Source organism: Microplitis demolitor, chromosome 2 (genome assembly GCF_026212275.2).
Source record: "Microplitis demolitor isolate Queensland-Clemson2020A chromosome 2, iyMicDemo2.1a, whole genome shotgun sequence".
In the NCBI taxonomy this organism is placed as follows: domain Eukaryota; kingdom Metazoa; phylum Arthropoda; class Insecta; order Hymenoptera; family Braconidae; genus Microplitis; species Microplitis demolitor.
The window spans coordinates 6,591,225-6,735,403 of NC_068546.1; the positions used below are offsets into that span (position 1 = coordinate 6,591,225).

Consider the following 144,179-nt stretch of genomic DNA (forward strand, 5'->3'; position numbering starts at 1 on the left):
TCAAGAAGACAATTATTTAATTGGCTATTATTATACTATCAAAAATGAGTCTTTGATAAGTAATAAGAGACTAAACCATTTTATCATTTTAGATGAAACAATTTCAATTGTAGCACTTGTAAATGTTAAGATGATAAAAAAAAAAGTTATGATATTTGAAATGACAAAATTAAAATCATTTGTTGCTTATGTACATATGTGTGAGTCAGAATTGTTAACATAATATTTAGAAATATAATTTTATACAAACTGTTACTAAATTTAATATTTATTATTATTACATTTATAATTTTCTTGTATTTTTAAAATAAAAATTACTCTAATGAAAATGATAAAAAAAGTCCTCGAAATGAAATAAATTCATTTTATCTGTTGGATAAAAAATATTGATCAAAATGCCAGTGAGTCATATTATTTTATTAATTCAATTATAATTACTGATGTACACATATTGTTTTTTTTTATTTATGTAATGATTGAGTTGTGATACGAGAAAATGGATTAAAGATTTTGTAAACTTATTTACATTTATTTTTCATCACTAAAATTTAAATAAGTTGGAGCAATTTTCAGTTGACAAAAAAAATTGCACATTCACTTAGAGCACTTATTTGTACATTACTCTTAGAAAAATAAATAATAAAATAAAAAAAAAAGCGTAGTCAAAGAAAGGAGAAACTTCTATCATCTTTGATGATAATAATTATAAACGACAGTTTTCAATTATAAGTAACAGATCATATAATAAACAGTACAAACTTTGGATCATAATCTGTACCAAATTAGTGTTACATATTTTTATGTGCGATAGTAAAAATTATAAGCTTTTATAAATTCCAAGGATTATAAATTTTATCATCCAGCTAGTGGATTCTTTTATTTATATTATAAATATAATAATATGAATAATATACGCTCGCATCGTTACCAGTTGATATATTTTTACGGCTATTTGTTCTCTTTTCTTACAATATCTAGCAAAATTGTGTATAATGAAATTTATAATATATGAAAATATCCAAATTTAGAGCATAAGATGTTGCTATGAGGTATAACTTTTTAGGTTTTAGACCCAATAATTCCATTAAAGTCGCAATCGAAGGAGAATCATTCATTTATATGGCGTATCTAAAGTTATTTTAACTCAAAATTCACTAAATTTTTTATAATTTAATTTAGAAATTTAAATATCAATAACTTAATAGTTCGTTCAGGTATAGATACATAGTCAAAATTATCGCGCTCTCGCACGGTTCGATGCATAACAAAAATATATTTTATAATACATTGGTAACATATATAAATTCATTGTACAATTAACATGTACATAATCATATATAAAAATTAATATAAATTAAATTATATTACAGGAATATATATATGCTGTTATATTTAAACATATAATACAAAATATAGTTATTTTCGCCGCATATATTACCGGATATTTTTAATATATTTTTTAATATATTAATAACATATATTTTTTTTTCATACGGGCGTTAATAATAATAAAATTTTTTTTTAATTAAATTTATCCGTTTCCTCGATGCATGGGCAAGGTCTGGCAACAAAGTATGGACCATCAGGATTGGCAACGAAGCGTGGGCCAGGCCTGGCAACTGAACATGGGCCAAGTCGGGCCCCGTGTTGTCATTCCAGAGTCCTACCAAGCCTGGACCAAGGTTGGTTTACAAGCTTGGGCCAAGCCTGGACCATGCCCGGGTCCGTCGTACTTTCCTCTCTGGGTTGTCAGCGGTCATACGATCTGACATATTACACGCTTAGTATAATATACATCCGACTCATTTTCTTTAATAGTTTTCATTTTCAACTTCCGGCTTCGAAAATCGATGATTTTCAAAAATTTCGAAGTTATTGTTTTCACCCCGATTTTCGAAAATTAAGTTTTCATCAGATGTCGACGTTTTGATGTCCTAGGAAGCTATTTTGACTACTTTCAGAATGATGTCCAAGTGTGTGTGTGTGTGTGTGTGTGTGTGTGTGTGTGTGTGTGTGTGTGTGTGTGTGTGTGTGTGTGTGTGTGTGTGTGTGTGTGTGTGTGTGTGTGTGTGTGTGTGTGTGTGTGTGTGTGTATGAATGATCTATAACTTTTTAACTAATGAATTGATTTGGATGTTTAAGGCGCAATCAAAAGAGTTTATTGACCATCAACTTTTTCAAAAATTTCAGATCATTTGATCAAGTAGACTCGAAAATATTGGTGAATTACGAAAAAAAAAAATTTTTTTTTGTTTTCATCGATTTCTCAGAAACGAATTGAACGATCAACGCCAGAATAAGACACTTATTCATTAGAGTGCAAAAAATCCCAATTTAAAAAACTATTTTTTCTCGTGTTATTTAAATGGAAAAACAAAAACTACGAAGAGGTACCTCTTAGTATATTAATATTAAGAGCTCAAACTTGTGCTACTTGGAAACTAACAATTGTTCACTAATACTTCGAAAATGAAGTCAAAATAACGGGTATTTTCAGTCGAACTAAGTTTACTAATACCCAAGTGGCACAGACATAACTTTAGGATGTCATCAAGATTTCTTTTAAAAGGATAAGACAAATTTTTATTTTTTTCTTAAACTCAAGTTTTTTATATAATTAATACACTCAGATATTGGTTCTACACGGAAAAAAATGAAATATATGAATCGAGAAGCGACAGGTAATATAACAATAAAGTGGTCAGTAAATACTATCATTCTGAATAGTAATTTTTTCGTTTATGATTAAAACGTGAATAATTATCGAATAAGTATTAAACTTTATTGTATAAGCAAGAAAAGTATATGGGGCGTTTCACGCTGAATCGGACACCAATTAGTTTTGCACCTCGGATTTTCGTTAAACTTTTTTATCTTTTAGTATAGGTTGAAAGAGGGCTTGATGATTTTTTTCGAATTTTTGCCTTCAACCGTTTTCGAGATATCGAATTTTGAAAAATGTAGAGATTTTTTTTCAAACGCCTATAACTTCGCGAAGACAGGTTTAAATAAAATTTTCAAAAAAACAAAAAATGTTCGTTTTTAAACATCTTTTCAGTAAAAAATATTGAAAAAATTTTTTGAACCACGCTTTTACTGAAATTTCAACTTTTAAGTATAAATTGTCGATTTACAAAAAACACGTACCGATCGATTTTCCTCATAACGTTTCACAGCAAACTGTCATCTATTCTACAACTTTTTTAGCTATGCTCATAATGGAACAACGATGGGATCCATTTTTTTTTAATTTTTTAAATTTCATATTACAATTTTTTTTTAAGAAAAATGTCTAAAAAAAATATCATGCTCAGGATTTACTATTAATAAGTATCTGACAAACAATTATCATCAAAATGTTCAAATTTTAAAATTATTATTAATTCATCTATTAATATTAATTAATTATTATCAATTAATTAATAATAATTTTTCTGTAGGAATAAAATCTGAAAATTTTGATGATAATTGTGTGTCAGATACTTATTAATAGTAAATTCTGAATATGAAATTTTTTTTAGACATTTTTCTTAAAAAAAAAAAAACTAAAACATAAACTTTAAAAAATCGGAAGAAATAGATTCCATCGTTGTCCCATTATGAACATAATTGGAAAAGTTGTAGAATAGAGGACAGTTTGCTGTGAAAAATTTTGAGGAAAATCGATCAGTACGTGTTTTTTGTAAATCGATAATTAATACTTAAAAGTTGAAATTTCAGTGGAAGCGTGGTTCAAAAAAATTTTTCGATATTCTTTACTGAAACGATATCTAACAACGACTATTTTTTGTTTCTTTGAAAATTTTATTTAAACCACTTTTCACGAAGTTATAGGCGTTTGAAAAAAATATCTCTACAATTTTAGGAATTCGATGTCTCGAAAACGGCTGGAGGAAAAAATTTCATGAAGGACTTTTTCAACCTATACTAAAAAATAAAAAAATTTCAAAAAAATCCGACGTGCGAACGCTAATTGGTGTCCGATTTGGTGTGGAACGCCTCATATATACTAATTAAACTTTAAAATCGTAATAGATACTGAAAAAATTGACGATATGGATTATAAAATTTACTATTTGGAATGTTAAAAAAATTCCCCATATTGACGCCCAGGTTCCGGTTCATAGTTTCAAACACTAATTTTGAAAGTTTATTTTATTTCTTTTAGGAGTCATAAGAAATTTGTGTTCTTTTTCCATCCGAAAAGTAACTCTATTACAATTGGGGTTCTCAATAAATAAAAAAAAATATCAATTTATTTTTCGCCATTAATTCTAAATAAAAAAAGTATCATAATGTCAGTTATATTTTATTTATTTTGTAAGATATAAATTGTTAAAAAATTCACATAATTGTTTTACTTAATTTTCAAAACAATAGTTGGGAACTGTTCTTACATCGGTATCAATGAAGCTTCATAATATTCAAAGTATATATAAGAGTAGAAAAGATTTTATCAGAACTAGTTTTATATTATAGATAATCTATCAATACTGTTTTTTTTTCTCATCATAATATACTTTTAATACAATTTAAGTAAAGAACATTAACTGTGATTACAATTTAACGTGATTATATCAATATACACGAAAATATTATTTTTATTTGAAAGGATATGGTGTTATGGTAAAGCCGAACCATATTGGCCGCCTGCAGAAATTGAAATCACGGAGTGGTCACAAAGAAATGATTTTTACCAGTTTTCCAGTAAAGTTTTTCAGAATGTTCCCTGATTCAGAAATTTTATTCGTATCATTAATATACTAAAAGTTTTGATTATATTTTCAATGCCAATAATTAAATTTTATGATTAAGTCATGTGAGAAACTAAAAAAAAGGTCAATAAAACAAATTAATATGGCCTACTTTTTATTATTCGATGTTAAAAACATGAAAGTTAAAATGTTCAATAGGAAATATGATTAAAATAAATTCAAAAAACACAAGTCACAAAAATTAAGGGATATTCAAAAATTCTAAATCTCAAAGTGATTTTCAACAGATTGTAACTTGAAAGAAAATTGGTCGTACAACAAAAACAAAAAAAGAAATTGTAGTTTCAAGTGTGTAGTTTTCTGATCTGGTCTTGAAATTTTTTTATATCGTAATTATCGAAAAAAATTTATTGAAGTCCGTAGACCGGACCCGATTTTTGTATCCCACGATTAAATTCCTGGATATTTCTCGGAATTCTTTGACATTTCCATGATATTTCTCAGTTGTATTAAATTTCCTGATAATTCCCGGTTTGTGGCCACCCTGATTTAAATACATGGAAAAATTATTATGGCCATAGTAAAATTGACAACAATTATATCACAAATAACCGTAACCATTGTAAATTTTACTATGCTAATAGTAATTTTTCGATGTGTTTATTTCAATTTTCGTCAGGACACCACCATAGCCTGACTTTACTATGACACTATAATATTCCATAGAAAAATAATTTCTCCGAGTACTATTACATTATATCAATATACCATTACTAAAGAACGATAAAATACACTAAATGTTTTACACTTGAGTTGTGCAATCATAGTCATCCATAATAATTTTTCTTTGAATAAAGAAAAGAGTAATTTTAACAATAGTTAAAGCAGCGATTTTAAAGAAATAAAAAATAAATAAAATTAATAGGTTGTCAGTCTTACATTTATGAATCATTTACAATAATAATATACTTTTGAACAAAAAAGAAAAATTAAGAATAATCGTGTATTATGAATTATTATCTACAATTTTATGTACAATTATCAATCTTCTATTATACTTAACGTAAATTCATAAGTTTCCATCTTATAGACTGATTCGAAAAGTTCTGAAAAACAAAATAAAAAACAAAATTTATTATTTCAAAAAATGTAGGTGTAAAGAGATTACTGATTATAACTGATCAAATATACTTTGAAAAATCGCTGCTTTTTTCAATGATGTGTTCAAATTCAGCAAAACTTAAAGCGCCATCATCATCAAGATCAGCTTCTTCTAAAAGATATTGTAGCAAACGCTGCATATCATTTTCGCTTAGTCTCTGTGGGGATGTTAATCTGTCGATTACTTGTCGCAAGTCACCCATTCCTAGCATATCATCTCCATCAAAATCTTGAATAGAATTTAGCAATGACAATATCAGTGAAACAAAATCAATATACAATTACAATGGAATTTATTATAATTACCAAAAATACGAAAGGCGTGCTCTGCTTTGACTGCTTTTGGAGCGGCATCACTAAACACTGACATCATATCTAAAAAATCTTCGAAAGTACAATCACCATCTTGGCTCGAACTAAAAACTTTGCAAATCCTGTCTCCGAATGGGTTTACTCGTAACTCGGAATATCGTAGAATTTTTGACATGGGAAGTTTAGCATTTCTATTGTGACCAACTTTTTCAGGTGCAAGGGCTTTAAATTTTTGATGTGCACTACAAAAGGGTTATTTGAATATTAAAAAAAAATGTTTAAAGAAAAGTTGATGTGATACTTACTATAAAACTTCCTTTTTCGTAAAATATGTGAGATCCTAAAACAAAAAAAATTGGTTTTTTAAACAACTAGTGACGAAATGATCATAAGAACTCTTTGAATAAATTCTGATATGAGTTTTTCATTTTATTTCTTAATAATATTTTAAAAATTAATTGAAAAATTTTTTTTATATTTAATTGTAATATTTAATACATTTGAGTTTGATAAAAAATAATCATTTTCTAACTTTTGTTTGGAAAACTAAAAAAAAAAAATCCGGCTTTATCTTGTAATGACTGTCGAATGATACATCATAATTAAATTTTATCAATTGTAACTATATGTTGTCGCTTATATAGTAAGATTGAATTTATACTATCGGTTAACTCTCCCAATAATGGACAAATAATATTTTGATCAACTTCTCTGAAAGTATCTTATAAATTTCTTTAAGAAATACTGTATTTCCAATTAAAAAATTTTTACAAAAATTTATCGAACTGTTTAAACATGAATATTTCATCTATTTACTGGGAATTTGAGATTTTTTTCAATTTTTCCGTTTTTGTTTTCCTGTTGTACTATTTGTTACAGTAATGTTATATTTTTTTTAATTGCTCATGAATTTATATGCAAACATAATAATGTAAAATTTATTAAAGGTCGACTTAATCTATTCCAGCTTTTTTTAAAAATATTTTTCGTTTTTTTTTAAAAATATTTTTTGAAAGTGCCGTTATAATTTTTTTTAAAGTTTTATGACTAAATGATAACTCTTATAATTTTAAATTGATTTAAAATTTAATTTTAATAGTAAAATAATAAATCGACCTTTCCATTTTTATTATGATTCGATGCCAATATTGTTATCAATAGCAATTTTAATGAAATATATTATTTTTTCAACAATAATGATGTTGTTATGCGAAAGTGATATATAAAAGTGATATATAAATATAAAAGTCTTTGAATGATTGCGATAAAGTTTAGTTCTTTGTATTGATAAATGAATCATTGTCTATCAGTAATTATATTTCATGTTTTATCAGCCTCTCCCTGACGGTTTTAAATCAGCCTGGAATCAGCCTGGAAATACCCTGGGAGTGGAAACACGGTGGAATCACGGTGGATCCAGGGTGGTTACAGGGTGGGTTTGTGCCATTTTATCACCGTGTATACACGGTGGTTACATGGTGCTTCCACGATGGTAACACGGTGTACCCGCCCTGATTCCACGGTGTATTCACCGAGATTCCACAGTGTATCCACGGTGATTACGCGGTGTACGTGGAATCACGGTAGATACACCGTGTAACCACCGTGGAATCACGGTGATAAAATGACAAAAAACCCACCGTGTAACCGCCGTGGATTCACCGTGGTTCCATCGTGTTTCCGGGGTGTTTCCAGGGTAAATCAAAACCGCGAGGGCTGCCCTTGTGGAAATTCTTCGGAATTTCCTCTGAAAAACTCAGTTCTAAAGTTCTAAAGACTTGTTAGAGTTCTAAAGACGTTTTCAGAGAAAAGTCCGAAAAACTTCTACCAGGGTGTATGTTAGAATTATTTCATAATTTAAAAGTTTAAAGCTCTTGTTCCAATATTGCGAATACTAAAATAACTGATTCACGTGTGCAATTGAATTGAATAAAAATAAAAAAAATTATCATTGTAATCTTTTGTAAATTTTAATTATTTGATGCGCACTCAGAGAATGCATTATTTGATTTTTCAAATTTTAGTACTTCCATAAAATAAATAAATTTCTTTAAGAAATACAGTATTTCCAATTAAAAAATTTTTACAAAAATTTATCGAACTGTTTAAACATGAATATTTCATCTATTTACTGGGAATTTGAGATTTTTTTCAATTTTTCCGTTTTTGTTCCATAATATAATTAACAATAAAATTGTTCATGCCCATATTTCTTAAAAATAATTTAAGGCCATGGGGAAGTAGACGAAATTAAGCCAATTAACACCACATATTTTATTAATGAATGAAATTTCATATTTAATTTATAATTTATAAAGCTATAATTAAACTTACTTGATAATCTTGTAATTCTTCTTCAGAAAATTGACTTTTAGTCGCACCCATGTTTGAGTTCAACTATTATGTAGAGTAATACAAACACTCAGTCTTAAATCTTAGTACCTTTACTATACAGTAACAATATACAATTACTTATAGATTTTTATTTTTTGAGTATTTATAGAATGAAGTGTTTTTTATTGTCATTCTATGACATATGATACGCCCGTTGACAACGAGTAAACGAATTGTTGTTATTAATTTATGAGTGCCCCCACCCCCAGTTTAATGCTCTTGAAATTTTTCTAGGAGTGATTCAAAGTTCCACCTGTGCAAATTTCCACTTACAAAAAATATGTTGGCAGCATTGATCAATTAAAAACAAACTATACATAAGAATTGCATACAGTATAGACAATTATACATACTGTTATGTCTTCCACCTAACGGGAGGATGGTTAATTAATTCACTATGATTTAATTTATCTATTTTGGTTACTTCGCCCGGGAGTATTTGAATACTCAGCTTTGGTAGAAGGATTATAAATTGAGAAAGAATTTTTAATATAAAAATGCTTATATTTTGGTTGATTAAATAGCGTAGAAATATATTCAAGAGTTATTACAAGAGGTGACTGTCTTGCTCAAGCTTCTGGCTAATTCTAACTTACAAAGTTTTATTAAAAATTATTCTAAGTTAGAAGGGGCGTCAGCCTTGGAGACCATAGTGGGGTAAGTTTTCCCTATTGGCTGCTGTTGGGACGTAGTCGGGGCCTCATGACGTCACGGAATATCTCTGCCCCCCGAAGTTGAATCTGCCGTTCCGCCGCTTCGTCGACCTTCTCCACAGCTGCTACGTTATCCGGAGTCATGTAGTATTTCCCGCCATTAGGTCCAAGGCTTTCACCCTTGTCGATGTTTGGGCCGCTCGAGTTTTATTGCAGTCTCTAATCGGCTTACTCTCCATTATTCAAGTTTTTTATATATAACATACAGTTTTAAAGAATTTACTTATTAAAATTTATGACAGGATACTTGAATTTCTAAAACTACTTGAATATGAAATACACAGAAGTTTTATAAAAAGAATAACAAACATCTCCACAACTTTCTCTTAACTCTAGCGAACAAAGGTTTCGAACATAAGGTTTTTTGTAATTCTTTCATCTATAATTGTATTTTAGACGAGCCTCGAGTGACCAGATGGACCAGATGTATTGTTATTTTAAGTTCCGAAAAACCCAAAATTTTCCCCAGGATTTATTTAAAATATATAAATATAATTACATTTAAATAGCCCGCGTAAGGGTTTATATTTTTATTCCACGAGCGGTCATTTCGATCGGGCAGGTGAATCGCGATGAGACATACCCCAGTGCAGCCAGATCGCGGACGAAAAGTTCCCCTTTCCAAGCACCTGTTATGTCCTCAACAGCCTCAGGTGCCTCCACCTGTTAATTAATTAGTAAACTTGAGATATATAAGAAGCGCGCATTTAAATTCCATTTGAAATTATATATTAATTTCTTACAACACTTATTGCGTCTTAACAATATTGAGTCAATAATTTAAATGATAAATCGTCGTGGCACATACTCATTAAATTATATATTTTTATTATAAGAAAGTTTAAATAAATAGATAGATAAACCTTTATTTTGTATTCAGAGAAATATAAATACAGGTTGAGTGGTCTTGGAACGTTTCCTGTCATCCGATACTTAAAACCTAAACAAAACATACGCATAAAAATCATGAATAGGTCCTTGTTCTAAAGTTAACCGTCAATATGGTTATAAACAAATACATATTCTATCAACAAGTAAGAAAAGAAAATATATAATTAATAAATGTTACTTACTAATGAAAACCATGTCTCACCAGAATTTAACTATTACTGTTAATATTAAATAAAGAGTGACGCGTATAATAAATAAATTAAAGAAAATATAGAAATATAGCATTATATTGATTATAATAATGTTTCACAATAAATAGTAATGTCAATCGTACTAAATAATTAAATATAGAATAATTATGGAGAAATACACCTCTGATAGCCTAGAATATTTAACTGGAAGATTGTATCTAAGTACATATAAATAGAATAAGTAATAAGAAGTTGTAGAATGGATAAAGTGAAGAACGTATATGTGTAAGCTTATATCCCAAATTTGAATTAGTAGAAAGTATAAATGTATAAGTATAATATTTAGTAAAGAACATAGATATATAAGAATATATACATATAAGCATGAGTGTGAACATGAGAGTAGTGGGGAGAAGTTGAAGAGTGAAGGTCCGAGATCTCTCTGCCGTCTGATGTAACTTCACTTCTCTCCGAGAACTCTTTACGAATACAACTGTTATTACTGATCAAGTTTTATCCATACTTTATAATAAAATTCAGTCTTCAGATAAAAGTTATTTTATCAATTACATCTATCCTTAATCACAGTTTAATTATTTCATTAAATAACAATCATAATCATCATCATCGTAGTAAACAATAAATTTATCCACTGTTTTCAAATTCAAAATTTGGTCCCGCGTGACAACGAACTGCCCACTGTCCAGGAGGTGGCGTTAGCTCCGATCCTAGTAACCTCCCAGGACATAACAACTGGTGACAGCGGTGGGATAGTCACACCAATTGGGTTCAACGCAAATCTGGAGATTCAACAGCGTTCTGGAAAATCCTGATTGGTCCATCAGCGTTTTGAAATTCAAAAGCATCATCGAGTGTATTATTCTGCATCTGTTCCGGCGTTCCAGTAAGTTTATCGGCGATCTTCCAATTCCAGAGGGTCAATTCAACTGCGAAGGGTCATCTAGGAGGAAACTTCATGCTGACAGAAGATATTAGTGAAGTGAAATTATGTAGTGCGATTTTAATAAGGGCAATTTCGCGAGTGAAAAGTGAAAAGTGATTATTTTCTTTTTTAAGGTATTTTATTTGTATTAATTCTGCAACCTGTAAGTCATTCTATGAAGTATTATTTTATATCAAAACTAAAGGCATTTTGTTTTAAAGGAAATTCTATAACTATTCATGTATGAAATTTGACGATTATTTGATATTTAACACTTTTAAATTGCTATCAGACATAAGTTTCAGTCGAAATAAGTACACATTATAATATTTTGTATTATTTACAATTCCATAATCTTAATAATTATAATTAAAAGTTCAACTGTAATTTGATATAGTATTTCCTTAATATATTAAATATAGTAATCAAATAGAATCAAGACTATAGAAGCATTAACATGATTTGAGGCGAAAATGTCTAATTTAGTGACTACAGACGAACACATTTCGGACGCGAGCACTGAAGTGGTGATTAGTTCTATTGACATTCAGAACACTAATAATGACAATTTTTCCACCATCTCTCCTTCTATAACCCCTAGCATTCCAGCTACTCCAGTTCATAATTCGAATCGCGTACCAATTGAACCGGTACTCGCGGGCTACGGAAATAATGAGCACAATTATGCTACCAATAATCTAGTTCATACAAGTAATTCCCAATTTTTGAGTATCAAAGACGCTATAAACCTTATACCCGTATTCAATGGAGAAAATATGCCAGTTAATAATTTTATTGAACTTTGTAATCAAACCTTAAATCTAATACATCCATCTGGTAAATTGTATTTAACTCAGTTGATAAAATCTCGTATATTGGGTAAAGCCAGCAAATATATTTCAAATCAATCGGGATTAGCATTTGAAGGGATTTTGGGAAATCTTAAAAGAGCTTTAGTGCCGAGTAGAACTCTATCTCAATGGCAGTCGTTACTTTCGAATATTTATTAAAAGGATGGTGAAACCATCGTAGATTACGTTACTAGAATCAACGAAATCGTTCAAGGAACGTCAGAAGTAATTATGGATAAGCATTCGGGTGAAATACGAACCGGGTTATTAGCTAGTACCCAAGAAGGAGCTCGAGATAGCTTCGTACGGGGTCTTAGGGGAGAGTTAGGATTGTGGGCTGCTAGTCAAAAACCTCTTACTCTGTCGCGAGCAGTAGATCTTGCCGTAGAATTAGAAAAAGAATTGGAACAAAAAAATTCACTTTTTAAAATACATTCCCACTGTAGTAATAATCCTTACTCCAGCCAATATTCCATTAGTAGTTCCCAAAATCATATCAAATTTGCGAACAATCATTATGGAGATAGAAGAAATCATAACAATAACAGACTGCCACAGGAATCATCAACTAATAACCAGGCTACTGTACGGGTAACTCAGACACATAACAATGACAATATGAGACGACTTGACCGTAATTTGATTATTTGTTTTTCTTGTGGAGGACGAGGACATTACAAAAAGACTGTAATAACTCCATAAACGTAATTTGTTCAATATGTTCTAAGCCTGGTCATTTCGCACAAATCTGCAAAAATAGGTTAACTTGGGTTAGAGAAAATAACACAACATCAAACCAAAATTTCAATGCATACAACGACCAACAAACTGACAATACAGCCCACACAGAAGACCAAATGAAACAAAAACTTATTCAAAAATGACGCTTCCATAAAACTCACAACAACAAGCATATTACCTCACCGTGTATAACTATTAATAGGGATGAACTACTTAATTTGGAGAAATTTTAATTCACGATAGATTCTGATATTAATTATAAGTTGATATTAATTTATTCTCCAGTTCCCCCACTTTCAAAACTTTTCGTCACGACAACAAACACTTCTTTTTATGCCCTCGGTGCAATTCTCAGCCAGAAGACATTAGAAAATACCTTCCTACTACTCTGCCCCTGAACTCCTGAAAGTCACAGATCATAAATCATTGGTGTGAGCTCATAGAATAAAAATTCCTATATCTTAACTCCTACATCGGTTGCTGAAGTACGGAAATATGAATATGAAGTCAATTATAGGGAAGGTCGATTGAACGCTAATGTTGATGCGCTCTCTCGAAACCCCATTGACATAAAATTACTTAATATATTATTGATTTAGAACACAAAGCTTGGGAAACCGCTTCTTGAGGATAAACTCATAGGAAATAGTAGGTTGAGTATTAGCATGGATAAAAACAGAATAAGATAAAAAAAAAAGAGAGTGTGAAAAAAAAATTATGGCATCGACTCCCTGGGGTTGTTGGACAACCCCCTCCAAATATAGTGGCGTAAACAGCAAGTTTATGGCCACCCTTAGCACGATGTGCACATATCTGAAGGATAGAGATGCCTTCCCGACGACTCGCCGACCTGACGTTGAGGCGGAAAGCGAGACTCGAACGAGGACAGTACTCTCTTCCCAGGGAGACGAGTTGTTGGATAAGAGTGTGGCATCCCTCTTCAGAGGGGTTTATCAGCCCTGTCCTTTTGGGTGGTTGGACCACCCAGCAGTTGTTGTACCGAGCTCGGATGTCGTGTGGGGGTTTGAGTCCCCCATGCATGAGATGCCAGAGAGGACGTCCTCGCCTGAAATGTCTGAAATAAGAGAAATTATAGAAATGCATGCTAAAATACTAACATTAGAGTCATCCAAAAGAAGTGAAACTAGTTTATACTTATATATTCCTGGGTCAGCAACAAATGTTGGTAGTCACGAATACCAAGCTTCCTTATATCCAGCTGAAACCGGCCTTCCTGTCGATCCCTCTGATGACGATGACACTTTTTCTGAACCAAGTCCTGATGACGATGATGCTTTTCCTGAATCGATTTCTGATGATGATCTTTTTTCTTCAGACGATGAACCTGACGGAAACCCTGAAAACGCTGGACAGCCAGCAAAAAGAATCAGAAAATCAACCATACCCGATGTATTTTCGGAGACCAGGGATGGAATATTGATGAAGAGAGACAATATTGCTCATTTCTGGTCTGCCGATTTTAAATCGAGAACCCAAGTAACTCAAGAACTTCTAGATAAGGAGTTTATTAATATAGATAACCTTCCTGACAGACCTGAGCTAGGTGACATAATCATTTCAAAAAGAGGAAATTTTCATATATTTACAATAATAGTCAAATTAAAGTCAGAGGACAGAATACAGTTAGATGATGCTCTTATAGGAATAACAAAATTAAAAGAAGCCATGGACTATTTTGATGTGAAAACGGTTAGAGTAGCTAGAACAGGAGACGGACTTGACAAATTACCGTGGGGTAACATAAAATCACATTTAACAAAAACCTTTCCCGAGGGTTATCATGTAACTCTCTGCTTAAATCAAATCGAGATTCCTCCAGTCGAACGAAGAATAGAAATTATACGGGAGACACACGAGTCCTCAGTTGGTGGTCATAAGGGTGTCGTGAAGACGTACGGACGTATACGGCAACAGTATTTCTGGGAAAATATGAAGACTGATGTTCAAAAATTCATAAAACAATGTATTTTATGTCAGAGAAATAAGTTAGTGCGAATTAAAACGAGACAACCGATGGTTATAACTGATACACCCCAAACGGCCTTTGAAAAAATTGCTCTTGATATCGTTGGCCCATTACCCATAACTAGTTCTGGTAACAAATATGTTTTAACTATACAGGATAGTCTTACTAAATATTCACTCGCGATAGCTCTAGCCGAGGCAACAGCTGAAAACATTGCTAAGATTTTCGCGGAAAACTTTATTTGTTTCTTCGGGTGTCCCGAATCTATTCTAACAGATCAAGGGAAAAATTTTACAGGATTAGTTATGAAACACTTAGCGAAATTGTTCAAAATTAAACAGTTAAAGACTACTGCGTTTCACCCGCAAACAAACGGCTCTCTTGAAAGAAGCCACTTAGTGTTAGTCGAATATTTGAGGCATTTTATAGACCAAAATCGGGATTGGGACACATGGTTAAAATATGCGATGTTCTCTTATAATACGTCAATACACGAGGGAACCGGATTCACACCACACGAGTTAATATTTGGGGGCATAGCCAAAATTCCATCTAGTTTTATTCGCGAGAGTAATTCACCGACCTATGTAGATTACTTGGGAGATTTAGTAATAAAACTTAGAGAAACACAATTGAAAGCTGCTGAAAATTTAGACAAAGCTAAATTCAAATCAAAGGAATATTATGACCGTCGGGTAAACCCTAAAAAGTTTTCGAAGGGAGATTGGGTATTTTTGGTGAACGACGCGAAAACTAACAAACTCGATCCCAACTATACAGGTCCTTATAAAGTTACCGAAACTTGGAATAATGAAAATGTAACTATTCAATTGACCCCATCACGTACTAAAGTCGTACATATAAATAAACTGAAGTTAGCATATCTGTAATAATATAACATAACTAGTAGGAATTCCTGAATATAACTCTAGTAAAATTTCATTACTAATCAACAAAAGACTCTATAAAATTAAATAACCTTGTTGATCTGTATAATGCTTCATAGTCTGGATTAAATTTTTGCTAACATATAAATACCATATTGGAAAAATCTCAATGACTCGGAAAACATGTAGTCCTGCGCACAAAAAGGAGACAGAAAACGGTACATTATAAGCGTATGTAATAGATAAACCTATCAGTATCTATATAAAACTATACTTACGTGTACTATAGCCAAACGTAAACATTATGTATAACCTAATCTAATACTTATTGTTAATTTAAGTCATAAAAAATGATTTTCTATTGTAAATGTGCGACTACGATTTAATAATCAGTAATAATATTATTTGCTAATAATGCTCTCGCAAAATTCATATTTCGTTTGAAATTGATTACTAGCTATCATTGTGTATGATTATATACGCATGAACACACGAGTCGAAAATTCGACGAACGATATGTCGAATTTTCATTAACGGGAGAGGTGTTATGTCCTCAACAGCCTCAGGTGCCTCCACCTGTTAATTAATTAGTAAACTTGAGATATATAAGAAGCGCGCATTTAAATTCCATTTGAAATTATATATTAATTTCTTACAACACTTATTGCGTCTTAACAATATTGAGTCAATAATTTAAATGATAAATCGTCGTGGCACATACTCATTAAATTATATATTTTTATTATAAGAAAGTTTAAATAAATAGATAGATAAACCTTTATTTTGTATTCAGAGAAATATAAATACAGGTTGAGTGGTCTTGGAACGTTTCCTGTCATCCGATACTTAAAACCTAAACAAAACATACGCATAAAAATCATGAATAGGTCCTTGTTCTAAAGTTAACCGTCAATATGGTTATAAACAAATACATATTCTATCAACAAGTAAGAAAAGAAAATATATAATTAATAAATGTTACTTACTAATGAAAACCATGTCTCACCAGAATTTAACTATTACTGTTAATATTAAATAAAGAGTGACGCGTATAATAAATAAATTAAAGAAAATATAGAAATATAGCATTATATTGATTATAATAATGTTTCACAATAAATAGTAATGTCAATCGTACTAAATAATTAAATATAGAATAATTATGGAGAAATACACCTCTGATAGCCTAGAATATTTAACTGGAAGATTGTATCTAAGTACATATAAATAGAATAAGTAATAAGAAGTTGTAGAATGGATAAAGTGAAGAACGTATATGTGTAAGCTTATATCCCAAATTTGAATTAGTAGAAAGTATAAATGTATAAGTATAATATTTAGTAAAGAACATAGATATATAAGAATATATACATATAAGCATGAGTGTGAACATGAGAGTAGTGGGGAGAAGTTGAAGAGTGAAGGTCCGAGATCTCTCTGCCGTCTGATGTAACTTCACTTCTCTCCGAGAACTCTTTACGAATACAACTGTTATTACTGATCAAGTTTTATCCATACTTTATAATAAAATTCAGTCTTCAGATAAAAGTTATTTTATCAATTACATCTATCCTTAATCACAGTTTAATTATTTCATTAAATAACAATCATAATCATCATCATCGTAGTAAACAATAAATTTATCCACTGTTTTCAAATTCAAAATTTGGTCCCGCGTGACAACGAACTGCCCACTGTCCAGGAGGTGGCGTTAGCTCCGATCCTAGTAACCTCCCAGGACATAACACACCGTTGTGAGTGATGCTAAAATGGTGTGTTATGTCCTGGGAGATTACTAGGATTGGAGCTGACGCCACCTCCTGGACAGTGGGCAGTTCGTTGTCACGCGGGGCCAATTTTGAATTTGAAAACAGTGGATAAATTTATTGTTTACTACGAGGATGATGATAATTATTATTGAATGAAATAATTAAGTTCTGGATAAGGATAGATGTAATTGATAAAATACCTTTTATGTGAAGACTGAGTTTTATTATAAAATATGGATAAAACTTAATCAGTAATAACAGTTGTATTCGTCAAAAGTTCTCGGAGAGAAGTTAAGCCACACCAGACGGCAGAGAGATCTCGGACCTCCACTCTCCAACTTCTCCCCATAACTCTCATGTTCACACTCATGCTCATACAATATACATATATATATATATATATATATATATATATGTATATAAGTTCTTTACCTAATAAACTTATACATTTATACTTTCTATTAATACAAATTTGAAATATAAGCTTATATACTTATGTTCTTGACTTTACACATCCTACGTCTTCTTATTGCTTATATTATCTATATTCTACTTTCCTGTACTTGAATATAATCTTCCAGTTAAATATTCTAGACTATCAGAGGTGTATTCTTCTATAATTATTCTATATTTAGTTATTCGATACAATTGACATTATCATTTATCGTGAAACATCATTATAATTATTCTAATGCTATATTTCAATATTTATATTAATTTATTTATTATACGAATCACTCTTTATTTAATATAGAAATATATATATATATATATATTAACAATAATAGTTAAGTTCTTGTGATATGGTTTTCATTTATAAATAACATTTATTTATTAGGCACATTTACATCTCTACCGTAAAAGTCTCTACCTCAAATGTAACTCTACCAAGAACAAGTCCACCCTAACTTTTTTACCATTTGCTGATCATACCGCATTAAAATCCTACCAATATGTGCCTTCCTATAGCCACTTCCTGGTCATAGAGAGCGCTTTGTAACCTGTTGGCTACACAACACCCCTAAACTGTAGTATCGAAGTATCCCGCAAGGTGTCTTATCGGCGCCAAAAATTAAGATTTATTTTTATGTTATAAAAATAATCATTTTAATTTCATAGTACGGTTTTATATTTTGATCAAAAATGATTGATTTCAAAGATATGATAGTGAATATAACAAATAATTTAAGTGTTAAATTATAAATAAATTAAGATTTAATAAGAATTTGATTTAGTAAAAATCTTCATACTCTTCAGTTTTCAATAACCTAAAGTAACATTACCTTAACCTTTAAAATATCTCATAATAAAAGATTAGAAGAAAATTAAATATACTTGTTGTTGTTACATTATTTTAATTGAATATATTGTGTTTTAAATATTTAAAAATATTTATTCGACGCTAAAAGTATTGTCATTTCTATTGAAAATTTTCATTAAAAATGCCATTAATATATAGAAATATTACTCGAATGAGTTATTGTGTTAATCGATACATTTGTTCAACTCCTGTAAATAATAATAAAACAAAATTTACCTTTCGCAGACAAGGTAAATTTATGAATAAAATAATGTATACTGAGTTACCAAAAAAGTAAGTTAAATAATATGACATATATTTATTTATCAATATCAAAAGAAAATTTTAATATTTATGAGTGTGAATATTGCAGACATGATACAATTTATAAATTTTAAATAAATTAAAATGAGCAACCTGTAGTCACTATGTGACTGTCCGAGGATTACTATACCAAATTTATAAAATATGATCTGAATTTAACTGTTTATTAAAACCTATACTCTAAAATTAATTTTAGAATCTTTTGTTTATGTCTATTATCATTGAAATTTAATGAGATAAATCTCATCATTAATTCGGAAATTTATTGACTTCAGTGATTCCTGATTAAAAAAAATTATTTGAAACGATTCAAAGCAATTTGAAATGATTTAAAAGAATTTGAATCGACTGATATATAGTTTAAGGTGGCCCAAAAAAACCGACTATTTTTTTTAGATTCTCTTATGAAAATTTGTTGGTTTACGATGTTTTAAGAAGCCTCTCCAAAAATCAGCTCGATAAAAAACTTTCAAGAGGTCGCTCACGAATTTTGAAAATATAAAAAATGATCGAAATTTGAATTTTTTCTTTCAAATTTTTTTCTTTCTCGTCCCAGCAGTAGTTTATACTTGTGAAATCATGTCTATGCTGAAAATTTAAGCCCAAAATTTAAATATTCAACCAGAGCTCAAGAATTCGGAATATTAACTGATAATATGTGACAAATATTTTGAATTAGTTTTTGTATGTTCTTATAACTTAATTATTGTCATTTCACTAAATATAACTTTTGCATAACCAAAAATATACAGGACAGTCTTAAACAATAAAATTTGGCAAGTTTTGAATAAGCGAAAAAACCTAAAAATTGAATTAAAAAATAAAACAGTATGTAAATAACTTATTATTTCTATTTCTCCGGTTATATTTTCATTCATTGTGATGCAAATTGATGGCGAAAAAATCGAGAAGCTTTATTATCAATATTCAAGGGTCGCTCGAAAACGTTCAAAAGACAGCACTCGGAATATTCAAAATTCTTGAGCGAAGTTTAAATATTTAAATTTTAGGCTTATATTTTCAGCGTAGTCATGATTTCATAAATATAGACTATTGCTGTAATGAGAAAGAAAAAAATTAGAAATCAAAAATTCGAATTTCAATCATTTTTGATATTTTCAAAATTTGTGAGCGACCTCTTGAAAATTTTTTATCGAGCTGATTTTTGGAGAGGCTTCTTAAAACATCGTAAACCAACAAATTTTCATAAGAGATTCGAAAATAAAAATAGTCGGTTTTTTTGGGCCACCCTAATATATATATACACACTTAGCATGAAGTAAATCATTTTTCTTAATCAGGGATTGTATAATCATGGAATTCTTGAAAATAAAATTCGAAACACGGTTAAATTTTTTTTTATTAATCGTCTAATATATACTTTCTTCACTAATATCTAAATTTTTCTTGTTTCTCTTAATTATATATATAACAGTTATATATTCAGTCATATTCTGTGGCAGAATAATTAAAATATTAATTCATTTAACGAAAATGAATATAATCGTCCTTTTTTCCCGCGTAATTTAAATGTAATTCGAATGATATAGATAAATTTATTTATCTCGATACTTGGCAATAAAAAAAGAGTCTAAACCATGAAAAGGCACAAATTCAAGTCAAGTTCTTTCTAACGATACCAAATTTAATAACATTAAGTTATTTTATCATATAGATATGGCTGGAACAAAATTTTCCTTATTATCTTAATAATATAGGTAGTGAAATTCAAAAAAATGCCCGTACTGATTTTTTATTGATCTAAATATACATTTTTTAATTGTTTTCCTATTTACATTTCATTTATTTATTTATTCAAAAATTTTAAAAATTGCCACTTGTCAGCTATATATACACTCATAAATATTTAAGTTTATCTTGTCCAGTTTTTTTAACGGCAAACTTTCAAATACAAAATGATAAAAAAATTCTTAAACCCCTAAGCTTTACTATTCACATGAAACGATTTTTAATTTACTCATTTAATTTACCAAAAGTTACTCATAATTATTCAAAGTAATTGATTTTAATAAAAACAAAAAATGTCCTTCATTTCCATAAAAAAGTATAATTTGATTTTATAATAATAAGAAAAAAATCCATATACATTTATACATTTTACTGCGATTTGAAAAATTTTCACCTGTCCGAGTTTTTAAAAAAATTTTCCGGGTTTTTGATCTCTCATATCCGGCGTTAAAAAAAATTGAATCGGTAATCCAAGTTATATAAAATTTTATTAGTTATTTATAAATTTTTAGGAAATGGTATCCTGATCAAAACGAAAAAATGTCTCCAACACTTCCATCTAGTCCTCAGAAACTAGTAAGTCCACTTGTAACTCGTAGAGTTACAGTATTAAATAAACTTTTCATGAAATACGTAACAGACATAATGACAACTGGTGAAGTATCAGCTGATGTAGCAGGACTTGGAATTGAAATTTCTCGAGTCAAGCTATCCAATGACTTCAAACTAGTAAGAGTTATGTGGTTTTCTTCCAATACCAAAAATTTAGATCAAATCTCTGATATACTTCATCAAACTGCCTTTAAATTACGACACGAATTGTCTCAATTGAAAATTATTGGTGTCGTTCCTCCAATAATATTTGTAAAAGATAAACAATCGGCAAGCTTAGCTAGTCTTGAGAAAACATTTGAAACTGCTGATTATGGAGAAGATTATGTACCAACTGTGCGTATACCTCCTAAACCTGAGCTGTGCTTGTTTACAAGATTACCTCAGGAGGTTCGCGAGCAAATTAAATCAAGTGATTCTTCTAATAATATAACTGTTGAAGATGATAATGATTATATTGATGAAACTGACGATGGAGAAATATATAATGTAAACTTACCACCTATGCGACAAGATGTATTAGGTTTAAATCGAGGATTGATAATGACCCAAGTAAGTATCTGAAATTCAATTTTTTCTGTTAGAAAAAAAAAAAATAAATAAATTAAACTAGTCAATCCTAAAAATGTGAATGTTTCAAAAGGTTCTTTTAGACGAATTTTTATAAATTCAAATTACATTTTTGCTCATTGTTTATAAAAAAAAAAGTATGCGCTGGAATTTAATATGAACGTGTTTTGATACTGAAATTAGCCGACGTCTGATAATTTTTAGATTTTTTTTTAAGGGCTAAAATCTGAAAAAAGATCTGTTTATCGGTAGACCCTGCGGGCCAGCCCCTTGAGCCCTGGGAACCATTTTTTATATTCTTAATATTATATAATATATGAATTAATTAAAGAATAATTATAAAAGTTTTTGTTTATATTCGATTTAAATTTAATGGCTATGCCATCATCTTGAACAAAATTGCTAGAGACAAATTGTAATTGAAGTAGCAAAGAATTTTGTTCTATTGGATCTTAATTATGGGTAATATTTTTTTTTTTTATATGTTTAGATAAAACAATCGCTTTATAAAAGTAAAGAGGCATTGAAAAATAGGCTAGACAATGTATCAATTAACACATCTCAAACATTAAAAATGTTCGATCCGTCAAGTATCAATGCACTACGAACAGAAGAAGAAAATCAAGCTTTCGATGATTTCTTATTAAAAAGACAGATTGAAGCAAAACGTCAAAGAAAATACGAAATGCAAAATTTGTACGAAGACAATTTGGATACTCAAGAAAAAATTGAGGACGAGCTAGACGACTATGATGAAGAATTTGATTTTGATCAATTTAATGACATAAATGAAAAAGATCTACAGTAATTATGTAAGTATTTCCTTTTAGGTTATAGTATTAAAATTATTGTATATATTCATATATTAAACTGCAGTTACGCAACAGTATTCCTCTGATTTATGGTCCTCAATTTAAATTTCAAGAGGCTGATCAGAGTTTTATAAAATTTACTATTTGATATACAAAAATTAGTTTTTGTCGTTCATTGTCAGTATTCATCATACATTTCTACACAGCATTGAATTCTTTACAAAATAGCGTATTCAGGCAAATCTGTCATTATATATTCGCTATTGCATTTTATATTTAAAAAATGTCGCCGGAAGTGATTTTTTAGGTAGATTTCTTTAGAAATCGGCTTATTGCAATGGGTCTCATGATCGAATTATCACAGAATTTTGTCACCATATGTCTTATTTTACCTCGTAGAGTCAAAAAATACCATCCGCTCAAAAGTTTATATATATATATATATACAATATAACGCACCTTGTCATCACGATAGCGCCCGTAATTCTTAACGAATCTCAATGAAATTTTATGCACTTACTTATTGGACGATGGCCTTGATCAAGTTCGAAGATGAGCCCAATCGGTCGATTAGTTTGGAAGTTGTTGGTTTTTGAAATTTTTTTTGATTTTCATAAAAATGAATTTCCTGGCTTTATCCTAAAATTACTTTTGGACCGAAAATGATAACTCAATTCTGTAAAAAGTATCTCAAAATTTGAACGATTAGCTTTTCTTTTCACTATAATATTTGATTTTATGAAACATCTTTTCTAACAATTTGATGATATTGAAAATTTCAAAAAAAATAAAAAAAGCTTATTTTTGCATTAGTCTTCTAATAACTTTTAATTGATAAGGCATAGCTCATCTCCTTGAAATTCATATTTAAGTTTATAAAATAAGTATTAATTACACTATTGTAGCTTTATTGTATTTACATAAGAAATCTACCTTTCCATTCCGGGTAAGGCCGGATGGCTCTTTTTTTCTCAAGCAAACAAAAGAGAATTTCAAACATTTGATTATTCTGTTTTCGATTTTTTTTTTTTTTCATTGTAAAGAAAAAAATAAATTACATTTGATGACACAGAATACTTCATATCGGAAATAAAATTTAAAATGAACTAATAAGAGATACACTGGGTTAAAATCATCCGGGTCTTTTCATTAAATGTGCGCTATTTCGGAACGTATATTCTTGAAAAAATTTTTTATCGATTGAAAACAAAAAATTAATTGAATTTGATCAATTCGACCACGAAATTTATACTGGAAAGCGTTATCGGGTGTAAACTATCCGTGAGTGTATTCTACACAACTTTTTTATGTCTCTTAAGGGTTGAGGGGTATATATTTGAATAGATAACTTTGCAGCTCTACATGCTAAAGATGGAATGTCGTTACGTTATTGTATCTGGCTTGGACTAGAAGCTGCGCTAAAACAAACAGAATTAAATTTCTTAATCAATTCAATGGGAAATAAAATCAGTGAAGTTATTTTTTAACTAAACAACTTATTTTAGATACCATAAAACATATGTTTATTTTATCACCACGTAAGGTAAATGTCCCAATACCGGAACAAGACCCAATACCGGAACGATTTGATAATCATTATATTATATTTCAACTCGTACGCGATGAAACTAAATAAAACTTTCTTTATTTGAAACCTTAATCTTTCAGTTAAAAAATAAGATATAAAATAGATTTTAGAAAATATTTTAAATATGAAAAAAAAAAAATGTTAATTAGAGCAATAGTCTCGGATTCATGGCTTTTTCATGTCTCTTAATGGTTGTGCTAAGAAATCAGTCAATGGTCTTAAGCTTATAGAAAATGCATAGAATTACTTTTCAATAATTTTTTTTTTGTATATGCATCTTGAATGACATAAAATCCAAAAACATATTAAAAATATGAAAAAAATAGTATTATTATATTAATTTTACTGTTCGTCTATTGGTACACCAAACTGAACCTGTGCCCAGTACCGGAACAGCCAATCATATTAATGTTATCGATAGACATTAACGGTGAGTTTTATTGACTGGCTAAATCAAGTACAATATTAATTATTACTGGAGCCCTAATATTTAATACAGTATGTATGATTGTTATAAAAAATAGATTAAGTATAGATAAACTCTAATTTAAATCATAAAAAATAAATTTTTGTTTTTAGTTTTTTTTTTTTAATTATTTTTCTAGTAAAACCTCAAATGATTTATTTTGTTTCTATTCTTTAGTTCAAAATATTTATTTTCATTGAATATTCAATCATTTTTAAATTTTAAATACATTTTACATTATGGGTGTGATACAGCAGACATCAGACAAATTTAAAATTATTAATAAATCGAGTAAATAATTAATAATATAAAATCTTAAAAAATGCAAATTCAAAAAATTTTGAAATTAATAGTGCTTTTTTTGTAAATATTGTTTTTTTAATTATTTATCTTATTTATTTATAATTTTAAAGTTCTCTGATGTCTGCTACATTCATACTCGTTTTACATTAATATTATTTAATAATCATTAATATTTTCACCATGAATAAATGCAAAAAATAACTTATTCTGTTTACGATTATGTTCCGATATTAGGACAACTGAATTCCCGTATTGGGACAAGGCTATTTCAGCGTTCCGGAATTGGTCCTTTTGGGTGTCATAGAAAAAATTTTTTTTTTTTATATTAAATTTAAGAAAAATGAACTAATTTGATTATTTTTGAATTGGTAAATGTCTATTCTATATGATGTAATAAATTATTTTGGTTTATAATTTATTTGAATATTTTTAAAACGATAAAAATCAGCCATATACCCTTCGTCGTTCCGGTATTGGGACATTTATCTTATTATTATTTTATTGAAGTGATATAAATAAAAAGTAAGTATGATATATATATATGTATATATTTGACTATAAGCGTTACTATTCAGAAACGAATTTGAAAATAAAAAAAAATTATTATAAAAAATAATAAAAACTGTAAAAATTAAGTTTTTAGTGTTTTTGTTTGGTTTCGTTCATTTTTTTTTTAATTTTTATTTCTAAACAAAACAATTTTCTTAATTTATGAAAAAAAAAAAAAAAAAAAAAAAAAAAAAAACATAGAAATAAATAACAGTTTACGGTTACTAAAATATACGATTAAATTCATTTGTTAAATAATCTAAATTAATGGTAAAGAAAAAAAAAAAAGAAGACTTTATATACTGTGTAAAATCGGGAGAGATGTTGATATTTATCTCAACCCGAATTCATTCCGCTTTTCGGAGTTCAGGAATTAAAAAAAAAAACATACTTCACTTACGGAATGAATAGGGAGTTTTTTTCCATGAAGTGATTTTAGAGTAATGTGCATTTTATTTCAACCTGCATTTACTTTGATCCGGAGTTTGATATTAAAATAAACTTTTCTGGAGTGAATTTCATTGTTCTGAAATTCTATTGAATCCTATAAATATTAACTTGTCTTAAATTTTTAAACAATACTTATAAAAATTGATTTGTCAATACATAACTTTCATTCTATTCATTAGTAAATAGAATATACTACGTTGTATAATTTTAAAATAGTGTTGACATTTAATATTTGTTGGGAAATAAAATAAATAACAATGATACACAATTAACACAAAATAATTATTCACCTTAAAATCTCACCACGTGTAGAGAAATATTTATATTTTATTTAATAGTGAGCTATTATAAATATAATCCGAAATATTATTAATTGATTTAAATAATTTTATCCTATTAAAATATTTTTCAAATTAAGTTGATTTCGATTGCAATGTCTTAGGTTCCATATCAGTTGGCGTTTCTTCGGGGAATGTTTCTTCCTGACTATCATCTTCATTTTCTGATTTTGAATCTGTCGAGTCAATTGGTAATGGAGGAAGCTTACGAGGTAAAATTCTGGAAGTTTGTTTGACGTGTTTTGAAGTAAGTTTAGGAAAACTATCACTCAAAGCACAAGCTTCAAGAACATGTTTGTTAAAAATTTCACTTTTGTCGGCATAAACATGGTGACCAGCTCCTGATATGACCTGTAAATAAACACTTTATTTAGTTTTTTAAATAAAATTATTGTAACATTTAACAAGATTTAAATTTATTGCTGAGAACATTTGTGTATACTTAAAGTTATTTGGACAGTACTGTGTAATAAAAATAATGTTTACACTTTATGCGTAAAAAAAAAATTGAACTTTTCAACTTTTTATTTTTACCCGAGTACCACAGAGTCAGCTTTAAAATGTCTTTAAAAGGACAAGACAAATTTTTTTTTGTCTCAAAGTCATCTTTTTTTAGTATAAATACGACATGCAATTGTTGGTTTCGGTGAAAGGGCCGAGTTGTATTGATTTTCCTATTTTATTTCAATTAAAAACTCGGCGAAATTACTACTACGTTGTCTTTTTTTCAATTAAGATTTTTAATTCGTTTTTAATTAATTAATAAAATTTAAATGCGGTTATGACATTTGAGTCAATGTATATTTTTTTTTAAAATGGGAGGCACTGTTTGAGAATGCTCTTAAATAGAGTTAATAGCTAGATAACTTGGTTATTAATTATGATTTTTTTACCTGAATATTAACATAAGAATTAGCTCGTTTTTGCTTAATTGTTTCTCCTGCAGAGTTATCGACCCACGACCGGCTGCCATAAATCATTGTAATTGGTACTTCATCATCTATTTGATCAATTCGATTAATCATTGGATTTTTTGCCCAACCAAAGCCTTCCATCATAGCATGAAATGCACTTTCTCCACTATTTTAAATCATAAATTAAATTTAATTAAATGAATAAATTTTGAACTTTCCTACACTGTACAAAATCGGGAGTGATTACGAATTTTATTTAAATCCGGATTCACTCCGATTCGGAGTTTTAACATTAAAATAAACTTCCTTTTGGATTCAATTTCACTCTGGCAAGATTAAATAAATAAATAGTCATCCGATCCGCATTAACTCTGCGCGGATTTAATCCGCGTTCACTCCGAAAATTTTTTACAGTGTATATTTGATTTTGAATTAAAATTAGCTTACGAGGGAGTTTGAGTATTACATTGATGGAGATACTGGAAAATTATATTCGCGTCATCTTTAAGAACTGGCACATATTTCTTTACAATATCCGGTCGCGTAGTTTCTATAAGCCACTGACCTTTAATTTCAGTGAAAAAATTTATTAAATATTAATAATGATAAAAATATAATAAATAAAATTACAAATTTTCACCAAAAGGACCAGCAACCCGTACTGCCCAAAGAGGATTAAGTGGTTGTACCATAAAAGCGATAGCTTTCACCCATAAAGGTATATTATATCTCGTATTTGCATCCGCTGGTTTTTCTGGGAATCCCCAGGGATCGGCAAGAATAAGATGCTGTACTCGATTGGGGTATTGTATTGCGTATGAAGCCGCAAGAAAACCTCCCATAGAATGTCCCAATAAAACAAATTTGTCTAACTCCATTTCTCTTCTCCATTCTTCAACGGAACGTATAAGCTGAGCTTCAGATTTTTGAGCATCGTTACTAAAATTTGGTCTACTACTTCTGCCAAATCCTAGAATTCAAGATTAAAAATTATCAATTTATTTATACAATTAAAAGATAAAAAATATTTATTTTTTTCGCAATTTTTATATATTTAAGTGATTTCAAGTATCGTAGATAATAATTGTAAATATACCTAAGAGATCTATTGCATAAACTGGTCTTTCTTGTGACAGACTATCAAGATTAAGGCACCATAATGCTACTCCAGCTCCTAGTCCATGGAGAAGTACGATAGGTGTTTTAGGAGATTTTTCATTCAATGAAATCGTCCAAATTTTATCTGATGTACCAACACAAGCTCCTATATCGACGTATAATCCCCGATAAGCACTTTTCAAATCTGAAAAATTAATTCAATTTAAGGTAATTTATTTGTAACATTCGTGACAAAAAGTACAGTCCAGAAGTACGTGCAAAAAGTTGGCAGTCATTAAACAAATTATTTAAAAAATTTTTATCCTAAAAATATATTTGTCTTTGAAAGATAACTTTATTGAATATTATATAAATGTCAGCGTGCTAATTATGATTTACAGGATTTTCGAGTGATAACTGTACCCCAGCTAAATGTTAACAATTTTACAAAAAAATTAAGTTCAAAAATCTATAACTTCTGAAGAAATCGATAAAAAAAACAGAAATATATTTAATCCAGAAAAAATTTGTTTTGAAAATAATATACTTTTTTTACGACTTCAAAACTATTTGGCCGATTGATCCTAATATGGTATTATTGGTAAATTATTATTAATATTATTACTGGATAAATCATCCGCGAGAAAATGTTGGTAAATTTTTTAAAAATACTTGCATTCTCGTTATACTATTCGCTGTAAATTTGTAGTGACATATTAAGTCTAATTAACTTACGTGAAAGTATTTTCTTTTCAGCTGCTCTCAGCATTGCTGTAGAATTCCCAGACCAGCTGAACCAATTCCAGATCCAACTAAAAATACGTATATGATAATCATAAATATCAATGAAATAATAAAAAATGAATTAAAACGTGTGATTAATTCATGGTTCTTTCAGTAAGCTCCAAACAAGACTGATAGAACAATAAGATTCACGTTAGTTGGATCAGTATGTCAGATTTTTATTTTGAATAAACGGGTTTAATTTATGACAGCTGTAGAGACGATGAACTGCAAGGATATACCAGAGTTAATATGGCAGGAAAAGAACCCAAGCAATTAGTAGAACGACTGAAACAAGGCCCAATACACCTCAGCAATGTACAGGAGTTTCAGACGAACGAGAAATAAGGAAGTCGCAGTATTGGAAAACACAAAAGAAATGGATACGGCAATAGGATGATGAATTCATGGTGGCCACATTTCTGGAAAACCTAATAAATCTGGAAATGTCGGGGAATTATAAATATACTGGAAAAGTGAGGGAATTTTGTCACAAAGCTGAAAAAATTTTTACTTTCTTTTGTTTTTTACTGAAAAAATCCGATAAACTTTTTTTTTCTGTCAAAACTGTTTAAAAAGCGGCGCGAATGCGATTGTAATACCGGCTTGAAAAAAAAAAATAGTAGAAATTGATTCTAATAGCGAAAGATGAAGCAGTTAGAATTGAAAAAGCTGTTAGAAAAAAAAGTTTTAGAAGAAAACAATCGTCAGATCTTCAAGCTATTAACATGCATATTGACAAGTTAGAAAACCAAAAACATTAAAAGTATACAAAAGTATTGAACTCATAAGTTTCACTATATTTATTATTAGCGTACTTGATTAATATTTTATTAATATTCTATAAAACGTTTTTATTTATGAAATTTATTCTAGTGAAATTGAAAAGTTTATTTATATTTTATTATAGAGTAAGTTATATAAAAACATAGATTTAAAATCAAAAATGAAAAATTATTCATTTAATAAATAAAAAAAACCTATGATCATTGACAAATAATAAAATAAAGTTTCATTTAAGAACGGTATTCAGATAATTTTGTCCAAGCTATTCTTTGAAATAAAAGCTCTAAACGCAAAATAAACAGACAGACCCGATGCTTTACTCTATGAACTAGCGAAGTACACTTCAATTTTTTGATAACTTCCATTTGTTTACGAGAAAAGCTTAGACAAAGTTCCCATTTACTGTACAAGTGCAACAAAGATAATACCGTTTATCCAGTTGAGTGCGAATAGAGAAACAAATAAAAACGCGTCTTAACGAAAATTATTGATTATTGAATTGACTTATCACATTTTATATTGAATTAAATAAATATTTCCAATGATTTAATAATCCTACACATGGTCAGGAAATTTTTTAATATTTGACTGGAATACCTGGAAAAATCAGGGAATTTCAGTTTCAAAAATCTATGGTCACCATGAATTATGAACTCTGTTATGGAGAACCAGAAACCATCGAACGTTTGCTAGTATATCAGAAAGGACATAAACTGTAATGACAAAACCAACACAGTACTGAAAGAAATAATCGGCGGAAAGTTTGAAGCTGATCTCAAACTCTGCTGCAGACAGCTCCTAAGAAGTCCCCCTGTAAAAGGATCTCCATACTGCTTAAGAAAATAGAGGAACATGTAAGAAAAACAAGCGCAAGTGGAGTAACGACGATGCAAAATAATAATAAGAATAAGGGCTGTGAAGGTTTAGAAATACTTATATTACATTTATAAACAGTAATGTATGATGGTTAAGCATGATAGATAAATCTAAAATAAAAGTACTAAACAGTATTTTAAACTAAGGAATAATACATGAAAGTTAACTTAAAATTAACACACTACGTAATAAAGTTTGATAAAGCAAACTGCACATATTTATTAAGAAAATAATAATAATAAAATAAGGAAAATGTATCAGTACACAATTTAAAAATATAGTGAGAAAAACAAAGGCTTTGTAACTAAGATATCATTGTTGTAATTTAAAATCATCTGAAGCTCCGAATAGCTTTGTGTCATATCAAGAACTATGAAATTTTTTTTGACATTTAATCTTGTTATTTAATCTTAAGAGAATAAAAATAATGAATGCAATTGAATCTATTACTAGAATAAATTTGCATAAATATATTACTTACACTTATTTACTGAGTATTAAACAAAAAAGATAATGATATAAAGTAAGTGCTCTAAAAAAAAATAACTTATTTAAATTACGTCAAATGGTGCAACATTTCCTTGTAATACGTAAACTGCCAGACTCAAAAATAGTAACATTGAAAAATAGAAGGAATTAAAGTGCGTTGAATATTATAGTACTTGAAATTCAATGATAACAATATAATTGACGTTATAAATATACAAAATAACTTAACCAATTTATTAAATATGAAATAAAATTAATTAATATTATTAATATTAAATTATAAAAATTAAAAATACAACTGACCTTCGAGGATTAGCTTCTATTAACTCATTGTCTGCCATTAGTTCAGATAATGGTAAACATATATTATAGTAATTATATTTTCACTTATTGTTAGATACATCAACTCAATTATGCACAATAAACTGTTTTATAACTGATACGCTATACATCATAACATACTGTCTTATCTATTTTCTAAATACAGGCACAGACTGCTAATCGACTCCAATCGACTTTGTGACAAGTCCATTCATTTCAATGACGACGTCAATACAATGAGACTGTATGATAGGAGAAATGGGAGAATCAGCTGATTGCAATATATAGTATAACCATACGAGAAAAGAGAGGTTGCGTTATTCTGTTTTTGTCTGTTTACACTCGCATCAACATTTACATTTAAAATACAAAATTAGTGTCAATTTATCTAAAGAAATACAAATACTTTTTGCACACTTCCAGCCTTTAGTGCGTAAACATCAAGTGCGCTCTATTGTCAAAAAGCCGACGCGGCTTAATGCATTTACTATTTACATTTAAGCGCATTTTCAGTCAGTGCCCCCACTTTTTAAAAATATTCAATGACCTTGAACTGCCATAAGAGATGATCCTGAAGTTAACATACAATTAGTAATTTTCGGATTTTTTTTTCTCTAAATCGATTAAAAAAAACAAAAACTAAAAATATGCACATTTAGAAAATTTTAAAAACTAAAGGTTCAATTTTTTCAAATATTTTTTTTTTGTAATTTATCAGTAAAAAAAAATCCAAAAATTATCAGACGTCAGCTAACTTCAGTATTATCATATGAGCATTAAAATTTTATTAGTTAATTTCAAAAAATTAAAGCATTAATTGAAAAAAGGACATTACGATTTCACTGAGATGTAAATTTGTAATAAAATTACTCAAAGTTGTTATTGTTTAGGAGTCATCGAACTTTATTAAATAAATTTTAGCCTAAAAAAATTGACATATTCTAAATTATAATGTTGACATGAAGATTTTACTGAAATTTATTTAACGAATTTTGTTTAATTCCTAATGAATATCAACAATAAATAATTTTTTTTAAATCTATGTCTTGATGAAATTGTAACTGTGTTGCCCTTTTGTCAATTATATAGTGCTTAAACTTTTTTTTAATTGCCCTGACGGTTTTAAATCAGCCTGGAAACACCCTGGGAGTGGAAACACGGTGGAATCACGGTGGATCCAGGGTGGTTACAGGGTGGGTTTGTGCCATTTTATCACCATGTATACACGGTGGTTACATGGTGTTTCCACGATGGTAACACGGTGTACCCACCCTGATTCCACGGTGTATTCACCGAGATTCCACAGTGTATCCACGGTGATTACGCGGTGTACGTGGAATCACGGTGGGTACACCATGTAATCATCGTGGAATCACGGTGAATACACCGTGTAATCACCGTGGAATTACGGTGATAAAATGACAAAAAACCCACCGTGTAACCGCCGTGGATCCACCGTGATTCCATCGTGTTTCCGGGCTGTTTCCAGGGTGAATCAAAACCGCGAGGGTGATTATCAAAATTTTAATACGGACATTACAATTGAAAGTCATTTAAAGGGGTTCTTAAACAGTGCCCCCCCTCATTTTTTAAATAAAATATTTAATGACATTGAACTGTCATAACAATATTAAAATTTTTTTAATTATAATTTAAAATAAATTAAATCATTAATTCAAAAAAGGACAAAACACAGTAACAAGTTCACCGAGACATAGAATTTAAAAAAATTATTTACAGCTGTTATCAATTAAAAGTTAAACAAAATTTGTTGAATAAATTTCAGCCTACAAAATTTGAAAATTCGAATTATAAAATTGATATGAAGATTTTACTGAAATACTGAGAGGAAAAACTGGTTTTCTGAACTATCAAAAACATAGTTCAATAAAGCCTCCACTATTACTCTCAGTTCAGATAACTATAGTTGTAAAATGTACGATGATATCATAGTTGTTTTAATTGTGTTATAATTCAATGAACAATCACAACAGCTAACGTAACTAAGTAAAAAATGGTATTCTTATTACAAAAAAATAATGAAGAAAAATCATTAATTGAAATTCGTCGACGACTTAAACTACTACTTTTAAATAGTTTCGGGCACTATGACATAGTTCAAGAAACTAGAAATATTAGTTAAAATTACTATTTTTTCATTCCCATCCCTTTCTAGTTACCACAACCATGCACTTTTCTCTCAGTGAATTTATTTAACAAATTTCGTTTAACTCTCAATTGATATCAATTGTAATAAGTAATTTTTTTAAAAATCTATACCTCGGCGAAATTATTACTACGTTGTCCTTTTTTCAATTAAGGTTTTAATTTTTTAACTTCCCGCTAAGAAAATTTATGATTTTCAAAAAATTCGAGAAGTTATGGTTTTCACTCCGATTTCTGAAAATCGAGCTTTCATCAGATGTTGACGTTTTGAGGTCCTGGCCATCAACTTTCCTAAAAATTTCAGATCATTTGATTGAGTAGACTCGAAAATATTTGCGAATTATGAAAAAAAAAACAAATTTTTTTTTTTAGTTTTTTTCGATTTCTCAGAAACGACTTGAACAATCGATTTCAAAATCTAATTTCTTTCATTACTATTTTATTTTATTACTATTTTTCTTTTTATTATTATTATTATTATCATTTTTATTATTAATATTACTATTATATTATTATAAATTTGATTATTACTGTTATTATTATTTTCAAAATTATTTATTTACTCCGAAATTATTGAATAAACCGCCGCATGGGCATTGTAGGTCACGTGGTCTCGCGAGAGCCAATCGTGTCGTAGTTACCTTGAGTGGGAGGCAAACCTTAAGCTTCACATAGTGCTGATCACACGATTTACGCGATACTTTCACGACGATCTGACAGATGGAAAGTTCCATCAAAATGATCTGGCTTTTTGGGATTATTTATCTTTAATTACCTATATTACTCTCCCAAATTTCAGAGTACCTCAAAAACATTTTTTGAATTTGATTAACAAACAATTTTTCACTAGTTTGGCTAACATTTAGTGCCGACTAATTGATCTGTCTTTTTTATATATCAATTCTTTAAATATCTAACTTAAAGATATAAAAAAATCAAAATGCCTCAAAAACATTTTTTGAATAAGGAAATTTCCCATTTATGAAAATTCAAGGGTTGCTAGGGGACCGCTACCCTCTAGCCAGACCTCGACTTTCTTTTTTAGGGATCTTTCAGGGACACTCACAAAATTTTGCTAAGTGCCTCAAAAAACTACCCAAAATTGTTCACCAGCTCTCCTACTATTACTCTCGGCTCGCTTCGATATCCCGAACACACAAATACGGATAGCTTTCGTTGTGTGCTGTTCGGGTAAGCCTCATGGAAATGGTACAAAAATCCCACGTTGTGGCATCACTTGAGTAAGCGGCAGCGGCCCCTGATCCTGATATTGATTGACATACAAGTTTACAAATACAAGCCGCACGTTGGTCTGTAACCTTACTTTCGCATACTATTTTAAAAAATTGAACAATACTCAAAAATTGATGAAGTATTGAAACATTTCTACATCCATATTTATGTTAAATATTTTATAAAAAATGAATCTTTTGCCGAAATGTCATGAAGAATTCAGTAAAGAAGATTATTGGAATACATTTTTTAAAAAACGTGGGAAAAAAACTTTTGAATGGTAAATACTTTATATTTTAAATTACTTTTAGATTATTTTACATTAAATATTGTTATTTTTTGTGATTATAAAGGTATGGAGAATACCCTCAACTTTGTGGACAGTTGTCGAAGTATGTTAAAGTAAAAGATGAAATATTAGTTGTTGGATGTGGTAATTCAAAACTCAGCATGGATCTATATGATGTTGGGTATAGGTAACTATGAAAAAAAACTCTAATACATGATTAAAAAATTCTACTTGTAATTTATTAAGTTGACATACCAACAGTTTTTTCTTACTATTTTAATAATAAGACATGATATTAATTTTGACATAGAATTAAAATGTCCAATTTATTTATCGTAAATTTAAAGGTAATAATATTTGACTGACTATAAAGGATAACTATTAACAATATTACTGGAGCAAATAGTTAATTATGTATAATCGTTTATTATGAAAAATTAAGATATCTAGAGCATTTGAAAAAGTAAATTGTAAATAGCTAGATTAATATATCAATCATGATTTTTATGTAGTTCAATCCGTTGAATCTAAATCTTGAGCCTAGTTGGCCCATATATCTTTAAAAATCTAAGTAAATAGCAAAAAATCTCTGAAAATTTTAAAAAATTGATATTGTTATGATAAATATCATTTTTTAAATCAAAACAAAATATATATTACGTTATCTGATTCACGGAGTATAAATTTAAATTTATTTTTCAGGTTTTGATGGCTTTTTATTCTCGTAATTCTTTATTAATTTAAAATTTTAACAATTTGTAAATTAATATAAATTTAAAGTTTATTTGACCCGCTAGCCTTCAATTTTGCAATTTTCAGAGATTTTTTTGCAATTTATTTAGATTTTAAATGGTTTATGGTTGAATAAACTTCAGATTTGGATTCAGCGGACCAAAATACATAAAAATCTGTTAATTTTTGGCGATTTTTATGGTTTTTTGCAATTTACTTAAAATTTTAAGGGTATACGGGCGAAAGTGACTAGATTCGGATTCAGCGCGTCGAAATACATACATATAGGTAGGTCTGGTCAGAAGTACAGATTACTTTTTTTATTTTGTGGACCGGTGTTATTTATTGAACTGACTTATACACCATTTTATTTTGAATTAAATAAATATTTCCAATGATTTAATATTACCACATATGGTTAAGGAATTTTTTAAATAGTTGACGGGAAAACCTGGAAAAGTCAGAGAGTTTCAGTTTCAAAAATCTGTGGCCACCATGCTATTATATAGGATAAAAAATTGAAATAAAATCTTCTTATAAATTGTTATTTTTGATTCATAGTGGATGTTTATTTTTCAATATAGATAAGTAAAATAATTAAATAAGATTCATATGTTTATTTTTACAGAAGCATTAAAAGTATTGATATTTCGAAAATTGTAATTGACCAGATGATAGAACAAAACAGAGTGGATCGTCCAAATTTAGTTTTTAACAAAATGGATGCTACACAGATGACTTATTCTGATGATACATTTAGTGTTATTATTGATAAAGGAACATTAGATGCTTTAATGTCAAATAATGATGAAGAAACTTTAACTAAAATTGATAAATATTTCAATGTAAGTATTTTTAATTCATCGACATCATAATAAAAGGTGTTTTTAAATCAAATTTATAATTATTATTGAATTGTTTTATTCTCAAAAATAATAATTGGTTCCGTGATACTTAACAAAATAGTAAATTTTGATAATTCTGATAAGAATACACTTATTACATACAATTATTAGTTTGCATAAAATCACAAAATTATGTAAAGTATTTGTTTTTATAAGTCTATTGAATATTTTTTGATAATTAAAACGCTAGAAAATGTAATATTATTGTCAAACATTTTTTTAGGCTTTAACTGTAAAATGACACAATATCATATATTCTTTTTTCTATATAGGAAATTTCTCGAGTTTTACGAAGAGGAGGAAGATACATATGTATTTCATTGTTACAAGAACATATTTTAAGAAAACTAATTTCTTACTTTACATCTTCACATTTTATGTTTCGCATAACGAGATGTCAAGATGCTGAAATTAAAGCAAAAGAAGAAGATGGCAGTTCATTTCCTGTTTTTATTGTTATGGCAACTAAATTTCCAGGATTATCTCAGCAGGTAAATTTATAATTTTGGTTTCACTTAAATATTTTATTATTAGTCAAGTAACCAATTTTTGCGTTTTAAATTAATTATAAACTTTAAGTTCTCCCAGAGCGTAAGTCGCCATAGGTTTTTACTCCCACTATTAGAATACAAGTCTAGTCTCACGCTGTTACTACACATTAACATTAAAAACCTAAAATTTCCGATAGTTCCCGGTGGCGACTTACTTTCTGGGAGGACTTTGTCTTTTTTCTTTTTAATTTTCAGTTTATTAATACTTCATTTTTAAATTAGTGTAAATATTTTAAAATAGTTTTATGCAACATTAGATGCTTGATTTGCATGAAATTTTGTTTTTAAAAACTTATTAATTTTTAGGTTTTGGAATTAGCTTTGACAGGAGATCACATATCAAAAGTTTCAAATACTGAAGAACTTATAAATGCAATTCTGGCTGTTCAGCAATCAAATATTGTTTGTAATAGACTTCAAAAAAGAAGTATTGCTGATGTTGGTGAAATTACACTTGATTTATTTTCCCCGGAAAATGATAAACCGAGATATATTATTCACGTACTTGATCGACCAAAGGGTAATGGGAAATCATATGCAGTATTTTTAGTTCCTCAGGGAAGGTAATTATTTTTTTAAATATCATAATAATTATTTAAATATAAAAATAATATTCAAATTAAATAAATATTGTATTAATTTATTAGAGATAGCGACTGGCTATTTGGTACAAAAGAAGGTAGAAAAGAGTTTGCTGAACTTATGGAAAAAGATCGAATAGCGATTGTTATTCTTGGTAGAAATCATACTTTTAAAAATTGGGATGAAGTAAAAGAGGAATTGAATTACTCAGTTAAAAATCTAGCGCCTTCTGGGCTTCCATCAAATTCAACAATTGCTTATTTATCACTTGGAGCAGACGTTGGTAAATGTGAAATTCTTCATGAAGAAGAAAGTAAAATAAATGGTCGTATTGCTATTGAAGATGTTTATAGTGATAATCATGATTTAAAATTTCGAAGACTCATATTTCTTAAAAATCAATTTGTTATACAAAGTGATGCTAAAGTTAAATCGATAAAAACTAGACGAGGAAAAATAAAAGATATAATTGATCATGGATATTTAGCATGTGAGCATCATGCATTTATGTTGATTGGAGTGCAAGCGATGATTGGAAGTAACACTAAACGAAATCAGTGTAAAGAAATTCTTGTTATTGGATTAGGAGGTGGTGGCCTCTGCATGTTTCTTTATCGTTGTTTTCCTCAGGTAAGAAATCAAATAATTCATTGTCTCGGTATCCTACAAATTATTTATTTTTATTAAATTAATAATTATTAATATTGGATATTATTATTTTTATCTTTTAGTCTAAAATAACTGCTATAGAAATAGATGAAACGGTATTGAAAATTGCCAAGGAATATTTCAACTTTATCATAGATGAAAGATCTAAAGTTGAAATCTGTGATGGAATAAATTATTTAGAAGATGCCGCTAAAAATGGAAAAAAATTTGATGCTATACTTTTTGACATAAGCACCAATGATAAACTATTAGGAATAAGCTGTCCGCCAATAGAGTTTTTAAAACCATCAGTTCTATCTTCAGTATCAAAATGTCTTAATAAAGATGGTTTTTTTATACTGAGTTTAGTATGTCGTGATAAAAATTTACGACCAGAAATTCTTAACGATTTAAAAAAAACATTTTCTTCAATAACGTCGATACAGATCAAAGATATTATTAACGAAATTTTGTTTTGTACTGTATCGAAAAAAAATCCCGATGATTGGAAAGATATATGGAACAATGCTAAGGAAATATTTAAGCAAACTTTAGAAAAATATAAACTATCAATAAAAAATGATACTGAAACATCGGAATTTCTTCAACATTTAACTATTGAATTGTAATAGTTACCCACTTGATATTCTTTTAATTTTAAATAGAATATTCTTATTTGTAAAAAGTGCATTTGATAATATATATATATGTATGTATATATGTAAACATTTTTTATTTTAATAAAATACAAATAAATTAAATTGAAACATAACAAAAAATAAATTGGAGCATTTTTTAACTTCTTACTTTATTGATTAAACATAATTGTACTTGAATTAATTCAAAAGTGAAGAATTCTAAGCATCTAAAAATAATGGTTAATTACCATTAAGGCCAATTGGGAGTTAAATCAAATTTGCTCAATAAATTTTAGCCCACAAAATTTGAAAATTCAAATTATAAAATTGACATGAAGGTTTTACTAAAATTTATTTAACTAATTTCGTGTGACTCCCAATTGATATCAACAGTAAATAATTTTTTTTTAAATATATATTTCAATGAAATTGCAACTACGTTGTCTTTTTTTAAATTAATGCTTTAATTTTTTTTACTTGATACAAAAAATCTTCAATACTCAGAACTCAAATTTTAACACAGACGTTTTTTCATACATTGAAAATTTGTTTACTGGAATAGCGATTCCCGGGCCTAAGGCTCTTATTCTTGAATACACGGGACTAATTTACATGGATTCAATTTTGAGTTATTGGTATTTTTGAACGTGTTCTGGCAGTTCGTATCCGAAGAGTTTATTCGAAATCCATCAATTCAATAGTGCTCTAGTAGTACCGCGCTCCCAATTCATTATTATCTTTGTAAAAAAGGCAGTGAAATATTTTTCACTTGTGATTAGATAGAACTTATACACGGAGAGAAATTTCAACAGTAAAGTAATTCGTACGCTATAAGAACGTAATACGTGCGTTCACGTAATGTAACCATTACTGTGCTGCACAGGCCTAACTACAGTACAGCAATGCTGAATATACTCAAAATAAAAGTAAGAAATACTTGGAAACAAGTATTTGACAGCATAGGGCTCATTACTATAAACATTAATATAATTAAGCATAATTACATTACTTTTCGCCGAACATAGTAATAACAGCATGATTACTCTCTTCGTATACTTATGCAAACATTTACAAACCTTACAAAATCAAAATAATTGATCATGATAGTGATAACTATCTGACATCTTGCCAGGAACATGTCGCATTGGATAGTTTTTTAAGGGTCCTGTCAAAATGTCTTTTGTCCATCCATCTTGAAGTCTTCCATTTTTGTTTAGTGGGAGTAAGCCTTGTTATGGGAAGGAACTGAGGTCTTTATAATTTAAAGAAGAGTTGACTTTTATGCGGTAAATATTTTTGAAAATATACAAATTTTTGATGGCAACTTTACGTTGGATTGTTATCTTGTATATACCCAAGTAGCAAGTACTTGAGCAAGTGCTATTGTATAAGAGCCTTGTGCAAGGCCCATAGTTACTAGTGTCTCCTTCTACGTATGTGCCTTGCGCGAGATTGTGTAGTAAGGAACTGACTTGAAAATTGTGCATAATTTGCTCATGGTATTGTAAGCAAGAATATTGAAGATATTTCAAACATGGTGCAGCCAAAAGTTTCTGATGCATTTCTTGTCCAAGAAACTTGAGCAGGGCTTGCTCAAGATCTGTTCAAGACTTGCGATACTCTTCATACTATTCATTCCCCCACCAGTTTTAACTTGAGCAGATCTTGAGCAAACCATGCGCAAAGTAGATTCAACATGCTTCTGGCGCCGATTTTATTCTAGATTTAAATAATAACTTCACCAAAATTATTGTGTAAGGCAAGCATGACTTACAATTCAAATCTGCCTCAAATATCTGGAGCAGGACCTATAGGTGAATGGTTACGCTAGCAACTATCGAACTTGAGAGCAGGCTTGTGTAAGCCTTGACAAAAACTGGTATATGGGATAATCTGAAAAGTTTACGTATTAGGGATTAAGTTCTAGAAAAGGTTTATTGTAAAAATATATATGTATGACTAGCTGACCCGACACACTTCGTACTGCCTCAATCGATTGTAGAGCAAAATAAAAAAATCAATTCTGTGTAGGTTTCCACTATATAAAATTGGTGTATTACCGTACGATGGACGGTGTGGCTCAATAACTTATAGATGAAATTGAACGGAATATAGTATAGTGCCAGATAGCTCAACTGGTAGATTTCTCGGCGTGATACCGACATGGTCTGGGTTCGATTCCCAGTTCGGACTATCTATGAGGCGTTCCACGCCAAATCAGACACCATTTAGCTTTTGAACTTCGGATTTTCTTGAAACTTTTTTATCTTTTAGCATAGGTCGAAAGAGGTCTTCATGATTTTTTTCAAATTTTTTCTTCCAACCGTTTTCGAAATATCGAATTTTAAAAAATGAAGAGATTTTTCTTTCAAATGCCTGTAACTTCGCGAGAAGTGGTTTAAAAGAAATTTTTATAAAGTCAAAAATGTTTGTTTTCAGATATCTTTTCGATAAAAAATATAAAAAAAAAAATTTTGAATCACGCTTCTATTGAAATTTTAACTTTTAAGTATAAATTGTCAATTCACAAAAAACACGTACTGATCGATTTCCCTCATAATTTTTTTACAGCAAACTGTCACCTATTCTACAACTTTTCCAGCTATGCTTATAATCGGACAACGATGGGATCTATTTTTTTAGATTTTTTAAATTTCATATTCCACTTTATTTTTAAGAAAAATGTTTTAAAATAATAGCATGCTCAGAATTTACTGTTAATAATTATCTGACACACAACTATCATCAAAATTTTCTTCCACAGACAAATTATTACTAATTAATTAATAAATAATAATTTTATTAATAATAATAATAAATTAATTAGTAATAATTTTTCTGAGGAAATAAAATTAGAAAATTTTGATGATAGTTGTGTGTCAGATAATTATTAACATTAAATCCTGAGCATGCTATTATTTTAAGACATTTTTCTTAAAAAAAAACTGGAATATGAAATTTAAAAAATTAAAAAAAAAAAAAATAGATTCCATCGTTGTCCAATTATGAGCATATCGGGAAAAGTTGTAGAATAGGTGACAGTTTGCCGTGAAAAATTATGAGGAAAATCGATCAGTACGTGTTTTCTTGTAAATCGACCGTTTATACGAAAAAGTTTAAATTTCAATAGAAGCGTGGTTCAAATAAATTTTTTGATATTCTTTACTGATAAAATGTCTAAAAATGAACATTTTTTGTCTATTTGAAAATTTTTTTTAAACTATTTTTCGCGAAGTTACAGGCATTTGAAAAAAAAATCTACATTTTTCGAAATTCGATATTTCGAAAACGGTTGGAGGAAAAAATTAAAAAAAAAAATCATAAAGGCCTCTTCTAACTTATACTAAAAGTTAAAAAAGTTACAAAAAAATCTGAGGTGCAAAAGCTAAATGGTGTCCGATTTGGCGTGGAATGCCCCCTATATTTTTCTCAATTTATCTATAAATTGTCTTATTGAGAAGGTTTGTATGTTTAGCTTTTCACTATATTAAATTGGTTCCCACAATATAAAAAATCAATTTAATATAGTGGAAACCTCCTAAATATGCAAACCTTCTCAATAAGACAATTTATAGATAAATTGAGAAAAATATAGATAGTCTGAACTGGAAATCGAACCCAGACCATTTCGGCATCACGCCAAGTGCTCTAACAGTTGAGCTATCCGGCACTATGCTAAACTCATATTTATTCACCTTTCAAGCCTTCTTTGGACTTCCACAAATAATTCAAGACCAAAATTAGCCAAATCGGTTCAGCCGTTCTCGAGTTTTAGCGAAACTAACGAACAGCGATTGATTTTTATTTATATAGGTGTATATCTATAAAATTGAGGATAATTCTGATAGGTATATACAAAAATTATAAACTACTTTATTGTTTTTTATTTTAATTTATTTTACGTAAATTAACAATACCATTGCATTATTAATTTTACAATTTTTATTCAGTCGCAAATAAATAACATAACAGCCTATGAAAATAATAAATATTCAAGTATATGGATATTTTATATCTAATTCTTCATATTATTTTGTCTTATAAGGTTACTAAGAATCTTTCGTAACCATAGATATTAGTATTTACAAAGTTGTTTTTATCTTAAACAAAAATGGAATCTTATTATTTAATAGCAAGATTATGAAGCAAATATCAACTGTAAAATACAAAATCACTCATAATTTCTCTATTGCATTTCTATAAGTAATCTAGTTAAGTTTTTTTCATCTTTTTCTTAATTAAATGTAAAAATTCTTTTTCAAAAATTGACTTATTAACTCTGCTACTTACAATTTTACGTCTTTACAAATAATATTATTTAAAACGAATGGAAAACTAATCAATTTTAATAAAGTTTGTAAGTAATTTATTAAAATTAATACAAAAAGTACGAATAAAAATATCATAACAAGTGATTAACAATAGTAACAAAATGAAAAATCAGTATTAATTTAATAATTATCTAATTTATTAAATTAATAATCTTCTGCTTATTTTCAATCTCTTATACTACTTTATCTTAATCAGTTATTTGTAACTAAAATTATTCACTTACAGATTATTCTATAAATGCAAAGTAAATTATAAGATATTTAAATTATTTAAATATTATACCTCATTTATTTTAATCATATCATTTCATTTCTTTTCGATCAACTGATTTTTCTTGTAATTATTTTCCTTTTTTCTATGAGTCATTAATTATAGATTTTCTTTCTATCGCTTTTTTAAATTTTATTGTATGGCGATATATCACAGTATTTATTTCTTTTTTATTTCTTTATTCATTTATCTATATTGAATTTTATATGGATATTATTACATAATTTCATTCAATGAGATTTTACAAAATAAAATATTTTTTCATAATACCATCATCGAAACTTAAAGTTTCAGTGTCTCTACAGCCAGTCGAAACAATATAATTTGAAGCCGGTGCTGCAAACAACTACTAGCGAATTCGTAATGCACAAATACCTTCATGCAGCGGGCAGGAACAATCATGTTTCTTCCCAAGAGAAGATGTTAGTTATATTGAATGATCATTTGCAGACTTATCACTCTCATTCGTTTTTCTTCCCTCCGGGCGGAAATCGTCAGCTTTCGTCCCGCTGTGCAAAACGAAGTTGCCGCTTTCCGCCTCCGCCGAGGAGAAAAATAATATATACACCTTGGGAAGTAAATAAGAAAACCTCAGATCACATCCTTGTTGACATTACATGTGATCTGAGACATTTCTTACTTTACTGCCCTAGGTGTGTAATATACTATACTTGTCACTTCAGTTTACTCACTTCAATTTTTAAGTGACATTTATAATTAACCAAATAAAATTACTAAAAAATGAGTGAAAATAATATTTTTGTCTTATTTACTATTTAATAAGAGGCTGTAAATCAAAGATCTCTCATTCTCTAACAGTTTTCTGCATCCTCGACTTGAAATTAACTTGTTTCTTACTGGCTGTTGAAACCGAAACTTGAAGTTCCGATGCAAGTAATCATGAAAAATATGGTGTGTGACTCAGGATAAAACACGATTTCAGCCTGCGGCTCGAGCAGCCAACTTCACCTTAGTCTGAAATCGTCTTGTTTCATCCCTTGTCACACAATATACTATAATTTTCTATGTTATGAATAATTTGAAAAAATTAATTTGATTTTATTTGTCAATGTTGAAAATTAGATAATGAGTTAAAAAATATTCATAAAAAATCATTTTAGAAAAAAAAAATGTATTTATTCGTTGAAATGGAATTTAAGATGTTTTAGAACAATCAATTAGTAATAAATTTTTTACTTATGTATGAGTTTCTCAGTAAAATTTAATTTTGGCAGTTTAATAGAAAGTTTAATGGTAATTACCCTGGCGGATTTGAATTACGGTAAATTACGGTAATTACTATAATTTGTCATAATGTACGGTATTTGGAAGATTTACGGTATTTTACGGTAAACGTATGGTAGTTTACGGCAAACATACAGTATTTCACGGCGATAGTACGATGTTTTTACTGTGAATGTAGATCAAGAGAACGGTAATTTACCGTAAAATTGCGGCAAGCCTGTGGTATTTTACCGTAAAGTGAACTATTACACTATAAAAACTGTAGAAATAAAAAAGGCTTATGGTGCTTACGGTAAAAATGCCGCAAATTACGATAAATTGCTGCATTTTATCGTAAAATTCCGTACATTGCGGTAAATTTACCACAGAAATACCGTATTTGACGGTAAATTGCGACAAAGTGCGGTAGATTACCGTAATTCTGATCTGCCATAGAAGTCGGTAACTGACAATTAATTTATTTTATGCACAGGTAGTATCTTCGCGGCTGGCATAATAACAGCTTATACATCTAGTACCATTCTATATAAGACGCGTATTTGACGATTAACACCGGAGCTGAAGGCAATATTGTCGACACATGAGCGTCTTATACGCAATTGTAATAGATTTATGTATTAATTTTTGTAAAAAATATTCGAGAAGTATACAAATGAGTACCTATAGACAGTAGGTTATCGAGCAAGCTTATAAAAATGATGATAACTTTTTCAACAATGGACTCAATAATTTTCTTCTAGATTTTTACGTACAGTAGCCATATTTATGTATGGTTAATATAATTTTTTTAGGCACGCTGACGTCACAACTCAAACAATTACACTATGAAAAATTCCCATTAAATTTTACTATGGCTGCATTGTAACACCGGACCATAGTAAAATTTGTTGGAAATTTTTCACATTCTAGGTTTTGTTACTATCCACTATGTTATATTTAATATTTTAAGCTGCCGATTATAGACACTAAATGTTATACATTACTAGTATTTGTTACAAAAAAAGCTTAATGTAATTGATTGAGTGACAACTTAAGGTGATGTTCATTCTCTTAATTTTATTACTTGCGCACGTGATTCACGAAGTGTATTTATCAATCCTTCGTTGGTCGCGGAATGAGCGTGGCATCTTATTTTTTATATTTTTTCTTTTAATTGCTTCGAATAGAAAATTTAATGCTTTTTTGTTGAAATTTTTTAAAAATTTTAATGCAATTAATAATTATAAAAATATTTTAGAAAAATATTAAAACTTAATATTCCAGACAGAGTACGAAAAAGCGGCGCAGTACTGCTCGGTGTAAGTGAGTGTCAAAGTTTTTTTCAAACTGCGATGTTGCCAAGTTTCGTTCCCGCATACTAATTGTGTCTGTTTTACCGGGCGTTTTTATTTTTTATTTTTATAAAATAATTCTATCTTATGAAAAAATTTCTAAAATTAAAAATTTTATTTAAGAATAAAATTTTAAAGACTCAGTAGACTTACAGAAATCGCCACTAAATATGCGGCAATAGCGCGTACAATTTAATATGGTGGTGCGAAGCTTATTATGCGACTAAATCGTTCAGAAAATCCAGACGATCAACGAAGGGCTAACTTTTAACTTTAGAAATTTGTAGTTTTAGAACATCATTGCAATAGAAATTAGAGATATCCGTATTGAATTTATAAAGTACTCATTTTTTACAGAATCGAAAGATTTATAGGTCTGTTTTAGACCAGAAAAATTTTTAGTACTTATACTTTTGCAAAAAAAGCTTTTTCATAAGTATGTGGATCATAAAGAAAATGATTGTAACTGAATTAAAAAATTATAACAAATTTAACATCTTATTAAAACAATTAAAAATTTTTTTTAATGAATATTAAGAAAAAATAGATCAAATACATTTTAGTTTGAACGATGATTTAAAATTATAATATTTGATGAATAAATTTTATTAATGATTTTTATTACTAGACGCGTAGCAGACATAGTATATTACACATCTACGGCAGTAAAGTAAGATATGTCTCAGATCACATATAATTATTGGCCGAAGCGAAGTCGAGGTCACTGATAGTTCAAATTTCTGTCTTGCGTAGAGGGAAGAAAGTCGTTAATTTTTTCAATGAGAAAACAAATCATAAAAATTAGCGCATGTGTCATTCTTCCCACAAATAGAGACAAAAATTTAAACTTTTAGGTGCTAGTTTGGTGAAAAATTATATACACACCACGCAGGAAGGTAGAACGTCCCAATTCGCGTGTTTGCCACCCTCACCTTTGGCTCGAGTGGGCAATCATGCAAGTGGCATGGAATGTCCTACTTTTCTCTCTAGATGTGTAATATACTATTATTTTTCTAATTTTGTTATGACTATAAATTTTAGAAATATTTTTTTTTAAGTACTATAAACATTAATAATTTGTTTTTATTTCAGAGCTGGTGAAAAAAAAAAACAAGTAAAAATATAGAACATTAAAAAGATAAAAAACAACTTTCATCATTGACCAATAAATTAAAAAAAAAGCTGTATATATATTTTTATATGTAGAGGTAAATTAAATTAATAACAATTTCATTAATTAAAATTTTCTCTTTGGTAATCAGTTTTTTTACAATTATTTAATTTATAATAGATTATGTCGATTTATTCCTATCTAATCTATGAAATATAAAATATTAATAATTTTCATTACTATAAAAAAAATTCTTTGTTTATATAGATATTATTATTAATAAAAATAAATATGTCACAAATAACTGAGTCGCAAATTTATTTAATCTTCAAAAGAATTAATGATCTAATTATTCAGATTTAAAAATAATACCTATTGGAAATTCATTACTTTTCAAGCTATAAATTTTAATCTTTAAAGACATGAATACTATAAAATTTTTGTTGCATTATTTTTTAAATTTTCAACTAAAAATAACATTTTTTGATTTTTTACTATGCATAAAGAGTAATTTTAATAATTATAAAAAAAAGTAAGTACATAAATTTGGTGCTTCCGCATTTCCTAAGTACGATTTTAAGACGAAATTTTATTTTGTCATTCAAATGTTTTTCATAAGACCCATACTGGCTGTAGACAATATTCCTTATTATATGTGAGATATTAATTTTACGTTTATTCATCGTATATATACTTTTTTTTTTATTATATAGATTTGATATATAATTTTAAAGTTCTTGTTTGCATTAATAGTATCAACTAAATCTGATTTCTCAAATATTTAAACTGATACTATAACTGCATACGGGTCTTATGATTATCTCTCAGAGTATTAATTATTTTGAAAACAATCTGAAAAAAACTTTTCTTGATTGGCTGTGTTTATAAATTAAATGGTCTGACTCTTTCAGAAGTAGGAAATGCGTGATTTGAAAACCTCATACTGGCAAGATTAAAATTTTAACATGCAGATGCTAAAATTAAAATAATCATCTTTCTGAGTGATACAAAGTAAGATTTAATTTGCAGTAATATGTTGAGAGATTCAAAATCATTGAGTGTAATAACGTGTGTCGACTATTTGGTATGATAACATTATGAATAAAAATTAAACCGTAGGTATTTGGTAAATAAAAAACATAAAAGAAAAAATAGAAAAATTGAATCATTTCTATCAAACGCATGCATTCGCAATACAGCTCAATAAAAATAATTCAAATTTAATGTCTTTTTTATTGAGGGTTGCAAAATAGTATAGAATAAATTTCAATTTTAAGATTTTTTAATTCCAAAAGTTAAAAACCGAACCTAATGATTCTAAAATTGTTTGGATAGTAATTGAACTTCGTAACATAACAATAGATAAAATTGTAATAAAATTTCAATAGCTTCCTGTTAAAAAATTAGACAAGAAGAAGCATTATAAAATACAAATTTGTCAATTGGTAGTCAGTGCAACTTTTGTGTATGTTATGTACATGACAAGTTTTTATTAAGTTTATTTATTTTTCCATTAATGAAATTTTCGAGAATATTAAATTACAAAGTTCGAATTTTTGAATATGATACTGAGTTTAGCCGACGTTTAAAATTATTAGGGGTTTTTTAAAAACGTTAAATTATAAAAAAAATATTTTAAATAATTGCACTTATAGTTTTTTTAATCTTCTACATGTGCATATTTTTAGTTTTTTTTTTTTTTTCAATTTACTAGTCGAAAAAAAAACTTCCAAAAATTGCTAATTGTCTGTTAATTTCAGAATAATTTTTGAATAGGGATTTTGAAGTAAAAAACTGAAGACTATTGTATATTAAAAATTACGTATTAGGTACTTTGTTATATATTAAGCATTAGGCATTGTTTAAAAATAAATATTTACTAATTTTCTAACTATAAAACCTACAGCAAAAAAAAAAATTACTAGTCTGCAGTTTACTTTTTAAAGGAGAACTAGCATTCGATAAGTCGGAATTTCCCGCTTTTTCGTAGACAAGCTGTCTGAGTTAATAGAATTCGACTGTACTTAAAATTTGATAAAAATTAGTTTGTTACGGAAAGCCAGAGCTAAGGTATAGGTACCGTTTTTGGTCACTTTATGACCAGTTTTGGACACTTGAAAAATTTTAATAAAATAATTTGTAAAAGACACAATGACAAAATTAATTTTCAAAATATTTTTAAAGATACTTTTATCTCAAAATTAAAAAAGAAATTTTATTTTATACGTTTTCATTAATTAAAAGAAAGTATTAAATGTACAAAAATGGAGCAGTGGCCACAAACGGTACATCTATCTTATATAAATGAAAATATGAGATTTTGAAAAATTTCAAATTTATTTATCTGTTTTAATCTTTTGAATAAAAGTAGTGGATCTAAGTAAAATCAATTTTCATTTTAAATCTTATATACAAATGATTGAAATATTTAATGTTTTCAATATTAATCGTTATTTGCCAATTTTATATTAGATATTCATTTGTACATTCTTTGAGCTTTATATTTTTTTTTTTTTTTTTTTTTCAAATAATATATGTGAAGTTCAAAAATGAATTCTCTTACGTTTGAGATTTCTTTTTAAAATTTAACTATGTATGGAATTAACAGATTCGAGAACATCTCAATATGTTCTTAATTTTTTATTTTTAAAATCACGACAGAACATTTTTTTAATAAATTACACAATAAAATATAACGTTCTTGAAAACGTTTAACACATATAATACTTGAATAAATTTTTTCATAAAATAAAATTTTGATTACTGAAATTTGAAATTCATTAGCTCAAAAAATAAGTGTCTGTTCTATAATTTTTTTCAAATTTTAGAGTAGCTTAAAAGTTTATATTTTAAATATGTAAACATGACTAGTAAAAATCTTTATGACAATTGATAATTCAATAAAAAAAACTATATATATATATTATAAAACATTAAAACAATTTTTTTTTTATAAATTCGATAACTATTTTACAAAAGTATCTGAATAAAAAATAAATGTTCTTAGAACCTTGTTATTTATAAATGAAATATTTCAATTTTTTTTATTTAAAAATGAATAGAATGATCTAGCTGATGTAGAAAATTTTTTTTTTTTCGATTTTAATATCTTTTATTTACTTTTTTTTCGTAATAAAATATCTACTAGAAATTAAAATTGTGTACAGCTTCGATTTTTATTTTGTAACTGTGAATATTTTAATTTTATTAGTAGAAATGCGGAAGCATATTTTTTGAAACTTACCCAGTTACAGGTTCCGTAATCTTTCTACATGAAGATACTGATAGTATTTACTAAAGTTGCTGCTTGATTCAATGTTATCATTAATACACATAAAAAATTTGTAAATTTATTACCAAAATTTTTTAGGCATACTTAGAATTCAGATGATTTTATTTTTAAATTTATTTTGACGTATGAAGATTAATCAATCAAAATAATTTCTTAACTATTTTTCTTAGACTTCCTTCCTTTTTTATTTTTATCTCAGACGTAGATGTTATGTGACCGTTAGCAGAATAATCACTGGCAATATTATGTCCATTATTTCTAGTAGAATTTCCATTTATATTTACAGAAGTTAAATCTGAAAATGCGTTTAAACTTGATGGACTATCTTGGCCTGATCTTGAACTTCCAGAAGTACGAGAATAGCTTTCCCAATTATCAGAAATTAATTGAGTAGGTTGCGGATTATTATGTTCGGATTTTCCCCTTTTACTTCGAGAACGAAATGCAGTTTTCATAAAAGATGGAGAGTGAAGTTTAGCATTTTTTAAAATTTTTAAACCCCTTGGAGAGCTTTGTGAAATTTCATTATGAAAATCATCATAAATACCTGGTGAATCTTGATTACTGATAGATTTATTTACAATTATATCTAATGATGCGGTATCAATTTCATCTATGGCTATCCGATTTTTTGATATATTATTTACAGCATTATCATAGCTAAGAGTCAATGACTGATTTTTTAATGGAGAGCTAGTAACATCTGATGTTAAATCAGTTTTTTTAATTTGATTTATATCTAAATTTTCAAAAGTAGAACAATCTATCGATGAAGATTGTTTTAAGAAATTTGTTTTTGGTATAATGCCTTTATTTACTTCGATGTTTGATGATAATCTTATCAAAGAATCTCTTTTTCGTTTTTTTTTCCTCTCTTTTCTTGAATCTAACCTTTCATCAATCATCAATTCTTTATAGGTTCCTTTAATTCGTGAAACTATTTCACTAGGTCTTCTATATCTTTTATTAATGAAACCTGTTGTTATTAAATCAGCACTTTTTCTTCGTGTAATTCCTATATCTGATATATTTTTTTTTGCCGTAATATTTTCTAAATCGTTTGGTTTTCGGCAAAATGAAATAATTATTATAAGAATCGTGATTTCAACAAAAATTAAAACTATATGTTGACCGAATGTTGTTAATTTATTTTTCCAACTATTTTTATCATATAAAAGTGTTTCTACTGACTCAGTCAAACTCGAAATTTCTTCTCGAAGTACTGTAATTTCTTCTAAACGCTTCGATTCCCTTTCTTCACTTTTTTTTAATTCTTCGCCTATAGTAGCAGTAGCCCGTTCGAGCGAACGTTGCATTTCTTCGACTTGTTTCTTATAACGACGACTCAATTCTTCTAAATACTGGCCTGATAATGACATATTTCGTTCTAAAGTCTTAATCCTATTTGATAATCTTAAGAAAACAGATTCCTTTTGTTGGTGAGTTGAGCTAGTCGCTGGTTGGTTGACAGTTGATGCAATTGATCCCTGAATTGATGCATCGTTTTCTAAAGCTTTTAAATCTAAAAGGAGAGTGTCTAGACTTAATTGATCTTGAGGAGTTAATTTAATATCATCTTGATCTTTTTCTTTTGATTTTTCATCTTTTTCTTCTAACACTCTAGTTACAACTTTAGAATCAAGTTTCGTGGTTTCTCTATCATTATTTAATGTATGTAACTTGGAAGTACTCTCTTCATTTTTTATACTTTGAGAAATTAATGTGGGTGTTGATAACTCTGTTGGTGTATCCGTTAACGTGAGTTCTTCAGAAACTTTCAATGTTCCGACCTCAGAATTTGTTAATGGAGTAGGAATTATAACTTCTGCTTGTACGGTTTCTTCTACAGGACTCTTACTTGGTTCTAGGATTGAAGCAGCTGATTTTTTTTCTATATTTTCTTTAATTAAAGTTTTAGTAGGTGTAATATGTAAAGTTCCCTTATCACTAATATCTGTCGACTCCGATGGATTGAGTATTTTTGAATTTTTAAGTTCTGTCTTTAGTATATGGTTTTTTATAAAAGTTTCTTGTGAATGGCATTGAGACTCTTTGAAATAACTTACTGATGACTTACAGTTTACAGAATCAGATGAACATGTCATTGACATTTTATGCGCTTTTGCATTAGATTTAGATGATAAAGAAATAATTTCCTGTGTTATGTCATTCATCGATAAGTTACTTGAGAGAACAAAACTAGAGTTCAAAGAAAGTTTTTGTTCTTTCATCATAAAAATATTACAAAGAGCAACAACATATTCAGGTTTAAAAATAGACATTAAAAAAGAAACAGAACGATTTTTGACCATATTAAAATTTTTAGTTTTCTTTTTTACAATTGAATTATTTATATTTAAATTTAAATTGACTCCATTAAATCCACATAATTCACTTTCCGCTATAGTTCGATTAATAAAAGTTATTTTAAGAATAGAATTAAGGTATTGCAATTGACAACTAACAAGTTCATAAACTTTTGTAAAATAATTATCAGTACAATTGTTACACAAAATTGTGTATCTTGGTGTCATGCAATTTAAAAATACGTTGTTGATATTATTTACAATGTTTGTTTTAATTTTAGTAATATTATTTACACTTAAATCTTCTGTTTTTACTAAAACTCCAGCAGCTTTTTTTACAATACTAATAACTGCATCTCTAGCACTTCCAAAAAGATTTTTGGATTCATTACCATCATGATTATTTTCACTAAGAAAACTATCACTTTCACTATCATCACTATTATTAATATTATCATCATCTTCACTATCATCATCATCTTCTTCATCATCATCATCATCAACATCTTCATCATCATCATTATTATCCTTCAAGGATTCTTGTACTTCGGTTTCTGTTTCTAATACTTCAAATTCACTAGTTCCATAAGCCCGAAACAACGAAATTGGACAAAAATGTTCACTACCATAATGAGAATGAAGTTCTACTTTAATAAACTTTCCAAAGAGATGAGGTTGAAGAGAGAATGACTGAATGTCTCTTTCATCTTTTGCAGTAAATTGTCCTACAGGACTCCAATCTCTAGTTGGAAATCTATCGCTTACAAACACGGAAAAATCTTTTGGTGATGAACTAAAAAGTTCAAAGTTTGCAAGTTCAATTTTTTTTGCTTGAATTGCTTCACAAAGTTCTACAATAAACCAAACTTTTGAAGTGCAAGGATTAAGCATATATTCGTCTCTTGTAGATACTAAAACACTTCGAGCGCTTCGTGCTTCAGGATTCACAGAAGTTATTTTAGCACCACAATCAGGTGACGCGTAGTTTTTAGATCTTACTTTCATACTTCCGGCACTACGACTTGGTATCCCAAGATTTTGTATTGACACATTTGGATGAGTTTTTTTTTTTTCAGCTTCTTCTAGTCTCTTTTGAGCCCACTCACTAAATGACGGAATATCTTCGTGATTTTCGGAATTACCTGATCCAACGAAACTATCTAAAATAACTCCAGCTGTTTCATCAGAGCTTCCTGGAACAACAGTAGTTTGCGTTGATCTTTCTTCAAACTCTCCAGGCATAGAATATTCTTTATCCACATTATCGACTTGGGAATTTTCATGCGTTTGTAAGAAATCTTTAGGCTTCTGTTCCGCTCTGACCATCAACAGAGCTTCATCATTTTGTAATTCTGCAGATTGTTCTGTGGGTAAAGATTCATCAAAACCCGTAATATTTATATCTACAGTTAAATTAATAGTTGGAACTTCTGATATTTTCAATTTTTCTGAACTTTCAGGTAAGGACGATTTTATATTGCTTTCAAAATCCGGAGATATTATAGATTGAGAGAGATTGTTTGTTAATGCTTGCTCCTGGTTCGATGAAAGATGAGGTTCAGCTATATTATGAAGCTCCGTCGAAGCTGTGTCAATTAGCGTTAAAACCACTTCTTGATCAGGTTCAGAAATACTGTAAGCAAATAAATTTGATCTATTACTTGGTGATAAAATAGATATATAAGAGTAAACTTATTATAAAAATTTAATTTGTGTAAGAACAGCTATAACAAATTTGTACAGTAAAAACCACAAGGAAGTATTTTTTAACCATGCCTGCGCTGAAAGTTTAAGTTCCTGCCCTGTTTAGAGGGGAGAAAATCGTTCTTTTCTATTATGAAGAAACAAATGATAAAAATTAGCGCATGAGCAATTTTTCCCACAAACGGAGGCAAAAATTTAGACTTTCTGGTGCAGGTCTGGTGAAAAATCTATACACCCCACGGAGAAAGATAGGGCGTCGCAGTTCGCGTGTTTGCCACCCTCGCCTTCAGCTCTGGTAGGCAACTATACACGCAGGTTGGAATGCCTTACTTTCCTCCCTTGGTGTGTAATATACTATTTTTGACGGGCTGTACAGACACTGAAACTTAAAGTTTCGGAACTGGTATCATGAAAAATGAAGTTCACTTTTCGTTGACATTCATCAGCACTTTTTTGTAGAGAATTTAATTTCCTACAAAATTGTACTGGATGGAATTTTAAACAAAATTTTTTTTCATAGTCTTAATAACGAAAAACTAAAATGAAAAATTTTCGCGTGTATTTTAAACGGGAGACGGGACTCCCCTTTGTGATAGCTCAATTTTAAAGATATCTGGCTGATATTCGGTGAGGATTTTTTTTTATAATATAAAGTAACTTTTGAGCCTATAAGACGTTAAAAAAAAAAATTATTCGTTTTTTTTTTTTTGGGACACCCTAATTATTATTTTAGCGGGTCGAAGTGTATAGCCGCTATAGAGAAGCTTTAGACTTTAACTGACTATTTTATATTATTTATCTGCTACTTCTTAATATCTGGCTTTTGCCTATTATCTGCTTTTTTATGGAAAAGGAAAAAGGGAGATTGCCTTTCTATTAAATATTGCATTTCTCTAACGCCTTCTGCTTTTGCGGATTGGATTGTTTTATTACTATATAGTACGATCGAAGTTTATTTTGTCGGATTCAATTAACTCAAAACTTTCCCTCAATTTTGACCCCCCACTACAAACCACGCTCTATCTCACCCGATGTTACATATTTGTATGTGTCTATGTATATTTATACATGCGTCATGCATGTAAATAGAAGAGCGTATGCGTATAGTTTACTATTTAAAGGAGAAATGGCATTCGATATAATTTCCGGGAAAATTCCGTTCCTCCGTAGACTAACTATCCGAGTGAATGGAATTCAACTGTACCGCATATGCTTGTGTTGAGCATATAGAAAACCTGTTCAAGTGCAGATGACCTCTCGGTGGCAACCTCCTGACGCAGGGACCTTTGACATGATGAAAAAAATACTGTTATCACCGAGGCTCGAATCCAAAAAATCGAAAAAAATAAAATTTTTGAAATTTTAATTTTGCGGAAAACTTTTGTCATACTCTACGGATTTATTTCCAAATTTAATCAGCTCTAAAATACGAAAGTTCAGATTGAATGTCGCCTTGATCAACAAAATCAGATCATTTGTTCGAGAGATATCGTTACACTGTAAAAAAAGATTCCTGACGTCAAACCAGATTCGTTTAGCTCAAGTACTCAGTGCGTTTAATTATTAAACTTAAAATCGAATACTTATTTATTTAATAGTAATTAAAATCATGTTTTTATGTTATTATTTTATTAATCAACAAACATGAACACTAACTTAATGAAAAATATAATACATATATTATTTAATATGAAAACTTAAAGAAATTTTTCTTTAAAGATAAAACTAACAAATATTAAATTTTTAGGTTAATTAATATATATATATTTTTTTAATCAATTTTCCTTGTTACTAAAAATGATAGTGAGGTTTGGGCACTTATTAAAATGTTGATTCATATTTGGTGGTGCATTTTTAGAGATGTCCGTGAGAGGTGCACTTATTTGGGTGAGATGATTAACGTTTGAGGTTGATGCTCTATTGATGTCTGGATTTTTTTGAGATAACGAGATAGTGGTAGTTGCATTAGAAGTTGATTTTAGAGTAATCGATTCAGTGATTTAGTGAAATACTTTTTGTTTGTTTTTTATTGAATGATCGATGTACCCCTCAGCAACCGTCGACGAACTCCAGCCACTATGATGCTTCAGAGCAGTCATGCACCAGCATCTACGAGAAGAGTGGCTGAAGTACGTCGAAAAAAATGACCAGTAAATTGGTTTGCATTGGGTAGCTTTAAGTATGCGACAATTTTACGGGGTACACTTCCGATTTTATTGACACCAATCAGTTGCCGAGTGCCTTTACCCTTCTGCAAGTTTAAAAAAAATCGACTAGTCTTGCAAACTTTTGGTCGGAGCGTTAGATATTTTTTTACAATCTTGTAAAATTCTCCATCAACAGAAAATTTGCAAACTATTGACGTTTTAGTGGCATTAATTTGAATTATCATGTTCACGTCATTGTCCTCAAAAACTTCAAACGTTCATTCGCAAAGTTCAACTCTTCTGCAAGCTCTGCAGACTCCTAAGATTAAGATAACCTGTGAATTTAATAAAATTGTAAATTAATTGCACATGAAATGAGATGAAATTGTAAATAAATTGTATGTAGCGAAGTTAATATTTATAATAATCAGATATACCGATTTTTACCTTGTCAACTAAATAATCATCATCGAGAGCATTATTCAAAAGTTCTGCAACCTTGTCTGCTGATAAAATTTTAGATTTTTTATTTTTAAAACCACGATCTTGTTTTTTAAGGAAATCGCGTAATTTTTTATAAGTATTTATGTGGATCTCATGATACAAATTCAAAATACTATTAAGCATGGAGTAAATTGTCCAGAGTGTTGATGGCTTTTTAGTTTGTTGTAACTCTGAAAAATATGCAAGTAAAATTTTTTCAGAGGATTTAATTTTTTTAGTTTGACGCCAATCCATAAGTTGCGTATAAGCTTTTTGGTAAGCGTTTCTTGATTTATCTGGCAGTAAATTGTAAGAAATTTGATCAACAGCTTGAGAAAATTCTGGTGGAGTTGCTCCTTTGATTCCATTTTTACTTTTAATCACTTTTTAATAAAATTATAGTTCAGGTTATTAATTTAAGGTGACACAAATTTATCAATAAATGACGATCCACCATCGTTTGCCGATCAATTTAATGCGCATGTGTAATCTAGAGAATTTCTTTTTGCGAGTTATGAAGCTTTAAGTAAAGGTGAGTTCATTCCGGTAACCTATCTTGAACATTTTGATAACTTGATTATAGAGTTGGGATATATCATGCCTATTTTTGTCGAATTTCGCGGTAGAAGGGATGCTAAAATACTTAACAAAAGTTTAAACACTGCATTTGACCAATCAGAAATGGTGAGTGTTTAATGAAAAAGTTTATGAGGCCGACGTTAGGCATTTAATGGCACTTATTTTGAGCATCTATCATATAAATTTAGTTCAAGATTTAATTAGAGCTAATAGAATAGGAAATTGGAAATTACATGTTGACACAGTGATAAAACTACAACCATTATTTTATGCTTTGGAGAGAATGAACTATGCACGCTGGTCATTAGTGTATATTGCAGATATTATAATTTAGAACAAAATACACCCCGAATTGTATAAGGCTTTTACAAAGGGATATTATACGGTTAAAAAATCAATGACTCTATTTACAACATGAAAATGGTTACTTGAAATTGGTTATTTGTCAGTTTTCTGGCATCTCGCCTATAAGTGTCTGGGAAGTGTTTTTCAGAACACTTTCGATCCACTTTCGAGCACATTCGAGCAGATAGATACCAGTCAAAAACTTGTCAAAAACACAAATTTCATAAGATAAAAAATTTCAAATAATAATAATATAATTTATTTAAAGCCGTAAGATGGACGGTGGCGTCTGAAGGTTCGCCTAAAGTTTACAAGTTCAATGATATTCATGTTTGTAAACTTTGCTACTTGAAATTGGTTATTTGTCAGTTTTCTGGCATCTCGCCTATAAGTGTCTGGGAAGTGTCTTTCAGAACACTTTCGATCCACTTTCGGATACTTTCGGATACTGTCGGAACACTTTCGAGCACATTCGAGCAGATAGATACCTATAATAATATAATAATATAATTTTTTTTTTTTATTAGTTTAAGTTTGGTTTACCACGATAAACTCGATGAAAAAAATCTTTACCGAAACTTCTTTGATGAAGATAACAACGAACTGTATCATCATGAATTTTCTCATGCTTACATATGCAGAATCGAAACGATTGGTATCAAATATTATCAACTGTATTGAAAATTTTACAAATCCATTTTTACTAGAACAAAATATTAGTCTACCGATAAAATATGCAATGATTTGACCAAAATTTGGACTGTCGATTGCGATAATTTTCAAGTTTTTTTCTGGACATTTCCTGCTCAAAAATGAACCTTTATCACGCTCTATCAAAGACGTGCAATTTACTACTATGGAAATATAAGTAAATTCAACAAAAAAGTCAAAATTAACATATGATGATAATAAAGAATTTCAAAAAAATCTTAGCTTTTGCGACTGAACGACAACATTCTCGAAAACTTCTGTTTACATGAGTTATACAAGAAAAATATGTTGTTTGAGGATACATTCCCCCGTGATCTCGCCAGAACACCTACCACAAATACTTGACTACTATATCAAATATTAGCGTCCGATTCTCACACTGTAAAATCATCAACTTAGGCGATTATAACCTATCAAGCAGCACACCGGGCAGTGATTGTACCAATTTATTATCCGATTACTTCTCACTTTTAAATTATAAACAACTCAACAAGGTTTAAAATGACTACGGCCAGATACTAGACCTATGCTACTCGAAAGAACGTTTTGATTAACCCACAACACCAAGAATAACACATTGAACGACAGGATGCTAATCTTTCTGAATTTCTCGGAATTTTATCATCAGTAATGAGGGGGACATTCTTCAATTCGGATGTAATCACAATTGTTATTAGCAATGATGGTGATTGTGTGAATCTGACGATGAAGATGTTTCCCATCTCATATGATAAAGAAGATGAGTGCCAATCGAGCGCGTCCTCAGATGGCGGATAGGGGATCGGCCCTTACGTTATTCCTAGACGATATCATCACCGATGATTTTTTGTTTGGAAGAGCGCATAGGGGATAGTGGGTTCTATAAGTATGAGATGCTAGCCTAAAAACCAGTATCTTTCTTGAAAGGCCTGTCGCAGACCAGTCAGGAGTTGCCCCACTCCTTGAAAAAGGATTTTGGGTGCGTCGTCTTCTGCTTCAGCACACTGAGTGCCTAAGACAAGTTCCGTTTGTTTCCATCGGATTTGCCGGAGGCTGATATGAGCTTGCTCTGCTAAAGTGTCCACGGTTGTAGAAGTCAAGAGCTGGCCTTTTCAGGACTTAACGAGTGACTAACAGGTGAAGGTGCCTCGGAAACACGTTTTCTCTCCCTTCGAGAGGAGTTGTGCAGGTGCGGTCCGCCTGGCTGTGGGAGACCCTATATCCTAGGTGTCAGGCGCGATGCAATGGTGCACATTGTGTCCTCACTTTGGCATGGCTTCCTCTGGGACCGTTCACGATGGCTGGGCCTCGGGAAACTGGGATAAGAACATAGTCTCCGAAGGCATACCCGCTCCTGGCTATATCGGCTTGCCTACCTGTCACGTTACTCTAGCTTATTTGAAGGTATGGCTAATTTTAATAAGAATGGAGGAATCTCTATGGAGATTTCTCCAACAACGGAGGGGGGAGGTGCTAAGGCGTCCTCGACTTGGCCTATCCCGTGCTTGGGGTCTGATGACTGCACAAGTGTTTTTGTGTTTGGAGGACAAAAGCCAGTTAATCTATCACGGCAGCTAGTCGTGGATAACACGCCACTAGCGGAGTTGGAAAAGGAGCTAAAGAACTTAGATAAGTTCTGTAACTCCAAAAAAACATGTTTTGGAGGTCAAAGAGGGTCTAAGCCAGATGATGGCTCAAGTATGGTAGCTCTGATCAAAATTTGCGACGAAAGTAGTAGGAGGTAATGCAAAAGTTGAAGTTAGCACGCAAACTGTCAAACAAACGTTTGCCACGGTGGCTGCTTCTCCGAAGAAAATCGATGCTCCGGAGAAAGAAGCGGCAACTAACGTCGTATGGCTCCGATGAGGAGAAGAAAAAGAAGAAGAGGAAGATAGCTAAGGCCGAGGTGGCCAACGGCCAGCTAGAAGCTGCCTTAATCATTAAGGAGACGCCTTAGAAACCCCCAATAAAATCAGGCGGTAGCTCTATTGTTGTTGGAGAGAAGAAAAAGAAGGACTCGTCAAAAGTCGGCAATCAAGTAGCCAAGGACACCGGATAAGCACCCAATACGGCGGCGACAACTTTCAAGGAGGAACAACGAGCGAGGAGGAGGCAACGTCCGGAGGCAGTCCTGCTTAATCTTGTACAGAAAGACAATTTCCCATGATAGATGAACCCTTTAATCTCCTCTGTCCATTTTACGGTATTAAATAAATTATTATTATCAATATTGAATTTCATATTTCAAATATGGTAGAATATGATTCCACTCTCATACAAACTCATCAAGAGTCTTGAAACGTAGGGGTTAAGTCGCTAAAAACTACCAGAAAAGGTGGGCTCTTGATTAAGTTTATGGGATCTCCTAAAGATCGTACAGAACTCGGTCAAAAGCTCGCTGAGGCAACTGGTGATTCATTCTTTTCCTTTATGTTTATGTATGATCTCACACATCAATTTCACTCAAATAATGTTATTATTATTCTGAATTTTTAATGCTATGTAATTATGTAATTTATTTACACCGTTATGTTATTGTAGTTTAAAGCCAATTGGCGTTAAATAAATAAATAAATTGTTCAATTATTTTTAAATTATTTAACTGCAATAAATTATGTGGGTGCAGAAAAGTTGGCATGGAGCGTACAAAAGCATGTAACGGGTACAAGGCCAAAAAATTTTTGAATGTTGTCGATTTAGTTGATACAATTAGCAAAAACGAAGAAGACAGTGAAGAAGATAACATAAGTATTAATGAGAAATGTGAGTTTGAAATGAGATTTAATAACAATCGTATCATAATGCTAAGCATACTTGGTCGCCGTTCATCGTATCTTTGAACATGAAGATGATGAAGAATCTGAAAATGAAAGCAGCGGAAGAACAAGAAGAAGAAAGCAAAAAAAAAAAGAGAGATTGCCCAAGAGAACGGTGAAGCTCGATTTTTTTCAAGCATTATAAGTATGTTAAATATTTTATGACGTACTCTTTTTTTTGGGTTTACAACACATATGATATGTGAAAAAAAGCAAAATACTATTTTTGATAAAATAGTATTTTTTCAAGCATCATGTGTGAAATATTTTGTTATGGAACCTTTTTTTTAGTTTTTTATTTTTTTTTTCAAGTGGTTAGAAGTGATGAGTTGTTTAAAGTGTCGTATTAATTTACTCGATGCAATTATTAAATTCGGTGATGAAGACAGTTCTATTCAATTTTTACTGGACCATTTAGCTATAATACAAGAAATGAAATGTACATCGTGTAAAAATTTTTGTAAATTCAATATAAAAAAATTAATGTGGCGGTGGCAAAAACAATTTATTTGCACGAAAATAAAAAAAAAGTAAAGAGATGTAATTTTAAAAAGTCCTTGAAAGATGATTCGTGGTGTGCAAATGCCCGTGTGACACCTGAAACCAGCTGTCAATTGATTTCTAATTATTTACTCCTGAATCCTCCTCATAGGGAATTCATAATTCGAGAAATACAGTCGAGTCTCGTTATGAACCCGCATAAAGGGGTGTAGGGGAATATAATTCGAAGAATTTGTGTACCCTCACTCTGTCAGCGCAGGCGACAGTCGTGAGTTGAACTTCCCCTACTTTTTATGCGTGTGAGTGTGTACGTGATTGTTTCCAGTATCTCGTTATGAGTCCGTTTGACTTGAGTGTTATGTTTCTTATATGTAAATAGGACTAATATGATAAATAAACTCTTAATTTCTTTTCATGAATATACGGACTCATATCGAGACTCTGAAATTAATTTTTTTTTCACGTTGTGGAGGGGGAAAGTCTTCCGTGAAAATCCTGGTTCACGGACTCATAACGAGCGGACTCATAACGAGACTCGACTGTAGTAATATCTCCTGCCACAAATTGTGATTGGAGTTCTTTTACGCAAGAAGATCTTGAATACTGGGCATTTAAAAACTCCGTTGATGAAATAGGGGGACAAAATAAAATCGTCGAAATAGACGAAGCTAAATTGGGCAAAACAAAATATAATCGGAGACAAATCATCAATGGACAGTAGTTATTTGGAGGAATCGATAGAGATTCTGGGTCAATTTTGTCAAGGCAGATCCTGATAGAAAAAAAGAAACTTTACTGTCAAAAATCAGGAAGAAAATTCCTCCTGGAATCACTATATCAGACTACTGAAAAGCATATGACTGTTTAGAAGATGAAGGTGATTTTATTTTATTGAATTATCATATATCTGTTTTGAACAATCTAATTAAAAAAAAAGTTTTGGAAATATTTTGCGTACGTCATTTTTCATTTTTTTTTTAAAGAACATACAAGGAAGGTATGCCAAGTATCCCTCTCCGATTTCAATGAAACTGAGATATGTTATCATCCATCGAAATTTATTATTTTCTTTGGCTGCGGAAAAACATATCTACGGGGTGGAACCATCCCTCAAAGATTTGATTCCAAAGGGGTGTTTTTCAAGTTTCGGATACTTGAAGTTTGAATAATTGAATGGGACGAACGGCCTCATTTTTGGGGTTAAAAATATTGAAAAAGCCATTGGTGTTACAATAAAACAATAAATAGCACAAAAGTTATAAGGAATGAAAATCATAAAACTTTTATTTAAAAAAAACTATCCAATAGATTTTAACGAAACAAACGGCGATTGAAAGAGGAAAAAATAAGTAGAGGAAACGTCTTTTTGGGGTTTTCCGAAAAATCAAGTTTGAGGGGCGAACTACCCCTAAGTCCATTTACATTAACCAACATGAAAACATCAATATTTTTATTAGCGTTGGTTTTAATTCATCGAGAATTATTTTTCATACATTTTTAGTAACGAAGACATAATAATAATAATATTATTTTCTTATATTTCACTCACCTTCTTATTTTTTATTCTATATGGAAGATATGCCAGGTGGATACCCCTGTTGAACGACTCGAAGTCTTTTGTCAAAATCCATGTTGAATGGTTAGTACACTAAATATGGTTACTTCAATTCATCTTACGTGGAGTGGGTTATACCGCGTGCTCATTGTTGTAATTATTTTGTTAATAAATATTTAAATTAATAATTAAAAGATCCGAGTAAATTTTAAATCAATTAAATAGGAATTCTGAATTTTCAAGTCGGCGGTTTGTTGTAATTTTGTGGGTGCACTGTGTCGCTAAACAGCCACAGACGTCGTTTAGCAGAATGTCATTAATCGCGTAAATCAGGCAATTGTTGAATAAAATATAGTGCATAGTAGGACACTCAAATAATCTTTATCTGGCAAGCGAAATGTTTTCAGCACACGCCTTCGGCCCGTGTGGGTAACCCTACGACTCGGGCTGAAAACATTGCCCTCACTACATAAAGACTATCGTCGTCTCCTATCTATGCAACATACTATTAAATAAGATTACGTTAGTTCTTGAAATATATGTTTTTTCTATAGATCTGTATGCTTGCATATAACATTCAATTGAATTATATTTTTTATTAAGAACGTGAATTTATATGATTAAGTCATTTTATGGTATGTATATTCATCCCATGTTTACATCACTTATTTTTTGAATTATTGATAGCTGTTTATCAAGTTTTATACTCAGTATGCAAAATATGATAAGATATTAGTTCTAAATGTGTATTACTGATAAAGAAAATTTGAGTCATGAATACAAATCACGAGCTGTCGATTTGAAGTTCTAGTCTTTTAGAATTTTAGGTAGAATAACATATTTCGACGGCAGCAAACTCGGGGATATCCACCTGGCATATCTTCCATATAGAATTAAAAATAAGAAGGTGAGTGAAATATAAGAAAATAATATTATTATTATTATGTCATCGTTACTAAAAATGTATGAAAAATAATTCTCGATGAATTAAAACCAACGCTAATAAAAATATTGATGTTTTCATGTTGGTCAATGTAAATGGACTTAGGGGTAGTTCACCTCTTAAACTTGATTTTTCGGAAAAACCCAAAAAGACGTATCCTCTACTTATTTTTTCCTCTTTCAATCGCCGTTTGTTTCGTTAAAATCTATTAGATAGTTTTTTTTTAAATAAAAGTTTTATGATTTTCATTCCTTATAACTTTTGTGCTATTTATTGTTTTCTTGTAACACCAATGGCTTTTTCAATATTTTTAACCCCAAAAATGAGGCCGTTCGTCCCATTCAATTATTCAAACTTCAAGTATCCGAAACTTGAAAAACACCCCTTTGGAATCAAATCTTTGAGGGATGGTTCCACCCCGTAGATATGTTTTTCCGCAGCCAAAGAAAATAATAAATTTCGATGGATGATAACATATCTCAGTTTCATTGAAATCGGAGAGGGACAATTGGCATACCTTCCGTGTTAGTTGTTTAAGAAACATTCTGAAAAATTGTCAGATGTCTGTTAATTTCAGTATCAGATATTGTCAAAAGGTTTTATTAGAATTTTTTTTAATCATAATTAATTGTTTTATGGTTAAAACATTTGACTGTTGATCACTCTGTCAATTTTGTTAATCCCGATAATAGGGCTCACACTCAAAACATAGAACGTTCGTGGTAAGCGGCTGGAGCACATTTTCTTTGTTATGGATGTTCAGAAGATATCATGTCCGGCTATATAGCTGAAATGGCATTCAGATCAGCAATTAAAGATTATTACAGCTAAAAACATTTTATAAGATACAGCTGGTAAAAAAGATACCTAATCGTTCTAGTAGTGACGTCATCAACAGATCAAAAAATACTTTTCGGTTACATGTGTGATAGCAAACGACCAAAAAATATCGAAATAAGTCAATGAGTCATCTCGTGACAAAATTTAATATCATATTAATTCATACACTTACCGACTTCTCTCTCATTTTCAACAAATAATCAAAACAATCTTACCAAATAAACGAAATATAAATTCCTAAGTTACACATGCACACAAAGTATAAACCTTCAGCTTCGTAAAACAACTGATTAAATAAAAACATAACCTTATCATTTTCAATATAATAATTTATTAAAATCTGGTGATAAGAATTAAAATGGAATTAAATAATGTGAGCCATGATGCAAGTGACAATATAAGTGACGATGCTAATGAAAATACTAGCAACCAAGAAAATGAACCAATGACACCACCAGAAATAGTTAAGCTGCTTATATCGCATCATTAGACCTTCTTCCTGATAAATCAAAAGCTCTGTACCAAAAAATATACAGACAATTCATCGATTGACAACATCAAAAAAAAAAAACAACTTCTTTCTCAAAAAGAATAATACTTTTATATTTTAATGAAATTTCGAAAACTGAAAAACCGGCTACAATGTGGTCTACGTATTCAATGCTCAAAAGTACCCTGAAAATTAACAAAAACATTAATATTGAAACATATAACAAATTACGTACGTTTCTGAAAGAACTTGGAACTAATTTTAGAAATAAAAAATCGAAGATTTTATTCTCAGAAGACATAACTAAATTCATAAAAACTGCTGCAGATGAAATATACTTAGTTGATAAAGTAAATATCAATTTTCCACAATTATAAATACCTAAAACTCATTAAAATTCTTTCATAATCCTAGTTAAAATCCTTATTTTTAACTTCTTACTATTTATAGATTATTTTAATATTTAGTATCTGTGGAGCTAGTCGAAGGGCCGAACTTTGTTCATTAACCACTAAAAATACCCCAGACAAAACATCGTTTTTGTTGGTGGAGATTTTTGCTACAAAAACATCAACTATGAGATAATTTATTATTGATGGAGACTTTTATAAAATTGTTAAGAAATACATGGATCTTCAACCTCAACTTTCAATTTCAAAACGAGTTTTTTTAATTTTCAAAAATGCAAATGTACTAATCAACCAATCGGCGTTAACAAAATAGGTGGTGTCCCAAAAAAAGTTGCTAGTTACTTGGAATTACCAGACGCATCTCAATATACAGGCCATTATTTTCGCTATCCGTCGGCAACGTTACTTGTTGACGGCGGTGGTGATGTTAATCTTAAGCGCCTCAGGTCTTGGAAATCTACTGCCGTCGCTGAAAGTTACATCGATCATTCTATCATTAATAAACATAATGCCTTTGATCAAATAATCAAATCTATAGTTCTAACATCCTCAAAAGAAATCATCGAAATCACAATAAAATAATAACAACCCGACAACAGTTAAATACAATGTATTGAACCCCAGTACATCTACAACAGTGCAACAGTTAAATAACACAAGTCCATCGTCTTCTATGAATCTTACAATTAATAATTGTACTAATATTACTATTAACTGTAATATAATGCGTACACAAAAAAACTTGTAAGAAATAAAAATATTTGTATTCAAACTTATTATTATTATTATTATTATTATTATTATTATTATTATTATTATTATTATTATTATTATTATTATTATTTACGCTTGTGCTTATAGTTGATCACACCATTGTTCTTAAATTACCTTGCTTGTGCCTGTGGCTGCTGTCACTGAAACTTGAAGTCCCAATGAAGGTAATTATGAACAATATGTGTGACACAGGGTCATACATGATTTCAAACAGCGGGTGATGTCAGTCCTCGCCTACACGGAAAAAGTTCTTGTGATTGAAAGTATCTACTGGATTGTGATGCGCGTTTCGTGAAGGGAGCAATCCGTGCAGTTCTAGTAATGATCTATCGAGCTACCGTCACGATTAATTTTAGGTCTTTTCACGATATGATCGTTAACACCACTAAGCGTATCGCTAACTTAACTAACCTCCAAATAACAAACGAGTATCGTGACAGTCAGAAAAACGTATCGCGCTTATTACAAAATTTTTTTTTTCCGTGCACGTCTCGGGCAGTCATTTTTACTTTGATCTAAAATTGTCTTGCTTCATCTCCTGTCACACAACACATTTCGAAACTTCTTTCAATAAGTTCTCACTATCGGGATATTAGAGCCTATCATAAAATTTTCTATGTGTAGATTACGTCTTTTCAAAACCTAGGTACCAATATATTGAAATTGATCATGTACAATGGCCTAATCGAGTATAAGGTCACTTACTTCTAAAAAAAAAAAAGAAATACTTTTTTGTTTTGATTTAGATTCAATAAGAAATGATTTTATTTCATTTTGAAATAGTGTTAAATAACTGGGTCAGCTATGCTTCAAATATAACTTCTCCATGAACTCGAAAATTAACGAGAATATCAATGAGAATTTGCTTAGCTGGACGTAGGTGTTACTACGAAGGCGTGAAATTTTTACGAGGTTCATCCTCTCTAATTTATCATTATAACTGTAATATAATTTTGGTACTTAGCATCCGAAGGTATCTTAAAAATTCTTCTATTCATCCTATGTAGATAAAGATAGTAGTTTCACTTTTTTATACACGGAGAAATTATTCTTGTTTGAAATGCTATGGTGTCATGTTAAAACCAGACTACGGTGGCTATCTGACGGAAATTGAAATAAACACATGCAAAAATTTCTATGGCCATAGTAAAATTTACAATGGTTATAGTAATTTGTGATATAATCGTTGTTATTTTTACTATGGTGATAGTAATTTTTGCATGTGTTTATTTCAATTTCTATATATTACAGTATTCCCAAAGTTTCTTATTGTCGTAAATATTTTTCAAATATTCAGTTTTATATCGAAATCGAAATTTATCGTCTCAGGTGCGATCAATCAGAAACAAAAAAATGCTGTCTTTCTTAATTTTTTTTATTTTTTTGATGCATTAAATTAACTTAATAAGTTTTTGTTCAATTAGTTTAAAAAATAGAATTTATCTACATTTAGAGTCAATGGTGTAGTTGGGAGGAAAATATTGAAATAAGTCGACCCATGTGTAAATTAATTTCTATTTTTTTTTTTTTTACAAATTTTGTCATTTATGTTATTATGTATGCAACGAACAATCTCTTTAAATTTTTTTTACATTTGAATTCAAGTGAAATAATTTTCTATTTTAAGATCTCTTAAATTTTGAATTTTTTTTTTTTTGTTTTTTCAATTGAATATTCAAGGTACAACGTTTTGCTGAAATATTATCAATTAATTACAGATAATTAACTGGACAGAAAAAAAAATGAATTCTTTAATATTTTTTTACATGTAGAACTCTGGTCTTTTGATGTGAATTCCGCTATTATCTAAATACTTTTAGTAGATTATTAACCACGGTCAGTTCAATTCTTGAGGTCGAGTGTGAGGAATTATAGCAATTACGAATTAAGTACACTTAGGCGTTACTTATGACAAAAAAAGAAAGTGGGGAGTTATGACAGAAGACAGTCCAAGAATAACCAAGACTTCTGAAACTGTCAAGTTTGCTACAGCAAGCATCAGAATTGTTACTGTCAAAATTTTTTAAAAAATTTGCTAGACAAAATTTACGAACTAAGAGCATTTTATTCTTTTACAATTTCGAAATAGGCTTATAATAGGACGGAAATGGAAAATTAAGTGAGTAAAAATTTATAAAAAATGATTATTTACTAATTAGCGATAGTTAAAAAAAATTAATATTTAAGAAAAAATTAACTGTTATTTGTGTTGTAAAGGTAAAGGTAAAAATTTGTAAAAAAAAGCTGATTTCAAAACCATACATTATTTACTATCCGTAGCAAAAAAACGGCATCATTAATAGAAAACAAGTGCATTGAGTATTATTTAAAAAGAAAGAATAAGAAAAGGATATAGAGACAATTAACGCGAAAGCATGGCTGATGAAAGAGGAAGTAGTCTGAGTATCACCTCAAAATTGAAAGGATATTTAAAAGAGACTCCTTTCTTTTGCAAAATTATTGAACTAGTAAGTTTTTATAAAAATATAAATAATACCAATAAATAATTTTACGAATATTTTTTAGCTTTTTTGCGTGATTTCTATAGGATTAATTGTTGATCCGTTCAATGATCGAATGCAGGCAAATTTAAATCATGCTGGAGTGATTTATGTAGCAATCTGTGGCTATATTATGATTAATGCGATTCTTATATTCTGCTATTTGTTAGGAGAAAAACTTAATAAAAAAACTGTAAGATATATTTAAATAAAATAGCAATTTTCGCTAACATATTTTTTTGTAATTTTTGGTTTTGCTATAAGTAGGTCGATTCGCATAAAAAGCCTTTTTTTGATTTGAACCTTTTTAGAACATGTTCGAAATTGTTCTAAATTATGTGAAATCTAAAAGTCATTTCTTTTAAATGTTTGAAATTAATCCGAAGTCATAATTTGTATCTTGTAAAATAAAGTAAACAAAAAAAAAAGTTTTATTAACAGGATACTTAAAAAAAATGAGAAAAGTAAATTATTTTCTGTTACTTTTAAATATGGTTCAATTTAGTGTTCAATTAATATTTGAAATTATCAAAGCTTGTTTTCATGTCAATTGCCATTGCTCTGTGAAATTAACTAAATATAAATATGCCTATAAATCAAACATTTATTGTTTTCAGGCGCTTTTTTTCTCTGGATTTGGGGCGATTATGTCTTTTACGGCTGGAGTTATTCTTATTTATGATCAACAAAATTTTCAGAATAATTATATTTCAAAATATCATGAACAGTATTTAAAACAAATACTTGCAAGTGGAATTTTTGCAATCTTGTCTTCGGTTATTTTTATTATTGAAACATATTTTACTTATAACTATGAGTAAAATATAATCATTACAGAAAATTATATTATGTTATAAATGAAATATTTTTTTTGTTTTAGTTTATTCAAATCAATGTAACCGTTTCTTTTAATATATTTGTATTACTCTTTAATTTCGTATTTTATTTTTTTTTCATTTAAATAATACACAGTGTCTCTAGTAAAAATGAAATCGAGGCGTTAGTGCCTGACCAGTTTCGCTAGGGATCATCTTAATTAAATATGGCGATTGTTAAAATGCTATTAATAATTTTAAAGTTTTAGGCTATACATTAGAAAATTGAAAATGACAACTCTAATTATAAAATCAAACTAATATGTTGATATTGATAAACTAACATATTTGACATAATTGTATACAAGAGATGAATATGAATGAATTTAAGAAATAAATAAAGAGTTATTTGAAAAATTGAGACAAATAATTCAATAAAGTGATATGAATAAGTTAAAAAATTTTAAATTAAGAAATTATTCACCAATTGAAATTAATTATTTGATTAAATAATTTGATGAATATAATGATCAGTAAATTACTATTTTCATAACAAAGTAAACAATAATTCATCAATGCATTCCCTACCGAAAATGAAAAATTGTTTACCTTCAGTAAATTAACGGTTGATAAATAGTCATATCACAGCTTTAGAGCTAACTGAGAATTAAGTCTTAATCAACTAAATAAAAACTGTAAATCAAATAATGTAAAATAGTGTTAATAAACAGTTTATATCAAATCTTAACTGGGTCTAATTTACATATGCAAACTGTTTTGTAACGCATGGAAAATCGTTTATAAACTATTATTTAACTGCAGAAAGACTATATAAAAACTATCTATAAACGGTTATAAAACGATTTAATATCATCTAGTGTAAATATAACTGACAAATGGCAATTTTTTTAATTTTTGAATAAATGAATAACATGTAAGTAGAATATAAATTAAAAAATACGTATTTAGATCAATGATAAATTAGTACGCGCATTTTTTAAATTTCATTATTTTTATTAATTTATTTACTTATTTAAAGTGTATAACTAAATAATGAAATATTATATGAAAAAGAAATATACAAATAAAAATATTTATTATAAAATGTCTATAAAAAAAGATCTGTCTATCAGTTGACTTTACGGACCAGCTCCAAAACTTCCCACTGTTTTCAAGCTCCTTGAGTTCAAAAACATTGTTACACTGAGAGAAAAGTGCTTAGTAACCTGAACTATGCAGCGACAGATATAAAAATATAGTCTCCCTAACCAATTTTTATTGTTACTGGAACTATGTACTAGTGTGAATCAGCATGGAAAAATAGTTACATTAACTAAATTTAAGAAACCATTTTTGCCTTATTATGGTCACTACAAAACTTTAATCATTCTAAAACAAGGCTTAGTAGTGAACACAATATAATCTTTATCGTTGGCTCAATTAACATAAAATAGATACAGTAACTACGTTAGCTTAGTGACTGTGTGATAGTTGGTAGAAATAATTTTAATAGTTGACACAACTAAGAATTTAGTTGTCGTCTCATACAATATCATTTATTTAGTTCCTTTTACTACTAACAAAAGTATCAACCGTACTATTTCATGTTAGTTCTCTTAACAGTCGATTTCTAGTTAATTTAATAATTATAGAATATTTCTGCTGACTAGTAATCAAATTTAAAAAAAAAATTCAAAAGAGAATATCGTTATAAATACCATTAATATTTAGTTTCCCTGCCTCTAAATTGCATTCCTAATGCCAAAAGTGCAAAACATAAGCCAAAGAAGCGTATCAAACATTTTTTTTTGCTTATCAGTTCTGAATCGTTAAACATGTGGAGGTCGATTAAAAAAGTGAAAAAAAAAAAAAAAATTTTTTTATATCAAAAGGGCGTGTAAAAATTTTTTGTTGCTAAGATAATTCCCTCCAAATACGTGTGGCTTTTGAGCCAAAGTCGTAGCGTGTTTCGCCGTACTTGAAGTCGTGGCGTATTTTGGCTCAACTCAAACCAAGTTGACTCACAGGTTTCTTTTTATCAGTGTGTGTAGAGAAACTCAAATTTCAAAGCCGTGTTTATAAGTTTTTATAACGTACAAATAAATAACCTTATGAGTTAAAGAGAAACCCTTTATAGCAAAATAATCAGACAAGATGTTTGAATCGAAGCAGTTTTACGATTTTCATATTATAAAATAATTCCAGCTATTAATATTAATCCTACATATATTTTTCAATTATCTACTGTTTTTGAGAATTATAAATGCACAGAAAAAACAGATAATTTGAATCCTGAATTTTTTTTAAAAATCGATTCGGGAAATCAAAATTTTCTTGCCCTAAATAAATAATTATCTTGAAATTTTTATTTTTAATTCAAATATTTTTTCTCAAGTTAACATATTCTTATGCTTAAAGCGAAGAATTTTTACTTGTTACAAAAGTTTTTATTTCTTAATATTAGATATTTTTTGAAGCAAAATATATGAGTTTTTGTAACAATCTGCACTTTTTTGTTTGAAGAATATAAAATTTATCGCAATGAGTACTATTATTTAACGCAAGAATTTTTTATGCTCCAACCAAAACAAAAAAGTTGCTTAAACTAAGAGATAAAAGTCACCAGAACAAAGCAACAGCAGCGGGAGTAGTTTGGTGCTCGCCACCAGATCGCGCCCACTTTTTGTATAGTGTCCCTGGTAAGAAACTTATTTCAGAAGTATTATATTCCAAGCTTGAGAACGATCCTGGCATAAATATTTCTCTGTTATCCGACAGAGTGACAAGAATCATTTTTGATTGTAATATAATATATACTAAATTACATGAAAACATTAATGTTTCCTAAAATAATTTTTGTTATAATAAAAAAATATCAAGTACGTTCAATGTGAAAGAAAAAAAATTTCTTAATTTGTCACGTAAATATTGGCTAGTAAATAAAAAAAAATCCAGTAATAATGAACCAAAATCTGCAGTACAGATCGCTAAATTAAATAATTTTATTTCTTGTAGTACTAAATCATGGAAATGGTAACTATGAATATTTAGTTACAATAAGTCAAATCAGTACATTCTCAGAAAGTTCGATTTTCTAGTGTGTACATCTAGACACAAATACTTATTCCTACAATTATAAATGATCTGAAGAACTAAGTGTACATTATTAACATCACTATAATCTTATTGCTCATTGGACTAAGAATAAATTATTTACTACAATATAAATTATAATTATGTTAACTTTATCTTAGTATATGTAACTAAAAATAGTAAGAATGACTATGTAGTCGTATATCACTTTACTATGGTGTATTAGTTACTGAAACTGATTTACTTTAGCTGAGTCGTCTGTGAACTACGATTTCTTAGTTCAGAAAACCGATTTTTTCTCTCAGTGTATGAATACATTTTCGAGCTCAAAAATACTTTTGCATGCCATTGTTTTCGAAAAGAAACGTTTTTACCATTTCTTTCTCCAACGAATTGGCCTATTTTAGAGGTTGAGGTGGCAATCGACGTATTTAGTTGAGGTATAGAGCTGATCAGATTTTGGAATCAATCGATGGAGTCATTTCTGAGAAATTTGAAAAACTAAAAAAAAATTTTTTTTTCGTATTTCTTTTATACGTTAGAGTCTAATTGATCGATTGATCTGAAATTCTTAGTTCTGATCAGTTTATTAATTAAAAAGTTATAGCAAGTTTACACACATGCACACACACACACACACACACACACACACACACACACTCGGACATCATTCTAACGATAGTTAGAATAGCTTTCTAGGACCTCAAAACGTCGACATCTTATGAAAACTCGGTTTCCGAAAATCGAGGTCAAAACAATAACTTCTCGAATTTCTCGAAAATCATCGATTTTCATAATGAGAAGTTAAAAATGCATTTCATTAGGACTTATAGTTGCACACCGACTTCAAGAAAAAGATTATATTTTCTCTGAAAACCATCAATCAGTTTTCAATCATTTATAATAAACTGAACAACTAAATAACATACTAAATTAATCGTTAGTTGTACTTTTTAAATATTAAATTTATCGATGGATTTTATTTTCAAATTAGGGAGAGTTATGTATCATTTGTTCTTAGTAGAATGAAAAAAATAAAAATCAACAGGAATACCCACACCCGCAGTAATAACCTAAAGCAGAGTTGCTAGATTAGACTACTTATCGCAAATTAGGCGAATTTCTGTATGCATTCGCTACTAAATTGAAGTTTGGGCTACAAATCGCAATCGGGCGATTTTTAATGTTTCAAGATTGGGAAAAATTTCAATGATTTATTTTTAAATATTCTTTTTCACTTCCATTTGCCAATGACTTGAATCAGACTTCATTTCAATTCAGTATGTACATATATAAGTATTGTGTTTATTATAGACACTTACATTCAAACATTTCATTCATTTCGTCTCAATTCAGTTCGTTAAGATCTTGGTTTTAAATAATAATTTCATTATAAAGAATTATAAATGTAAACGTGGGTGATAATTTAATCATAACTGTTGAAAGTATATTTTTATTTTATGTTTAGTAATCAGATAAAAAAATGTGTATACAAAAAATAAATGGGGAGTTGCAGGGACATAAAATTTGCCTGAAAATTGACGACAACTTTTCTCTAGTTAACTTTTGAAGTAAATTTGCATTCTAATTCGAGCAGTAAATTTACTTCAAATTCAATAGCAAGTTGCATACAAATTGTCGTAAAAAATGGAAAAGTCCGAAGTTGACGGGAATTCGACGAAAAATTCAACTAAACTTTTGTACAGTAAACTTTTGCTCAAGCAAACTGTGCTATTAGGGCTAGGACACTTTGGCTTCCCACCATGCCGAATTTCGACTTAAATTGGTTTGTTGCAAACGCAAACTTAAGAAGAAAGTTTCAGAAAATAAATCTGTAAGCATGGTACCTTTGTCAATAATGATAATAGGTCAATTTTAAATCCTCTCTAGCAGCCAATTGCAAAAACTTCTGTCCAAAATTCACGCCGCCGAAAGGGATTTCAATGATTTTTCTTGAATGACGTCTTATTCAAATTTTTATCGCAAAGATGCAAATTGTGGAAACAACTATTTTTCACCAATTATACAATGTGATGATCTAGTGCCATTGATTAAAGACAGTTCAGCACAGAATAATAAAACTACCAACGATTTAATCGAAGACTAGCGACCCGCCCCGGCTTCGCACGGGTGCAATGCTGATACTAAATTATATTATGTTATTATACATATAAACCTTCCTCTTGAATCACTCTATCTATTAAAAAAAACCGCATCAAAATCCGTTGCGTAGTTTCAAAGATTTAAGCATACAAAGGGACATAGGGACAGAGAAAGCGACTTTGTTTTATACTATGTAGTGATTATTCAATAAAATAAGTAAAATTTTTAATTACTCAGTTCTTTTTTATTTCTTTTTTTTTTTTTTTTTTTTTTTTTAGAACTTACAGTTTTCGAAATTAGGACATATGATTGTCTACTTGAAAAGTTACCTTCGGTTAAAAATTTGTACTCAACCTTATTACCTCTACGTTGTATTCAACGTTATTGGGTCTACGAGTATTAAAATTTAAATAGATGACCTATGTATATGAATTTTTTTTTATTAAAAAATTGATAGTATCATACGCGAACCTTGACCGTGCGCGTGCGAATACTTAGCGAAGGTGAATTGAACCATTAGCAGTCTATACATTAATTGTAATATACAAATTAAAAGCTAAGCAGATAAAAATGAATTGTAATTCAGGATCGATAAATAAAATTAATGATTTGTTGTCCATAAAATTTGTTAACAACTAATTTTTGTTCTATATTTATTTATTTATTTATTTATTATTACTTAATTTATTATTTTGAATTTAAAAATTTTTTACCGACAGACAGCATTGCTTGTGTCTCGATATGCTACCAACCTACAAGAAGGTTGAATACAAAATCGCGGTTGGATTCTAGAGAATCTGGAGAAAATTTCTTAAGGTTTGCGTTTTCGATGAACCAAGTGGACAGAATTCGGTCCCATCTAAAATTATTGAGTATCCTACCCCTTTGAGTATGAGAAAGAGGAGGGATCAAATATTACCGTGAGCTCGAGCAAATGAATCATTAGAATTTTATTTATTTAGAGCAACCAAAAAACATTTTTTTTTCTTTTTAATGAATCTTAGAATAATTATTTAATTGTTTACTTTTTATAAATTCAAATAATTTTCACTATTCTCCAAATTACAGTGCATGTTTATTATAGTCTGGCCATCGGGGATATTTCATCAATTACTCTTATGATAATGGCTATTTTTTGTCACAGAAATTATTTTATCAACTTAAGTTACCTAGCGATTATATTTATAAGTATTTACCCACCCTGATAACACGAGTTGATCGAGAAAAAGTTGGTCATTCATTAGTTTCCGACCAACTTGACGACAAGTTATCGACAACTTCAGCTTTTGCAACTTTTGGCTACAAGTTACCGCCAACTTTCTCAGAAAGTTGGCGGTAGTATGGAGCCGCAACTGGAATGCAAGTTTCTGAGGAAATTGAAAGGAAACTTATCGTCAACTTATGATTGCCAACTTTTGCAAGCAACTTTTGCCACCAACTTTCTCAGAAAATGTCTATCAACTATTGGAGGTACCAACTGTTGGCGGTCAACTTGGTGTCCAGTTGCGGCTGCAAGTTTCTCGTCAGTTTCTCGCCAACTTGGCTATCAGGGTAGTTATTTCTGTGTTTTCACTTTGAATAGCGGTATTTTTGTAATTTTCGTCATCACTAAAAATTTTTCTGATATGATTTTAAAGAAAGAAAAAAAAAACAGTCGATGTTTTTTTTTTTTTTTTTTTTCAAAACTATACGGAAAATATTATTTGGAATGACGATAAAAAATCTTGTTAAAGTTTGAGCTCTTAATATCAATATTAACAACTGCCTCATCGCAATTTTCGATTCCTCGTTGAAATAACATGTGAAAAACTTTTTCTCAAGTTAGTAAATTACTTTTAACTAATGCTCGGAGATGTCACATATTAATTAAATGAAAATATTTTTCTTATTGGTAATGAAAATCCACGCAAAGATAATTTATGAATTTCAATTGATTATATTAATAATATTATAACTAATTAAGGTGTGTGCTTTTAGATATCCTCAGTTCTTTTCATCTATTTTTGAGATTACTAAGAGCTATGAAAAAATTATATAATAGAAAAAAAAAATATAACTCACCCTTGAGATAGATTTGGTTGTTGATTTAAACTTTCTTTGAGTGAATCTAAATTGTTTGTCCTACTAGTCTCTTCATTTGGAAAATGATAATGAGTTTTGTCGAGACCATTACTGTCCTATAGAAAATGAAATGTATAAAATTAATACACAGGACAAAGGTAAATTACTCATAATACAATTTATTACAGGCGTAAAATTTAAACCATCGAATAAAAAACTAATAGCGAATCGCAGTCATAACTCCATAAAATGTTATTTACTATCATAATGAAGAGAACAACATTCAAATTTTAAACAAATTCTAATTCATCTTTAAAAAAATGTATTTATGTTTTTATTTATCATGTCAGTACAACGAACAATGTCTAATTTGTATAATTAAGGACATTCTCAGACAACGCCCTCACTTTTTAAAAATTTTTAATGAGTTTCAATTGTCATGAACGTATCAAAATTTTATTAACTGATTAAAAAAAAAATTAACGCATTCGTTGAAAAAAGGACAACGTAGTAGTAATTTTATGACCCTGAAGTTAGCTCTTAGCGCTTAAAACAAAAAAAATTTAGTTAAAGATATCTCCGCATTGAAGCATTTTTCAGAAATTCGATCAGTGGGGATTTATTTTTCGGGAAATTATCTACAAATGGTAATGATAAAAATATTTTTTTTACGCGCAAAAAAATTTTGAATTTAAAAAGAAAATTTTTGGAAGTTCTCACAAAGCAACCCATTATCAAATATTTATCAAATTTGATAATTGAACATATTTCTTCATTAAAAAATGATGGTTTCAGTTATTTTTTTAATTACCATATTAGTTTTTTCTGGCACTCATAACTTCGCGAAAATTCATTAAAAAAAAAAAAAAAAAAAAATCACCATATTTTCATTTTTAAAAAATCTGACGATGATATTTTTTCAATTTTGAAAATGTTCATTAAGTCTTTTAATATCTTCATCTTTTGATTTTTTAAAAAATTTTGATATTAAATATAAAGTCCAAAAATGATAATAAATTAAGAAAAAAAAAATCATACCTTTGTTTTCGAAAAATCTAACGATGGTATTTTTTTTTCCAATTTTTATTAATTCATTCAAATCTTCATATTTTGATTTTTAAAAAAATTTTGATATAGGATTACAAATCAACAAATGATAATAATTAAAGAAAAAAAAACTCATGCCTTTATTTTTTAAAAATCTAACGATGGTTTTTTAAATTTTGATGTCGAATTTTAAAAATAATAAAAAATATGTAAAAAAAAATTTTAATAGCTTAATCAATTTATTAAAAACCATTTTTCACATAACAGTAATAATTGTAATCTTTGCTCGCCATTTGACTGAAAGATTTATTGGGCTGTGTCAAACAACCGTAGTGTGTCCACTTGTCACAACCGCTGCAGGCAACCCATTTTTGATTCTGAGTTCGCGACGACTCTCCATGTCCACAAATGAGACACCTATTAGACACATCTAATGACTTCTCCAAGCACTTAATTCTTAACTCCTTACGATACTCATTAGGATCGGAATCCAGTAATATTTTTGTTTTGCCTACAGAAAAATTACGAATAACAAAAGTAAATTAATAATGATTATTATGTGTTGTTGGCATAATAGATAGAAAATTAAAAAGAAATTGAAGAGAAAAGGAGTAATTTTATGAGTTAATATTTAGTATTCTTAAGTGGCATTTTAGTAACTGATTGATTACGTGATCATGGCAAGATTTTCACCATCAAAGATACCTGAGATTGCATTATGAGTTTAATTTTGTTGTTAGTGAAAAGAGGGAAAGAAATATAACAAAAAAAAAAAGTAGAAAAAGATTTGTACAGGTAAGCAATATTGAGTAATACATGCAGAAGACAAACAAAAAGGTAATTACTGTTCAATAAAATAAAGCACGTCAATCCCGCAGTTGGCACTGTCGTTTTGCGATGGAAAAATCATATTTTTAACTTGCCAATTATTACTTTTCATTTTAGGGAAAACAAGGCGGTAAAACTTTTGAAAGTTTATCATATAACTTTCAGGATCTTCTTTTGTTTGGCCTGAATCTAATAAATAAACATGTCGTTGTTTGGGCTCTACGTAAAATAAAATCCAATGAGAATTGTTTATATTACAAGGGAGAAATATTTTATTTTTACGTGACCACTGGTTTCTAAAGTTATGGTAAATATTTTCATCGAAATTTTCAAACTGATCCTTTAGAATAAATGAACTCATTGTACAATCAACGTATGCTATATTAGAACTTTATGATGACTCCAAAATTAAAATTGTAGCACAGTAGTCAATCGTAAAATTGAATAGCCATTGCGTTCCATATAACGAATTATAGCCTTCTCCTGTTAAGTAAAAATTTGAATCATTGTTCACGTTTCTCGTATAAGCGACGAAATATATACGTGGCCAATTTTCACAATAATAATAATCTTCATTTTTTACAATATGGTTCTTATTATAGATTAACGGGAGTATATTTTGCTTATCAACAGCTGTCTTCAGTCTCTTTCCTTCCTGGTAAGGGACCCTTTTTATAATTTGTTTTTTACGGTTCCATCCTTCTTCTGGAGACAAATTATCAGCTTCATTAACGGGAGCGCGTCGTTTTTTCAATTGAGCACGAGGTTGTGGCAGATTTATTTTTTTTAATGAAGCCGAAACTTCTTCCCACCGTTTGTCAATAAAATGTCCAACTTTCATTTGGCAGTCTTTTTCAATTTTAACGCTCTTAAAAAAATATTCCACAGGTGCATTGCTTGAATGCTGTTTTTTTCCGGACAACTAAAGACCAAAAAGGTATAAAAGGGATTATTCGCTTTATTAAATAATCAGCAACACTGGATCAATAGTAGTCATTATCCGGCAAATTTATATTGCTTTTTAAACGATTGCCCTTCTCACGAATTTTAATTATCTCCGGTAACATATCATTATAAAAAGGGCTTGATTCGTAAGCTATTGTTTTTTCCTTGTCAATTAGTACTTTTTTTTTTTTAGATTCATTTGGGGTCTTCTCTTCAGATTCATCATACGACTCATCTTCAGATTCATCGTTTTTAGATTCATCTTCAAATTCGTCTTCCTCAATCATAAAATATTCGGACCCAGCTGACGCGTTAAGTAAGTAATTTAAAGAATTCTTAAGCTCTTAATTTTTGTTTGGAAATAAAAAAATAATTAATGCACATTGCAGTGATTTTTTCAGAGATTCGTATTCTTCTAAATGGACAAGTTTTGCAACAATCTCCAAGATAAAACCTCTCAGGCTCTTCTTCACTTGTCTTCGGTGCAATAATCTTGATACCATTTTCATAAAATGTGGGTCACAGGTATGAAGAGGCAGAACGTCTGGTAACTGATTAGTAAGAATCGCTTGATGACATTTTATCAAATAATCAATAACAGTTGATTTATTCCACGCCATCACGATCGCATTGATACTTGCCCAAGACCAATCAGTTGTAACGTCATTAAACGGTGGCCATTTAACCCCACTGGAATCCCACAAATCTTTAAAAAATAATAAACCGTCAGCTATTGAACTAGCTGTGTGATTATTCATAATTATTTCAAAAATCGGATAGATTTTGTGTTCAATAGAAGTAATCCCCGCGTAATAATAAACTCTTTTTGAACCAGAGTAAGGCGACCGAACTACCGATCCCGTAGCATCGAAATGAAGTGTGATATTGGAAAAATTTTTCAATAGTTCGATTTGGTCTGGTATTGTTAAGTAGATGGCGAATGGTGAGCTGTATTTTTTAATGTACGGATGTTGATGGTTATAGGCAGCAATGCGACTGACAATGTCTATACAATCATCAGGATGCTGATCATTCGCACACACAGCTTCCGAGCGAGCTTTTTGTAATGTAGGCAATGAGTAGGCAAACTGAAAATTATTATCACTCCGAACAAGAGAAGCATCCATTTTGTTCACGATGGATGTATGAATTGTACTCGGTTTAGCATGTTTCAGTTTGTCCTTTGAATCTTCGCGCTGAGAGCCTCTTAATTGATACATTAAAGGTTCAGTGTGCTGAGGTTTGTCTTCTGTTATGGAAATTCTGATAATTGTATTCAAACCATCGATATTTCCATGATTCGTCAATCTGATTTGACAAAGAGGCTGCTGACAGTGCGCATAATCTCTAAATTTTTCATTGTTATCAAATTCCAAGCCATGAAATATCAGAAGACAGTTGACTCCATACAGTTTTGGTGAGTTTTTTCGTAAAAAAATGTGAAATAAGTCTTTTGAAAAAATATTGTTTTTTATAAAATTTGATGGACCGACTCTAATTGTTTTTAAAAATACGTAATTGTAATGTTTTCTAAATAGTTTATTATCAAGATTTATTTCTTCTTTGTTTTTCGATGAATCAGTACTTGATATCGATGTTGAACTCAGTGTCCGCGTTAGATCATTCAATTGACAACATTCTTTAATATCATTAGATATGTCTGATTCACTAGTGAGTTTTTCCTTTAATTTTTTTTTTGTCATTGACAAAATTAATATTATTGGCCTATAAAAAAAAAAAATTAGGTTTGAATTTTCGAATCTCTTGTTTTTTTGTAAGTTTAAAATATTGACATAAGTCAGAAAAAAGAATTTCATTTTTGGGCATCTCTTCATTTACATCATCAATATTTTTCACCAATTTCAATAGCGCATACAATAACCGATCATTAGTAAATTTCATTGTTCTTTTTTTAATATTTTGAATTATTAATTTAAGTAATTACTTTATTACTTGGGATACTAAAGTTAAATAGTAACTTAATTCACTAATCACAAGTTTTAATTATTTAATAATGCACTGAAAAACACTAAATAATTATTGACACTAAATATTTTAATTGTAAAACTCTAACGTAAATGATTAACAATTTGAAAAATATGTGCAAGCTTTTGAAGTTAGGCGCTTAGAAAACAGAGCGCCATCTTTCGGATGTAGGAATTGTTGCGCGCGAAATTTGAATGGATTTTATACTTACCTCAGTTTTTTCAATCAAAATTAAAAAAAAAAAAAAAAAAATCAGAAGATCTAATGAATTAATAAAAATTTTAAAAATTAAAAAAAAACCATCGCTAGATTTTTAAAAAATAAAGGCATGAGTTTTTTTTTTCTTTAATTATTATCATTTGTTGATTTGTAATCCAATATCAAAATTTTTTTAAAAATCGAAATATGAAGATTTGAATGAATTAATAAAAATTGAAAAAAAAAAAAAAAAAAAAAAAAAAAAAAAAAAAAAAAAAAAATACCATTGTTAGATTTTTCGAAAATAAAGGTATGATTTTTTTTTCTTAATTTATTATCATTTTTGGACTTTATATTTAATATCAAAATTTTTTAAAAAATCAAAAGATGAAGATATTAAAAGAATTAATGAACATTTTCAAAATTAAAAAAACATCATCGTCAGATTTTTAAAAAATGAAAATATGACGATTTTTTTTTTTTTTTTTTTTGTTAATGAATTTTCGCGAAGTTATGAGTGCCAGAAAAAACTAATATGGTAATTAAAAAAATAACTGAAACCATCATTTTTTAATGAAGAAATATGTTCAATTATCAAATTCGATAAATATTTGATAATGGGTTGCTTTGTGAGAACTTTCAAAAATTTTCTTTTTAAATTCAAAATTTTTTTGCGCGTAAAAAAATATTTTTATCATTACCATTTGTAGATAATTTCCCGAAAAATAAATCCCCACTGATCGAATTTCTGAAAAATGCTTCAATGCGGAGATATCTTTAACTAAATTTTTTTTTTTTTAAGCGCTAAGAGCTAACTTCAGGGTCATGTAATTTTACGTAGATATTGAATTTTAAAAAAATTACTTACAATTGATATCAATTGGGAGTTAAACGAAATTTATTGAATAAAGTTCAATAAAATCATCACGTTAATTTTATGAGTCGAATTTTCAAATTTTGTAGGCTAGAATTTATTCAACAAATTTCGTTCAACTCCTAATTGATAACAACTGTAAGTAATTTTTTTTTTAATTCTATATCTCGGCGACATTGCGACTGCGTTGTTCTCTGCTTAAAATTAAAGTTTCAATTTTTTGTTAATTAATTAATAAAATTTTAAAACGATTATGACAGTTGAAAGTCATTGCATATTTTCAAAAATTAGAGACACTGTCTGAGAATGCCCTTAAAACCCTGATTGAAAAAAATTATTTGAAATGATTCAAAATAATTTGAAATGATTTAAAACAATTTGAATCGACTAATATATAGATATACACTTAGCATGAAGTAAATCATTTTTCTTAAGCAGGGGAGTAGTACAGAGAATAGATCTTACTTGTTTTGTAAAAAAAAAATTAAAATTTGTATGGTTAGCATATATATTGATTTACAAAAAAATTACAAATATGCCATGATCCGGAAGTTAGCAGGCAATTGACAACTTCAGGATTTTATTTTCAACAATTTAATTTAAAAAAAAAAATAATAATAATAAAAATATGCATATGTAGATAACTAAAAAAACTATAAGAGCAATGTTCTAAAATATTTGTTGTTTATAAATTTATCGTTTGTAAAAAATCAAAAAATTATTAGACATCGACTAATTTCAGTATCATATGCCAGCAATGATAAAAATATTTAAATAACTCAAGCAGCACAGAGTCAACTTTTAGAAGTCTTAAAGATGTCTTTTAAAAGGACAAGACAACTTTTTTTTTGTCTCAAAGTCATCTTTTTTTATATGAATACGACATGCAAATGTTGGTTCCGGAGACAGAAAAAATTTGTGTTGTTTTTCCTGTCTCATGTCAATTAAAATGTCGTTTAGATGACTTTTTTATTACTATTTGTAATTTACTTTTGGTCGTCACTTGTTTTAAGTCTATTAAGTAGGTATTGTTTCGGTGACAAATTTTTGATCGTTTTGTCAGTATATTGACGCCTTATTGGCAAGTCAAAAAGTAGCCTAAAAACTGATATCTTATAGATGTCACAAAGGCAAGTGTGCTACCTGGGAAGTAGATTTTCAGTTAAAGTTTTAAGTTATCTGGTGTCTGCTACATTCACACTCATAATTTTCAACAGATACTGAAAGCTATTATTTATATAAATCTGCTACAATAAACAATTCTACTTATTATTCAAATACGTTTATAAAGAAATCGATGATCTCAAAATTAAGCAAAATTTATATGATTTATAAATGAAAATTCATACCACATAATCCTGTCGTTTTTTATCAGTCTTTTCCCAAACAGGCAATTCAATTTTTGAAAATAAAAAAGATTCCAACGTTTCTCGTTTACTTTGGCCAGTGTCACTTGAAGTTAAATTATTTATTACCTCATCACCATTATCAGGAATCGGATTAGAAATTTCTTGAGCCGCAATGTTACAAAATAAGAAAACACTGAAATGAATTTAAAAAATGTATTAATAAATCAATAAAAAAACTTTATAATCTGATTATTGAACAAATCAATATAACCTCAAAACTAAGTTTCGGAGTTTAAATGACAATCAAACTATTTGCAATTAATTATTTAATATAATAATTGATCAATAAAATGAACAATAATATTTACTTGTTTATTAAAAAGATGATGAAAATAATCCAATTACTATGATGTAGCCTCATCTTCTCGAGCAAAAAGTCATGTTAATATGTAACCTAATGTCTATACTATGTATATGTATATATAGTCATTTATTTTTTTGAATTTATTTTAAAATAAATTAATTTTTAAATAAAAGTAAAAAATAACAATTGAAAGAGGCGGTGAGAAAAATACATTTAAACCACTCAATGTACTAATCAACCGAATCACTCACTACACATGAAATAACTGACGTGGTGCTGTGTGGTACTCCGATGAAAAAACTTCCGGTCAATTCTATGAAATAGTTTCATAGTAGAGTTTGAAAAATTTATAAACTTTTATTTATATTTATGATTAATTATTTAACTTATTTATTTTCCGTAATGTTTTATTAAATTATGGCGTATACTGTTTTATCTCTTTATAGAAACATTTCTTATTTTATTTATATATGTATATCATGTATACATAAATACATATGTATATATATATATATATATATATATATATATATATATATATATATATATATATATATCTAAATAAATTTCGATAGGTACAGAAGTCAGCTGATCGAAAAAAAGTGGAACCGTGTTATCTCTAAAATAATGTGTTTAGATTCTATTTAAAAGTTCTAATAACCTGAATAGATATATATTACAAATATGAGAATAAAATTTTTTGAATCGTAATGATTTTAATAAAAGTCAGTTTTTTAAATTAGATAATCTGATAAATTCAGTTTATAATAGATTAGTTTTATATTTCAATAATATACAATATTGACATAGTTTATTGTTTAATTATTTCGAGGTTAAAACAATAATGATTATAAGTACTTTATAACAATGAGTTAACTAATAAAATTTTAAAGGTGGCCTTGAACTCGCTAGTAATTGAAAACTGCTTTAAAAAATTTTGAAATAATAATTTTAAAATATCAGTGTCTTATGGTCATTCTGCTTTACCATCAAGCAACCAATGATTTATCATATCACAAATCACACTACGTTTATTATATTAACTGTTATTATTTTCTAGATGGAGCTACATGGTCCTTGTTACTCAGCCAGTAAAGCCTGGTAAAGCCGAGTGGTCTAAAGGTGATTTTTCATGCTGACACTTGACGCCGCTTTTTAGCGTCAAGTTCGGTCACGTGATGAGAATTTAACATGTGCGCCACTCAGAAAAAATGTAGCGATAAATTATAGCGTTTAGCGTCAAATTTGGTGTACATGAGTTGCGACCAACTTGACGATAAGTTGTCTCCAAGTCTTCTAGAAATTTGGCGACAATCTACTGCTGCAATCTGTCGAAAACTTTCTGAGAAACTTGTCGTCAACTTACAGTCAACGGTTACAAAAGCTGAAAGCTGTCGACAACTTTCTCAGAAAGTTGCCATTAACTTATGGAAATGTCAACTTGATGACAGGTTGCGGCAGTAGATTGTCGCCAAGTTGCAGCCAACTTGGCTATCAGGGGTCAAAGAATCAAAGTAACAGTCGATTTTATAACTAGTAATGTAAAACAAAAACTTATCTGATATTTCTCAATACTTATTTTAGCACTCACTACATTTATGAAATCACAAAGTAACAAATTAATGTTTTGAAAAGATCGATTATTATCAAAGCGATTATTGAGTGACTTTGACGCTTATATAACCCGGCAAGAAAAGCTAAACTAAATTTAGCTTTATCGCTACATTTTTTCTGGGTAGCGCTCATGTTAAATTCTCATCACGTGACCGAATTTGACGCTAAAAAGCAGCGTCAAGCGTCAGCATGAACAAGCACCTTAAGGCGCAAGACTTAGGCCACTCGAACTTGATCACTGGCCAGGCGTGGGTTCGAATCCCAGTGAAAGCCGAAAGAATTTTTCGCACATAAAGTGTGAGGTCTTTCGGACCTGAGATTCGTCCCGATACCGCCATTTGAATTTGATCTGGTTTTAAGTGAATTTGATTTGGTGTAAAAATTAACTTTGACGAAAAGTTGGCCGGATATGGGTTTACCCGAGGCCATATAATATATAAGTATATACTTGCCCTGACGGTTTTAAATCAGCCTGGAAACACCCTGGGAGTGGAAACACGGTGGAATCACGGTGGATCCAGGGTGGTTACAGGGTGGGTTTGTGCCATTTTATCACCGTGTATACACGGTGGTTACATGGTGTTTCCACGATGGTTACATGGTGTTTCCACGATGGTAACACGGTGTACCCACCCTGATTCCACGGTGTATTCACCGAGATTCCACAGTGTATCCACGGTGATTACGCGGTGTACGTGGAATCACGGTGGGTACACGGTGTACCCACCATGATTCCACGGTGGTTACACGGTGTAATCATCGTGGAATCACGGTGAATACACCGTGTAATCACCGTGGAATCACGGTGATAAAATGACAAAAAACCCACCGTGTAACCGCCGTGGATCCACCGTGATTCCATCGTATTTCCGGGGTGTTTCCAAGGTGAATCAAAACCGCGAGGGTGGAAAAAAAAAAAAAAGGCCAGTAAAGAACATAAATTCGGGGATTCCGTTCAGCCAATTTGTGGTGAAACATTATCCTCTTTCTCATTCAGAGAAATATTGGAATTATATTTGTTGCAATCGTAGAGTAAAAGGGAATTCAAAAACAATTATTCTTGGAGACAAATTCAAATTTTTATGATATAAAATTGCACGCCTCATAACGCGAAGCGTTTGAAGTAGTGCTCTACTCTTAACACGTCAAGATCAAGCGACTTTCTGGCCTTAAGAACGGTTTTCAGATAATTTTATCCCAGCTTTTGTCTGAAATAAAAGCTCTAAACACAAAATAAAGACACAGACCCGATGCTTTACTCTATGAACTAGCGAAGTGCACTTGAATTTTTTGATAACTTCCATTTGTTTACGAGAAAAGCTTGGACAAAGTTCCTATTTAATGTACAAGTGCAACAGAGATAGTACCGTTTATCCAGTTGAGTGCGAATAGAGAAACAAATGAAAACGCGTCTTAAAATGACTCTATTACGTTCATATTTCATCGGTAGGATAATATGAGTTCACATATATCAAAAAAAGACTTGAGAAAACTTATTTTATGTTTTTTCAAAAACATTTATTTTGCTAATTTGAAGAAAAAAACAGTTAAAAAAAATTTTACTTGAACGTCTGGATGTCTGTATGTACAGATTTTTTTTGTATGTAGTTGTAATAACTGCCAAAAAAATTATCGTATCGAGAGCGGTTTTTTTTTACTTTGTCCAGAATTTTCTCAAGATGAACCCTTTCGATATTCACTATTGTACTTTCTATAGTTTTTTTTATATTTAATTAAAAGTGATCATTGATAGCATTTTTATATACAAAATCCAGTATATTTCTTTTTCGTTGGTGCTACCTCTAACGGATATTTTTGCAAATATATACATAGATATATTCTGTTCTGACTTTTAAAAAATTTTTTTTTTTATTTTTTTAACGTCAAATGTTGACATAAACAGTGGCGTGGAAATAGCAAAAAAAAATTTTTTTGTTTTATTTTATAACTTAAAAAAACAAGTTATTTTGACTTCAAAATTAAATAAGCGTTATGAGGCATGCACGTTTGGATTTTCCAAACTTTTTTTAGTCTTCTGCACAGAAAAAAATGAATAGCAAAAGTTTACTTTACAAAAGTTTCGTTGAATTTTTCGTCGAATTTCCGTCAACTTCGGACTTTTCCATTTTTTATCATAATTTGAATGCAACTTGCTATTGAATTTGACGTAAATTTACTGCCCTAATTAGAATGGAAATTCACTTCAAAAGTTGACTAGAAAAAAGTTGTCGTCAATTTTCAGGCAAATTTAATGTCAATTTATCGTTAATTTGACTTGAAAAATTGTTAAGTATATTTTTACGCTCAAATTGTAGACAATTTTATGTATAAATTTGCTTACCTTCTGAAATGGTAACAATGAACATTACCGACTTTTTCTTTTTCGTAAAAAGTTATCTTTAAATTGAAGAAAAATTAACCGTAAATTTTTATTTTTAACTTTTGCTGTCAAATTGTCGGCAAATTCGGGCAGCAAATTTCAGGTAATTTCAACATCAAATTACCGTAAATTTCAAGCAAAAGTGGCTATTAGGGATATTTTTTTCCGTGTGTGTTAAAGTTCTAGAAAACGCTAAAAACTATCCACAGTTTAAAATCTTAATCGGCCAATTGAGTTGAACTAAAATCGTTTGCCGTTAATCTACGGGAAAAGAAAATCTAAATTGATTTACACAACTTAAAAAAAAAACATCAGCTCATTTTAAAATAAATCCAGATTTTATCAAGTAAGAATATCTATATTTTAATTACATTTGTTAATTTTTAAACTACAAAATATATTAAATGGACAATTTTCAATATATCGCATAATTTCTGGTAGCAAAAAAAAAGGTGATGCTTATCAAGGTTATTTATCTCTGTGTACCTATTTTTATGTTTTTTTTGTTCGAATATTTTATAACCTAAGGGTCAAATCTGATTCGAAATTCATTAAAACCTGTTCTAATTAAACAGATTAAATGTGCGAAAATAAAACAGATATTGAACTATCATTAAACTGCATATAAACTATTTTTCAAAATAAAAATACCGAGAGTAAATCACAATTAGATTTAACTTAAATTGAACCAACAAAAACCAGCTTTAAACTAAATAATTTTTTTTATTTACAAACATAAAATTTTTCGATTGGATTCAAATGAAGTTTGTAATCAGGGTTCATTTTTACAAAAATAGAGAATGTCAGTAATTTCATTCTAAAATTCTGACAAAAAAAAATGTTTCTATCGGCTCTTGTCAGCTCAAATCCATTAAACAATAATGAAACATCTGCGTTACACACAGATATTTGTAGTATGCACCTTCGTTATTGATAAAGGAAGTCTTTTGATTTCGAAAGATATCAACAATTTCGTATTATATGTGTATCCTTGAATTATTACCATATCGTATACTTTTTTTAAATAATTAACAACATAATTAATATTTATCGAATTCCCTGATTAAACAACTGAATTCGATCGAATTAAACAGAATTAAATTTTTAATTCTATTTAATTCAGATAAATTCTGTTAATTCGGTACCTAACTTAAAAATGGATTCTGTCTAATTCGGCAGAAAAACCAGAATTTGTCCGAATTAAAACGAATTCAGAGTAACAGTTAATCATTAGATTTAAATTTACTCCTTTGATATCTTACAAGTAAGAAGTGGTAATGAAAAGATATCGGCACACACCAAGTGAAAAAAAAACTAGCCAGAAAAATGTTCTTAACTCAAAAATTTACTTTAGTGATAATCATAAACAAATATATGTTTGTCCCTCATACGTATTTCTTTCCTCAGTGTATTATTAGATTCATGATTCAAATTCACAATTACTACTGACCAGCTGATCTATAAAAAAAAGAAAAGATTATAGTAATTATATTTTTTTAGTGTCCGTAATATTATTTGTTAATGGTTTTAAGCGATTTTTGAAATAAAAAATATAAATAAATAATAATTATGACGTGCCACGTGCTGTCAATCTTTCTTTTCGGTGAATGGTCCTGCAATAAGATTTAACTTCAAATCAAGTTACCAAAATCGTTCGTATCGAGTTACCGTATATGGACAAATGACCACTGAGACTGGCTGGGTGTACATTTATGTTGAATATTTGGGTCAACGATTATAACGAAGTATCCAATTTTATTGACACCTGCCACCAAATTCTCGATTTCCCTTATACATAAAAAAATTACTAGTTAATATTTGAGATAATAATTTTTGATAAACTAATATTTGGAAAGATTACAGTGTGAACATAAAAATAATCGTACACCTTTAATTTAAGTTATCATTAAAAAAATGATATGACCATACAAAACATAAGATGAAAAATTATGCTATAAAGGAATTTAAAATAGTTTTTAATTTACTACGGGGAAAATTAAAAATTTTCTAAATGTGGAAAGTAATTGATTCCAGTTCAACTTTTAAAATTGGTTTACTTAACGGATATTTACATTTACTTTTTTAAAATTAATTCTGACTAATTTTTTAAAGATCCTCGACCATATGTATGGGTATAGTAATTCTAGTGTTAAGTGAATTTTTCATATTAGTTATAAATTCGAAACAATAGTCGACGGGTTATCTAAATAATAAAATACAAATCATTTCTAACATTGATCCACATTAAACTTTCTTAGGTGACAGTAATTGATTACTATACATTTTTTTAGTAAAAATAAATTCAATCAAAACATATAATTGATAATGTTAAATAAATTTTGCACAGTTGACTCTATTAACCATCTTTAGATCTTCCCGTTATTTTTGATCTTGAAGATTTAATAGAGTTTTGAATCAAATCAGTCCGTTAAAATATGAAATATTCGAAAAAAAAGTAAAAAACGGTAATTTCTCAAATTTATTGTTGATGATATTTTTGAAATTAATGGACTGATTACAATATGAGTTATGCAGAAATTAAGAGAGGTATATAATTTTTAAAACGTTTGGTAAAATATATTCTAAGTTATTCAGAAAAAATAAGGAAAATTATATTTATAAAATTTTTCGTCCTCGATATCTTTTGAATTAATCTATTTTGATTTAGCCACACTATGGTATTGACATATTTATTCTGTAATTTTTTTATTTGTGTAATGAATTTTTTCGTATTTTAAAAGCATAGTATTTAAAATAACAAGAATTAAATAACCGGCTGAACTTGCAGACCGTTTCTAAAACATCATTGTCTTCGGTCTTGAATTTATTATCAAACATATTTTTGACCTTTCAAAGTTTAAAAATATTCTTAACATTATTGCATTTTTGAGGTTTGTAAGCACGTATGTCAATTTTGAATTAAGCATAATAACATAAGAAAAGATTTTCGTAGTATGGTATCTCACGAACTGTTGATTCCATTGGATTTATTAACTTCTCGCTATTAAAGTTGAAAATTTTTGGAACAAGAACATTTTTTGATTTTAGTCGAATATTCGATATTATATTTTCTAAAAATTATTATAAAAATGATGATGATAGACATCTGTTTATAATTTGAGGGATATGAGATCAAACGAACTTAATGTCCTTAACTTATTCTAAAGTTGAAAATGATGCACCTTACCGCAGCTGCTAAGGTCATTATTGTTAGAAATAGGAAAATCATCTTTTTGTCGTTTTCTCTATTGAACCGCCCATAAGTTTTACAATTTATTGTTTTCCCTTTTCAGTGCACCTGCCTTTTGAAAGATCCTGAGATTTTGTTTGTCTTTTTTCAATAACTAGTCTATAATTAGAGGCACATGGTTAATATAAAATTTGTATAGTTGATTATTTATTACTTCCACATTATAATAATTTTCATTGTCACCTTTAGCTAGTTGTGTAAAGGTAATGAATTCATCTTTCATTCTTAACGGATTTTCAAATTTTATTATATCTATACGAAAATACACTGGTCACAAAAATTAAGGGATATAAAAAAAAATCCAAATTTTTGAGTGATTATCAACATGCTGAAACTCGGTGAAAAATGATCGTATAGGAAAAATAGAAAAGACAAATTGTGCATCAAGTGTTCAGTTATTTGACGCTAGTCTTGAAATTTTTTTATCATGCACGGTTCCAGAGTAATCCTAAGAAAAACCGGCGCAAAAAAAATGTTCTAAATTTTTGCTCGTCTTTCAAAAAGTCTATAGGCTTCAAAAAATATTTTTTGATAATCTGACCTTATAAATATTTTAGTAAATTTTATGCCCTTTAATTTGCCGCCCTCAAAAAGTCTCTACGACGATTTAGCGCCGAGTTATTATTGATCAAAGCAAAAAAGTCCATTTTGGTTTTGAAAATGAATAACTCCAGATGTATTGGTCGTACAGAAAATAAAAGTAGGGTTTTGAAAACTGCAGAACATTGTCAATAAGGCAAATTTAGTGGCTTTTGATGGAAAAAATTTTTTTTAAAGCGATAATGTTTATTAAAAAACAGGTCAAAATTCGCATATTTAAGGATATATGGAAATCTTGGTATAACTTTGGATATAATAGATGAACAAAGGATACCATCGGTTTTTTTTTCAACCTCAAAGTGTCCTGAAAAAACCCTGAAAATTTCAAAGCGCTGCGATTTTTCTTTCTTAGTGTTCCGAAGCTTTAAATTTATCGATTTTGCCAAAGCGACAAGCTTTATTTCTTCAATCAAAGACAGTAATTATCGAAAAAAATTAAAAAAGGCCATTCGGCAGCCGAAATGGAAGTAGATTTTTCATTAATTATTGAATTATTTAAATCTGTAAGGTAGGCGGTGGCGTTTAAAGATTCATCTAAAGCTTATAAGATCAATTATATTTATGCTTGTCAATTTTAAAAAAATACTTTATTTATACTTTAATGTTGCGATTTTAAAAGTGTTACACGGCAGAAATCAAAATTGGAACAGTTACATGAATTTATTAAAAAGTGGAAAAACGAATGCAACAGCTAAATTTCAATAAATAAATAGGTAATTTTCGTTGAATATAAAAAAATACTACTGAAATATGAAGCTCATTAGATACGCTACATAAAAATATTAACAAGATTCAACTATTATGTATTACTTGAAAGTTATTAAATGAGAAAGTAAAAAAAAATGTTTTTTCTATTTTTCTGAAAATTTTGGAATTCATCAAAGTATTAGAAAAAATTATCTAAAGAGTAAGCAACATAGTTTAAATTAAAGCAAATCGAATAAACATAAAGATTCAATCACCAAAAATAAATTATCTCTTTAGGATCAAAAGTTATTTAAAGATAAATCAAGAAAAGTTGAATTTTTTGAAAAATTAAAAAATCTTTAAATGACTATAACTTTTAAACTTTTTGGCCGATTTAGCTCATCTTCGAACTGAACCGAGCTCTTTAGCTAAAGAGTATGCAAAAAAAATTTCATTAAGATCGGTACAGAATTGTGGACCAATAGTATTTTTGGAACCTACTTGACTCAAATAGATAGAAAATGTTAAAATTTTTGTAAAGTTGCGTCATGAGGACAAATGCAACAGTTAGATTTGTATAAAATCTACTAAAAAAATTTGAAGGAAAAAATATTTTTTTTTTTTTTTAAGAAAATTGATTTTTTCGATATTTTTCTTCCTTCCCAAAAAAATTTTTTATATATAATCATATAAAATTATATATAACTCGATTATATATAATCATATATGAAAAATGGCCAAATATAATTATATATAATTATATACAATTATATATAATTAAAAAATATTCTTGAAAAAAAAAAAAAAAAAAAAAAAAAAAAAAAAAAAAAAAAAAAACAATTAAATACCGAATTTTTGATTTGGTTATTACCGCGCGAACGCATTACGAATTCAGAAACAAGAGTTGATAGCAGTAAATGATGAAAAAATCCTGGACGTCTGCTGGGTTCGAACACAGCTCCTTTTGGCTAGTTGTCCTAAACGTTGATCACTGGTCCACATCACGAGAGTTCCAGTCATGTGCTTAATTGATGTATTTAGAGTGAAATGCCGATAAAGACAGAGTTCATAAGTTTTCGTTATGGATTTTTACAAAAACTCCATGAACTTATATGAAATTTTATAAAAACAATATTTGTCGGCTTCGATGATAATTATATACAATTTTATTAAGTTTCATCAAATTGTTTAATTTTCTGTTGTGATGTGAAATTTAAAAAAACTTATATGAAATTTTGGGAAACATTAAATAATTTCACAAAATTATATGAAATTCAACCGATTGAAAAACTGGGTACTTTCAATTTTTGAATACCATGAAAAAAAAATTCTTTTTTTTTTTAAACACCCTAATGATTGTATACAATTATATATGGGTATATGTATAAGATTATATATAATTATATATGATTCTATATGAAAAAAATTTCTCGCATGGTATTATATATAATCATATATAATTATATATGGTGCTACATATGACTTTCTCCGTTTAAATATTGTATTATATATGATCATATATAAATATATAAAATTATATAATCCTATATGGATATATATACAAGATTATATATAATTATATATGATCATATATAGTTATAGATGGCGCTACATATGACTTTCTCCGTTTAAATATTGTATTATATATGATCATATATAGTTATACATAATTATGTATGATTATATATAAACATTTTTTCTCGGGTAGTCAAAATATATGTCACATATATTTTTTTTGTAGGGCAAATATATATGATGAAATGTAATCAACATATATGTGCGATATATTTTAAATATATTTTCGTTATTTGGGCAGATCCTTGGTGTGTGTGTGTGTGTGTGTGTGTGGAGGGGGGGGGGCAGGGGGAAGGTTGGAGCAAATAAATAATGATTGAAAAATCTAACTGGTTCAGGCCGGAGTACCATCGGCACTAGCTCTCAGATTGTTCGATGGTAGCTCAGATCATTTTGTTGGGGGGGGGGGGGGGGGAAAGGAGCAGAAAAATGATTGATTAATCATTATTGTTCTGCTTCCTCCCCTTTTTTGAAAAAATGATCAGATCTGATCAGATATGAACAGGCGTGAGTCTTCAGGTCTGATCAGATATGAAAAATGACCGGGTTTGACCAGACCTGGTCAGGTATTTTCATGTCTGTTCATGCCGATTCGGCTAAAAAAATTATAGATAAAAAATGGCCCTATATAATTACATATAATAATGTATAACTATATACCATTATATATCATTATTTCTATAAAAATAAAAAATAAAAAATTCGGGCGTGTGCAGGATTTGAACCGTGGACCTCACGCTCGAATGTTTATTAACCCTAGACTGGTCAATGTATGAGCGTGACGCCGCACTTGATTCTATTATTTTTATTACAATTACATTTTCTTCAAAAATGGTTTGAAAAAATTTGACTTTGTTCTCAAAACATTTTAGAATATTTTAACAATTTTTTGAGCATGTTTAAAAACATAAAGTTGCTTGACCAGAGTCGTTAGTAGATTTTCACTTGCGGCGTTGCCGTTTTTGGTGTATGTCTCTTCTTTTCTACCTCTCATGTTCATGCGCAAACCGTTACCGGCTGTTATTGTGTTTGAAAGATCATGTGGAGGCAAATATTTACTTTTATTAATAAACACTTTGAAAGACTCGACGACTAAGAAAATAATTTTTTAATTTGTTTCTTGATTTAATTTATAATAAATATTAAATCATTCTTTTCTGTGCACTATTAAAATATTTATATCTACTGCCGAAGACATTAACCTATGTTTACGTGATATTGTTATTTATAAAAAAAATAGTTGAGTTTTTTTTAAGTTAAATAAAATTAAATACTAGCTAAATTTAATTTAAAAATAAGTTTGTTAAATTTGTTTAAATAACTAATTGTTTTAAACAGAGTTTAAAATTAATAAAAATAAAGTTGAAAATTTTTTTTCATGTTTGAATTTTTTACAATATTCCCACCAAAGTCGTTAGGTCGCGTTTGTTGACCAGTCTAGGGTTAACCTGCTACCCGTTGACCTGAGAGATTGACTTAAAAAGTAAGTTTCGTATGAACTTCAAGTAATAAAAATCTTATACGTGATAGATTCTTGGTCAACTAAATTTTATATCTTATAGGGGAGGGTGGGGCAAAGTGGGCCTCTTGGAGCAAAGTGGGCCTCCATAAAAATGTATGAAAGCCCACTTTGCCCCACCCTTCCCTGCATGATATATTTTTAGTCAACAAAATTTTATATCTAATTTATTAATTATTGATTTATAGTTATATGAAATTATGTATAAGTTATATATAATTATAACTACGTTAGCTATATATAATTATAACTAAGTTAGTTATATTTAATTATAACTAAGATTCAAAATTTAATTTCATATATCAGGCTGGATCAGACATGAACAGGTATGATCAGACCTGAGCGTATTGAACGCTTCAGACATGAACAAACATGGACAGGTATGGTCAGGCCTGAGCATATTTAACGCTTCAGGCATGGACAGGTATAAACAGGTATGATCAAGCCTGAGCGCATTTAATGCTTCAGACATGAACAGGCATGGTCAGATCTGATCATTTTTTCTCGGGCTGTCAGACCGGCATTATTCATAGCATGCTAATTTTTAGGGTAACTGTTTAAAGGTTAATAAGTTAACAATGTTAAGAAGTATATTGGTCTGTAAATTTTAAGGATTCGGAGTTGGATCAAGGACTTTAAACAAAATTTATTGAAGCCCATAGACCTTTTAAAGACGAGCAAAATATTGAAAATTTTTTTTTGCGGTGGTTTTCTTAGGGTTACTCCGGAACAGTGCATGATAAAAAATGTCAAGACCAGAGTCAAAAAACTGAACACTTGAAACTACAATTTGTCTTTTTTTATTTTTGTTGTACGAACATTTTCCTCCGAGTTATAGCATGTTGAAAATTACTGAAAAATTTACCATGTTTTTTATATTCTGTAATTTCTGTGACCAGTGTAAAATATATCTAAATAAGAAATGATGCGGCAATTCTTAATACTTGTATTAAGAAGTTATACTTGAGGATAATTTTTTACGGCATTTGCAACAACATTTTCGACATTACGTTAAATTAGAGTAATTAAAAAAAAACATCGATTCTTTGGCCCACCCTAATAAATACATCTATATAAGGGAAAAATTTGAGTACCGTCCATGCTGCTTTCATTTTTTTTGCTTGTAAGTTTATTCTATACATATTCGTTTTAGACGTCGTCATAGGTCTCGCATTCATCGTTATCTAATTAAAAACTCTAAAGATATAAATATAAAATGTATTCATCATAATTTTTTTCGCCAAATATATATTACATTTACTTTAGTCCACATATATATGAATACGTGTGTGTATATATTTCAAAGCGACTATACTCCCAAAGTCATAAGCCGCTGATAATTTGAAGCTCCTCACTTTCAAATCGACTTATAACTGCAACATCGTTGTATTTAATGCATTTTAACGGCGGGAGATCGATTCGCGCTACTTCATCGGCCTCGGTAACTTATTCGGTTCTCGCATCGTCAATCATGATTAAGATCGAACGACTTTTGCATTGCAACTGTACATGAAATGTAGACAGAGAAACTAAAAGACATGAGAATAAAAAATTGAGCGCATGCGCAAACGCAGGTGCATCGTTAAGAAGCTGGAAAAAAATTAAATAAACATTAAAGTTACGCGTACGACATGAGTGAAATTTTGTTGTATTACTTTTTCGTTCATTTCTCATTTGATTTTTAATTTTTTCGAAAGTATGAAAACGTGATCGGATTACGATTAAATTAAGATTTATATATATGTACTGTAACGAATGTAAAACTGATATCTATATTTTAAGATAGGCACAAAAATGAATATTTTTTTTCTAAATTACTATTAAAATATTGTGGAGGATGACAAAAGAAATCTTTTAAAAGTTTGAGCTCCTCATATTAATATTAAATATAATAAATGCCTTATTGCAGTTTGAGATTTCCCATTTAAATAAAAGGGGGAAAAAATTTTTTTTAAGCATTGATATCCTGTAAGTCGTAAACCGATATATAGATTAATAGGGCCGATGCATTATTTATTGTAGGAAATAAAACGCTATACAAATAAGATCTCATAATTTCATGATAAATCTGATTCTTTGAAAGTGATTTCATGTCAAAGTTGCATTCACAGTACACGGAAAGAAAAGAATAGTTCTGATTCCTATGCTAGAATAGTAACCATTACTATGTTATATAGTAACGAAGATTTTTGTGAAAATCCTGAATGAATTTGCTGAGAAAAATCTTTAGAAGGGTGGCAAATATATGAGTGACTTCTCATAGAACTCATTAATTCTTATAAAATCTCTATAGGAATGCATGAGAATCTATTGGATTCTACGAGTTTTTCTAAACAGGGTACTATGTCAGATAGTAGTCAGCGCCATCTGTAGAAGAAAAAAATCGGTCTATCAGTTGACCCTGCGGGTCAGCCTCAAAACTTCCCGCTGTTTTCAAGCTTCTTGAGCTCAAAAAATCGTTGTAAATTCATTTTCGAGCTCGAAAGTACTTTTGTATGCCTTTATTTTCGAAAAAAACTTTTTTTACCATTTTTTCTCCCAGCGATTGAGACGGTAAAGATGGCAATCGACGCGTTTTAGTGAGTTCTAAAGCTGATCAGATTTTGGAATTGATTTATCTAGTCGTTTTTGAGAAATTTCGAAAATACTATTAAAAAAAAATTTTTTTTAATTCTTTCGACAACGGTTTCTCTTGAACGATTGAACCGATTTTGATGTTTGAGGTGACATTCGACGCGGCTTAAAAAGTTTTAGAGACTAGTTGATTTTTGAATCAACCCGTCTAGCACATTACAAGTTATCCAAGAAAAAACATTTTGGAAAAAAATTTATTCTTGGAATATCTTTGAATGAGCCCTACGATTAAGCTCATTTTCGTCCAGCTTTTAGATATTGACAAGCCACGTCGAATGACACCTTTACGATCCAAATCGGTTCATCTGTTAAAAAGTTACATACATGCATACATACACACGGACATCATCTTGAAATTAGTCAGAATAGCTTTCTAGAACTTCAGAACGTCAAGATCTGTTAGAAATTCGATTTTCGAAAATCGGACCGAAACCAACAACTTCCCAAATTCTTGAAAATTTTTAATTTTCTTAGCGGGAAGTTAAAAAAATTGAGATAGCAGTGGGCCCTATCTACGTAGCATTGGCTACTCTTTACATTTCACTCAGCGCCATGTCAGATGTTACCCGCTATTATCTTTTATATTACACATATTCATATGATATAAATATCTATGTAAATACGTAAACGGCCCGTGAAAAATGAAACATATATGGCCATGTATGGCCTTATATAGCTCATATATGAAGCATAGATGGCCATACATGGGCATACCAACTTTTCAATACAGTCATGCATGGCCACGTATGAATCATATAAGACCATATATGGTTTTGGATGACCATGTATGCCCGTGATTAATTAAAAATATATGGCAGTTTATAGCCCATATACGGGCATTTATAGACATTAGAGTGTTTCAAAAAAAACCAACAATTTTTTTTTTATGGAGTACAAAAATTGAAAGTATAACTAGAAATAAAAATTTTGGCACCAATCCAGACTCTTAATAATGATATTAAGGTTTGTCTCAATCCATTTTTCTATTTTTCATTTAAATAACACGGGAAAAAATTTTTTTTTTTTTTTTAGAATTTTCTTGCTCCCAATCTAATTAACGGATTTTTATGCACAATACAATTTTTTGTACGAAATTGAACGTTCTATAAAAAAAGTCTCTTATCATTTTTTGATGAATCCCACTGTTCAAAAGTTATTTAAGCCTTAAGTCAAATTTATAGTAAATTTTGAGATTTTTTACTTTTCCGGCGAAACTATCAGTCTTATCAAAAATTTCATGAAAACTTTTTGTAGATAATTTCATTCCTTACAAATTATTATGAATAATGTTTTTCCAAATTCCGCATTGTTGACAAGTTATTCTCATTTCAATCTTAAGCTCTTAAAAAAATAGATTTCTGATTGATTTTGAGAGCTTGACATTGAAATGAAAATAACTTGTCAACAATGCGGAATTTGGAAAAACTTTATTCATAATAATTTGTAAGGAATAAACTTATCTACAAAAAGTTCTTATCATATTTTTTGATAAGACTGATAGTTTCGCCGGAAAAGTAAAAAAATCTCAAAATTTACTACAAATTTGACTTAAGGCTTAAATAACTTTTGAACAGTGGGATTTATCAAAAAATGATAAGAGACTTTTTTTGTAGAGCGTTCAATTTCCTACAAATAATTGTATTGTGCATAAAAATCCGTTAATTAGTTTGGGAGCTAGAAAATTCTAAAGAAAAAAATTTTTTTCCCTTGTTATTTAAATGAAAAATAGAAAAATGGATTGAGGCAAACCTTAATATCATTATTATGAGCCTGGATTGGTGCCAAAATTTTTATTTCTAGTTATACTTTCAATTTTTGTACACCATAAAAAAAAAATCGTTTGTTTTTTTGAAACACCCTAATAGACATACAGATTTTTTATATAAAAAAATTTGAGCTATTCCAATTACTTATGAATAGGATGTTGTAGTGTAAAAAAAATAGAAAATTTTGTTGATATCATTAACAGCATATTGATGATTATATTTTGATTTTTCAAAAGTGATTATATTCTTTTAATCTTACGTAGCACAACTAAACTTCGTTGTAACTGTCGGTTGCATAGCCTAGACGTCAAAGCGTCGGTCCCTCATACGGAAGGTCCTGGGTTCGAATCCTTCCAAACCGGGTTGCGGTCATTAGTAAGTCTAGCGTTTTTTCTCTGAATTTAAAATTTCTAATTCGACTAGGAATTCAATTATTGGCATATCTGATAATCTCTGTGACGCCAAAATAATTAAAAAAAGAACAAAAAAATCAAAATTTTTTTTTTTAATTTAATTTAAATTTCTATACATAGTCATGTCAAGTCATATATGGTCGTATCAAGCTATGTATGGTTATATATGGCCATACTTGGACAATTTACATGCATGACCATGTATGGAGCATTCATATAGGGCCATGTATGATTCATTTTCCACGCGGTAGTTGAATAACTCATAATTAATTTAGTTATGATAATAATTTATTTGTTTATTGTTATATATATATAACAATTTATTGTTATATATATAATAAATATATTTATTTTGCTCTCAACAAAAAAAATGTTTTTGCTCTAGCAAAAAAAAATACATAATTAACAAACATGTGCTGCGAAATATTATGAAAAATTAATTAGATTAAAAAATTTATTTATTGCAGGCAATCGCTTTACGTATTTACATATACAATTATATCATATGAGTTAATTAATTAATGAACACTTAAATTTTTAATTTTATTTTATAAAGCAAATTTTGTATAACTATTACAATAATGATTATTATCATTATTATTACTATTATTATTATTATTATTAAATTACAATTATTATTAATTTAATAATAATAGTAATTGTTATAATAACTTTATTGTTATGAATGGAAAAAAATTTGTTTTATAAAATAAAGTTTAAAATTTGATTGTTCATTAATTAACTAACTCATACACTGTGAAAAATTTCCAACAAATTTTACTATGGGCGCATTGCAATACCGGATCATAAGAAAACTGGTTCAAAATTTACAAGTGTCCCATAGTAAATGGCATGCGCAGATGACACGATTGGGACCTTTGCGCGTACGTTTACTATGGGACACTTGTAAATTTTGTACCAGTTTCCTTATGGTCCGGGGTTACAATGCACCCATAGTAAAATTTAATAGAAATTTTCCACAGTGTATGATATAATTATATATTTAAATACGTAAACGTAGTTGAATAAGTCATTATTAATTTAGTTATGATATTAATTTTGTCTTCGTTGTCTATAATAAATACCAGCGCCATTCCTAAAAAAAATTATTCAAGTCGTTACGAGAAAAAATATCTCAGATAGTACTCATTACTATCATACACAGAAGCCACTACTACGTTTCGCAGTAACTAGCAATTTTTTTTTTTTTTACAAGTATATACTTATATTATAAGGCCTCGGTCAATCCCATATATGGCCAACTTAGTCCAATTAGATTTTTAATACCAAATCAAATTCATTTTTAAACCGATCAAATTCATGGATCGGCGACGGGACGAACCTCAGGGCCGAAAGACCTCACACTCTTAGTGTGCAAAATTCTTTCGGCAACCGCTGGGATTCGAACCCACGCCTGGCCAGTAATCAAGTTCGAGAGGTAACCAGCAATACGTAAACATAGACGCAGGTGCTATCTGCAGATAGCAGTGGGTAATATGTTTAGAAGAAGCCTTTGCTATCTGACATACGAATGGCTGCAATGTACATAGAACTGAGTAACAAGTAAGAGTGTAATACGTAAGATAGTAGTGGGTCACATCTGACATGGCGCTGAGTAAAATGTAGAGAGTAGCCAGTGCTACGTAGATAGGGCCCACTGCTATCTCAATTTTTTTAACTTCCCGCTAAGAAAATTAAAAATTTTCAAGAATTCGGGAAGTTGTTGGTTTCGGTCCGATTTTCGAAAATCGAATTTCTAACAGATCTTGACGTTCTGAAGTTCTAGAAAGCTATTCTGACTAATTTCAAGATGATGTCCGAGTGTATGTATGCATGTATGTATGTAAATATCTGTAACTTTTTAACAGATGAACCGATTTGGATCGTAAAGGTGTCATTCGACGTGGCTTGTCAATATCTAAAAGCTGGACGAAAATGAGCTTAATCGTAGGGCTCATTCAAAGATATTCCAAGAATAAATTTTTTTCCAAAATGTTTTTTCTTGGATAACTTGTAATGTGCTAGACGGGTTGATTCAAAAATCAACTGATCTCTGAAACTTTTTAAGCCGCGTCGAATGTCACCTCAAACATCAAAATCGGTTTAATCGTTCAAGAGAAACCGTTGTCGAAAGAATTAAAAAAAAATTTTTTTTAATAGTATTTTCGAAATTCCTCAAAAACGACTAGATAAATCAATTCCAAAATCTGATCAGCTTTAGAACTCACTAAAATGCGTCGATTGCCATCTTTACCGTCTCAATCGGTTAATTCGTTCGACAGATGTCGTTGGAGAAAAAAAGGTAAACAACGTTTTTTTTTTCGAAAACAAAGACATACAAAAGTACTTTCGTGCTCGAAGAGCTCGAAAATGTACACTCAACGATTTTTTCGAGATTAAGGGGCTCGAAATCTGTGGGAAGTTTTGAGGCTGGCCCGCAGGGTCAACTGATAGACCGATTTTTTTTTCTACAAATGGCACTGACTATTATCTAACATAGTAGTCACTTCTATTTATTTTTTTCCGTGTAGCTACACAAACCATAATTTTTATTTAATATTGAAAATAGGGGTCCACGCATCTGCTGTTACATGGCGCGTCGAGGTTAGAATAAGACAGCAGCCACGCGGAACCCCATTTTCAACATTAAATAAACATTATTGTTTATGGAGCTAGAGTTCCGAGAGTCGAGACTTTTTTCATAATTTTCCTTCTCTTTAAGGATCTTTCTTTAGATTTTCGATATTGCTTATAGTTATTGAGTTATTAACAAAAAGCTAATATTCTATATTTTGTTGATGTTTTTTGTTGATAAACAATTGAAATTTTGATAAATAAAAAAAATTAAAAACACATCTTGCTCAAAATTTGATTTCGCATCGAATGAGCTATCACTCATATATTCGCCACAATTCTAAAGATTTTTCCCAGCAAATTCATTCAGGATTTTCACAAAAATCTTCGTTACTATGTATTATAGTAATGGTTACTATGTAACATAGTAATGGTTACTATTCTAGCATAGGAATCAGAACTATTATTTTCTCTCCAAGTACTATGAATGCGGCTTTGACATGGAATAATTTTCGAAGAATCAGATTTATTATGAAACTTGGCGATTCTTTCCTAGGTTCATATTTTTTTTCAATAAGTCAGTTAAGTGTTTCAATAACATATTATATTTCCAGACAAATTGCATGAGCCTAAAGAAACAATTTTTTAAATTCCCGCCAAGAAAATTTAAAATTTTCAAAAAAAAGGGAAGTGATTGGTTTTGGTGCGATTCTTGAAAATCGAATTTCTCACAAATCTTGACGTTTTGAGGTTCTAGAAAGCTATTCTGACTAATTTCGATTTAAATGATTTCCGATTATCTGTATGTATGTGTGTATGTACATATGTACGTAAATATTCTGTAACTTTTAAACAGATGATCTGATTTGGATTTTTGAGGTCGGGTTTGAAGCGGCTCATTAATTTTAACAATTTGTGAGAAATTGAGCGGTACGGTACGTTCAGAAATATTTTAAAAATAAAATTTCGTTTCAAACTTTTTTTTTTTTTTTGATAACTTGCAATGTACCCGATGGATTAATTTCCAAATCTAATCAACTCTAAAACTAAATAAGCTGCCTTGAATGCTATGCTAGTTATCAGAGTCGGTTCATTCGTTTAAGAGAAACCGTTGTCGAAAGAATTGCGAAAAATGGTTTTTTTCTACTAAAATTAAAATTCTTGAACTAATCGATGATGATGTTTCTTTGAACGTTAGTGATTAAAAAATTGCGTCGAATGTTACCTTGATCGTTAAAATCGGTTCATTATTTCCAAAGATATTGCTGATGAAAATTAAAAGAAAAAAAACAATTTACTTCATTATATTTTTTTCCTTATTGTTTATTACTTGGAAACTAAAAACAAAACAGTGTTAATTTTTAAGATTTAACGAACTCAGTCGTAACTATTTTTACTAAAACGGTATTTATTGACATTGAAGGACAATTTCACACCGTTCTGCAAGCTTTTATTAAAGCACCTGTCTTATAGATTTCAATTATTTTATAAAGAATTAAGGCGACCTATTTTTACTTCTTTTCTCATTTACAAATCTGTTATAAATATATATGCAGAGGTGTATTAAATGTGGAATGATTTAAAGGAGAAGAGTCAAAAAGTAGCACAACATTGAGGTGCTATAGTGTGCAGTGAATACGGTATGTATGGGGAAGGGAGTGACGAAGCGCACGTGGTGAAGGGAGGAGCAGGAGGCACGCGCTTGTCTCTTCGTGAGAGTGGCGCGTGCCGGCGCGTGCCCCATCCATTTCATGTGTACCCCTCTGCCCATTGGCGTAATTAAAGTTTTATTGTTTACCTCAAAATTCGCTTATACCCAAGGAATATGAAACAGTTTAATTATAATTACTAACCAACATTTAATAGTTTTTATGATGTACAATCATTAATTGAAAATGAAAGAATTTATCGAAAAATACAACTTTTTTTTTATTTGTGTACTTTAATAAGATGATCATTTTATGTTTAGATAAATTAAAAATTTATGATGCACAGTAACCAGAAAAATAATTTTGATAGAGGAAACAAATGAAATTGAGAAAAAAAATTGATTAGAATTTTGTTTTTGCAATGAAAAATAATTGCGGACGCCAATGAAAGAAGAGTCTGCGAGTCAGGCAGCAGGTAAATGGTTGTAAAAGCAAAAGGGGGAGTCTCCGTAAACGCGTTCCGGTTAATGCTTCGTTCATACCAGCATCAGGTTTCTTTTTGGTACGATCGTAAAGTTAAATAATAGTTAACGTAAAAAATATTGCAATTACTTATCTCTTTTATTATATTTATTTAATTTAATTTTTTTTATTAATAACTAATTATAAAATAAGTAGTTGACGATATATTAAACTGACTATCTATCTTATGAAAGTTTGACTGGTAGATTATGCGTAATTCATGATTCCCCATTAATATGTTTTATTTACTTCTTTTTTTTTTTTTTCGGTTAAGAATATTCAACCTTCTAAGACTACTAAAATTGTTAAGTGTTTTAAAATTGGTCTACTAAGAAAAAGTTACTGGAATAACAAATCATATTATTTGATTTATCTAATAATAATTTACCTACAGTTTCTTCGTTATCCTCAAAATTTTCGTCTATTAGAGGTATAAATAACTTTACGCGTTGCAAATGACGAAACTATAAATTATTTATATCTTATGCAACAATAAAATTTATTTATATATAAATACAATTTATAGATACAGATAATCGTTATTATCACTCGCTTTCTACACGGAGAGAAATGTCAAGTAAATATTCCTATGCAACATAGTAATGGTTAAATTGCTCTTTAGTTTGTATGAGAAGTCATATAAGAGCGGCGTGGCACAAACTATAGAGTAATGTAACCATTACTATGCTGCATAGGAATATTTACTTGACATTTCTCTCTATGATCATTATATTATTAAAAAAGTAATTTCTATAAAATTTATATATAAATTCAGTTCCTTTCAATTTTCAAGGAATAATTCTTTTACAGTCGAACATTTATTTTTACTGCATTATATGGACAATAGTATGTACAAGGATCTTGCTGATATACATACATATATGTATAGACATATATGTATGTATATTTTTTTTATGTATCGGTTAGACAATGTAGCTTGTAGTTATATTGCTACCCTATCGGAGAGTGTCATCTGGCAAGCAGAGAGGATAGGGACACATGGGTGCTCACTGTGTTTTTTATTCTGTTCGAAAACCTAGAAGGATAACGGTCAGAATCTTTGGTACTTGGCTTTATATAAACTTCGATTATCATTACTTTGATTAAGTATATTAGTTCCATAATATTAAAAAGTATTTACGATTTTACACTTCGAATTAAGAGAAATTCCAGGCTCCAAAAAATATATAAATTCAATAAATTTTACATTTGGTATTAAAAATATCAATGCTTGTATTGAGTAACCACTTAGTACCTTATAAAAACGTTTTTAAATCCTCAACTGTTACATTTCCGGCACGAATTGTAACGGTCACGAAGAGGCTATAAGGTTCTTTATGGTGCAAAGCTGATAAATTAATAATATAATGATATTTTTAACATTATCTAACTGTTTAAGATCTTACTATCACTTTATCTTTTTTAGAATCAATTTGTTTCCATAAATTAATTAGGCCAGATGGAAAATACCTTCATTGATTTTGAACCTTGTCTTTAATTAAAATAATTAGATCGGCAGGATGATTGAATTTTTTTCTTATTAAAAAAGGGAAAAATACTATTACTACGCTATAACAATTGCTATTAGAATATAAATAAAATCAGTTGAGAAAAACGCCACCTATTGACATAATCTAACGCTACCCGCATGGAAAAATATATTGTAAGTGAAAATTATATGCAACGTGTATGTGACAAATATAACGTATATGTACGCAAAAAAGATATGTTAACTAAATTTTATGTTAAAAAACAATTGCGTTAGGAGCAGACAAAGCTAGATTAATTCTTGAACTTTAGAAAATTTGCAAGGACAAAACTACATTCAATCAAGGACTTGTAATATTTTTATTGATGGACAACATTTGTAAAAAGTATTTTAAGTTACAGAATTGATTATGTTTTGTTTCCTATTTATTTAGCGTCTTTTGTTTAAAAATGTCGGCAGTTCATGAAAGTTTGACAGCTTTATTTTTTAGTTGTCTTAACTGAATATTTATACCCCGGTCAAAAATAAAACTTGATTTAGACTTGGTTTACCAAGTCGAAATTCGGAGCCGTTTTTTACAAAAGACAAACTCGACTTTCTTTTTACGGAGATATGTATACTTGGTCACGATTTAATATGAAAAAGTTGAAATCGAGTCGAAATTGACTTGATTTAAACTTATTTGACTTTAAATGTAAGGCAAAAAAGTATAAATAAGTCGAAATTGACTTCAACTTGAATTATAAAAAAAAAAAAACAAGTAAATAAAGTAAAAAACTATACTAACAGAACAAAAAAAAATTTTCTCAAATTACCTATAGATTATGTAGTTCAGCTAAACTCAGTTATCACTGTCGGTTTCGTAGCCAAGTCGCTAAAGCGTCGGTCTTATTTTTGATAGTAGGAAGCGCAGATGAAGTTTTTTATGATAATATTTTTTTTACATCAGAGCTTAACAAATAAGAGAAAAAGGAAATACTCTATTACATAGAAAATTTTAAAAAATTATTAAAAATAAAATCAAATAAAAATTACGTACACAAACTGCCAATACTACAGTTGGGAGAAAAAAGTAGTTGCGAGCTGCCCGTACTAGGGACCAGCAACTTGATAATAGTCTTAAGAGAAGCATTGGCTATTTTTTAAGTTAATTGCGGCCAAATTATAACATGTATGTAAAAGAAATGTAATTTATAAAATGCAAATAAACTTTTATAAAAAAAAAAAAAATAAAGCGTCGGTCTTATGTACGTAGGGTCTCGAGTTCGAATCCCACTAATGTGTATGCGGTCGTTCATAAATTTGGTGTTTTTTCTCCGAATTAAAATTCTCCCATTCGATTAGAAATTAAATTATCCGCAAACCTGACGGTTCCTGCATCGCAAAGATGATTGAACAAAAAATGAAAAAAAAAAAAAAACAAAAAAAAAAAAAAATTTAATTTAATTCAAATTTCTATCTATCCTTTTAAAGCGCACTGCATTTTAACCGAGTAAATAGTTGGGGCAATTACAAAAAACCTAATCAGGTTTGAGAATTCTTTCCTGATCATGCAGCAGAACGTATGCCCGATCGGGTGATTAACTGTCTACCCGATTATTTACCCGACTGGGCTCTTTTGTCGGGGCCATCTCAAAATGCATTAAATTCTAACCGGGCTAATAACCGGGGTGATTTCTCGGGCCCTTATTTTAAATCGGGCAAATTATATAAAACCTGGTCAGGTACCTGAAATTGTTTCTACCAGGGTTGAAAATAATTATAATAATTGAATTATTAATATTGTTAATAAATAGGTTGTAAGGGTCCAAAATCGGCCCTAATTTTTTCTTTCCTTCAGGCCCGACTTTGGACACTAAAGTGGTAAAAATGGAAATTTGTACCACTTTAGTGTCTAAAGTCAAACCTAATTTAACATGGGAATATCATCTACTTTAATCCCTCAAGTCCGAAATAAGAACTACCTTAGGAGGATCAATGTCAGCTTTAAGTTTCGACTCGGGTTAGCAAGTCAAAAATAAGGTGAATGACTATCGTCCTCGAAGTGAAGACGAATAAGTTCAAACTAAGGTCAAAATATACAAATAAGTTCAAACTAGGATAAAAGAATCTGTCTATCGGTTGACGCTGCGGGCCAGCCCTAAAACTTCCCGCTGTTTTCGAGTTCTTTAAGCTCGACAACATTGTTGTGGATACATTTTCGAGCTCTTCGAGCTCGAAAATACTATTGTATGCCATTGTATTCGGAAAAACCCGTTTTTTAGCACTTCTTTCTTCCACGAAATTTTATGAACGAATTACCCGATTGAGATAGTTAAGGCGGCAATCGACGCGTTTTATTGAGTTCTAGAGCTGATTAAATTTTGGAATTGATCGGATGAGTCGCTTTGAAGATGATCGAAGAAAACCGTTTTTCACCATTTTTTTCTCGATCGATTTCTCTCGAACGAATAAATCGATTGAAATGGTTGAGACGGCAATCGACGCGTTACATTGAATTCTTGAGCTGATTAGACTTTGAAATTGATTGATCTAGCTATTTCTGAAAAATTTGAGAAAAACTGAAAAAAAAAAAATTTTTTGTTTTTCTTCCATATCTTAGAGTCTATCTAATCGATCGATTTGAAATTTTCAGAAAAGTTGACGGCCAACAAACTCTTTTGATTGCCGCCTCAAAAATTTTAATCGGTCAGTTTATTAAAAAGATATTAAGAGTTTACATCCATCACACACACACACACACGGACATCCTTCTGAAAATAGTTAGAATAGCTTCCTAGGATCTCAAAACGTCGACATCTGATGAAAACTCCATTTTCGAAAATCGGGGTGAAACCAATAACTTCCCGAATTTTTGAAAATTAATCATTTTCTTAGCGGGAAGTTAAACAGTTGGAAACAATTTAATTTAAGTCGAAGAAGTCGAGATCTTATCGTAAAATCGTCGGCAAATCGATAACTTCAAAACAAAATAAGGTGGAGTGAGCCTGAATCAAGTTTTTTTTTTTTACCCGGATAGTATTGAATAAAAATAATAAAATAACTCTCGAAATATCGAGAAATTTTTCTTATTTACTGGATAAAATCGAAAAATATTTTAGCATTAGAAACCATCAAAATTCTTGTGACATCTTATTACGGAAGCGGATAAGCATGTTTTAAATATCAAGAAAATTGAAATAAATTTATATAAATCTAGATTATTATCTATATTATTAAGAAAATAAGGAAAATTTTGTTCCCGGCATGTCTGTATGATAGAATTGGTTAATGTTATTAAATTTGGTATCGTTAGAAAGGTTTTGACTTGAATTTGTGCCTTTTCATAGTTTCAACTCTTTTTTATTATCAATCATTAAGAAAAATCGATTTGTCTGTATCATTCGAATTACATTTCAATTACGCGAGAAAAAATACATCCTTAATGATTTTCTTTAAATAAATTAATATTCTAATTATTCTATCACTAAATATGACTGAATGTCACTGAATATATACTATATTATTTATATCGTGTTACTTATTCCAAAATGACAAAGTTTTATATTTTCATTTGGTTTCAGGAAACTTCTCAAAGCCAAAAAAGTGTGCACAGAAAAAAAAAGGATTCATTGACACAAAAAATCTTGACTCGCCCTAAGAAAATTTTTGTATTGAACTTATGATGCATAAAATTTCTTGGTGCAGATAGAATTTTTTGAGGCAAGACATCGTTTTCTTCTGAGTACTTTATAAAATCAGATGTAATATTTCGGTAGTCACGTAGTGACTGCAGGTTGCTCGTTATTATTATTATTATTATTATTATTATTATTGTTATTATTATTATTATTATTATTATTATCATTATTATTATTATTATTATTATTATTATTATTATTATTATTATTATTATTATTATTATTATTATTATTATTATTAATTTTTGCAATAATCTTGTTTTGAACTTTGAGTCTATAACTGAAAACCTGAATGAATTTAATATTAAACTTAGTTATGAATAATTTGTAAATAATACAATTAATAATATAATAGATACTTCAAATGAAACTGCACCTCTAGTAAAAAAAAAGTTAAGTTAAGATGGAATAAAAAACCGTGGATAAATGAAAATACTAATAAACTGATGAAACTGAGAGACCAAAGCTTTGTTAAATTCAAAAAAACTAAATTAGATTGTGAGTTCGAAAATTATAAATTCCTAAGAAATAGAGTAGTTAATGCATTACGTAAAAATAAAAAAAAAATATTATGAAAATCTAGTAGATAATAACAAACATGATTCCAAAAAAATGTGGAAAACACTGAAAAAATTGATTGGTAATAAAAAACAAAGTACGGAGTTGAGTGAAGTGGTATTCGATAATGAAATAGTAACTAGTCAACTTAGTATTACAAATAAACTAAACAATTACTTTGTGGAAAGTGTAGATCAAATTATTAAAAAAATTAATTGTACCGATTTTAATAAGAATGATTTTGTATGTATAATAGTAATTCGTGGGATAATTTTAATGAAGTAACATATCATGTTGTAAATAAAATTATTAATAGTTTCGATAGAAACAAGGGTTCTATTAATGATTTTAATTATAATATTTTACGAATGGTATGGGAAACAAACTAGTCTATAATTTTAAATATGATTAAATATTCACTTGAATTGGGTATCGTACCTGACGAGTGGAAAATTTCAACAATTATACCAATACCGAAAGTCAAAAATAGTAAAGATGTTAAAGACATGAGACCTATAAATACTTTGCCAATATACAAGCAAAGTTTAGAAGAAATCATTAAATCACAGTTGGAAAATTATGTTGAAATAAATAAAATATTATGTGACGAACAATCAGGGATTAGGAAGAAATTTTCGTGCGAAACGGCGTTACAAAATTCATTTATCAGCTGGAGACATGCATTAGACAAAGGGAAGTATATTGGTGTGGTATATATATATATTTCGCTAGAGCTTTTGAAACTATTAATAGAAAAATATCAATCTGTAAACTCGAAAAATAAGGTATAAAAAATACTGTATTGGATTGGTTTAAGTCATATCTGTGTAATAGAGAACAAAGAGTTAGTCGTAGTAATATACTTTCGAAAAATATTGACGTAAATAATGGTGTACCTCCCCTGTTTAGAAAATTTTATAGAATCCAATAGTTTCTCATAAATTCCCATAGACATTTTATAAGAATGAATAAGTTCTATGAGAAGTGCTATAGTTAAGTATAGGGCCTTATACCTTGGCTATAAGAATCTATCGGATTTTTTAAGCAGGGTCAGGGGTCAAAATTGGGACCACTATTATTTATACTGTATGTTAATGACATTATTATTAAACTTAAAAAAATGGGCATCGAGTGTAAAGTGTTTGCTGATGACATAAAATTATACTATGAAAGCTATAACGTTAAAAATGTTGAACAAAAATTAAATAGAGGTTTGGCAGTACTGTCGAAGTGGTTGAAGTAGAATCAACTTAAAATTAATTTAAATAAATCTGTACGGAAAATGAAAAATAGTAGTGGCAACTCTCTGAGATGGTACTGAGTACTTTCCGTAAAAAAAAATTTCAGAAAGTACTGTATGCTATCTAGACTGTATCCATTACTCTCTGGACAGTATTGGTTACTATACTAGACAGCAAGCACTAATATCTCATATAGTACACTCTTAGATAGTAGTCAGAAGCATTTGTAAAGTAACGAGTACTCTGTCGGAAAGTATAGGCCCGTTTCTAAGATATTACAAGATACTATCTGCAGATAGCACGTGTGTCAATCTGTAGATGACAGTGGTTACTGCGCAAGACAGGACTGTATACTTTCTGAGATAGTAACCAGTACTTTCTCAAATAGTTTTCAGGAATATCCAAGACAGTAAAAGTAAATTACGATTTTGAATTTATTATTTCATCAAATTAAGCCGAATCAAAATCAATTAATATTAATTCAAGGAATGAAGTCGTAATAGCTAATAATAAGCTATAAACAATTAAAGACTAATTGTGTCTAACAAATTTTTTTTAACATTCAATTTTATAAACCATATTAATAATAAATTAACTAAATGAATGAAGTTTTTTTTTGTAACGCAAATTATTTTTTGTAATTAGTAAAAAAATCTATGAAATAGATATTTACGTCATAAGGCCGTGAAGTGGCAGTTTTCTGACAGCGACGATATTTGGATATGAGCTTAAGGTTTGTGGCAGGAAAGTTCGAAACGGGCGTAATTTTAACATCCGAGGCGTAGCCGAGGACGGAAATTTATGCTCGTTTTCGAACATTCGCGTCACTAACATCAAAGCGAATATCGAAAAAAAGTCGTTGTCAAAATCGCCACTAAACGGCCGAATGACGTACAATATTTTTTGTTATTATCGCTCCATAAGTTTAACTTTTGAGGGATAGGAGGAAAATAATGACATTTATTTATTTTTTTTTTCATTCAAGTACTTGTAGGTGAATATGAGTGTGAATGCAGCAGACTTTAGACAAATTTTAAATTATTAATAAATAGAGTAAATAATTAATAAATTTAAATTTAAAAAAAATGTGCATTTAAAAAATTCAAATATTAATACGTGCATTTATTATAAATATTATTTTTTAAATTATTTACTGTATTTATTTATAATTTCAAATTTGTCTGATGTCTGCTACATTCACACTCATAGGTGAATATAGATATTTCTTAAACAAATAGTTGACTAATTTGTATTACTTGCTTTAAATATATACGCTGATAATTTACTTGTATTGTGTATTTATGGTTAATAAAATGGCGTGGTTATTATTTTATTAACATTAGGTCCGCTTCGTAATAAACTGCCAGCAGAGAAATAATTAGCGCCACTCCATCGTAACTAAGTTTAAATTTTACTCAAATTCATTGGTCGGTACACTAAAATGAGACTTTTTTTTTTTACGATCTCTCTCAATTTCGTCTGGGTGTAAACGAAAAGTTAGTAAAAAGAAGGAGGGGGTAAAACTTCACGGCCTAGGCCGTGAAAAAAAGACGATATAGTAGAGTCTCTACAAAAGAGTCCCTTTACGGACGCCACCCAGCGCTCAAAAGTTGAACCTTTGGAGCGAGTATTACAAAAAAGACTATAATAAACACAAATATGCCGTTCTTTTCTATAAAATCAATAACCACAATTATAAATATTAATTTTTTATCCAACTGTTTTATGTTGCACGCCTTGAGCGCGAAGCGCTGAGGCTATGCTCTATATTCGCCTGAAAATGAAAATCTCGATTTCGTCATATTAAATTGTTTCTACATTTATAAATACACTTAAATGATACAAAAAAAATATATTGTTATAAAGAAAAATGATTAAACAACAGATTTTATACATTTTTACGTCGACTTATTACGATTTCTCTATAAATTTTGTTTTTAGTGACTTATAGCGTTAAATTACTCAGGAGTCATGGGCTAGTAAACACTATAACTTCCGAAAAATACAATATTTCAACTTAATTTTTTGTTTTAATATCTTCGTATAGTTGATGCGAAGACCCCTTTTGCAAATGGCAGCTAAATATCGTATGGTTTAATTATAATTAATATTTTTAGATAGGCTTCACACGACAATTTCTACCCTTTGAGCAGCCATATTACTTATTTTTTTAAATATACATTTATTTCAAGAGTGAACATAGCCAAGATTATTTATTGTATTCTTTGTTTACTTATCGATTTCTATGTATCGATTATTTTTCGATAGTATCGATAGGTGGCACGGAACATACCTATACTAAAGTATACATATTAGCAGTTGGCGTTTCTTAGGTAAAATGGCGGGCTATTTATTTAAAAACTTATAATCTAATTTAATTTTTAATTAACAGTCGATACAAAAAAATATGTTAAAATTCAAAATAATATAACGGTTTCCAATGAAATATTGTTGTATCTGTAATAAACTTTTAACTCACTTGAGTATCATTCACATAAATGCTCAAGGCATGCATTTTAGGATTTTTCAAACTTTTTTTTTTATTTTTTTATTTTCTTTCTATTTTATTTTCGTTTATTTTTAGAATTATTTTTTTCCGGCTTTTGCCGTTGCTCTCGTAGTACAAGGTTCCATTCGGGCTTCCGATTTCACCCCCTCTCTTTTCATTCTCATAGTATCGGTCTTCTCATCATCGTGCATCTAATTGATTGCATCCTTGTCTGTACTATGAACAACTGATTTAGTCGATACAGTATTTAGTTGTTCGAATTTTTATATGAAAAATCATCAAAAAAATTTCAGCCGACTCACGGTCTCGAACCGCGCCGAGCTTTCGCGAACGGAGTCCAGTCCCTGAGACTAAGAGTACTCGGTCATCGCATGCATATGAGAATTGAAAATTATTTTCGTACTTCAATGGATTACGGTAGCACATGAAATTTTACTGCATCAACCAATAAAATTTGCTAATGCTGATACATACTTTTTAAAAATTGTCGTAAAGTTTCTTATTGAAAGGATTTTACAAAATGACGTTCTAATTAAATTTATTATTTTGTTATACTTTATATTTTCATTATTTGAGACTTTAATTTCTTATTTTACAAACGATAGATATTTAAGCTTTGACTGTTGATCATTAAAGTTTCATTTTTTTAGTATTTACTTTGTCTTTTTTATAATTTTAAGCATTAATTTTATCGAATTAAATTATATATTTTAGCATTCAATTTATAATTATTATTTACTAAATATTGCAATTACGATATTACTATTTGAATGAATATTATTAATTGCTGAAAATATTATAATTATTAGACATTAAGTTTTATTTATGACAGTTTCTTTTTGTTCGTGAATATTATATTCCTAAAGATATTGATATTAAGAAACGGACATCTGGATTTTATGTGTCTTTTATTATGAAACTCTGTACAAAAGTCGTCAATTAAGTATAAACTGCTTCATAAATTGCCATTATTATTTATACTCCACAGGATTGTCTAAAGTTTATATAAAGTTTACAGAAAAGAAGGAAAACTTCATAATGATTTTTGTGTTGTATACTCGTGACACAGTAAGGAAAAACAAAGATCTGCATTAAAGCAGCGAGAAAGTGAGCAGATAATTTTATCTGACATGTGCATTCTTAAGACACGTAGGTTTTGACCACACACGCACCTTCTTCTACCAAAACTCGATCTTCTTTGCAATAAGACAAAACGTTACCCTGCAATTACGCCTTTCAACCCAGTCACTGTACATCGAAATGTGAAATCAAGCGTTGCAAGTGTAACGGTTTCAATACGGCTATTTCGAGAATGAGTTAACTTCACTCAGCAATGAACAAATATCATAATCAAAATAATAATAAAAACATTCAATCCTGATATGATATCCTTGTTCAGTACTATCCCATCCTCTATATTTATACGTTAGCGTAATTATATTTAAATTTATATTTTAATGAAGGTTCAAAAATACTTAGGCTGATTTCTGAATTATATATTTCTATGTTATTTACTAATCCAGATTATAAAAATCGTCTCCTTATATGTAATAATCATTTTTATTTAATCATACATGTATGCTAGGGTACGTCATTTCGGAGCAAAATTTTTTCTTTAAGTACACGTGGAAAAAATCATTGTTCAACACAAAAAAAAATTTTTCGCGCAAGAAAAAAAAATTCTATGCAGATTACAGACCTGGCTCGTTATAAAATTCGATTTCCCATTTAAATAACACGGGAAAATTTTTTTTTAAGCTTTGAGTATTCTTAACTTGTTAACAGAGCAATCGATTAAACATACTAATATATGTTTTTGTAGGAAATTGAACGCTCTACAAAAAAGTCTCTTATGATTTTTTGATAAATCCATCTGTTCAAAAGTTATTGGAACTCGAAGTCAAATTATAGTAAATTTCGAGATCTTTCTATTTTTCCGGCGAATCTATCAGACTTTTCACAAAACATCATAGTATCTTTTTTGTCGACAATCTTATTCCGTACAAATTATTTCGAGTATAAATTTTTCAAATTCCGCATTGTTTTCTAGTTATTTCACACACGAGCACACACGCACACACAAGAGAGCACACAAACACATACACACAAGCGCACACGCGCGAGTGCACACATATGAGTGCACCCATGCACACACACACACGAGCGCATACACGCACTCAAACACACATGCACACACGCGCATACATATGTGCATCTATTCCCAAAGTAAAATATTTTAACATCGGAAAATTACATTTAACACCGCCAATTTTAACACCTACACCGCTTGGACTTACCCCGGTGATTCTTTACAGTGTATACGTGGACTATATATTCTTTGAAACATGCTTTATGTTATGAACAACATCAGAGTTACGATGAAAACAATTATTATATCGTTCCTAAAAATTTAATTATGTATATAACGAAATGTACTATAATTTACGAATAATATATATAATTGGTATTTAAAAATAATTTAAAAATTTATATTACCGTGTCTAATAGTTCGATCAATTTAATACCTTGTTTTTTATTTTATACTTGTTAATATATGATATTTTTTATCAATTTTCATGAAGAATTGACATTTTTTGTGTTTTATATGCTTTTCAAAATTAACACTCCAAGCGGACGCAGTCTACCCCGCTTTTACTCTGATATTACATCGGTATCACTCTGCTTTTCCACCGGTTACCCCGCTTTTACACCGGTATTTACACACCGCCGAATTACGCCTCCTACACCGGTGTAATTTCATTTTAACACCGGGCAGATTTAAAATGAGCCGATTTTTAACACCGCTCTTTTTACCGTGTAGGAATTTCTTGTAGGGAATTTAGTTTTCTATAAAAAAGTTTAATAACTTATATCTGTAAGACTATTATTTTAAAAAATATATGAACTTAAAGTTATTTAAATTTTAAATTTTAGCTAAATTTCGGGGTTAATTGTTTTATAATTCAATAATATTTATATTTTTAGTAGTTTTTCGTGTAATTTTAAAATTAAACAAAGTACAGAATAACAATATAATTATACAGAGAGTACGTAGATCATTGCATCACGGATTTTTTATTTCTTCGAGTTATTCTTTAGTATCATAATAAATATACTATTAATGCTCACGCGATCGTATACGTGGGTCAGCGCAGTGGATAGTATCAAAGACTTTGAATCGGACGGATGCAGGTTCGAGCACAGCAGTCATCGGCATTTTTTCATCAATCAAAATTATGTATATATAATTCCTCTAAGCAATGCTTCTAATAAATCGATTACGTTTCGGATCTAATTAAACTTATTTTATTTTTTTTTTTCGCAATTTGACATTTTTAACTTTCCGTTACGAAAATCGATGATTTTCAAAAAATTCGAAAGATATTCACCCCGATTTCCCAAAATCGAGTTTTCATCAGATGTCGACGTTCTCATGTCCTAGGAAGCGATTCTGACTATTTTCAGAATGATGTTCGAGTGTCTTTATGTGTGTGTATGCGTGTGTGTGTGTGTGTGCGTGTGTGTGTGTGTGTGTGTGTGTGTTTGGAGGTGAACGCTCTATAACTTTTTAATCAATGAACCGATTTGGATAGTTGAGGCGGCAATCGAAACAGCTTGTTGGCCATCAACTTTCCTGAAAATTTCAAATCATTTGATTAAGTAGACTTGAAAATATTCGTGTCTTATGAAAAAAAAAAAAAAATTTTTTTTTTAGTTTTCTTTTGATTTCTCATAAACGACTTGAACGATTATCTCTAGAACTTAATAAAACGCGTCGATTGCTGTCTCAACCATCTCGATCGATTAATGTGTTCGAGAGATATCGTTTGAGAAAGAAATTCAGAATTCAATAAAACGCGCCGATTGCCACCTCAAACGTCCAAATCAGTTAATTAGTTCAAAAGATATCAGCGTTGAAAAGTTAAAAAAAATAACATTTGATGTTTTTTTTCCGGATAAATCATAATATAATGTGCTAAAATGTGTCTGAAATCATACCAACTCTTTCTCTTTATGATCTCTTTCGATCACGACAGTGTCATCTAACTTGTTCTTTAGTTGAAATTATATTATCAACAAAAAATATTAAAAACATAGTTTTTAATATTTTTCTCGGGTATTTTACATATTATTGTTCTTACTTCAGTCAAAACTCATTAAAATCTTGATTTTGATCACTGACATTGATTTCTGTCTCAATACATTTATTAAATTGAACATAATCGGGAATAAAAGTTTAAAAACCGCTTATTCATTAATGATTTTCGATTCTTAAATTTTCAAAGTTTAGCATAAAATGTTACTTGCTAAAGCTTTTTAGAGAACATTTCAAGATAGCGGACCGATGCAAGTGTAGTATTTGTGATGTAATTATAAAAGAAAATGTGCCCAGTATACAATGTAGTTCTTGCACAAACTGGTTTTACAGTAAATGCTATGGATTTAAAAAAGCTGATTTTAATATATTAGCAATCAGAATTTAAAAAACTGGTGAACAGTGGAAATGTGAAGATTGCAAAAGTGAGGTTAGTGTTGTGTTGGCTGAAGATAAGGACGATGATCATGATAATAGTCACAGTAAAAAATCTTGATGTTATGCTCAGGAAGCATTTTTCATCGTTCAAAAATGATATAGATAGCAGCCTTAATTCAATAAAAAATGACATCAACAAGCTGTCAAAGGACAACAGAAGAATATTTTAAGAGAATGCTAGACTAAAAAACAAAGTCAATGAATTGGAGGTTAAATTAAATAGTTTAGACCAAAATAATACATTTCTTGGAGTAGAATCTGTGGTTACTGAAATCAACGAGAGAAAAAATCGCTCTATCAGTTGACCCTGCAGGCCAGCCCCAAAACTTCCCGCAGTTTTCGAGCTCCTTGAGCTCGAAAAGATTGTTGTGAATACATTTTCGAGCTCTTCGAGCTCGAAAATGCTGTTGTATGTCATTGTTTTAGAAAAAAACCGTTTTTTAGCATTTCTTTCTCCCACGATATCTTACGAACGAATTAACCGATTGAGATGGTTGAGGCGACAATCGACGCGTTTTATTGAATTCTTGTGCTGATTAGATTTTGGGATTGATCGAACGAGCCATTTCTGAAAAATTTGAAAAAAACTGAAAAAAAAAAATTTTTTTAATTTTTGTTTTTCTTCCATATCTTAGAGTCTATTTGATCGATCGATTTAGTTTTCAGAAAAGTTAACGGCCAACAAACTCTTTCGATTGCCACCTTGAACATTTTAATCGGTCAGTTCATTAAAAAAATATTGAAAGTTTACATCCATACACACACACACACACGCACGCACACAACACACACACACACACTCGGACATCCGTCTAAAAATAGTCAGAATAGCTTCCTAGGACCTCAAAACGTCGACAGCTGATGAAAACTCGATTTCCTAAATCGGGGTGAAACCAATAACTTTCCGAATTTTTGAAAATTAATAATTTTCTTAGCGGGAAGTTAAAAAAAGAGAGTCAAGAGTTACTGCATTAATGTACCTGAATCGAATAAGTCGGAAATTGATTAAAAAAAAAAGGATAATGAGCTAGCAGTAATTCAAGCTGTTTCTGAAGTGCTTTCTGAGCAAGGTGTTAAGATAAAAGTCTCCAGAATAGGAAAGCAGCAGAATGGCAAGACTAGACCAGTTATAGTGGATCTTGGATAACCATCTGGAGCTAGGTCAATATTGATATCCAAATCAAATGTTGAATCTGGCATACGATTTAAACCTGATCTGACTCAAGGACAGCGTGAACACCTATCGAAGCTAAGGAATGAATTACAGGAGTTTAGTGCTAGGGAAGATAACAGTAAAGCCATCAGATATATCAGTGGCGTTCCTCAAATAGTAAAAAAATTAAATTTTCAGTTGGCCAAAGAGAGATTGTCAAACAACAATCATAATTAAATATATATTATCAAAATGTTAGAGGAATGCGAACGAAATTGAAGGATTTCGTCATCTCGTCAAATGCAATACAAGATGTGATATGTGTTAGTGAATCTTGGTCTAATGAGACAATCGCAGATGGAGAGTGTATTTGTGGTTCTTACAATATAATTAGAAAAGAGTTTGGTTACTAGTACGAAGAAAAAAGACGGTGGAGTTTTTATAGCTGTCAAAAATTGTTGGGAAGCAGAAGAACTACCAGTATCGAATGTTGAACTTGAGCAGTTATTTGTTAAGATTAAATACGGGCGTGACATAATTATTGTTGACTGTGTATATTTTATACCTGGCACAAGTTGGGAACTATACAACAAACATTTCTTAGAATTGAACTTAATTATATCGAAGTATAATAAATGTAAAACAATAATTCTAGGTGATTATAATTTACCATCAGTTTCAGATGAGTATCTGGAAAATACTAATAAAATCGACAATAGAAGGATTTACGAGTAGATTGGAATGAATGAAATTCAATGTTTGGGTTTAAACCAATAAAACTATGTCTATAATAAAAATAATAAGCTGCTTGATCTATGTTTTGCTAATTCTGATAAATCAGTTACAGATTACCCCACCATGCTTCCACCTGATACACATCATCCAGCACTTAACATTGCTCTAAACATTCAATACAGTCCTCGAGTCAACACAGAAGAGTATTATTACTACAGGTTAGGAGACTATGGAGGACTCAACAATTATCTCCTTAGGATAAACTGGATCCACATATATGAAATGGAATTCATCAATGATAAGCTAAACTTGTTCTATATTATTTTAAAGGAAGGTATTGATCAATATGTGCCTAAGCGTTACAGAAAAAACGGTAAATTTCCTATCTGGTTCAATACTAGATTAAGACAACTAACAGCAAGAAGAAACTTTCCCATTAACGATATAGACCAAATGGTAAAGTGGTAGATTATGCAGTATTTAGCAACCTTAGGAAGGAATGCAAAACACTCAGTGAACATTGTTATAATAGCTACATAAACTCAGTTGAAAAGAACATCGATCAGAATTCTTCACATTTCTGGAGATTAAATTATTTTCGTGGTACTCTTACCAGTTTTAAATCGAGAGCTAAAGCTCTTATAAATAATCAGTAATTATAAAAATTGTTTAAGTGTATTAATATGTCAAAAAATTCTAAGTGTAATTTTCTTTTTACTCTTGTATTGCAAATAAGCCAAAGCATCTGTAGGTATCACTTGTAAATTGCAGAAATGCGTTAAATAAATAAATTACAACAATGTAAATATGATATGTGTTAGTCCGTTCAAGGTATCTGTATACGGTACATTTAAATAATTATGCGCAAAAAATCAGTGTTCTGAAAAATTTCCTTATTAGATTTTTAACCATACCTGCACCGAAAGTTTAAACTCCTGCCCTTTTTAGAGAGAAGAACGTCGTTCTATTCTTTTATGAGAGAACAAATCATTAAAAAAAAGCGCATGTGCCATTTTTTCCACAAAACAGAGCCAAAAAATTAATCTTTCAGGTGCAGACCTGGCGAAAAATCGTATACACACCACGGACGAAAGTAGAAAATCCCAATCCAAGTGTTTGCCACTTTTGCATTCAGTTCGGGCAGGTAATTATACACTCGGTTTGAAATGTCGAAAATAATAGTCGAATTTTAGTAGATTCTTTAGAGGGACCATTTTGTCCTAAATTTTAATTTTTTATTTTTGGAGCATATTGATTACAAATACATGGCAGAAGACTAGAAAAAATAAAAAGGGTAAAAAAAATTAAATATTAAACTTTTTTTTTGGGGGGCCCATTAAGCCCCAAATTTAAAGATTTTTAATTTTTAATAGACGCGGCATATTCAGAATAAATTCATAGTAAGTGGCTAGAAAGAAGTAAAAAAACAAGTAAGAACCACTGAGAATATAAGCTTGTTTTTTTAAGGGGTCCATTCCCCCCCCCCCCCCCTTCCCCTATCTGAAAATGTTAGATTTAGGTTTCGTGACCACTCATTTGTTTGGATTCACATAAGCGTCTTTAATTTTCTGAAATAAATTCTTTTCGTAATGTATTCGTTTTTCATTTTTTTTTTCAATAAATGAAATCGTTTTCGTACAAAGTTTTTTTTTGGCGCAGATCTTATTTATTTGACAACAATAATTGCGGCAGGTTTCCACATAAATTATTTGTGATATAATGTAATAAAGAACGTGATATAGCATATAACGTGGTAAAGTACAGCAGATTACCGTGCGACTATAAAGGGAGTTCTCTTTAGGTTTGCACCTGAGCAAGCTTCGTGACGACTGACAATTGTTTTTTTTTTATTCAAGTATGTCTTGTTGAAGGCCATTTGGATTTCACAATTATAATTATAATATATATTATTTTTTACTCAAAAATATTAAATTTAGATCAATAACTCGTTAGCTGAACATTTTTTACATATTTTGACTCTACATCCTTTCTTTTCATAAAATACTACACTTATAGGAATAACCATCTTTCTATTTGAAAGAATGTAAATAGATCTTGAAACATAACAAATTTATGTTATTCGATTACAGTTTAATATGTAACCGAGTCTTATGCATTTCAGGTTGAATAAATTAGCCTTATTATACATAATTGACAAGAAATGAAGGAATACCTTTTGTTGATAAATATTTTTACTTTTTAAGATTATGAGCATTGATTTTTTCTTCTTATACTATCCAGCTTATTTTAATAATTTGTATTGATTCTGCTAATAATAATTATCAAATCAATTATATGGTCATAAGAAATAGTGATTTCAAATGTATTAGCTGTGAAAAAAAAAAGAAATATTACTTATTCAAGAAAAAGCATTCACTACAGAATGTTAGTGTTTGAGAAATTTCATATTGTAAGGAAAAAAAATAAATAAATATCTGCGGTTTATATTTACGTAAAACATGACTAATTAGGTCATCTTAGTATTGGATCAAAGAAGCACCTGACGAAGCGTGCGTCGCATCATGCATTTACACATGACGAAGACTTCGAGTTTGAAAAGTGGTGCACAGAAAAAGATAGGATAAAAAAGTTGTAACAAGAGTGAGAAATAAAACAGATAAAAACATTAAAAGAAAAGTGATAGACAGATATAAAATGAAAATATTTACAAGGCGCTACGGCACCGTAAGTTTAATAAGCAGTTTTATTTTCTGTTTTAAAACTTACACAACAGATTACAATCAAGCGCAAATTTCAATATAATCAACTTAATAGTTAGTCGCGCACGCGCATGCGCAGGTGCATAATTCTTTGTTCATACAATATTTATTTATCTCGCCATAAAGTCTGAGCTCCTTGCGGCCATCCATAATGCAAATAGAAGTACAAAAATAGCATATAGTATTAAGAGATTGATAAGTATAACAGAACCAATGCTCGAATCTTATTTCCGTACACATTACTTGCAGAAATGAAACGATAAAAATAAAATTTAGAATTTTAAGATGATTTTCAACGAGGTATAACCCCGCGAAAAATCACAGTAGAGCAAAAAAAAAGTGAACTAAAGTTTTAAGATTCTAATTTTCATATCTCGAAGTCTAAAATTTTTATTATTATCGGGTTTTTAGTCATTATAAGAAAACCAATGGAAAAAAAATGTATCTGCTTTTCAAACGATCTACTTGAATAATTTTTTTTCCAGTAATTTTACATTACTTTTATTTTAGATTAATTACCTATTTAATTTGAGAGATTCAGAATTTCTGTACGATTATTTTTCGCTGAGTTATTGCCATTGAAAGCAAAAAAATCATTTTTGGGTTTGTTGATTAATTATTCTATCTAAATTTCTCATAGAATCCACTCAAATGGTTTAAAAGCCGCATCGAAACCAATAAGTCTCTTTGATTCTATGCGATTTTTGACCCATTTGAGTGGACTTTATGGGAGCTTTTGGATAGGGTGCTCGTGAACTAATCCTGATTAACAGAAACGATTCAAATCGATTCGAAACGATTAAAAAAAAATTTTTTTTAATCGTTCTAAATACTTTTGAATCGACTTAATCGACATCGTTTTTTAAGAGTGAATGAAAATAAATCGTGTTGAATTGACGTACCCAAAAGGATTACAAAAGATTTAAAACGATTTAACCGCGTTTGTAGGGAATTAAATGCTCTACGAAAAAAGTCTCTTATCATTTTTTGATAAATCCATCTGTTAAAAAGTTATTGGAACATGAACTAAAATTTATAGTAAATTTCGAGATCTTTTTACTTTTCTGACAAAACTATCAGATTTATCACAAAGCATCACGCAATCTTTTTTGAGGACAACTTTATTTCCTACGAACTAATTCTTTTAAAGTTTTGAGAAATTTCGCAGTTTTTTCTAGTTATTTTCATTTTGATGTCAATTTCTTAAAAAAGTAGTGTACTGATCGATTTCAAGAGCTTGACATTAAAATGAAAATAACTAGAAAACAATGTAAAATTTAAGAAAACTTTACTGAGAATAATTTGTAGGGAATAAAATTGTCTACAAAAAAAAATTTATGACTTTTCGTGATAAGTCTGATAATTTTGCCGGAAAAGTAAAAAGATCTCGAAATTTACTATCAACTACCACCTAGGCTGCAGCAGCAGCCGAAGTAGTTCGTTGTTTGCCACGAGATCCCGCCTACCACTTGTAGTGTCCCGGATAAGAGACTTATATCAGAACTGTTATATTCTAAACTCGGAAGCAATTCTGATACAAGTACTTCTCTGTCATTTGACAGAGTGGTAAGTGCCGCTTTTGGTTGTAATATAGTATATCCTATATTACTTTATGACAAATTGTAATTATTTTTGCAGATAATATCCACCTCACCACAGTTTCTTTGTGTTCAGGCTTTGACATGCTCAATTAATTTATTTGCCAAGTGAAACTTTTCTCTCATGGAGGGATGAGGACCTTCACCCTGAGGCCTTCTGCCAAAGGGTGAATTTAGCCGAGTAGGGGGGGGGGTTTGTCGGAGGTCATCCACTTACCCTCATGGGACGGGAAACTCGCGTAGGGCCGAAGGGGAAGTCGACCAGACACCCCCGAGGCACCCGGGAACGGGTAGGATCGCGCCTTTAGTCCGCGTAAGTTTTGGGATGGATGTATGTATGTGTGTGTGTGTGTGAGCGTCAGAGAAGCCGATGTGTGAACCGCGAAACCGAGTTATTAAGGTAAGAAGGTAGTGAAATAGGGGCTCGAAGCCCGTGTAATAGAGTTTTTGTTGTTTAAATAAAGTCTTTGATTATTATTTTGTTAAACCTGTCTTTTTAAAGACCCCTTTTCAACCCTGGACTCCGGCCAGCGGTAACCGAGCCAAAGGTGTAGTTTGTATATTTCTAACTTTGCTTATTAATTTTCTGGGATATTTCGTGGTCTAAAGTAATACTTGACAAGTAATATTGGTTCATCTTTTCTTGTGCTGTGTGGTTCATTCTTGGCAAATCAATTAATTAATAACTTTTAATTGGTGATTTAAATGAACCCCAATTTTACCCGTTACACTTTATTAACCTATCATGAGGAATGATACTTATACCTTTTCATCATTTCACCGCAATTCATCATTCTGAAAGTTCACTGGTATCAAGCATTTAGAAAATTTATTGAAATAAATTGAGTTGGTTTTTAAATTATCTAATGCAGCATTTATACAACATGCACTGCCTCAGTGTGGAGTCGAACAAAACTATCTAGCCTTTTTGTTATTACTTCTCTCAAGTCAAAGCACGTGCAATTTATATAATAGAAGTTTGTTACACTAAATAAGATTATGTTTAATACCCACAATTGATTTAGACATTTTTCCATATCCATTCCAAATATCAACAAGTTATAGGCTTAGATGGATCACTGGAGATTTTAAAGTAGTAATTAAAGAAAAGTGAAGTTTAGGCTGAAAAAATTCTGGCGATTTTTATTCACTTGAGTCAACCACTCTGAACTTTGAGGATCAGATAACTGGGTGCTATAAAAATTTCACTTGAAAATTGCGTTGTTGGTCGAAAATAGATATTTACGTCATAAGGCCGTGAAGTGGCAGTTTTCTGACAGCGACGATATTTGGATATGAGCTTAAGGTTTGTGGCGGGAAAGTTCGAAACGGGCGTAATTTTAACATCCGAGGCGTAGCCGAGGACGGAAATTTACGCTCGTTTTCGAACATTCGCGTCACTAACATCAAAGCGAATATCGAAAAAAAGTCGTTGTCAAAATCGCCACTAAACGGCCGAATGACGTACAATATTTTTTGTTATTATCGCTCCATAAGTTTAACTTTTGAGGGATAGGAGGAAAATAATGACATTTATTTATTTTTTTTTTCATTCAAGTACTTGTAGGTGAATATGAGTGTGAATGCAGCAGACTTTAGACAAATTTTAAATTATTAATAAATAGAGTAAATAATTAATAAATTTAAATTTAAAAAAAATGTGCATTTAAAAAATTCAAATATTAATACGTGCATTTATTATAAATATTATTTTTTAAATTATTTACTCTATTTATTTATAATTTTAAATTTGTCTGATGTCTGCTACATTCACACTCATAGGTTAATATAGATATTTCTTAAACAAATAGTTGACTAATTTGTATTACTTGCTTTAAAAATATACGCTGATAATTTACTTGTATTGTGTATTTATGGTTAATAAAATGGCGTGGTTATTATTTTATTAACATTAGGTCCGCTTCGTAATAAACTGCCAGCAGAGAAATAATTAGCGCCACTCCATCATAACTAAATTTAAATTTTACTCAAATTCATTGATCGGTACACTAAAATGAGCCGTTTTTTTTTACGATCTCTCTGAATTTCGTCTGGGTGTAAACGAAAAGTTAGTAAAAAGAAGAAGGGGGTAAAATTTCACGGCCTAGGCCGTGAAAAAAAGACGGTATAGTAGAGTCTCTACAAAAAAGTCCCTTTACGGACGCCACCCAGCGCTCAAAAGTTGAACCTTTGGAGCGAGTATTACAAAAAAGTTTTTAACATTGTGTCTATTCTATATTCAAAGCCGCAGTACCAGTCGAGACGGATGAAGAAACTTCGACGATGGCTCAAATAATTGCATACCGGGTGCAGATGGCAAGGTGGGAGAAACAAGTAGTCAAAGCTCAGCATCTGATCACCTCGACAAATTACAAAATGTAAGACCGTAAAAGAGATGTGGGACCGACTTCAAGGAATCTACGAGATCATCACTGAAACTGGTATACACATGCCGAACCATTAGTGGTACACAATACACGTGCCGAACCATTAGTGGTACACAATAGAAAAGGACAGCGCAGACAGCATAGTGGTATACATATCAAAAGTGAATAACATAGCATACAAATTGAAGGCAATGGCTCTTCCGCTTACTTATCGAGATTTCTGTACAGGGTGAGAATCGATAGTACAGGCTGATCGAACTTTAATCAATCTAGTTGCACGTCTAATCACGGAGGAAACACGAATGGGAATTTGAGAGACAAGTGAAGCTGGGGAGGCACTGGTCAGCAAGGAAAATCGTCAAGGAAACAGCAAGTATCTATTACGCAAAGGCAATTGTAACTACTATGGAATACCAAAACACTGGGAACGAGAATGCCGCGAGAAAATGAGTGAGTCTATTTGAAATGAGAGCTTACCTTAACTGTTTAATAACAAGAGAGCTGGTGGAGCTTTCAATAATTAAATTCTCTGCCCATGCATGAAAATAAAATAATGAAAGAAAGATGGTGCATGGAAACAACCATTCTAAAACGATGGTATGAAAGACTGGTACAATACCACACACACGATTGATAAATGTAACGAAACTAACTGGTGATCAGTTATTTTCATATGCTTCCTTCTTTTTACTGGAGCTGATTCGTCACCAATATAATCATGTAACGGACAAGGGAGGCCGTTAACCGGAGATGAGTTCAAAAAACTCAACCCATTGATATGTAGCTTCTAACCACAACTTCTCAAGAAACCACAAAATCTCAAGAAATAAAAAGACTCTGAATGAAGTGAGTTTGGAGAGGCCCGCCCGTGGCACCAGTTCCCTGTACTAGTAAACAGGACACTTTAATAAAATTGTAAGATGCAGCTTCGCCTTCTTACCTTGGAAAGGGTCCTCTCCATTTATATTGCCTTCAAGTTGTTGACTAGTTATTAACTATTTGTCCAGTTCCTGAACGATTAACTATTTTTTCGAGCTTTCGGGCACTTTGAATTTTTGAGCCGAAATAAATATTGGCATCCACTCGAAGTGAACTGCACACTCTTAAAAGAGAGCCTAAAATTGAGAACATACCAGTGATAGGAAGAAGAGAACAGTGTGAACCTTGAATTCTGGAGAAGGTTCATCGCTAATCACTCAAAAAGAGTGCCAATAGAGTAACTTAAAATCGGAGTAGTTGTTTCCGCAGATATCTGTAGATTTATAAAAAATAAATTACTGGTAAATACCAGGCATTTTTCGCTATTTAAACATAATTTATTTGACTACTGCTATGTATATTTTCTCAAGGTCAAAAATGAAGTAACTACCAGTTTCAAGTATTTTTTATCAGAGTAGAAAACGAAAATGGTAGGAAAGTTAACACTTTAAAGTCAGACAATGCTTTAGAATTTAGAAATAGTGAGATGCAAGAAATTTTGTTGGAAAAAGGTCCCAAACACCAGAGAAAAGTTCCTTACATTCCAGACAGAATGGGGTAGTTAAGGAAGATAATGAAACGATCGGTAAAGTAGCCAGGACCATGATTGCTAGCGAAAATTTGCTCACTTCGTTTTAGGTTGATGCGGTTAACATTGCAGTCTATGTATTGAATAAAAATGGGACGAATTCGGTTGACAAAAAATCCCCATATGAAAACTGGCAAGAAAAGGTTACAAATCTGAGTCAGTTTAAAGTGCTTGGAACAAACAAAGGTAATGGTTCATATACTCAAACAGAAGAGAAAGAAGTGGAACAAAAAGGCTGAAGAAGGGATTATGGTTGGTAATAGCGATGTCGTACTAGCGATAACAAGGCCTACAAAATCTAGATCCCCTAGAAAAACTAAGTAGAAGTACACTGTGAGCTCATTTTCAATCAGGAGCTGAGACATAACAAAACAACTATGAATCAAGTGAAGACAAAATAGATACTTGAAAGTTACACGTATGGAGATGTTGGAAAAGTCTTCAAAGAATCTGGCATTGCAAAAGAGCCTGAAATAGTTAATGAGTCATATAAGGAAGAATGTGATAGCTCGAATCATGAATCGCCAAATCAAATTCAATTTAATAATACCAAACAATCGTTTGACGAAGTCAGCTGACGTATCATACAGAAAAGCTGTAGGTAGCCTGCTATTCTTATCGATGATTACACGACCAGACATATAATTCGCAGCAACAATACTGTTCGAGTTCAAAAGGTTTCTCGGGCATGTGGTTAAGAAAAGTTAAATAGCTGAAAAGCACGGACGAATTTGGTATAAAGTTGAGTGCTGAAAACTCAACAATTAGAAGTTGAAACTTGTAACGGGGTAAAATTTAATTTATCATCAAGGAAAATCGTGGTTTCCCACGGCTGGTCAGTTACCCGAGCCGAAACCCCAAATAAGTACCCGTTAGAGTTTTTCGACTTGTCGCCGAGTGCGCTAATTAAAGAAGCTCGGACTTCTGTCCCAAAATTAATTAAGTGGGGAGGCCATTTTCCGGAAGTTTCCGAAAATGGCCGAGCTGAAAATATATAACAACAGGACAGCCGCAAAATCGGGAGAGAGTCGGTCGAGCCGACAAGCCTAACGGACGTCCATTTGCCGTGAGCCTTCTCCAGAAGACCGGAAACCAAGGAAAGACCAAGGGAAGCTAGAGAGACGCCAACAGTATCATCCGGTGAATAAGTGTTAAGTTTAATGTTAATATCGAAGGGCTGTGCATATAGTAATTCTCGGCAGGTAAGCCAGAATTATTAAATTAACTTACATTGAGAGTAAAATTATTAGAAGTATTAACAACTTTGTGTCTTGAATAGAGCAAATCCTCGGCGAGGAAGCCAGAATTTATTGTAAAGAAATAAAATAATAATTAACCAGGTGTTTGGTAAAATAATTCTCGGCAGCGAGGCCAGAATTTATAATAGTTATTTAGTCCTTGTTGTATAATAAATTAATCGGTAAATTAATAAGATAAAATTTACAAGACTGAAAATCAAGTGCTATGAAAATCGCGATGAAAGATTGAGATTTTAAAATTGAGAATAATAAGTTGATGTCCGAAAATTGTTAAAAGAAAATCTAAAGTTTAACGCGAAGAGAGAAAGACACGAATTCGAGAGAGATAGCGTCAGTTATTCGAGAAAGAAATCTAATACTTGATGGAAATTTTTACTGGTAAAATATTATAAAGTAATTAAATAATTATATAAAAGAGAGAAGTGAATTTAACTAAATTAAGTAAATTTAAAATATTAGTGAGAAAATTTTATATAAATTAAATTCGGTGTGTGTGTGTGAATTAAGTCCAGTGGACAAGAGAAAGATAAATTCAACGTGTGTGTGTGTGTGTGTGTGTGTGTGTGTGAAACGAAATAATTCCAGGGGAAATTTTAATTAAATATTTTGGAAATAATTGGATCCAGGGGATCCGGCAAGTTGCCAATTTTTATTTTAATAGATCCAGGGGATCAGGTCGGTGGCCAGTATTAAAGTCCAGGGGACTAAAATTTAATTAGATCCAGAGGATCAGGCCAGGGGCCAATTGAATATTTTGTTTAATATAAAGTCCAGGGGACTAAATTTTATTTAAGATCCAGGGGATCAGGCCTGGGGCCAAGTTATAGTAATAAGTCCAGAGGACTAAATTTCGAATAGATCCAGGGGATCAGGCCAGGGGCCAATTAATTATTTTAATTTTATAAGGTCCAGGGGACCAAATATTTAATGTAATAAAGTCCGGTGAACTCAGGTGTAATAAATTAATTATAAGTGAAGTAAAACCCGGTGGGTATAGTTGTAGTGATAAATAAAATTGTTAATTATATTAATAAAGTATTGTGTGATAAATTTAATTCCTCATCCTATCTTACTCTCATAAAATTCAACGACCCTGAAATTAATTTAATATAACATCTCCGGTTCTGGAAGGCCGAGTCTTATCTTCCAGTGGCGCCCTTATTAACAACTATTAATAAAGGGGCCAAACTTGGCAAGGTGGAAAATTACCCTGTTACAAACTCAACAATTAGAAATTTTTCTATGTTATTCTTATGGAAAATAGAAAAGTGCAATGCGGAACCTCTTAATGTTAATACTAAGAGCTCTAATTTTCACGAACGTCTTTTTTTATCTAAATGAAACTTTTGAACCTATTTCCGAGAAGAAAAAAAAAATTAGTTATTTGTTGAAACACCCTAGTACATACAAAATTTTTATTTAATTTTTCATATAAAAAAAGTTAGATTATAAATTAATGAAAATTTTTCAATCTATTTTTTTCTTGGGATTACAAGTTACAAATAAAGTTATCGTTCAGAAGTAATTATATCATAAATTTAATGCGCTATTTGCAATTTCCAAGAACTAGCCTGGTATTTCCTAAAATGTTATGGTAATTTTACTAGAAATTGTGATGAGTCATAGATATTAATTTTAATTTTAAAGAAAAAATGAAAGGAAAAATTAAGTTTAAAAGAAAAAATTTTATAATAATATGATGAAACTATTTACGAATAGTAAAAAGTTTATATAAACAAAAAACATTTGAGGTTTCGAAGAGTCATGTAATGGGTTTCGACCAGAGATTCCCGCGACGGTATGGGGAGTCACCACTAGACGTGATTGAATACTGTCGACTTTCTACGTTAAACTAATAATTAAGAACTATTAAGCTCCAATCAAGTAGCATGAAAGATTAGACTCAATCACTCACTGTGAGAAAATATTCAATAGAAGAGAAGCAAGTGCCTTCGAGGAAGATACTCGCGAGCAGGTTTTGAATGCCCAAACGAAAATAATTTGTTTAAGGGAAAATTGCAACGAATCTTCAATTTATATTTATTAAGTATATATCTATATATTTTTGAATTCTGGAATCCAGCAAACAATTCACAATAAGGTTAATTCTCAAGTATTAGAGTAATTAATAATTTGAAAAATTACTATATATTCTACAAAAATTAGTACAGTGAATTTCGTAGGATTTGCAATAGATCCTGATCGATCTGATTTTACAGTATTTTACGGCATCATTATTGTGTTTGCGGTGGCATTGTCGTAAATGAATACGGTAACTCTATGGCAGTTTCTGGTAAACTATGGTAGACTCCGCGGAAATCACGGAAAATTCCGCTTAATCTACCAACGTAGCATACTAGAAATTATCGTAAAGTTACCGTACTCATTTTTGGTAGTGTCACTGTAAAACCAAATAATAATACCGTAAAATCAGATCCACTTGGATAACATGCACTGCCTTAATGCGATGTCGTATAAAACTATCTAACGTTTTTTTTGTTATTAATACTATCCTCATGTGAAAGCGCGTGCTATTTATATAAAAGAAGTGTATTACAACAAATATGATTAAGTTCAATACTCGTGATTGATGTAGACATTTTTCAATATCTATTCCAAATTTTAACAAAATTATATTTAAAAATAACGTAAATGTTATAAATTCATATTTTCACACAACTATTTTATATGAGCATCACTGAATTTACGATAATATTGCTAAAAACATAAAGAAGAAGTCGATATCTTGAAGTATTTTAAGCTATTCTCCAGTAAGTTTGACATAATGTGTGTTACGTATTGCTAAGTATTCTAATAGATTTACTTAAGATGTCTTATGGAAGTATTTTGTCTCAGACTTTCTCAAGATTGATAATGTACAATTGCTTAATATGTAAGATGGAAATTCACAGAAAACTGCCCAAGAATGCTACTAAGGTATATACCGCTCTTCAACGTAATTTTTTCATGAAAGTATCCGAAAAGTATCAAAGTTGAGTAAGTACTCCAACATATTTTAAAATCGTACTTACGTTTTAGCTAGTTTTTTCCAACGATTTTTGAGAAACAGTTTTCCTTTTTTTTTTCACTACTCATCTTATGGTAGGGGGACCAGATTTGATGATAGTCTAAAATGTTGATGATTTTGGTATTTTCATAAAATCAATTTATTTTTAGTTTTAGGGTATAATACGCTGTTAGTACGATTTTGTTGTGTTTCCTCTGTATTTAATAAAATTTATTACTCTGCACACAGAATTTATTAAGTAGTTCACATGAGATGTTGAATGAAGTCATGAAAGTACAGTCTCTTGAATGAAGTTATAGGTTCCACCCCATCAGACTTTAATAGTAAGTAGATACTAAAGTAGCATTAACATGAAAAAACGAAAGTATAATGTTTCAACCCTTATTTTACTGTGTATATATGCATATTAGACTGGTCAAAAAAAAGAAAAAAAATTTTTTGCCATCATTTTAAAAGTTTCTCTAAGGTATAAAAAAATTTTTCGCCAAAGGCAAGCGTGATATTTCAATTCTACAAGGTGCTTAATCATTTTTTGTTTTTCTATATAAATAGCATGTAAAAAAATTTTTCTTTCGTTTACTTCAGTTAAAACTACGAAAAACATTTTTTTTTCGTTTTTGATATTGATATTCATATAGAAAATTTAATTCTCTACAAAAAAGATTTGAATTGGTTTTATCGTAATCCTAACTGGTAAAAAGTTATCGTGCTTTGAATACTCGCAACTAAGTAAATTCTAAGGATGATATTTATAAAGCAACGGTTTGCAGTAATTAACATCACTTATAGATAATTTCTTAAATTTTGATAGATATGTAATCATATATGATTTTTATATATTTCTTATATGATCATATAGAAATTATATATGAATATATATGTTAATATATGATCATATAAAAACTTATTTTCCCGGGATATACTAATTAAACTATATATATAATACACAGAAAGAAAATTCTACAAAAATTTACGATGTTAACATCGTAATCGTGGACTAGACTTTTATTAGCGTCAATTTTTAAATGTCTTATTTCAAAATATACTATGTAGGTTACATTTTTTACTATTTAACATTGTAATTTTAACAAAGACTTTTAGGATTAAAAATTATTTAAAAAATTACAATATTAACATCGTAAAAGAAATTAAATAATAATTACAATTCAAAAACAATATTTATTTCTATATTTATCTTTTCATGTACTTTTGAATAAAATAAATATCACAGTGTTGCCTCTATTATAATACGATGGAAGCTATAAAAATTATGATGTTGCATCGTAATTTTTAGATAGTAACTGCGTCATCCGTAAGAGGCGCTCTCTTGACTTATGGCTGTTTATTTAAATCGTTCATATCGATCTTAAAAACAACTTAAACTTGTATGCTCATCGGTGGCCGAGTGGTTCAAGGCGTCGGACACTTCGCACTCGAAAGGGTTCGAATCCAACTGCCGAACGATTACTATTTTATTCTTTTATTTAAAACCTTTCTTCAAATTTTACGATGTTCACTTCGTAATTTATATTAAGGAGCTTAATACTTTGTATTATTTGTCAAAAGTATTATTTCTTAAATAAAATTTCCATCGCTACATCGTAAAAATTATTATTTTAGAGGTCTAGTTTAACACCGCAATAATTAATAGGACAAATGACGATATTAGCATCATAAATTTAACTGAAATTTTTTTCCGTGTATAATAAACACATATTTTTAACTTCCCGCTAGGAAAATTATTAATTTTCAAAAATTCAGGAAGTTATTGGTTTCACCCCGATTTTCGAAAATCGAATTTTCATCAGATGTCGACGTTTTGAGGTCCTAGGAAGCTATTCTGACTATTTTCAGAAGGATGTCTGAGTGTCTGTAAGTGTGTGTGTGTGTGTGTGTGTGTGTGTGTGTGTGTGTGTGTGTGTGTATGGATGTAAACTCTTAATATCTTTTTAATGAACTGACCGATTAAAATGTTCGAGGTGGCAATCGAAAGAGTTTGTTGGCCATTAACTTTTCTGAGAATTTCAAATCGATCGATCAAATAGACTCTAAGATATGGAAGAAGAACAAAAATTAAAAAAAAAATTTTTTTGTTTTTTTTCAAATTTTTCAGAAATGGCTCGTTCGATTAATTCCAAAATCGAATCAGCACAAGAATGTAATAAAACGCGTCGATTGCCGCCTTAACCATTCCAATCGGTTTATTCGTTCGAGAGAAATCGATCGAGAAAGAAATGGTGAAAAACGATTTTCTTCGATTATCTTCGAAGCGACTCATCCGATCAATTCCAAAATTTGACCTGCTCTAGAACTTAAAAAAATACATCAATTGCTGCCTCGACCATTAAAATCGGTTAATTGGTTCGTGAGATATCGTAAGAGAAAGAAATACTAAAAAACGATTTTTTTTTAAAACAATGGCAAATAAAAGTATTTTCGAGCTTGAAGAGCTCGAAAATGTATTCAAAACAATGTTTTCGAGCTCCTTGACCTCGAAAACAGCGGGAAGTTTTAGGGCTGGCCTGCAGGGTCAAACGATAGACAGATTTTTTTTAATTACAAAAAGTGAATTATGAATAATTTTTAAGAGCAAGTTAGTATTTACTTATGTTTATCTAATTTTATTTTTTGCACATACAAAAAATATAAATTACATAATCAAATCTATTGTAGCACAAATTAAGTTCTGACGTCATATCTGATCAAATTTTCTTTCGTTGCGGGTATTCAAAACCCGATAGCTTTTACCCATCAGGATTACGAGAAAACTATTTCAAAGCTTTTTGGTAGAGAATGGAACTTCCTATAAGAACATTAGGGTGGTCCTTAGCAGGGATGTTTTCGAATTTCTTTGCTCCCAGGGGCTCGAATGTTTCCGAATGGATTAAAAAAAAATTTCCTCAAAATTTGAGCTCTTAATATTGGCTTTAAGATAGTCCGCATTCTAACCAAAGTTTCTTATGGAAATAACATGGGAAAAATTTCTTTCGTTCTTTAGAATTTTCTAACTTGGGGACCACTAATTCTTAAATAATGAGACATACATATTTTTATAGCGAATTTAATGCTCTACAAAAAAGGTATCTTATGGTTTCTCGCTAAGTTGATTGGTTCAAAAGTTATTCGAGCTCAAAAATTAATTTTTATATAAATGTTAATATTATCAATCATATTTATAAAATAAACCTATGTGTTATGAAATTGACTTATATTTTTAATTTCTAAGCGTTCCAATTTTCCAAACCTTTGTCAGAACTTTTCAACGTAATCACCATTTAAAAGAAATAAAAAATATAAGTGGCTTATATATAATTTGAACATAGTCTTATTCATATCGCTAAGGTCACTCCAGTTTTTGAAACGGTTTGTAATGTGTACAGGTGTTTTAAGCCTAAGTCAATCTGAATGGTGTAGAAATGGGGATTTCAAGAAGGGTTTACTGTTGGTGAGAAGTTTGAAAGCTGTTAATGACATAGCTAAGCGTGCAGTTAACTTAATTAAAGATTACAATTTCATATTAAGTAAGAATCCAGAGCAGCAGCAATTTATAGTTGTTTTTTTACAGAATATAAGCAATATTATGTTGACATTCGAAAAAATTAAATCGTTGAAAATAGGAAAACGGTATCAAATTTCATCTGTATCTTAATTTAGTATTCTTAAATATTGAGAAACTTTCGTTTTTTAATCGACGAAATATGCGTATTGATAACAGTTACAAAAAAAAATCTGGGCATCGGTTGGCCTTGCAGGCTAGCCTCAAAACTTCCCGCTGTTGCACACACACACACACATCTACACACACACACACACACACATCTACACACACACACACACACACACACACACACACACACACACACTCGGACATCATTCTGAAAATAGTCAGAATAACTTCCTAGGGCCTCAAAACGTCAACATCTGAGTTAAAAATTATATTAACATGAATTGATCATAAATAAAAGAACTTAAAAAAAAATGTCATAAATTTTATAGCACAAATAGATATCTCATAAAAATACTTAATAATATTGACAATTATATAAAAATTAAACTTTGAGCTCGAATAACTTTTGAATCAATAAACTTAGCGAGAAATCACTAGAGATCTTTTTTGTTGAGCGTTAAATTCTCTGTAAAAATATGTATGTTTCATTATTTTAGAATTAACTATCCCCACATTATAAAATTTTGAAGAACGAAAGAAATTTTTCCCATGTTATTTCAATAAGAAACTTTGGTTGGAATGCGAACTATCTTAGAGTTAATATTAAGAGCTCAAATTTTAAGGGAATTTTTTTTTATTCATTTGGAAGCATTCGACCCCTTGGGAGCGAAGAAATTCGAAAACATCCCTGCTAAGGATCACCCTAAAGAACATGTACATCAAAATGAAAAAAATAGCTATTTTCGATACATATGATTAAAACGAGGTTTTGTGGTATGCTTGTATTGGTGACACAAGTCTTGGGTTATGACACATTCTCAACGAGAACGAGTACATACATCTTTCTCACACGAACGAATCGACTTTGGTTCACTAACATTTATAAAAAGAACCCGTACGAAAAAAGTATATATCCGGGATATATCCAGGCAAAATTGAATATATGTCTCATATACGCGATATATATTCAGGTTTGCCCGAATATAAACTTTTTTCATACACGGAAAAAAAAATTCATTGTCCAAGACAAGATAAAATTCGTTTTTTTAAATATTTTGTAAGTGTCAAGGCTTTTTTCCATCGTTTTTTTAGGTATCTATAGGTCCCTATGATGTTTTTGGCCAGTCCACATAGGTTCGCTAACGAATCCGAATTACAGTAAATTACCGTATTTACAGCAAAATACTGTATTTTACTGTAAATTTTCCTTACGGAAAAAAACTGATGAACACTTATGAACACTATTGATAATTTATTAGTATTGATAAGTGTTTTAATAATGATTATTAGTAACCATTAGTACTCTGATTAGTGAATCTAACAACACTATTGGATGTGATTAGTGTTGGATAGTGTTTTATTAATGTTCATAAGTGCTTCAAAAAATGAATCTTGCAACACTATTGGAAGTCGGTAGCGTTGTAAGAGTGTTCATTAGTCAAAGTACTAATGGATCTTGCAACACTATTGAAAATGGTTAGTCTTAAACAATGCTATATTAGTGTTCGTGAGTACTAATGAATCTGGCAACACTATTGGAAGTGGTTAGTTTTAAAAAATGTTCTATTAGTGTTCATAAGTACACTGGCTAATAAATCTTGCAGCACTATTGGAAATGGTTAGTGTTGTATTTGTGATCATTAGTACTCCATATACTGGTTCTTGCAGCACTACTGGAAGTAATTTGTGTTTTAATAGCGTTTTATAATTGATCAATAGTAGTATAATTATTGAATTTTACATTATTGCTGGAAGTGATGAGTGCTGACTAGATTTCAATAGTGTTCATTAGTAATCCGAATAGTCGGTACTACTCTACTGTAAAATTCAAATGAATGACACTAAACGCACTAATGACACTAAACCATTAGTGCGTGAAAAAACCGAGGCATTAGGGTTTCTCATTAGTGCTGATTAGTTTTTTTCCGTAAGGGTTGCCGTATTTTACGGTAATTTGCGGTTATTAATCACAATTTGTGGCATTTTTACCGTTTCACAGTGAAATACTCCACTTTATAGTAAAATGCCGTAATTTTGCAGTGAATCTGCACGTTTACGGTGAAATATCGAACTTTTACCGAACAATACCGCAAGATTGCCTTGAATTTACGGCGAATTAATCGAAACTTTACCGTTGAAATGCTGTAATTTTGCGCAAAATACTGTATTTTACTGAACAATAGTTTAATTTGACGTACAATACTGTATATTACCGCTATTCTTCCGAATACCGTAAATTATGGCAATTACCAGAATTTAAGGTAATTTACGGTAATTTGGATTGTTCGGGGTTCTCGTTCCAAGATTTAGAAGAAGTTACCAAAATTTTTGAGATCTCTTGTTGTGTCGTGGTTTTGCTTATAAAATAAAAAAAAATAAATATTTATTAATTATTATAGTGATGACATAAATCAGTAGTATACGTCAGTGCACTACGCATAGTGTATTAGACTTAATGTTAAACTGTAACTGGTTATCGAATTTGGTTACTGTTTGTATGAAGAGGACGTTCGTTTTGCCTTTTGCTATCAAATCTTAGATTCGCTACAACATATTCTTATACAGTAGCTAAAAATTTCCTATTTTCGAACGAAACCTTAATTTATTATGTATTTTTTTCTTATGTACCTTGAGCTTTCTGAGCCCTAATTTATCTTTAACATTTAATTATGGAAACTAAAAATTATTGAAAAAAAAGTTATATTTCAATCCGATTTTGAGGATTTGAATTTTTAGCAGATATTTACGTTTCAAAGTTTAAATAATCGATATGAACTATTTTTGAGTGTACGAGTATCCGTATACGTGAGCGTGTGTGTATAAGTGTTGAGAAAAATTTGCTTTACAACCATGTCCGGAACGAATTGGATCAAAATTTTTGGTGATGATTTAAGGGTTTCGTTCAAGCTGAAGTTAACTAGTTTGTGAGGCCTATTAATTATCAAAATTCCCAATAAAATTCCATTCCTGAGCATTTTTTCTACTTGCAGAAAACAAAATAAATTTCTATCGAACAGCTGAGTTTCAGAAATGAAACTAAAACCAATTCTTGGTAATTGTGTAGAATCTTGGTTTCATCTATTTTTTAGAAGGAAAAATCTAAAAATAGACAAATGGCTTTGAGACCAATTTCAACCGCAAGCATTTTTCGGCGGGTTAAAATTACATTTGCTTAATTAGATGTTTATTAGGTGTCAATAAGGTATAAGAGTATACTAAAAATATAAAAATGCTCTTATTTTAGGTTTTTCATAGAAATTTTTCAGTTCCGTGCTGCACTGCACTAAATGACATAATTGTTTGATTATTTTATGTACTGACTCTTAAGTCAACCACCAAAACTTAAAATATGCCTGTTTGCCATAATGTGTGTAATCTCATTCTAACCACTCTTGCCTTAGACTACATCTCTTACTAATATGTGCGGGCGTAAACCTGTGTTGTGGGCTTCAGCCAGACACTATACTAGCCAAGGGACGTGGATACCGTCCAAACTACTTGTATCGAAATGTTAGGTGACCTGTTGTATACATTAGAAGTATTCAAATAACAAAAAAATGCCAATTTTCACTATTACAAGAGTGCAAAAATAATTTAAACTCTTAGTTAGACCCATAGATTTTCACCGTCCATCTTACGGTATTATAAAAAAATTTAATCATATATTAGAAAAATTTATTTTAGAAAATTTGCATGATTTAATGTTATTTTGGTCAATTTTGTACATTTCGATTGCAAGGGCTGGATAGCTATCTGGCGTTAAAGACAAAAACACATATAGAAAATTTAATCCGCCATGTAGCAGAACACGTAGAAAAAACTTGATTATAAATATTTGATGTGCAAGCACCTAGAACTTTAAAAAATGTGTGGGGCTATACATCTAAACAACTACCTAATTCTTTTTTGAAAATTTTTAGTTTTCATTCTAAGTAGGTAAAAATATTTATGTTATTAACCTACAAAATATTATACTTGGTCATTTTTTAATATTACTTCACTAATTGTCTTGTATATCTAACGATGTACTCATACTCAGGAGAAACAGAGGGCACCTGTGCGGCAGGTGAATCAAAGTTCTCGACCTAGTAACATTAGTGAATATCAACTCAATTATCTGACTAATCCATTGCTTAGAAAGTGAGTCTAAACATTCCTTTTTAATTTGTTTTACCAAAAAGAAGAAAAAATGTGTCAAATTAACATGAATAAAAGATTTGTGTGTTTTTTTTTATGTTTGGATAGAACATGACTCAAGTAGTTCGCAATACTTTTTTGAATATAAAAAAATATTACCTAACGATTTGTTGTAAGAAATTAAAATTCACACTAGACATTATCCATCTTTTTAACTTTGTAATTGGTCCACTTATTGTATCAATTGATTGTGGTCTTGATAAAACAAGGGCCCACACATGTGTAAAACTTAAGGTGTCTTATGTACCTGTCCAGCTATGCTCAGTAGAATCTCAGGACGAGGGTAACCCCGTACTGGACCACGCAGTATTACAATTAAGAGAGAGAGATCTTATACTAAACTTATCAGGAAGGTTTAAAAGGCTAGACAATTAATTAATATGTTTTAATAAACTGATAACCATGGCATTTATTGCAAACGAAGTCGCCTTACAATTAATAAAATGGATATGAACAATAAATAAAATGGCTGATGATACTGACTTGACGTTACTATGAAATTTATTACTGACCCTACTGATTAAATTAATAATGACTCGGCTGGTGAAATTAATAATGACTTGACTGATTAAATTTACAAATATTACAATGACTCTACACAGAAAAAAAGGATATCTTGGCGTAAGAAATTTTTTCTTGCCGCAAGAATATTTTTTGCAATTTTGAATGAAAACGAAAATTTTCTTGGTTCAAGAGCAAAATTTTCTTAAATTTAGTCA

General features: G+C 29.8%; 5 protein-coding genes and 2 long non-coding RNA genes across 9 annotated transcripts; 3 read left to right on the forward strand and 4 right to left on the reverse strand.

Moving 5' to 3' along the window:
* Positions 1-5,700: 5,700 nt before the first annotated feature.
* On the reverse strand, positions 5,701-8,840 carry LOC103573063 (calcium and integrin-binding protein 1). The gene is made up of 5 exons (XM_008551920.1): positions 8,523-8,840; positions 6,494-6,528; positions 6,183-6,430; positions 5,907-6,105; positions 5,701-5,821 (listed from the first exon to the last, which is right to left on the reverse strand). Exons 1-5 carry the CDS (start codon positions 8,571-8,573, stop codon positions 5,800-5,802), a joined length of 555 nt encoding a protein of 184 aa, XP_008550142.1. The 5' UTR covers positions 8,574-8,840; the 3' UTR covers positions 5,701-5,799.
* A 9,513-nt stretch (positions 8,841-18,353) lies between these two features.
* Positions 18,354-26,810, forward strand: LOC103573065 (uncharacterized). Of its 2 annotated transcripts, none has more exons than XM_008551924.3 (4): positions 18,354-19,149; positions 21,441-22,092; positions 22,601-22,922; positions 26,721-26,810. In XM_008551924.3, the coding sequence occupies exons 1-3, from the start codon at positions 18,998-19,000 to the stop codon at positions 22,916-22,918; spliced, it is 1,122 nt and encodes a 373-aa protein (XP_008550146.1). In that variant the 5' UTR covers positions 18,354-18,997; the 3' UTR covers positions 22,919-22,922; positions 26,721-26,810. The 2 variants fall into 2 exon arrangements, with proteins under 2 accessions (XP_008550146.1, XP_053599151.1); XM_053743176.1 differs by lacking the exon at positions 18,354-19,149 and adding an exon at positions 20,302-20,525.
* LOC103573064 ((Lyso)-N-acylphosphatidylethanolamine lipase) lies at positions 26,542-32,440 on the reverse strand. 2 transcript variants are annotated; one of them, XM_008551922.3, is made up of 7 exons: positions 31,866-32,440; positions 29,364-29,440; positions 28,627-28,833; positions 28,171-28,500; positions 27,978-28,095; positions 27,510-27,696; positions 26,542-26,967 (listed from the first exon to the last, which is right to left on the reverse strand). In XM_008551922.3, exons 1-7 carry the CDS (start codon positions 31,901-31,903, stop codon positions 26,692-26,694), a joined length of 1,233 nt encoding a protein of 410 aa, XP_008550144.1. In that variant the 5' UTR covers positions 31,904-32,440; the 3' UTR covers positions 26,542-26,691. The 2 variants fall into 2 exon arrangements, with proteins under 2 accessions (XP_008550144.1, XP_008550145.1); XM_008551923.3 differs by lacking the exon at positions 31,866-32,440 and adding an exon at positions 31,555-31,652.
* Positions 32,441-34,693: 2,253 nt separating this feature from the next.
* On the forward strand, positions 34,694-39,736 carry LOC103573071 (eEF1A lysine and N-terminal methyltransferase homolog). The gene is made up of 7 exons (XM_053743175.1): positions 34,694-35,562; positions 35,636-35,758; positions 36,932-37,148; positions 37,481-37,699; positions 38,066-38,322; positions 38,407-38,971; positions 39,073-39,736. The coding sequence occupies exons 1-7, from the start codon at positions 35,471-35,473 to the stop codon at positions 39,616-39,618; spliced, it is 2,019 nt and encodes a 672-aa protein (XP_053599150.1). The 5' UTR covers positions 34,694-35,470; the 3' UTR covers positions 39,619-39,736.
* An 11,199-nt stretch (positions 39,737-50,935) lies between these two features.
* Positions 50,936-86,410, reverse strand: LOC103573070 (SUN domain-containing ossification factor). Its single transcript, XM_008551932.3, has 4 exons — positions 85,960-86,410; positions 85,592-85,784; positions 78,365-78,480; positions 50,936-55,147 (listed from the first exon to the last, which is right to left on the reverse strand). Exons 1-4 carry the CDS (start codon positions 86,010-86,012, stop codon positions 51,349-51,351), a joined length of 4,161 nt encoding a protein of 1,386 aa, XP_008550154.1. The 5' UTR covers positions 86,013-86,410; the 3' UTR covers positions 50,936-51,348.
* Positions 57,008-64,727, reverse strand: LOC128669028 (uncharacterized). The gene is made up of 3 exons (XR_008404586.1): positions 64,329-64,727; positions 57,813-58,039; positions 57,008-57,700 (listed from the first exon to the last, which is right to left on the reverse strand). It is a non-coding gene; the product is annotated as an uncharacterized LOC128669028 (long non-coding RNA).
* Positions 64,991-70,155, forward strand: LOC103573067 (uncharacterized). The gene is made up of 3 exons (XR_008404585.1): positions 64,991-65,241; positions 69,564-69,910; positions 70,009-70,155. It is a non-coding gene; the product is annotated as an uncharacterized LOC103573067 (long non-coding RNA).
* Positions 86,411-144,179: the final 57,769 nt, after the last annotated feature.

Bases quoted from the DNA above. Each gene is read 5' to 3' on its own strand.
- LOC103573063 (XM_008551920.1), bottom strand. From the start codon at position 8,573: ATGGGTGCGACTAAAAGTCAATTTTCTGAAGAAGAATTACAAGATTAT. The intron at 6,431-6,493 runs GTAAGTATCACA...ACCCTTTTGTAG, and splicing joins ACGAAAAAGGAAGTTTTATA to TGCACATCAAAAATTTAAAG. The intron at 6,106-6,182 runs GTAATTATAATA...ATTCTATTCAAG, and splicing joins GCACGCCTTTCGTATTTTTG to ATTTTGATGGAGATGATATG.
- LOC103573065 (XM_008551924.3), top strand. From the start codon at position 18,998: ATGCCATTAATATATAGAAATATTACTCGAATGAGTTATTGTGTTAAT. The intron at 19,150-21,440 runs GTAAGTTAAATA...ATAAATTTTTAG, and splicing joins TATACTGAGTTACCAAAAAA to GAAATGGTATCCTGATCAAA. The intron at 22,093-22,600 runs GTAAGTATCTGA...TTATATGTTTAG, and splicing joins GAGGATTGATAATGACCCAA to ATAAAACAATCGCTTTATAA.
- LOC103573064 (XM_008551922.3), bottom strand. From the start codon at position 31,903: ATGGCAGACAATGAGTTAATAGAAGCTAATCCTCGAAG. The intron at 28,834-29,363 runs GTAAGTTAATTA...TTAATTTTTCAG, and splicing joins TGAAAAGAAAATACTTTCAC to ATTTGAAAAGTGCTTATCGG. The intron at 27,697-27,977 runs GTAAGCTAATTT...GATTTAAAATAG, and splicing joins TGTAATACTCAAACTCCCTC to TGGAGAAAGTGCATTTCATG.
- LOC103573071 (XM_053743175.1), top strand. From the start codon at position 35,471: ATGAATCTTTTGCCGAAATGTCATGAAGAATTCAGTAAAGAAGATTAT. The intron at 35,563-35,635 runs GTAAATACTTTA...GTGATTATAAAG, and splicing joins GGGAAAAAAACTTTTGAATG to GTATGGAGAATACCCTCAAC. The intron at 38,972-39,072 runs GTAAGAAATCAA...TTTATCTTTTAG, and splicing joins TTTATCGTTGTTTTCCTCAG to TCTAAAATAACTGCTATAGA.
- LOC103573070 (XM_008551932.3), bottom strand. From the start codon at position 86,012: ATGAGGCTACATCATAGTAATTGGATTATTTTCATCATCTTTTTAATA. The intron at 78,481-85,591 runs GTATGAATTTTC...CATTTTCTATAG, and splicing joins AAAAACGACAGGATTATGTG to GACAGTAATGGTCTCGACAA. The intron at 55,148-78,364 runs GTGAGTTATATT...ATTTGCTTACAG, and splicing joins CAACCAAATCTATCTCAAGG to TATTTCTGAACCTGATCAAG.